This window comes from Macaca nemestrina, chromosome 20 (genome assembly GCF_043159975.1).
Source record: "Macaca nemestrina isolate mMacNem1 chromosome 20, mMacNem.hap1, whole genome shotgun sequence".
Lineage (NCBI taxonomy): Eukaryota > Metazoa > Chordata > Mammalia > Primates > Cercopithecidae > Macaca > Macaca nemestrina.
Genome location: NC_092144.1, coordinates 67632987 through 67762254, shown reverse-complemented (window position 1 = coordinate 67762254; position 129268 = coordinate 67632987). Strand labels below are relative to the sequence as shown.

The following is a 129268-nucleotide window of genomic DNA, read 5'->3' as shown; positions in this document are numbered from 1 at the left end:
ATGTTGTTCTTCATTCCTTCACAGAATTCTATATTTCCCTCTCACACTATTTCTTTCTGCCCAAAGACTTCCCTTTATTATTCTGTTAGAGTAGATTTGCTAGTTATAGATTTTTTTTTCTCTGAAGTATGTTTACCTATCATTCATTTTTGAAGAACATTTAAGGTGGACATAATATTCCAGGTTGAGAATGGTGTTCTTTCACAGCACATGAAAGTTATCCTGGCCAGGCGCGGTGGCTCAAGCCTGTAATCCCAGCACTTTGGGAGGCCGAGACGGGCGGATCACGAGGTCAGGAGATCGAGACCATCCTGGCTAACACGGTGAAACCCCGTCTCTACTAAAAAATACAAAAAAACTAGCCGGGCGAGGTGGCGGGCGCCTGTAGTCCCAGCTACTCGGGAGGCTGAGGCAGGAGAATGGCGTGAACCCAGGAGGCGGAGCTTGCAGTGAGCCGAGATCGGGCCACTGCACTCCAGTATGGGCAAGAGTGCCAGACTCCGCCTCAAAAAAAAAAAAAAAAAAAAAAAAAAGAAAGTTATCCTTCCATTGCCGTCTGGCTCCCATCATTTCTTTCGAGGAATAAGCTCAAAGTATTGCTCTTTTGAAAGCAGTGTGTTTATCCTCAGCCCTGGACAGCTTTAATATTTTGTCCTTGGCTTTGTTTCTTAGAAGTCTTGCTAACTAAAATACGTATGTATGTGGTTTTCTTCATATTTGTTATCTCTGAGATATGCAGAGTTATATACCTTTGACCAATTTTTGAAAATTTTCTGGGATTATCTAAACAGATATTGCTTCTGTCTCAGTTTTGCCTCTCTTTCCAGAACACACTTTTTGGTAGTATTCTGTTTTTTGTTTTTTTTTTCTGTTTCAGTTTGGATATTTTCACATCTTTGGGCCTTGTGGCCCCGCAGGACCTCCTGGCTGGGACAGCCAGGTTGGAAGCTGGTTGGGCCAGGAGCCCAGTGGTATGATGAGCAAAATACATGGGGTGGGTGAGGGAGACCTGCAGCCCTTGAAAATGGGGTCTGAGCTGTAAATATCTCCATCCCCCTCTCCTCATTGGTCCCCATTCCCAAAGGAATCTCCCCTCCCCTCATGAGTTGAGGGCAATCACAACCCTAACAGCTGCCAACCACCACAACAGTGGCTATGCATGAAGCCCTCTCTGACCCATGCTCTGTAAACCTCAGCTCTGTACATCATCTTCATGCCCCTGGATGGGTCCACTCATTATCTCCATCCTGCACAGGAGTAGAAAGCCCCCAAGAGTATGTCACTTCCTTATAAACCCATGGAGAGAAATAGGGAATCCTGGATTGAAACCCAGACTGCAGGACCTAGGGTCTTGGGGAATCAAGCTCCACTACCTTTCTATTCTGTCTGTGCTTGGTGCCAGACCCCATTTCCCTTTGACTCTTCTGAGAGCCCTTCTCAGGCTCCCCACGGCACTGTGCACACTTCCCTGGATGCTGACAATCAGGACTACTATTTTGTTTGTTTGTTTTTTTGAGACAGAGTCTCCCTCTGTCACCCAGGCTGGAGTGCAATGGTGCTATTTCGGCTCAATGCAACTTCTGCCTCCCGGGTTTAAGCGATTCTCCTGCCTCAGCCTCCTGAGTAGCTGAGATTACAGGTACGCGCCACCATACCCAGCTAATTTTTGTATTTTTAGTACAGATGGGGTTTCACCATGTTGGTCAGGCTGGTCTCGAACTCCTGACCTCGTGATCCACCCGCCTCAGACTCCCAAAGTGCTGGGATTACAGGCGTGAGCTACCACACCTGGCCAAGACTACTGTTTTCATGTGGAGCTAATATTGACCAGCTTCCTAAGGATTACCTCATTTACTTATTCCTCCTTCCACCCAAAAAGAGTAGAGAGGAATGATCATTCCTGTCTCTTAATGTATCTGCAGTTCAGAGAGGGCAAGCAACATCCATACACGACCACGGCTGCCAAGTGTGAGAAAATATTTTAAATAGCCCATTTTCAAGGCATGATAAATCTAAGGACTGACAGCCAGCCTGCAAATGTAACAAACCGCATGGCTCATGCGCCTAGAAGGTCACAATAGGTGCACAGAATGTAGAGGAGGGTTCAGGCCATAAAAGGGAAGAAAGTTTCATTATTGAAAATCAAAACTTAAGCAGGGAAGGGGACCAGGGTTTAACCTTATAAGGGGGATAATGAAACTTAGACGACATCTGGGAAGATTGTAACCCCATAGTACTTGACCAATGAGTAACTGGGAGGAGGGATTTGAAAGCAAGGAGATAAATTACCTGTTGTTACTACCCTAGATGTGCCTGCCTACACCAGACCCCCTGATCTTGCAAAACTGTTAATGAAACTCTCACTTTCGCTGTTCTTCATGCCTTTTAGTCCATTCTTTGGGTTTGGGGTGAGTGTTTCTCACACAAGCAGCTGAGGTCGACACTGAACTGGGTTGGCTTGCCTTGGTCCCTTTATTCCTCTGACTGGAAATGCAGGAGACTCTGGGCAGATTCCTCTCTGCCAAGTCTGTGCCAAGTCTGCTAAGCCCAGAACATGAGTAACCACACTGGGACACTGCCACTTGGGTCCTCAAGGCCTTCTCCGCAAACTTGCTTCCCATGGTCAGCATTGCCACTGCCTGAACACCTCCAACAGGGTCCCTGGTGTCACTCCAAACACATCGCTCTCTCACAACCACATGCAATGATTCATTCCTAGCGTCCTTTCGGTCTTCCATCTAAACACCGCCATAGGATGCTTCCTCCACACCATACTGAACTGTCACTCAGTTATCAGTCACTACTGCAGACACTGGGAGAGAGGATGAAGAATTGAGAATGTCCAGCATGACCATCGTGTATCTCTGGCTTTCGCTTCTCAATCCCTCTAGCAGGTGTCCTTAGTCCCAAATGCTCCTCCCCAGCCCTGTGTAAAATCAATGACTGACAATGAGTACTAATCCCCAAGAGCATTCCTTCTCCCACCTGTACTTGACAAACTACTTCTGAAACTGGCTGAATCTGGGCTGAACCCTCCTATAAAGCCCATAAACATCATATTCTCCTTCCTAGGTCAAATCTGCTCAGACATGTGCATTTCCAGGTTGTGCTGGGGTATGAACCAGTTCCCTCATCAGTACATCCTCTAGTACGCAGTGAGGGGTGTAGGGAGTAGTAGTATCACATCAGGTTGTGCCTGCCTCTTCACAATTGGCCCATAGAAATACTGCAATTGTGTTTGTGACCCACACATCAGATTTTTTTTTTTTTTTTTTTTTTTTTGAGACAGAGTCTTGCTCTGATGGAATGCAGTGGCGCGATCTCGGCTCACTGTAACCTCTGCCTCCCAGGTTCAAGCGAGTCCCCTGCCTCAGCCTCCTGAGTAGCTGGGATTACAGGTGCGCACCATCACACCCGGCTAATTTTGTATTTTTAGTAGAGATGGGATTGCACCACGTTGGCCAGGCTGATCTCGATCTCCTGACCTCGTGATCCGCCCGCCTCGGCCTCCCAAAGTGCTGGGATTACAGGCGTGAGCCCCGCGCCTGGCCCCACACATCAAATTTTTGGTTGTCCCTAGCACACGTCTCTCCCACAAGTCTCTGTGGAGACTGCTATGGTGTGTCAGTATCTCCATCCCGTCTCACAGGTCCCTTGCGTGTTGTGTACCTGCCTATGTTTCAGGTTTGTTATACATCTTTTCTGTTGTGGACGTGGCACACACATATGGCTCCAGGCTGTGCTGGGGGGGTGCCAGTTTCCTACATCTGTCAGTGTATGCCACAGATGTGTGTGTATGTTGCTAGGCTGTGCTGTCACCACTGCACACCTGTCTCACAACCAGCACACACGATACCTGTAATGTTTATTTCCAGGCTGCTCATGTTGTGGTAGCAAAGGACACATTGTTTCCAGGTTTGTCACCACCATAAACCTGTCCATTTGGAACAGATCTTAATCACTCATTTCACCAATATCTAGTATACAGGAAATACTGGGGAGCAGAGTGAGTGGTGAACACACTGAACAGAATCTGAGATTTAATAAGCCAAATCAACAATCTGGGAAGTTCTAATGTACAAGCAGTTTAGCAACGTTACATAAATATTAAAAAAGCAGTACATATAGGTTAACAAACTCAAAGACACACCTACTAAACATCAAATATATTTTGTATGCTGATAGCAATCTGTCTTAAATAAGCAGCAGTTGATACGACTCAGTACGTATATAAAACATTTATAATTTTGTACACATATACATTTTTATTTTGTATATTAATCTTGTAGTTAGGAAAGGGTCCTTAAATTTTAGAAATGCAATCTGAAGACTTTATGCCTTTAATGAAATATCTGTAATTATAAATCCACATAGGGACAGATGAAACAAGAACCACCATGAATTGCTTGATAGTTAATGGTGAAAAAGAAGAAAAAGGATGACCACAAAAGAATGACCACAAAATGATAAATCCACCACTGCACTCCAGCCTGGGTGACAGACCCTGTCTCAAAAAAAAAAAAAAAGAAGACTGGGAAAGGGTTCATCAGGTTTTATAATGTCTTCCATTTATAGACATATTTGAAAATAGCCCCTACAAAGGACAGAATATGTCTTTCTATCAGTAATTTATGTTGCAAAGGATAAATTGAATAGGGCTGGAAGAAACATTTGGTTTTGGGAATGTAAGATGTATAAAAACATCAAAATATATATTTTAAAAATACACAACTGAATCCCTTCTAAGGTGAAGGATAAAAACCCATACAATTTAAGTTCATTATATCTCAATAAAACTGTTTAAAAAACAAATATTTAAAACTTGCTACTTCCTGATTATTTTACTGTTTTATTGTCATCTTTACTCTTCTGGCTATCTGTGGATACTCTATCAGTATATCGGAAACAGAATACAAAGGTGTGTTACCAGAAAGTCTTCCCAACTCCAGGTTCAGTGACATCAATATGGCCGTTTGAAACTGACCACGGCAGCCGGGTGCAGTGGCTCATGCCTGTAATCCCAGCATTTTGGGAGGCCAAGGCGGGAGGATCACATGGTCAGGAGTTTGAGACTAGCCTGGCCAAGACGGTGAAACTCTGTCTCTACTAAAAACATAAAAATTAGCCAGGCGTGGTGGTGGGCACCTGTACTCCCAGCTACTCAGGAGGCTGAGGCAGGAGAATCGCTTGAACCAGGAAGGTAGAGGTTGCAGTGAGCCAACATCGCACCACTGCACTCCAGCCTGGGCGACAGAGTGAGACTACGTCTCCAAAAAAAAAAAAGGAAAAAGAAATTGACCACGGCTGGGGTTGGAAGAGTAGGGTAACCTTGGCCTTTTGGATCCATGGCCTGAGAGGGAGTAAGAGGGTTGGGGGTATGGTAGGGTCACAGAAAGGAGGAAGGAGTGACAGCTGGAAGCAACAGCGCGACTGTATGCTTAGCTGAGGAGTGCTATTGTTGAAAGAAGGCATGAACAAAACCTTTACCAAAGTGAGTTCTTGTTCACGCTGCCCACAGGTCACTCCAAAACTCCTGTTTTTCATACTTTGTACAGACAGGCCTTCCAGGACTGTAGGACACACTTGAACGCCAGTGTTGGGACTGGGATTCTTTACTTCCCTCCTTTATGGAGCTCGCATAAATGTTTCTTCAGGGCCTCTTACACTATGATCTTCCTAGGAACTGGGACCACAGTAGTGAATAGGAAAAAAGGTCTTGGCTTTCTCAAACCTTAGAATCTAGTAGTTCGGAAGATGGGAGATTTAATAAGTAGTTTTAATGAAATGCTTACACTAAGTAGGCACTCAGTGAATGTCTGCTTAATGAAACCAAAAGTATTGCTATATATATATCTATATGTATATAGTTCTAACCTTATAACCACGACCTATCTAAAATCACCAAATAAGGATAGACCAAAAATCAAAAAGAATATTGACTATAACACGAGCATTGACATCAAGGAAAGTGGCAAAGACTACAAACCTAGTTTTAATTTAATACATTAGGCCGGGCGCGGTGGCTCAAGCCTGTAATCCCAGCACTTTGGGAGGCCGAGATGGGCGGATCACAAGGTCAGGAGATCGAGACCATCCTGGCTAACATGGTGAAACCCCGTCTCTACTAAAAATACAAAAAACTAGCCGGGCGAGGTGGCGGGCGCCTGTAGTCCCAGCTACTTGGGAGGCTGAGGCAGGAGAATGGCGTAAACCCGGGAAACGGAGCTTGCAGTGAGCTGAGATCCAGCCACTGCACTCCAGCCTGGGTGACAGAGCTAGACTCCGTCTCAAAAAAAAAAAAAAAAAAAAAAAAAAAATTTAATACATTATTGAATGCTTAGACTTAAGAAAGTGACAGAGAACATGTTAATGCAGATTTAAAAATGTATGGGAAATACAGGCATTATATTGTGCACAAAAAATTGAGGAAAAGGCCAGGTGCAGTGGCTTATGCTCTGTAATCTCAGCACTTTGGGCGGCAGAGGTGGGAAAAATGCTTAAGGCCAGGAGTTAAAAGATTAGCCTGGGAGACCTTGTCTACACCCATTCACCCACCCACACACATACACACACACACACACACACACACACAAATTCTGGAACAGGTGGTGAGGAATTTTTAAGAGAAAATTAAAAATTAGGGCCAGGCACGGGTGGTTCACACCTGTAATCCCAGCACTTTGGGAGGCCGAGCTGTTTGCCCAGCCAAAGTGGAAAAACCCTGTCTGTAATAAAAATGCAAAAATGAGTTGTGTGTGGTGGTGCACAGGTAGTCCCAGCTACCTGGGAGCCTGAGGCATGAGAATTATTTGAACCTGGGAGGCAGAGGTTGCTGTGAGCCGAGATTGTGACACTGTACTCCAGCCTGGGCAACAGAGCAACACTCTCTCTCAAAATAAATTTAAAAAATCAATAAACAATAATTTTAAAAAATGGAGGGCCAGGCATGGTGACTCACATCTGTAGTCCCAGCACTTTAGGAGACCAATGCAGGAGAATCTCTTGAGTGCAGGAGTTCAACACCAGCCTGGGCAACATGGCAAAACTCCATCTCTACAAAAATAAAAAATCAGCCAGGCAGTTAGCCATGTGCCTGTAGTCCCAGCTACTTGAGAGGCTGAGGCAGCAGGATCCCTTGAGCCTGGGATGTCCAAGCTGCAGTGAGCCGTGATGGTACCACTGCACTCTGCCTGGGCGGCAGAGTGACACCCTGTCTCCAAAAAAAAAAAAAAAAAAGAAAGAAAGAAAAGAAAAGAAAAAAGAAAAAGAGAGAGAAAAAAAATCCTCCAATAGAAAAAGAATTGTTTAACAAAGAAACTATACCATAGAAGAATGAGTGAGGAAAATTCTAACACGTCTTTGTTACTAAAGACAGTTATTCTGCACTGTTTTTATTTTTTAAAAAAATATAAATAAACTGGGCTGGGCATGGTGGCTCACACCTGTAATCCCAGCACTTTGGGAGGTTGGTGCGAGTGGATCACGAGGTCAGAGTTCGAGACCAGCCTGAGCAAGACAGTGAAACCCCGTCTCTACTAAAAATACAGAAAATAGCTGGGCATGATGGCACGCGCCTGTAATCTTAGCTACTCAGGAGGCTGAGACAGGAGAATCGATTGAATCTGGAAGGCGGAAGTTGCAGTGAGCTGAGATCATGCCACTGTACTCCAGCCTGGGTGACACAGCACGACTCTGTCTCAAAATACATAAATAAATAAAAAATAAACGAACGAACAAACAAACTCATCTAGAAAAAGTAGGGAAAACATATGAACAGATATTTTACCAAAGAAGTTACACAGGTGGCAAATAAAAACATTAAAAAATGCTCAATATCATAAAGTTTTAGGGAAATGCAATGAAAACCACAGTGAGATACCACTATTCATATACTGAAAGAGCTAAAACAAAAAAGATTAGCCACATGAAGCACTGGCAGGGATGTAAAGGAACTGGGACTCTCATACACCCTTGGTGAGACTACAATAGGAAACATCCATTTAGATCAAATTTGGCATTTCTTAAAATGTTAAACATTCACCTACATTGTAACTAAGACATTACAATTTGAGTTATTAACACAAGGAAAATAAAACACATATCCATATAAAGAACTGAATTCAAGTATTTACAGCAGCTTTATTCGTAATATACAAAAATCTATAAATAATATAAATGCCCCTAAACACATGGATAAACAGTGACTTATCCACAGTACAGCATGATACTCAGCAATACAAAGATTCATCATTTTTGAATCTCAATTGTACAGCACGAAGAAAACCAGTAAGAAAAAAAGTGTTTATGGCCGGGCGTGGTGGCTCAAGCCTGTAATCCCAGCACTTTGGGAGGCCGAGACGGGCGGATCATGAGGTCAGGAGATCGAGACCATCCTCGCTAACATGGTGAAACCCCATCTCTACTAAAAAATACAAAAAACTAGCCGGGCGAGGTGGCGGGCGCCTGTAGTCCCAGCTACTCGGGAGGCTGAGGCAGGAGAATGGCGTGAACCCGGGAGGTGGAGCTTGCAGTGAGCTGAGGTCCGGCCACTGCACTCCAGCCTGGGTGACAGAGCGAGACTCCGCCTCAAAAAAAAAAAAAAAAGAAAAAGAAAAAAAGTGTATATATATATGTGTGTGTGTGTGTGTGTGTGTGTGTGTGTGTGTATCTGTGTATATATATCTCAGTAAAAAAATCCATAAAATGCAAAGTAATTTACTGTAAAGGAAATCAGTTGACTCTGAAGAGCTGGGGAAGGGAGAAAGATTATAAAAGGATACAAGGTAAATATACGGGTGATACATAAATTCATTTTTATGGTTATGATGATGGTTTCATGGCTTTACCAAACTGTACACTTTGGATATGTGTACCTTGTTGCATGTCAGTTGCACAAATTAGACCTTCATAAAGCTTTAAAAAGTGGCTCAAAATTAAGAGCCTAGATGTTCCATTTTTTTTTTTTTTTAAGATCAGGTTGGCAACCTGATAGGGACTTCACCATCTCTCTCTGTCTCCTCATGCCCTGAGAGAGGCAACCTTGCCTCAGGGGCAGCAAATTGGCAAGCAATGAAGACCGTTGCCACCTGAATGAATAGGAATGTTGGCTGAGTCACAAAAGCCACATCCCTGGACTACAGAATGATCCTCCTCTCTATTCTTGTTCTCCTACCTGCGTAACAATGGCCTTGAGGTGAACAGCCCAGAGAGAATACAAGGAGCCATGAAACCTGTATAGACTATTTTTTTTTTTTTTTTTTTGGAGACGGAGTCTCACTCTGTCGCCTGGGCTGGAGTGCAGTGGCGCAATCTCAGCTCACTGCAACTTCCGCCTTCTGGGTTCAAGCGATTCTCCTGCCTCAGTCTCCTGAGTGGCTGGGACTACAGGCGCATGCTGCCACGCCTGGCTAATTTTTTGTATTTTAGTAGAGATGGGGTTTCACCATGTTGCCCAGGATGGTCTCGAACTCCTGAGCTCAGGCAATCTGCCCACCTTGGCCTCCCAAAGTGTTAGGATTATAGGCGTGAGCCACTCTGCCTGGCCAGACTATTTTCTGATAATGATCTCAGTGACAGTAAACAGAAAATCCTGAGAATTTCTGTATGCACTGATCCCACACAACCATATTCACTGGAAAATTTGTAGATGGACTTTTAGAAGAGGCATTCCATCTAATTTACTGCAGTCTTCTCCACTCCCTATTTACCTGGAGTTTCTGTCCCAATTCCAGTTGCTCCTGTAATTTCACCTCTACGCCTATAGTCTGACAACAAATGGCACAAGTCTACACTGACTTATACGTCACTGCACATGGCTCCTTTGCAGGACCTGGGAAATAGATTCCCCTCAACAGTGCTAGGGAATTATGTGGATCTCTTGTGGACAATTGAACAAAATTCATGTTCACAGAAGCACTGGGGATTGTCACAACTGCCTCTTTTTCATGCTGACCTCTGACCTGACAAAAATGGCACCAGGCCACAATACAGGAACACAAAGCCTGGCAGTTTTTACTTTGAGGCCTTGGGCAGCAGGCCAATTAAACCAATACAGGACAAAGAGCTGTCTTCTGCCATCACACTGTCCCTTCTGAGCACACAAAAAGTTTGAGATCTCCACAAAATCTATTCACCCCTTCATGCTGACATCACTGTTCTGCTTACAAGTCATTCTATGCAATGAATAGAACCCCCAAGATTAAAGGCGCATAAATTTTTTTAAAGCCTTTACAAAAAGATTATAAATCGGAGCAATGTGCACCAGTTTCCAGGCTGGTGAATCAGAATCCGGAAAAATTCATTACAAGCATCATGTGAGACCAACGATGTTCCTAAAAAAGGTAATCCTTCTTAGAAAGCTTGACAGCACAATTCAGATTCTCTGGACCACAACTGGGTCAAGTCTATAAAGTCAGAGAAAAGACATAAGGACCCCTTACATGCTTGGGCTATTAATAATTTCCCCAAGCAAATAAGAGAGTACAGACGTTTGCTTCTTTGAGCACTGTGGGGAGGTGACTCACGTACATGGTGTGCACCTGCCAGGTGGTAGGGGTGAAACGGCTTCAGCCTCTGGAACTGGCAGTAACATAAATCAGGCTATAGGCCTGGGCAGATCAGAAATTACAATGAACCTCCTCAGAGCTTCCCACATACCTGAAACTTATGAAGAATACCCTACTGTGGATGCTCAAAGTTTAAATTTAGGAAGGTGGCTACCACAGTCTCCTCCAGTGCTGTTATACTGAATAAAGAAATAGCGCATTCCCTTCACATTTAAGGCCTTTCTTCAGTGTGAACTCTCCGATGTCGAATGAGGTTAGATTTGCGGCTAAAGGATTTCCCACATTCACTGCATTCATAAGGCCTTTCTCCAGTGTGAACTCTTTGGTGCTGAATAAGGTCAGATTTGTGGGTAAAGGGTTTCCCACATTCCCTGCACTCATAAGGTCTTTCTCCAGTGTGACCTCTCTGGTGTTGAATGAGGCTAGAGCTCTGGCTAAAGGATTTCCCACATTCACTACATTCATAAGGTCTTTCTCCAGTGTGAACTCTCTGGTGTTGAATGAGGCTAGCGCTTTGGCTAAAAGCCTTTCCACATTCACTACATTCATAAGGCCTTTCTCCAGTATGAAGTCTCCGGTGCTGAATAAGGCCAGAGCGCTGTCTAAAAGATTTGCCACATTCATTGCACTCATAAGGTCTTGTGCCAGTATGAATTCTCCGGTGTTGAATGAGGTCAGATTTGCGGGTAAAGGATTTTCCACATTCACTGCATTCATAAGGCCTTTCTCCAGTGTGAACTCTTTGGTGTTGAATCAGGATAAATTTGCGGCTAAAAGACTTCTCACATTCACTGCACTCATAAGGCCTATCACCAGTGTGAATGCTGCGGTGTCGAATCAGGTTAGAGAATTGTCTAAAGGATTTCCCACATTCACTGCATTCGTAAGGTCTTTCTCCACTGTGAATTCTCTGGTGTTGAATGAGTTCCGATTTGCAGCTGAAAGATTTCCCACAATCACTGCACTGATAAGGCATTTCTCCAGTGTGAACTCTTCTATGTCGAATGAGATTGAAGATTTGTCTAAAGGATTTCCCACATTCACAGCACTGATAAGGCCTTTCTCCAGAGTGAACTCTCTGGTGTCGAAAAAGGCTAGAGCTTTGTCTAAAGGATTTCCTGCACTCACCACATTCATAAGGCCTTTCTCCAGTGTGAACTCTCTGATGTTCAATGAGGTTAGATTTGTAGCTAAAGGTTTTCCTACATTCACCACACTCATAACGTACTCCTCCAGTGTGACGTCTCTGGTGGTGAATGAATTCAGATTTATGGATAAAGGCTTTCTCACGATCACTGCATTCGTAAGGCCTTTCTCCAGTGTGAATTATCTTGTGTAAGATTAGGTGGCACTTTTTGCTAAAGGATTCCTCACTTTCACTACACTCAAACGTCTTTTGTCCAGTGTGAATTTGCTGGTGCTGAACAAGTGTGTTCTTGCAGGTGAAGGCTTTCTCACATTTGCTACACTCATAAAGCCCTTCTTCAGAGCAGACACTCTGATGCTGAACAAGTGTGTGTTTGTGACTTGAGGCTTTTCTGTATTCGCCCCACTTGTAATAACTTTTTGCATTGAAAAATGCCTGTATGTGCTTGCTGCTGCTACTGTGTGGCTCCTCACCACTGGGAGTGGCTTGGTGTTGGAGTAGGTCCATGGAGGCTGGGAAGTCCTTCCCACAGGTGAAATAATTCAACACATGGAATCTGCAGCCTGTCACAAATGTAGCCTCATCCACATTCCCTTTCCAGGGCTCTTCTTCATTGTAATGCTTTTGATGCTGGTGAAGGTCAGCACTGAAGCGGAAGCCTCTCACGCTTGTGCCACCCAAGTACGACTTTTGCCCCGGGGATGTGGTTTGGTGCTCAGCCTCAGGCAAAATGTCTTTCAAGACTGGGACACACATCTTAATCTCACTGAGAGATTTCTGGGTGGGTGTATCGCCCTTAGAAGTCCTGACCTGTGTAGATACACTCTGCTCAGGAGCTATCACCTCATTCTCCGTTCCATGGCAATAACCTGAAAGCAGAGAAATGCTGATGAAATGCATGCTGACTTTCATGGAAGGTGAAAGATGTATCACAAAAATGTGTGAGACACAAGAACTGAGTGCATGGAACTGTTCTGGGAACAACGGAACTGGGGAGGAAAAGGCTGCTTTGAAGTACTGGGCTTTTGCAGATTATAGAGATGTCCTCTCATCACGCAAAGGACACAAGGATGAGGTACAGCACAGGAGGAGGAGGGTCTCCAACTCACTCTCTGCCAAAGTCCTCAGCAGGACTTTGTCTGCTAGTGATGTATGTGCTATGCAGAACACTGCTGTTGTCCAGTCCTAGGAAAATCCAATTGAAACTGGGTAGCTGGTGATCAAGGAGGACTATTTGAGGCTGTGTGCATACCTCACAACACAGTGAGTCAAGACTGAAGAACACTGAAAAGAAGTGAGCTGTGGAGAGGACAAGTGACACATTGAGACCAAGAGGGTGGAGGCAGCCAAACGCTGGAAGTGGCAGACGAAACGACAATTCGGCACAGTATTGTATAAGGAAGCAGAAGTAGAAACGAGGCATGGCCAGTGGCACTTGCACCAAAATGCTGCTGGACACAAAATGCTGCTGATATGATTCTAACACAACCATGATGTCATGCCCTTCCCCAGCTGCCACTCACTGGGGCCAGGCCTCCTCTGAGACCACCTTGCCTTCTTCACTCTGTGAAGCAACTAGGGTTCTCCCTGCAGCCCTCATTGTGCTACCACCTAACACATGAATGATATAAGTCTTAAGGAAAGAGAGGACAAGGGAGTGACCAGCACTCACAAAAAACACTCAAAGGAGAGTCTTGTAAAAAGAGCTCCACAGTTCATATAAGTGGTAATTATGACAATGCCTGCAATTTCTGATACAGGTGGGCATACAGACATGGCAGCTAGAGGAAAAGGGCAGAAACTGGGCCACAAGGTACCATGAATCTGTACACGGTCATCCTGACAGGGGGAAGACAAGAAAAATAAGATCCACTAGGCTGACAGTAAGACTCCTGAGACAGAGGTAACTCTCGGGGTCAAAAAGAAAAGCAGACACTGGGAGGGATGCTAGGACCTTACCCAGGGATGTTACATGTGCAAAGTTCTCCAGCATCACATCGCAGTACAGGAACCTCTGAGACTCATCAAGGAGCTCCCACTCTTCTTGGGAGAAATAAATGGCCACATCCTCAAAGGTCATACCCTGTCACAGCAGGAATAGTTCAATCCACGATCAGACCCAGAGTTCATTATCCTCTTGCCCCCAACATCCATCCCCGGGTTACCCTATTGCCCACCTCAGCAGAGATAACCAGCCACGGTGCCACCGATGCCTACTCTCTCCCCACAGTTTCACTGATACTGAGTCCTCGAATAGCAACAACAGGTGTGTGAACAGATAGATGCTATCTAAGCTCTGGGCTTGGCAGGTAGGCTACACCTCTCACAAACACCAGTTAGAGAGAGAATTGGCCATAGAGAGGGTGTGTGATCTGACGTTTGTCTTGCCAGGCAATACCCGTGAAGTCCCCAAGATTCATCTTCCAAGACACAATACGGGCTCACCCTTTACCCCTATGACTCCAGTTCATGGCCCTCAGTTTATTCTCTCTCTTCTCATGCACATCACTCTTTGAACCACACCTGTCTCACACAGCTGCATTCCCACATCCACAACCTCAAAGGTCACACAGCTTTTCCATGACTGGGACGGTTCATTCTATAATCAGTATCTCTCCTAGGAACCCAAATTCATCCCCGCTGTTCATCCTTCTCTCCATCTTCTCATTTGAAAGAATACAACAGGGCCCAGTGACACCGATGCCCCCTCTCTCCTCATGGTCCCATTGGTCATTGTGTTCTCCCACAGCAACAATAGGCTGGTGGGCAAATATCTAAGCTCTGAGCCTGCCATGCAAGGAACCACAATCTCTTGTCTTCCAGGATAGTTTCCTTATAAGAGAGGGGGCAAGAGAGGGGGTATCAGTGTCACTGGGCCCTGTTGTATTCTTTCAAATGAGAAGATGGAGAGAAGGATGTGGATCTCACCAAGGATCTCAGATAACCTGTGGATCTCAGATAACCAAGGCCTCTTCTGGGCTGTGACTGCTGTCCCCCAACCAGTCACAGCCTTCCTCTCTACAACTACCACTAATTCAAGGTCCAACCCCAGTAGCTCTCCACCCCCGGCCCAATGAGTCCCACAGATGGCCAATTATGCTCCTAAGATAATGTGACAGCCTGACTGAAACTTCCCAGATCCCACCAAGAGTTAATATAAAATCCTGGTGAGTCTGCAGAGAGGTGAATATGCACCCGTCCTAGCATCATCCTGTCTGTGTAACTCCTATGCCTCTACATCCGTCTCATGTCTACTCACCCCTGAGCAGCCTTGGCCACATGGTAGATCATAATATCTCTCCGACCCTCCCCATGAACACTTCTGTCCAACAGCTGTGTCACAACACCTCACACAATCAGGGGCTCAGGCAGGAGACCAGTCTTTGACCTTCCCCTCCCATTCCTGGGCAACTATTATTATCATTGTGAGCCGGCTTCCCCTCTACTAAATGTGATCCACAGCTCCACTCTGGTCCACAGATTGTCCACTACCTTTTGGAAAAGTCTCCATTCTGAATCTCTCCTCACTGTTCCCAACCTACGGTTCCAGCAGCCCATGAACCATTTCTCTGAAAACTCTCATAGTCTCAACAGGTCAAAAATAAAACTTCTGATATCTCAAATGAAAATTACTCCTACTATGGACTTCCCCATCTTTGCGGATGGAGCTTCCACCCTTCGAACTGCCAAAATAAAACCTTTAAGTCATCCCTGACTCCACTCATCCTCAAAATTAAAATTTCAGGCAGCCCTACTTATAAAATGAATCCAGAATCCAAGTGCTTCTTGCATCTTCACAGCCACCATATTGGCCCAGCTACTATCACATTCATCTGGACTATCCCAGTAGTCTCCTCCCAGGTCTTCCCCCTCATCTTTCAGTCGGCTTCCCATGCTGCAGCCACAGGGAGCCTAATAAGACCTGAGCCAGATCACCTCCCTCCTCCACTCCAAACCTCCCACTGTTACTATTAAGTAATGAACAGACAACTCATCTTCTCAGGGAACCCTTCCGAGTCTGACTTCTACCACACTGCTCCCTGTTCTCATGAGAAGAAAATAATTGTAGGTTCCTGAACCATCTTAGCCTCCTCTCCAAACCTTTGCATATACTGGTAACTATGCCTTGGACAACCTACACTTCGTTTCCCCCAGCTGCCAACAGCTTCATATAATCTAACCTGGACTTAGGACTCTGGGCTCTGTATTTGCTCAAAGTCCCAGGGCCCAAGGCTAGAGGAGAGGCGGGAGAGCAAACACCACTAGTTCAGAGACCATAATGGGTGCCCCAGGGCCCAAGGCTAGAGGAGAGGCGGGAGAGCAAACACCACTAGATCAGAGACCATAATGGGTGAAGTGAGGACCAGTCGGAACACACACACACACACACACACACACACACACGGCTCCATAAGCCATTCTACACTATAGAACTCTATAGAAACATAAAAGCCACGAGAGTCAGGCAACGACATACAGGTTCCACAGGCTCAGGTCGCCCAATGACCCTGGCCCACTTTTGGAGCCAGGTGGCCCGGGCTGGCGGCGCTATCTCCGCACCTCAGTCCTCAGTGCTGACTTTACCAGCTGCGCGAGCTTGGACAAGAACTCAGTCTTCCTACGCCTAACTACTATTACCTATCTTCAGCCTGTTCTTCCCCTGAGCAACTTTTGGATAGCTTTAGGAAATCCTAGCCCGGTGTCCCTATCTGTTCACAAATCTCGAAGGCTGCCAGTGTCCTCAGAACGGTCAAATTCCTCAGGTGCAACTCTGCCTCACTCTATGTTCCTGCAGACCCGAGATGTACCCCAGGCTACTGAATCCCCCCCCGGCTTAGTTGCAGCTCCAAGTTCTGCACGCGTCAGTACCCTGCCCGTCACACTGCCGTACACACTGGGTGTCAGAAACGGGACCCACCCACGAGCGCCTTGTCCAGGGCACTGGGGCCTGGGCTGTAGAGCTGTGAGCAGGCATCCCTCACTGGGCCTTAGGGCTTCTGCTGGGGGAGGGCAGGCGAGACCCGGAGGACGCAGCACTCACCTGAGCCGGGTCCCTCAGCGCGACTGCCGCCATTGAGCTCCGTCGACTAGGCGGTGAGCGCCGGCCGACCGGGGCGGGCATTCGAACACAGTGGTTCCTATCCCGAGCCTGGCACAGCTTACCGAGGTGGCGTCGCAGAACCTCAGGCCCACTTTCGCGCCTTCTCTGTCCCGTCCCTCAGCCGCGACCCAAATTGCAGACACTGGTGGGGCAAACAGACAGGAGAGACGCCAAAATGACCGCCACGAGGAGGACGCCGGAAGTTCCGGCCCGTCGTTCTGCGCATGCACGGAAGTGCCCCTATCCTGGGCTGTCATTGGCTCAACTCCACCGCCGTTTAGCGCTCTGCACTCTGGATAATGTAGTTGCCAAAACGCCACAGAGCTCTTCCGAGTGTGTCCACTGCTTTGACCTCTGCGAACGGGGATTCTGAGATGCTGTGCCCAGTGCAGGGAAATGGCGACTTCGGCCTCCAGTGGGGAGGGAGGTATTTACCCCTTCTTAATGGGGCTTTTCCCAGATTTCTGGAGAGTGTTTTCTGTAACTGATCACTTAAGTGTTTAGAGACATTATTTCAGACTCCACGAAGATCAGCATGCCCCTAGAGGCAAAAAATATTATTTCAGGGGGTTGGGCGCGGTGACTCACGCCTGTAATCCCAGCACTTTAGAAGGCCCAGGGGGGCGGATCACCTGAAGTCAGGAGTTCGAAACCAGGCTGGCCAACATAGCGAAACCCCGTCTCTACTAAAAATAAAAAAATTAGTCGGGCAGGCCGGGCGCGGTGGCTCACACCTGTAATCTCAGCACTTTGGGAGGCCGAGGTGGGCGGATCACGTGGTCAGGAGTTCGAGACCAGCCTGGCCAACATGGTGAAACCCCGCCTCTACTAAAAATACAAAAATTAGCAGGGTGTGGTGGCGAGCGCCTGTAATCCCAGCTACTTGGGAGGCTGAGGCAGGAGAATCGTTTGAACCTGGGAGGCAGTGGCACGATCTCAGCTCACTACAACCTCTGCCTCCCAGGTTCAAGTGATTCTCCTGCTTCAGCCTCCCAAGTAGCTGGGATTACAAGCATGCACCACCAGGCCCAGCTAATTTTTGTATTTTTTAATTAATCAAAGTTGCCAGCAAAAAAAAAAAAATAATTCCTCCCTTAGAAGTTACAACAAACATGTTTTTAAAAATTTTTTGAGCCTGTCACGAAGGCTGTAGTGCAGTGGTCTGATCTCAGCTCACTGCAACCTCTGCCTCCCGGGCTCAAGTGATCCTCTCATCTCAGCCTCCCAAGTAGCTGGGATTACAGGCACATGCTGGTCAGGCTGGTCTTGAACTCCCAACCTCAGAAGATCCACCCACCTCAACCTCCGAAAGTGCTGGGATTACAGACGTGAGCCACCGTGCCTGAGTTTTGTCACTCAGGCTGGAGTGCTATGGTGTGATCACCATGTTGGCCAGGATGGTCTCGATCTCTTGACCTTGTGATCCGCCCACCTCAGCCTCCCCAAGTGCTGGGATTACAGGCATGAGCCACTGCACCCAGCCTCTATTTTCTAATAATAAACAATCCTTGCATCCTGGGGATCAACTCAGGACGTACGACATCTTTATTCACTGTTAATTTTACTAGCAAATAGGATCGTTGCATCTATATTCGTGAGTGGGTTTGGTGATTAAATGTCATTTCTCAGGGTTTTTTATATTTAAGCTTTTACAATAAAGTTATACTAGGCTTATAGAGTAAATTGATATTTTCTATTATCTGCAAGATTTGGAATATATTTGATTATTTCATTGACTGTTTGACAGAACTCACCTCTTCCATATCTTGCAGGGTCTGGAATTTGATTTTGGAGATTATATTACGAAACAGGTGGTTACAATTTATGATAGTTTGCTCAGGGAGGTCTCTCTGAGAGAATAACTTTAGGGACATGAAAGAGACAAAATGCAGACTTTGTGGACATTTTGGATTACATCATTCCAGAGGGTGGAGAGTATCAATGCAGAGTCCCCAAAATAAGAGTATTTTTGGAGGCTCTGCAGTTACCGGGGACAATGCTCCAGGCAGAGGGAAGTCCAAGGGTAGAGAGTGGAAAATGGGAAAGAAGCTGACATTTTCAGAACAGCTTAACTGAAAGTAGTGAGTAAAGGAATAATGCAAGGAAGGTCACAGATGTGGTAAGTCAGGTCTGCTGGTGTAGGGCCATGTCTGACATGAGGTGATCAAATCTTTTGAGAATTCCTGGAGGCGGCCTAACAGGAACAAGAGCTCATATTTCAGCATTGGAGACAGAGCCATCAACAAGACAGACCTTGCTAAATGGGCAGGAGAATGTCAGATGACCCTAAAGGTTCTGATGACAGTAAAGTAGAATGAAATTATAGAGATGGGGTGACTCTATGAGATAGGAGAGTTCCCTTGACCCTTGATCCCTTTGCAGGATGTAACAGGGGTGTGGGTTGCTTACTCGGCACCCCAAGCTCAAACTGCTAGCCAGAGTGGGAGCATGCAGGTGAGTGGGTGCAGGAGCCTGGTGAGTGGTGCAGGAATGAACCCTGTACTGGCCTGGAGCAGCATCCAGGGGTTGCCCGCAACCTCTGGAGCCCCAGAGGGCCTGTGTTAAAAACAATGTTTTGTTGGGTTTTTTTTGAGACAGAGTCTCATGCTGTCACCCAGGCTGGAGTGCAATGGTGTGGTCTCAGCTTACTGCAACCTTCGCCACCCAGGTTCAAGTGATTCTCCTGCCTCGGCCTCTTGAGTAGCTGGGACTACAAGCACATGCCACCACACCTGACTAATTTTTGTATTTTTAGTAGAGACGGGCTTTCACTGTGTTGGCCAGGCTGGTCTCAAACTCCTGACCTCGTGATCCGCCTGCCACCGCCTCCCAAAGTGCTGGGATTACAGGCGTGAGCCACCACACCCGGCCAAAAACACAATATTCTTCTATCAGTTGCCTCCCATGGATGGCTAAGTGATAGCCAGCTCAATGGAGAGTCAGGGTGACAGCCTTTTACACCCTGCCCTCTTGGTACTTCGGTTCTTGCCTGGTGTCCAGAAAGGCCAACTTGAAGGATACTGAATGTGGAGATTTTATTAAGCGGTGGAAGTAGCTCTCAGCAGAAGGGGAGCGGGAAAGGGGATGCTGCGGGAAGAAGGTGATCGTTACCTCAAGCCAGGTCATCTCCACCAGACTCCTCTCCGAAGTCCTGCTGTCTGAAGTTAAGCCACACCCATCCCTAGTCTCCAGCTCAGTTGCTTCTTCTCTCGACTTCGGAAGGGCTGTCAGGACAGTGGAGGCGGCCTGGGATGAAGTGGATTACACGGATTACAAATGAATAAGAAAATCTTCGGCCGGGCGCGGTGGCTCACGCCTCTAATCCCAGCACTTTGGGAGGCCGAGGTGGGCAGATCATGAGGTCAGAAGGTCGAGACCAGTCTGGCTAACACGGTGAAATCCCGTCTCTACTAAAAATACAAAAAAAATTGGCTGGGCGTGGTGGCGGGTGCCTGTAGTCCCAGCTACTCGGGAGGCTGAGGCAGGAGAATGGCGTGAACCCGGAAGGCGGAGCTTGCAGTGAGCCGAGATCGCACCACTGCACTCCAGCCTGGGCGACAGAGCGAGGCTCCGTCTCAGAAAGAAAAAAGAAGAGAAAAGAAAAGAAATATAAATACAACTCCTAAGGAGAAACATGGACTCTCTACTGCAGAGGGTAAGCCACTTCCAGCTAGAATAAAGGATGGCAATTGTAATGAAAAGCCCAATGATATTTTTGCTTCCTCTGGTAGGGAAGCCCTGTCTTTCCCAGGGTAAGAGAGGAAATTCCAAATACACAAAACTCCGGGAATGAGTTCCAAAGCCCCAAGGCAGTTGAGCTCAAAGAAAGCTCCGCCAGGGAGTCCAGGAGCCTGCGCAGTGCTGGCGGACACTAGATCCCAGAAAGTAACGTGTGGCTGGATACCGACGACTACAACTCCCACAGGCCACTAGAACGCCTGGCTCCGGACGAACGTTTCAGGAGACCGCGGTCCTGGGTCACCGCGTTCCACTCGGACCTGTCGCCTCAGTTTCCAGCCCAGCTTTCCTCCTCTGCCCGTCGGGGGGGCACTCACATTCACCGCCTTCTGTCTCCACAATGCGGCTCATCAGGCGGTCCCATATGCCCCTGCGCAGAACTCACCACCTACTTCAGCTCCCAGAGAGCAATGCGCGCCGCGTAATGCATTTGTGCCGCCAACATGTCCCAGAAGCCTTTGTGCCAACATTTTCATCCGGGGACTTTAAGCCAAGAGTCAGCAGCGGGAGGCCTTGGGTATCAGTGAAAGCTGGCTGTAATCGCTGACAGGGTAGGGATATGATAACTGATGTGAGGCATTGGGTGGAGGCCAGGGGTTATTGTTTTATTTGTGATTGCAGGACCCGTAAAACACCCAGTAAAATCAGACTGGCAGCTGGTGTGTCAGAGAGAACCGTCATATACACATTAAGCCTGCAGAATACAAACATATTTTCTACACAGGGGGTGAGGAGGGAAAGAACTTTGTTTACCTCCCTTGTCCTATCGGCTGACTCCAATAAATTGTACTCAGGGTTTGGATATTAAAATCAAAGCATTCAATGGCTCACTCCTTTAGGCCCAGCTGCTCAGGAAGCCGAGGCTGGGAGGTTGGCGGGAGTATTGCTTGAGCCTAGGAGTTGGAGACCAGCCTGGGCAACATAGCAAAAGCCTCTCTCTACAAAAAATACAAAAATTAGTAGTGACTCACCTATAACTCCAGCTATTCGGGAAACTGAGATAGTAGGATCCCTTGAGGCCAGGAGGCCGGGGGTGCAGTGAGCTCTGATGGCACCACTGCACTCCAGCTTCGGCAACAGAGCCAGACCCCGTCTGAAAAGAAAACCAAAGCAGTAGCCATATCTAGTGGTGGAGAAGACATGGACATTAAGTTTTTACCTTGCTGATGGTGCTGTAATAGATTGAAAAACCACGTTGACAAAGTTTTCCCCTGCTTCATGCAGATCTTTGCAAACAAAACTTTTCCTTCCTGTGGACCAATAAGCAGGTTCAAGTATTTTGCTCACAATAGCAAAATACCCGGAGACGGTCCAGGAAAGAGGATGGATGCACAGGCTTCTCTGCACAGTGCAGCGTTATCCGCAGCAGCCCGACAGTTCTCCGTTCTTAAGGCGGTGGAATCAGAGAAGCATCATAATTTACGCTGCAGAATTCCCCCCTTCCATCCTTTAGGCCGTTTCTACAGGGCACCTTCTAGTTTGTCAGTTGGATTGAACCCCAGTTACCTAGTGGAAACCAACTCACACATGTATCCCCCAAAATCGACTAGCATATGCATTGCTATTTCAGCTTTGCCTGGAATTCTTTTTCTCCAAACTAACCTTTCAAACTGGTTCTAGAAATAAGCTTCCCTTCCTCACCTCTCCATCATCTTGGAAGAAATTAACGGGGAAGAAGGACTTTTCTGGTAACTATCTGCCAATAAAATAGCAATCTGCAACTTTCAATCACCAGTCATATTCAGGTCAAGTTTAGCTATTAATTTCTCATAAATTGTAAACATTATAATATCATTTACATATGCAAGTTTGCTTTCATAATCTAAGACCTGCTTCCAGATTTCCACCTCTGTTCCACCCATTTTGAGGTCCATGTGGCTGCACCAGCGGTAAAGGGTGTGGTGTAAGGACAGGAGAGAAGTCAGGAAAAGCCTCACTGGAGCATGGTGAGCTGGTGTTTGTGTCCTCAGTGTGGAACTCATTGCCTTTTCATGTGGGCACATTGCTGGATTTTAAAGAATAATGCCAGGCCCTGTGGCTCACACCTATAATCCCAGCACTTTAGGAGGCCATGGTGGGAGGATAGTTTGAGACCAGTCTGGGCAACATAGTGAGATCCTGTCTTTACAAAAAAAAAATTTTTTTTTTAAATTAGCCAGGTGTGGTGGTGTGCTCCTGTGGTCCCAGCTAATTGGGAGGCTGAGCAGGGAGGATCTTGTGAGCCTAGGAGTTTGCGGCCACAGTGACCTAAGATGGTGCCACTGCACTCTGGCCTAGGTGAAAGAACAAGACCTTGGCCAGACACAGTGGCCCACGCCTGTAATCCCAGCACTTTAGGAGGCTAAGGCAGGTGGATCACCTGAGGTCGGGAGTTCGAGACCAGCCTAACCAACATGGAGAAACCCTGTCTCTACCAAAAATACAAAATTAGCCATGTGTGGTGGCGCATGCCTGTAATCCCAGCTACTCGGGAGGCTGAGGCAGGAGAATTGCTAGAACCTGGGAGGCGGAGGTTGTGGTGAGCCAAGATCGTGCTATTGCACTCCAGCTTGGGCAACAAGAGTGAAACTCCGTCCAAAAAAGAAAAAAAAAAAAAAAAGAAAGAAAAGAAAGAGCAAGACCCCAACTCTTTATTTGTATTTTTATTTTTTGAGACTGAGTTTCGCTTTTCTCACTTAGGCTGGAGTGCAATGGTGCGATCTCAGCTCACTGCAACCTCCGTCTCCCAGGTTCAAACGATTCTCCTGCCTCAGCCTCCCAAGTAGTTGGGATTACAAGTGCCCCATGCACCATCACGCCCTGCTGATTTTTGTATTTTTAGTAGAGAAAGGGTTTCACCATGTTGGCCAGGCTGGTCTCGAACTCCTGACCTCAGGTGATCTGCTGGCCTTGGCCTCCCAAAGTGCTCGGATTACAGGCATGAGCCACCGTGGCTGGCCCCATCTCTTTTTTTAAAAAAAAGGATATCAACATTATGGATTAATTCATTTATTCAACAGAAATTTATTGGTTCTTAGAAACATTCCACTTTCCCAACTGCTTGGAATACTTTAGTGAACAAAACTAACAAATTCCATGCTCTCCTTAGCCTCACATTTTAATGAAGCAAAACAATAAATTGAAAGCATAATCAGGAAATTACATCCTAAGTAGATAAATACTATGAAAATATACATACTTGCATACATATTTATATACATTATCAGACCAGCAACTTAGGAAGCTTCTGGTGTGGAGGGAACAGTTGGCAGAGTAATTTTCTCATGAGTCCTCATATGGCGGTGGTATGTGGATGACTGGCGGTAGCTTCTCTTACAATAGGGACATGTATAAGGCTTTTCTCCTGTGTGGATTCTCTCATGAGACCGCAGGTTGGTTTTGTGGCTGAAGGACTTTTCACACATGCTGCATGTAAAAGGTTTCTCTCCTGTGTGAATTATCTGATGCACACGTAGGTCTGATATCTGGAAGAAGCCTTTTTGACACTCGGGACAAACAAATGGCCTCTCATTCCTGTGTCTTCTCTGGTGAGCTAGTAAGTGACAGAGATACTTAAAGACCTTGGGGCATTCTTCACATTTGTATGATTTTCGGACTCCATGGGATCCTTTCTGATGTACCTCACATGTGGAGTTCCCCTTATTGCTCTGGTGGGTAGGGGCAGACTCAGGGGATGACTGCTCTGGCTGAGAGATAAACCCTGCTCCCATCTCCATAGGGACACCTTGAAAAATAATTCCGTTCGTGGACCCTTCCTGGGATCTAGCAGTGTCTAGCTCTGTTCTTCTTGAATTGTATGGGTTGTCAGAAGAAACACCTCCCTCTTTAGGCCTAGGGCCATTCTCTTCCTGGATGATGATTAGAGAAACTATTGGATTGTCTTGATTAGTATTACTTTCATTTACTTGAGTAGTTTTCAAAGAACTGTTGCAGCCATCTTGTTCATCTTCATGTCCTGTGAAAATAGACACTCACTGAAGTTGTACTCAAGAAGGGGTCCACATAGAACACCCCTCAGCTGTGCAGATTCACCTGACTTACCTTGTCCTGTTTCTGAGGAAGTGTCTTGGGAAGTCTGGAAGGGTGTCCCCATGTTTGCTTCTCTTGGGGTTTTGGCAGACACTTGTTTTGTGAGATGAACAATGACATCTTTTAAGGGCATATTGTCAGAAAAGAGAGCTTCCTGTCCCTGCATGTGGACATGGACCTGTAAAGAAAGCCAGATCACTGTAGTATCTGAATCTGTTGTGTAGCAGAAGACTTTTTGGAAAAGTGGCCCTTGACAGGCTCTCACAAACTCCCTCAAGTATTGGCTACCACATGTTTTGTCCACCATCTCTGGTGGTGTTATTCTTGTTACTATAAGCTCTTATGTTTAATAAAGTCACATGGACATTGAATTTACAAGTACTGAATCATTTCCCCTAGGAAGAATTCAGGGTTAGTTCCTGTGAGCTTCTGGCCACATTATTTTTGTCAATTGATCAATACATGAGTTTGTTTTATGTGTGTATATGTTCAAAGACACCTCATTTAATATATTTATTGATTAAGTCTGAACTCAGAGCATCCAACACACATATTATCTCTGTAATACATAGCAACTTCCTTGCACTTAGGAAGACTAGACAGTGTTTCAGCATTTTACTTCAGTGTCACTTTAAACAACAAAGTTATCAATAAAAAGCATAAAAGTGTGAAAATGTGCCACTAAATAGACTGTGAAAAGGACACTTATTTACACCGTAGGAACCAAAATAGGAAGCAAGGTTGTGGCCTTGTTCAACCTCACCTGGAAACATGCACCTAAGGTGACTCAAATATTTTACCACTCTGCACATATCTGAAAATGATGGATAAGATGCCTCAGGTATTTATTTTAAGCTTACAAATAAATTTTAGCAATTTTGCAAATATGGGCTCTGAGAATAAGGATCTATTGTAATAGTTCTTTAGAATGTCTTTCTTGATTAGGGTTCCCTGACAGAAGAACCAGCTCTTGTCAAGACATTTCTTCCTCAACCTTGAGGTCTTCATTTAAATGTCAATTTCAGGCCGGTCTCACACCTGCAATCCTAGCACTTTGGGAGGCTGAGGCAGGCGGATCACTTGAGGCCAGGAGTTTGAGACCAGCCCAGCCAACATGGTGAAACCCTGTCTCTATAAAAAATACAAAAACTAGCCGGGCTTGGTGGAGCATGCCTGTAATCTCAGCTACTTTGGAAGCTGAGGCACAAGAATGACTTGTGCCTGGGAGGCATAGGTTGCAGTGAGCCGAGATCATGCCACTGCACTCCAGCCTGGGCAACAGAAAAAAAAAAAAAAAAAGTCAATTTCTCTGCCATTATACAGACTAAAATTAACTTAATCAAAAATCAATATGTTTGGCTCCTATATGTCCTACAGAATAAAAAGATATATACCTTTTTGCTTTTTTTCTTGAGAACTTAGGACATTGAAGATTATCCTTTGTGAGAATGGTGGGAGAGTGTGAGCTGACTAATAACTGGACCTCCAATAGCTTCTCTAACTTCCAGACAACTCTAACTGACCGTGATTTATTTCTTACTTTCCTTTGTCCCTCATCCCAGAAGTCAGAATGCTGTACTCACTAAGGCAGGTGGATTTATGATGTCATCAGTCAGGTCTTCCATGAATCTCTCCAGGTTTTTGCCACTTGATTTCCATTTCTCTTTCACAGTGGCTTTGTCATTGCAGTGGCCACCAATCATAAACTGCTCCAGGACTAATAGAGAAATAATTTCATCCTTGCTGTGCTTTTCTGGTTGCAGCCATGAGTGAAAGATCCTATAAAGTCTTTGCAATTCCTGCCTTGCATATGAATTATTGCTGTCTTGAAATGAATTGAGCATCATTCTTGAGAACTCAGAAATCCCTTCTTCTGTCTGAACAGCAGGTCCTTGACTTCGTCGAAACTCTGAATTTTCTGATCCAAGATTATTCTCGGATGGTTCATGCTGAAATATGGTTCTTAGATCTAAAGCCATTCTTAGCAATAAATCTCAGAGAGACTTAACTTTGATGATTCAGTCCCTTGAGTCTCTAGGGATTTCTTTCAACAGTTGGTAGATTCTTTAAAACTGCAAGCTAGAAATAGAAAAGAGATAAGTAATTAATTGCACCACTGGCATAATTAAAGACAAATCAACCAAAAAGTTAGGCCTAGATGGTTCTATGGATGAATTCAAAGAAATGATTATAACTTAACATAAACTCTCCCAGAGCATATAAGAGGAAGCACTACCCACTTTAGTTACTGAGGTCAGCACTTCCTGATATCAAAATTTTACAAATACATTAAAATAATCCAAAACAAAATGTTTGAAAATCAAATCTACTCACATATACATTGCAAGTGGTGTTCATTTCTAAAATGCAGTAAGTTTGGGTTAAAATTCAAAAATCAATGCAATTTACTTCGTTAACAGGATATGGCTACAAGAATGTAATAAAATCATCTCAATGAATGCATTTAAAATGTTTAAATGCCAGTGTTTATTACTGAAAAAGGCACTTAATAGACTAGAACTATTAGGAAATATCCTTGGCTGGGCACAGTGGCTCACTCCTGTAATCCCAGAACTGTGGGAGGCCGAGGAGGGTGGATCACTTGAGGTCAGCAGTTCGAGATTAGCCTGGCCAACATGGTGAGGCGCCATCTCTACTAAAAATACAAAACTTGCTGGGCATGGTGGCTCACGCCTGTAATCTCAACACTTTGGGAGGCTGAGGCAGGTGGATCACCTGAGGTCAGGATTTCTTTTTTTTTTTTTTTTTTTTTTTTTTTTTTTTTTTTTGAGACAGAGTCTCACTCTGTCGCCCAGGCTAGAGTGCAGTGGCTGGATCTCAGCTCACTGCAAGCTCCGCCACCCGGGTTCACGCCATTCTCCTGCCTCAGCCTCCCGAGTAGCTGGGACTACAGGCACCCGCCACCTCACCTGGCTAGTTTTTTTTTTTTTAATTTTTTAGTAGAGACAGAGTTTCACTGTATTAGCCAGGATGGTCTCGATCTCCTGACCTCGTGATCCGCCTGTCTCGGCCTCCCAAAGTGCTGGGATTACAGGCTTGAGCCACCGCACCCCGCCTCGAGGTCAGGATTTCAAGACCAGCCTGACCAATATGGTGAAACTCCATCTCTGCTAAAAATACAAAAATCAGCCAAGCATGGTGGTGTGTGCCTGTAGTCCCAGCTACTCAGGTGGCTGAGATGGGAGAGTTGCTGGAGCTGGGGAGGTGGAGACTGCAGTGAGCTAAGATCGTGCCACTGTACTCCAGCCTGGGCAACAGAGCAAGACTTCATCTAAAAAAACAACAACACACACACACTCACACACACACACAAAACTTAGCCGGGTGTGGTGGCACGTCCCTGTAGACCCAGATACTAGTTACTTCAGTGGCGGAGGCACGAGAATCGCTTGAACCTGGGAAGTGGAGGTGGCAATGAGCCAGGATCATGCCACTGAGTTCCTGCCTGGGTAACAGAGTGAGACTCTTTCTCAAAAAAAAAAAAAAAAAACAAAACAACAACAACAAAAAAAAACTTGATGTGAAAAATATTTTACAAAATAATTACAACAAAATTTATTGTTAAAAGTTTTCTGCTTCAGCTATCATCTCTATGAAACATTGGATTGCTCCCTAACCAGTGAAATAAGGAAAGAAAATATTTCAAACCTATTTATAGAGTCTTGATTTTGTTTACAAAACGTATTCAATAAATTTGGTGGGGATGTAAATCAGTTAACCTCTATGGAAAACAGATGGAGATTTCTCAGAGAACTAAAAATAGAACTATCATTTGATCCAGCTCGGTATCTACTCAAAAGAAAAGAAATGGTTATATAAAAAAGACACCTGCCCTAATATTTTGATTGCAGCACTAGTCACAAGAGCAAAGTCATGGAACCAACCTAAGAGTCTACCAGTGGTTGACTGGATAAAGAATATGTGAAATACATACCATGGAACATTATGCAGCCATAAAAAAGAATGAAATTAGTCCGTTGCAGCAACATAGATGGAGCTGGAGGCCATTATCCTAAGTGAACTAACTCAGAAACAGAAAACCAAATACCACATGTTCTCACTTATAAGTGGTAGCTAAACAGTGGGTACACATGGACATAAGGATGGAAATAGTAGATGCTGGGGACTCCACTGGGGGAGGTGGGAGGGAAATGGGTATTGAAAAATTACCCATTGAGTACAATGTTAACTATTTGAGTAATGGGTACACTAGAAGCCCGATTTCCACTAATATGCAGAATACCTTTGTAACAAACATGCGCATGTACTCCCTGAATCTAAAACAAAATAAAATATTCAACGTGAATTTAGTAAGATGTCTATTACAATGCCAATATACCAAAATGAACTGAATATTGTAATATTATGTTATCACAAACAGTTGAAATTAAAACCAAAAACCTCTTTTCACTGTGATGCCTGTAATCCCAACACTTTGGGTGGCTGAGGTGGGTGGATCACTTGAAACCAGGAGTTCAAGACCAGACTGGTCAACATGGTGAAACCCTGTCTCTACTAAAAATATAAAAATTAGCCGGACGTGGTGGTGCATGCCTGTAATTCCAGCTACTCGGGAGGCTGAGCCAGGAGAATGGCTTGCACTTGGAAGCAGACGTTGCAGTGAGTTGAGATCGGGCCACTGCACTTCAGCCTGGATAACACAGAGAAACTCCGTCTCAATAATAGAAATAGTAATCATCATCGTCATCACAATCATCATCATCAGAAAATAAAGTATTAGAAACTGAGAGTAGAAGGGTGGTTGCCGGGAGCGTGGTGGGGCATATGGGAAGATGTTGAGCAAATGGTGCAAACTTTATTTCTTTATTTTGAGACAGGGTCTCCCTCTGTCAGCCAGGCTAGAGTGCAGTGATGCCATCACAGCTTACTGCAGCCTCAACCTCCTGGGTTCAAGCAATCCTCCTGCCTTAGCTTCTTGAGTAGCTGGGACTACAGGCATGCACCACCACACTCAGCTAATTTAAAAAAAATTTTCTTTTCGAGACTTGGTCTCGCTGTTTTGTCCAGGCTGTCTTGAACTCCTGGACTCAAGTGACTGCTCCTCACTCTAGCCTTTCAAAGTACTGGGATTACAGGCATGAGCTACTATGCCTATGGCAAACTTTCTTTTATAAAATGAATATGTGGCTGGGCACGGTGACTCGCACCTGTAATCCCAGCACTTTGGGAGGCCGAGACAGGCAGATCACTTGAGATGAGACATGGTGAAACCCTGTCTCTACTAAAAATAAAAAATTAGCCAGGCATGGTGGTGCACACCTGTAATTCTAGCTACTCGGTAGGCTGAGGCAGGAGAATCGCTTGAACCCGGGAGATGGAGGTTGCAGCGAGCCAAGATCGTGCCACTGCATTCCAGCCTGGGCGACAGAGTGAAACTCCATCTCAAAGTAAATAAATAAATAAATAAATAAATAAATAAATAAATAAATAAATTAAATGTCACCATGTCATTCTCAGGCTAGGAAAAAAATGAATATTCTCTGCAGATCTGATGTACAGTATGGTGGCTATAGCTAATATATATTGTATGCTTGCAATTTGCTAGATTTTTAGTGTTCTCATGATGTAAATAAGATAATTGGCTCACGCCTGTAATCCCAGTGCTTTGGGAGGCTGAGATGGACATATCGCTTGAGGTCAGCAATTCAAGACCAGCCTGGTAACATGGTGGATCCCCACCTCTACTAAAAATGCAAAAATTAGTTGGGTGTGGTGTCATGCACCTGTAATCCCAGCTACTTGGGAGGCTGAGGCACAAGAATTGCTTGAACCCGAGAGGTGGGGGTTGTAGTGAGCCAAGATCACACCACTATACTCTAGCTTAAGTGACAGAGCAAGACTCTGTCTCAAAAAAAAAAAAAAAAAGAAAAGAAAAGAAAAGAAAAAAGATAACTATGTGAGGTGATGAATATGCTAACTAACTTGATTGTGGTAATCATTTTGCAATGTATACATATATACAGAGAGAGATGTCACATTGTATACTTAAATAGATAGAGTCTTTGTCAATTATACCTCAGTAAAGCTAGGGAAAACAAGAAAAAGAGAAAGAAGAGAATAAAATACAAAAGACAAGCCAGAATCCATACAAATGACACCTTTCTCTGGTTGAAAACTTATTAGGCACAGACATCTGCAAGGCCACTACCAGCTACACCCACTGTGTTGTAAAAGGATACATTCCTTAGAAAACATTCTTAGTACCTTTACTGTTTGAATTTTTTTCCCGTTAACAGTTACCATTTCTTAGAACTTCACTGCTTTAACCAAAGCTACAATTTTATGTTTATCTGTTTTTTTTTTTTTTTTTTTTTTTGAGACGGAGTCTCGCTCTGCCGCCCAGGCTGGAGTGCAGTGGCCGGATCTCAGCTCACTGCAAGCTCCGCCTCCCGGGTTCACGCCATTCTCCTGCCTCAGCCTCCCGAGTAGTTGGGACTCCAGGCGCCCGCCACCGCGCCCGGCTAGTTTTTTGTATTTTTTAGTAGAGACGGGGTTTCACCGTGTTAGCCAGGATGTTCTCGATCTCCTGACCTCGTGATCCGCCCGTCTCGGCCTCCCAAAGTGCTGGGATTACAGGCTTGAGCCACCGCGCCCGGCCTGTTTATCTGTTTTTACTCCCTGTCCTTTCCCACTGATGCTTAGGATTCAGAAGTAAAACTGAGTTTGCATTGCTTGAAATTGATTTATAATCCCAAATCAGATTACCTGCCTGTACAACTATAGACACACCCTTTGGAATCCTGAATGGATAAAGAATTTAATCCCTTTTCTGTTAATGTATCATAGCTATTTTTGTGGTTTTTTCCTCCAATTTTATATATGGTCAACATTTCAAAGATTTGTGCAATTTTGAAAAAAGCAAACTTCATGCCATAAAATCAGAAAATGGTGGGAGTAATACGTGGGCACACAAAAACCTAACTGATTTCTGTTAGTGAATGTTATTTCCTGCTTGTGTTAATCTCATCTGGTCTGATTAGACCAGATCTGCCACCCTGATGGCATCAGTTAATGAGGCAGAGGTGATCCTGGTAAAACCTCTTGGGAGAAAATGGAACACATTCTTGCCTTTCCCTAATCCATTTGTCATAATGCTTCCAGTCAACGTTTATAAATGCTAATTTGCTCACATCATACCCCACTCTACTCTCTGGATGGCTCCCCTTTGCCCTCAGGGAAAAGCACTGAGTCCTTGTCCTATGAGGCTTTCCTGGGCCAGCTCTACACTTCTCAAGCTCCATCTTAGGTGGTGTGGCTGGTTCTCTACATGTAGGGACATTGGTCTCTCTCCCTTTGTTTTTGTTTTTTGTTTTTTCCTGTGGAACCCATGGCTTCTCCTTCATTTCACTTCCCTCCAAATTCTCTTTTTGGATTACCCTCGCTTTCTCCCCTATGACACACAGACCACATGTTCACACTTGGAGACATGCACTCCATCCCACAGAGACAAGGCTGCAAAGTATTATGGTTTATTTCCCAGAACCTGGGAATTCAAAACAAGGCTACCGGAGTTCTAATCTGGAGTCTGGCATTTACAGACTGTGTGATGCAGGCATGCTTCCCATCAGGTCTGGGTCTGTGTCCTGGGGTTTATGATTTCTAGTGACCCTCAGCTAAATATCTCATATAATGCAATACAAAGGAATTACTAAGCTGGGCGCAGTGGCTCACGTCTGTAATCCCAGCACTTTTGGAGGCTGAAAGTGGGCAAATCACTGGAGGCCAGGAGCTTGAGACCACCCTGGGCAACATGGCAAAATCTTGTCTCCTCAAAAAATAGAAAAATTAGCCTGGTGTGGTGGTGTGCGCCTGTAGTCCCAGCTACGCAGGAAGCTAATGTGGAAGGATCACTGGAGGCTGGGGAGGCTGAGGCTGCAGTGAGCTGTGACTGGGGCTACTAAACTTTAGCCTGAGTGACAGAGACCTTGTCTCGGAAAAAAAAAAAATTACTAGAACATAAAGCGATACGATAGACTTTTCTAAGAGAAATCTTCAGTCACACCAGTCCTTTATACAAAGTACACGACATTAAGCCCTTCTGGGTCAGAGCTGTTTTAACAAAAGATCATTCCCTACACCTGGGAGACCGCCATATCTCTGTACTTAGGAATTTTCCTGAAATAGCTATGCCTACATACACATGCATACACACTCAGAGACACAAAACTGGGAATTTTCCTTCCATTATGGAAGCTTACCTCCTTCTTGGTTGGCTGGGTAATCCTGGGCTGAACACTGAACTGTTGTGTGACCGGCTTTCCACACTGGGTTTATCTGATGTGCCTCCTAAGGCTGCTCCCTTTTATAGGATCTAGAATCAGTGATTTAAAGACATGATTGGATAACACTTGTCTGTTGATTGAATTACTGATGGAATCTTCATCCAGCCACAGCTCCGTGTCTCTAATACAGTGTTAAATACCATCACTGGTCCTAGGTCAATAGGTCATAAACAAACACATTAGTATTTCTGCAGGCTAGGTGCAGCAGCTCACACCTGTAATCTCAGCATTTTGGGAGGCCGAGGCAGGCAGATCACCTGAGATCAGGAGTTCGAGACCAGCCTGGCCAACATGGTGAAACCCTTTCTCTACTAAAAATACAAAAATTAGCCGGGCATGGTGGTGGGCACCTGTAATCCCAGCTACTCGGCAGGCTGAGGCAGGAGAATCGCTTAAACCTGGGAGGTGGAGGTTACAGTGAGCCAAGATTGCACCACTGCATTCCAACCTGGGAGACACAGCAAGACTCTGAAGCCCTAGCCTGAGCAACAAAGCAAGACCCTGTCTCTACCAAAAATAATGTTAAAAATGTTAGCCAGGTATGGTGGCATGTCCCTATAGCTTGTTTGAGCCAAGGAGTTCGTGGCTACAGTGGATTATGACTGCCCCACTGAACTCTGGCCTGGGAAACAGAAGGAGACCCAGTCTCAAAAACAAACAAACAAAAAACACGCCTGTAATCCTAGCACTTTTGGAGGCCGAGGTGGGCGGATCACGAGGTCAGGAGTTCGAGGCCAGCCTGGCCAATGTGGTGAAACCCCATGTCTACTAAAAATACAAAAATTAGCCAGGCATAGTGGCACGTGCCTGTAGTCCCAGCTATTCAGGAGGCTGAGCAGAAGAATTGCTTGAACCTGGGAGGAGGTTGCAGTGAGCTGAGATTGTGCCACTGCACTGCAGCCTGGGCGACAGAGGGAGACTCTGTCTCAAAAACAAACAAAAACAAAAACACAAAATCTGCTGTTAAATGTGACAATGTCCACATTAAATGAAAATATAATAACAAACGTTATATATAACACGTTAGTCTCACAAATTCTGGTCAAGTTTTATTATAAATTACTCATACAAACATGACAAACTTTTGCTCAAACTTTTCAGTGTTCAGAGATTTATGAATTACAAGGGTGGCAGAGGGCAAGGCTAGTGCTCTGTCTCCTTCTGTGCCAGTTCCAGGCTGGTGGAACAGAGGGGGCCCAGGACCCCAGAGAAGGCATTCCTAATCCATCAAAAAGATGACAGGGGCTGAGACTAGGATTATATCAGTGGAAAGGGAGAAATTGGTACATATTTTATATTGAGAAAGCGTATGATGTTTGATAGACTCTAAGGAGTTTCATCCACATTTACTCCATATAGAAAAGTATCCCTGCTCCCATCAAGAGCCAACTTTCCACTGGTGGTTTAGGTCCTGTCACCAACTGTGTCATTAAACCAACTGTGACAGGACATAAAGCACCAGTGGAAAATTGACTCTTGATGGGAACAGGGATACTTCTCTGCTACAACAATGAGAAATGGGCCGGGCGTAGTGGCTCATGCCTGTAATCCCAGCACTTTGGGAGGCCGAGGTGGGTGGATCACCTGAGGTCAGGAGTTCGAGACCAGCCTGGCCAACATGGTGAAACCTCGTCTTTACTAAAAAAGTACAAAAATTAGCCAGGCCTGGTGGTGGGCGCCTGTAATCCCAGGTACTCGGGAGGCTGAGGCAGGAGAATTGCTTAAACCTGGGAGGCAGAGGTTGTAGTGAGCCAAGATCACACCACTGTTCTCCAGCCTGGGCAACAGAGTGAAACTCCGTCTCAAAACAAAACAAAACACAACAAAACAAAAACGAAAAATGTAGAGAATGTGAGTACCACTGGAGGTCAGTTGTTAATTGGTGGTGGGATGTGTACCGGACGCGGTGGCTCACGCCTGTAATCCCAGCAAGTTGGGAGGCCGAGGCGGGCGGATCACAGGTCAGGAGATCGAGACCATCCTGGTAACACGATGAAACCCCGTCTCTACTAAAAATACAAAAAATTAGGCAGAGCTTGCAGTGAGCCGAGATTGCGCCACTGCACTCCAGCCTGGGCAACAGAGCGAGACTCCATCTCAAAAAAAAAAAAAAAAAGATTGTGGTGGGATGTCTCCTTCTGCAGTCTCAGGGAGTTCCTTGAGTAAGGAGCTGTAAGGAAAAAGTTTTGGGAAAAGCTGGCAATTTCTGTTTGGAGGAGGTTGTTGGATTTTTGAGTTCAGATATACAGCCAGTTGTTGAACATGCTGGTGTGTAACTCTGGGAGCAGTTAGACCTGGGGCATGATGACATCAGTAAGAGTGGTAATAGCATCAGGGATCATAATAACTAACCTTTAAGCAGTCAGGGCATATTTGACTCTGTTCTCAGTGCTTTCTGTACATTAGCCCATTTCCATTACAACAGTCCTGTAATGTAGATCCTAAATAACTCCATTTTAACATCAAAGTAACAGAGGCACAGAGAAGTTCAGTACCTTGGCCAGTGCTACATAGCCTGTAAGTGGCTGGGCTAGGATTTGATACCTGGCTCCAGAGTGGGACTCTGAATGCTACATTAAGGAGGCAAAGGCACACAGCCACTGTGTAAAACCAGCAGCTTTCTAGGGAATGGGCCAATGGAGGAGTGAAGGGCATGAGCAGGAGGATTTATCCTTGGGGAACACAGGTGGTGGAGGAAATGACCTGGCGATACCCCAATTTAGGCATGGAATAAACAGGCACAAAAGAAAAATAAATGTGAAAGCCACATAGTAATTTAATCAAATAAGGATATTACAAAGACAGCTATCAGATGTTTTTCTGATCAATTGGGAAGGCAGTAGTGCTGCCTTTGGTAAAAATAGATGACCTGTTTACATCCAGCATCATCTCAGCTTGTGTCTGGTGAGTATCCCCGCTCCAGTGTGAGTGAGGAAAATAACCCTTGTTTCCAAGAAGACAAAGCCAATCTGCCTCAGTATGTAGGAAACAGTGATTTCAATTAGAATACAAAACAAAACAAAACAACAACAACAACAACAAAACCTGGTAGGAAAATAAACAAAACTGTTACTTTCTTTTTTTTCTAAGACAAGTCTTGCTCTGTCGCCCAGGCTGGAGTGCAGTGGTGCGATCTTCGCTCACCACAACCTCCACCTCCCGGGTTCAAGCAGTTCTCCTGCCTCAGCCTCCGGAGTAGCCGGGATTACTGGCGTGCGCCATCACGCCCAGCTTATTTTGTATTTTTAGTAGAGATGCGGTTTCTCCATTTTGATCAGGCTGGTCTGGAAATTCTGACCTCATGATCCACCCGCCTCAGCCTCCCAAAGTGCTAGGATTACAGACGTGAGCCACCGCGCCCGGCCTTGGATTAATTTTAGAAAAAGGGTGGCTTTAGGTTAAACACACATTTACAAAAGAGCAATGATTCACCCAGGAGCTGACAGGTGCAGACTGTCAGTGAACTTGTGTTGTATGAGCTTAAAAAGAAAAAAGTAGGCCAGGCGCGGTGGCTCAAGCCTGTAATCCCAGCACTTTGGGAGGCCGAGGCGGGTGGATCACGAGGTCAGGAGATAGAGACCATCCTGGCTAACACGGTGAAACCCCGTCTCTACTAAAAATACAAAAAATTAGCCGGGCGTGGTGGCGGGCGCCTGTAGTCCCAGCTACTTGGGAGGCTGAGGCGGGAGAATGGCGTGAACCCGGGAGGCGGAGCTTGCAGTGAGCCGAGATCGCGCCACTGCGCTCCAGCCTGGGAGACACAGCTAGACTCCGTCTCAAAAAAAAAAAAAAAAAAAAAGTATTAAAATGTAAAATACAAAAATTGACACCAAGTGTAAACATCTTTGTGACTACAGACACTGGAGATACCAGCTGCCTCCCTGTATTTAGCAGCCTACACAAATGGTAAGGGGTGTGCTGCGGGGTGTTAGCATGCTGGAGTGGCTGGGGTGGGAAGAACCGCTGGAAGCCAAGTAGATACACTCCAGGAAAAACATCAGAACTGAAGTTACAGAAAATGGAATCCCAGTAGCACAGTGGCAGCTAGATTCCTTTTGCTTTTGTCTGTAGCTTGCATTAGCAGAGTGCAATATCCAGTTACTATCCACTTTACTTTTCTAATCGTGCAGACACCCCAAAAGGTAAAAGACCCCTATGCTTCCAGCCAGCAGCGGCTTTGCAGGACTGCCAGGCTCTCAGACCCCACATCACTTGGCCTTCTTAGTGGGGTTAGCTCCCAGAATGCGGCTAAAAGCCAATTTTGCCCCTGGTCAGTCATGGAATAGCCCAGCTTAGCCTCACTGTTAATGAAGGACATCAATTCCACGCAGGTCTCCACGAGGAGGGGGCGCTCCACGACCGGCACGCGTGCGCTTGTCCTGGCAAAGGACTTTCCGTTTTGGCGTTTTTGACCTTGGATTTACAGAGCCTTGAAGCTTTCCATCTGGCACAGAGCTGCTGTGTTCTCATCCGCACCAGCCATCGCGTGTCGTACGAAACGGGCCCAGGGCACGTTTGTGGACCAGGGATTCCATCTGTTTACGAAGGAAAGGCGACTTCGCTTGTCCCACTGAATTCGAATCCCAAAACCTTCTCGCTTGTTGAGCGATTTAGGGGGAAACTGGAATTCCCGGCGGGAGACGGCGTGCCATCCGGGCCGCCTGCCAGCCCTGGATCGGATGAAGCCGTCTCCACCGCCGAGCGCGCCCTGCCGGTGACCGGCTCCAGCCGCCGCTTCTCACTGTCCCGGGCGCCCCTCGGCGGCAGCCGCAGCCCCGGGTCTCGCCGTCCTCCGCGGCCGCACGACTGAGCCGACTCCTCCCCCGCCGCTGGGTGCCGCGGGCGGCAACACCGAGGATTCCCTGACGGGTGCGGCGCTGGGCCCCAGAAGCCTGGAGCCGCAGCCCCGCGCCCAGCTCCTCGTCCGCCGCCAGCAGCGCCCTGGGGGTCCCGACCCCGATCCCTCACTTTCATCTATCCAAGAATTTATTTTCCTTCCTTTCCTCCCTCCCTCCCTCTCTTCCTCCCTCCCTCCCTCCCTTCCTTCCCTCCCTCCCTCTCTTCCTCCCTCCCTCCCTCCCTTCCTTCCCTCCCTCCCTCCCTTCCTTCCCTCCCTCCCTCCCTTCCTTCCCTCCCTCCCTCCCTTCCTTCCCTTCCTTCCTTCCTTCCTCTTTCTTTTCCTTTCTTCTCTTCTTTTCTTTTTTCTTTTCTTTTTCTTTTTTGACAGAGTCTCTGTCGCCCAGGCTGGAGAGCAATGGCACGATCTCGGCTCACTGCAACCTCCACCTCCCAGGTTCAAGCCATTGTCCTGCCTCAGCCTCCTGAGTAGCTGGGACTACAGGTGCCTTCACCACGCCCGGCTAATTGTTTTTTGGTATTTTTAGTAGAGACGGGGTTTCACCATGTTGGTCAGGCTGGTCTCGAACTCTTGATGTCAGGTGATCCGCCCGCCTCTGCCTCCCACACTGGTAGGATTAGAGGCGTGAGCCACAGTGCCTGGCCTTCTCTAGTAATTTCAAAATCGTTTTATTACAAGTCAATAAAATGTAAACAAATTAATAAAATTTAAAACATGCAATAAAGAGGATTTGTTCAATAAAGATAAATTCAACTACCAACAGCTGTTTTTTGTTGTTGTTGTTGTTGTTTTGAGACAGGTTCTCACTCTGTCACCCAGGCTGCAGTACAGTGGTGGGATCTGAGCTCACTGTAACCTTTGCCTCCTGGGCTCAAGAGATCCTCCCACCTCAGCCTCCTGAGTAGCTGGAAGTAGCTGGGATTACAGGCTCATGATACCACACCCAGCTAATTTTTTTTTTTTTTTAGAGACAGGGTTTCACCACGTTGTCCAGGCTGGCCTCGAACTCCTGGACTCAAGTGATCCTCCTGCCTCGGCCTCCCAAAGTAAGTGCGCCCGGCCTATAGCATTTTCTTGACATAAAGGTCTACCATTATCTTAATGGTATAGAAAAAAAGTGTGTGTGTATGTATACATAAATGTAAATATTGGGACCTATTACCTAGTAATAAAATAGAATTAGTTGAAGTATAGAAGTGAATTTTCTTTTGCCTCAGGCCTTAGCTTTAAATAACATGTGGGATTCAAAGTGAAGAATAACAATGCCCGGTGGCTCACGCCTGTAATCCCAGCAATTTGGGAGGCTGAGGCCGGCAGATCACTTGAGTTCTGGATTTGGAGACCAGCCTGGGAAACATGATGAAACCCAGTCTCTACAAAAAGTACAAAAATTAGCTGGGAGTGGTGGTACACCCGTAGTTCCAGCTATTGGGGGTGAGGGTGGAGAGCAGAAAAGGGGCTAAGGCAGGAGGATCTCTTGAACCCAGGAGGTTGAGGCTGCAGTGAGCTGAGATCATGCTACTGCACTCCAGCCTGGGTGACAAATGAGACCTTGTTAAAAACAACAACAACAACAACAACAACAAAGTAAAGAATAATCTTAGGCTGGGTGCAGCGGCTCACGCCTGTAATCTCAACACTTTGGGAGGCCAAGGTGGGTGGATCACTTGAGATCAGTAGTTCAAGACCTGCTTGGCCAACATGGTGAAACCCATCTCTACTAAAAACACAAAAATTAGCCAGGCATGGTGGCTCAAGCCTGTAGTCCCAGTTACACGAGAGGCTGAGGCAGAATCACTTGAACCAGGAGGAGGAGGCTGCAGTGAGCCGAGATCGTACCACTGCAGCCCGGGCAACAAGAGCAAAAATTCGGTCTCAAAAAAAAAAAAAAAAAAAAAAAAAAAGAGGCTTCATCCTCATTAGTATAGTGGTGAGTAAGTAACCTAACCCTCCTGAGTAGCTGGAATTACAGGCACCCACCACCACACCCAGCTACTGTTTGTATTTTTAGTAGAGAGGGGGTTTTACCATGTTGGTCAGGCTGATCTCGAACTACTGACCTCAGGTGATCCACCCACCTTGGCCTCCCAAAGTGCTGGGATTACAAGAGTGAACCACCACATCTGGCTGAAAATTACACATTCTGATGTGGAAATATACAGAACAGTGAACTATACACACTGTGGAAATATACAGAACAGTGAAAATTTTTAAGAATTTAGTTTGAAATACAGATATGCAGGACGTTGCAAATGTAAGAGTAGGGTCAGGAGCAAGAGCAAAGTTGGAGGTGCCACATACTTTCAAACAACCAGATCTCATGAGAACTCACTATCGTGAGGACAGCACCAAAAGGATGGTGCTAAACCATTCAGGGGAAACCACCCTCATGAGCCAATCACCTCCTGCCAGGCCCCACCTCCAACATTGGAGATTACATTTCAACATGAGGTTTGGGCAGGACAGATATCCACACCATATCAATAGTGCAGAATACCTTTCACCTACTTTCCCCAGTAGTAACATCTTATATAACCTTAGAACATCATCAAAACCAGGAATGCGACATTGGTTCAATCCTCAGACCTCTTTCAGACCTCACCATTTTATACACTCGTTGTGTGCGTGTAGTTCTATGTATTTTTTTTTTTTTTGAGACAAGAGTCTCTCTCTGTCACCCAGGCTGGAATACCATGGGGCGATCTCGGCTCACTGTAACCTGCACCTCCCGAGTTCAAGTGATTCTCCTGCCTCAGCCTCCTGTGTGGCTGGGACTACAAGTGCACGCCACCATGCCCAGGTTGGTTTTTTTTTTTTTTTTTTGAGACGGAGTCTCACTCTGTCAACCAGGCTGGAGTGCAGCGGCACAATCTCGGCTCACTGCAAGCTCTGTCTCCGAGGTTCACGCCATTCTCCTGCCTCAGCCTCCTGAGTAGCTGGGACTACAGGGGCCCACCACCACACCCAGCTAATTTTTTGTATGGGCAATAATTCAAATTCAGATTATGCCAAAACTGGAAAGACAGTTGTATTTTTCCATTATACTGTTGTCTCTGAGGCATACAAATAATATGACACCTCCCTCTCCCTCCAAAGGTGTTTACTCTGTAAAGCTGGCAGGGCCCAATTCTGTTTTTGAACCACCTTAAAGATTGAATCAAATGCCAAGATAAAGGTAGCTTAAATAATAATACCTTTATTATTGTAAAAAACAAAGCAATGTGAGGCAGGCAGTTCCAAAGTTGGTGACTTAGAGGCTGGAAAAAATCCATGGAGGTGTCACATGAAACCAACATGTCTTGAAAGAAGAGTCCTTCTTGGCAAGCTGCCAACAACACTCATACTGGGTTCTCTGGCACAAAGCTGGGTCAAGTCCATGCCCTAACTTGTCAGAGAGGAAGACTCAAGACTATTCATGATTTCTTCTAGCAAATAGGGAGAAACAGAGGTCTGCTTCCTTCAGCAGGTTCAGGAGGTAAATGATGCACATTATGTGGACCTCACAGGTGGTAGATGTGATACGGCTTCTGCCTCAGAAACTGTCAGTGACACAAATGGCAAGAGCCATATATGGCAGGTGAGAAAGTCTAACACTTTCTAAATGGCAGGTTAGAAAGTGTAACACATACCTGGAACTTAAGGGGAATCTGCCCACTGTATATATATCCTTAGATGTTGGGGCTTCCAGTTCAGGTACTTGTCTCTCTCACCGGTGTACTCCTTCAGTATAATTACACTAAAAGGAACTTGCATATTCTCAGTACAGTTAAGGCTTTTCTCCAATGTGAACTCTCTGGTGTTGAATGAGGACAGATTTGCAGCCAAAGGATTTCCCACATTCACTGCACTGATAAGGCCTTTTTCCAGTGTGAACTCTCCGGTGTTGAATGAGGCTAGAACTTTGGCTAAAGGATTTCCCACATTCACTGCACTCATAAGGCCTTTCTCCAGTGTGAACTCTCAGGTGTTTAATGAGGTTAGATTTACAGCTAAAGGATTTGCTACATTCACTGCACTCAACAGGCCTTTCTCCAGTGTGAACTCTCTGGTGGTTCTTAAGGTTGGAGCTATGGCTAAAGGATTTCCCACATTCCCCACACACATAAGGCCTTTCCCCTGTGTGGACTTTCCGATGTGAACTGAAGCTGGAGCTTTGCTTAAACGATTTCCCACATTTACTGCACTCATAGGGTCTTTCTCCAGTGTGAAGTCTCCGGTGGTGAATGAGGCTGGAGCTTCGGCTAAAGGATTTTCCACATTCATTGCATTCATGAGGTCTTTCTCCAGTGTGAACTCTCTGGTGGTAAATGAGGCTGAAGTTTTGGCTAAAAGATTTCCCACATTCACTGCATTCATAAGGTCTTTCTCCAGTGTGAACTCTGCGATGCTGCATGAGGTTGGACCTTTGGCTAAAAGATTTCCCACATTCGCTGCATTCATAAGGCCTTTCTCCAGTGTGAACTTTCCTATGGCTATTGAGGCTGTAGATCTGACTAAAGGATTTCCCACATTCAGGGCACACATAAGGCCTTTCTCCAGTATGAACTCTTTGATGTATAATGAAACTGGAGTAGTAGGTAAAGAATTTTCCACATTCGTTGCATTCATAAGGCCTTTCTTCACTGTGGACTTTCTGGTGCTGAATGAGGTTACATCTTCGCGTACATGCTTTCCCACATTTGCTGCACTCAAAAAGCCCTTCTCTAGTGAGGATTCTCTGGTCCTGAACAAGTGTGTCTGTGTGGCTAAAGGCTTTACTGTATTTTCCCCAGTTGCGATGACTTTTTCCACTGTAAAAGGCCACCACACACTTGTTACTGTTATTTGGCTTCTCCCCTGTTTGAGTGGCCTCTTGATGGAGAAACCTCATGTTGGCCAGGAAGTCTTTCCTGATCTCCCTACAGGTGAAGGGCTTCTCCGACACGTGGACTGTGCAGCTCTTTGTAAATGAGGTTGTGTCCACGTAACTTGTGAAAGGTGCCTCTTTAATGTGCTGCCTCTGGTGCTGTTGAAGATTTGCATTGATGTAGAATTGTTTTCCATATGTGTGTAGTTTCTGCCCACAGTTTGTTCCTTGGTGTTCAGCCAAGTGCAAAATATCTCTCAAGACCAGGCCACATATTTCACAGGAGTAGGCATTCTGGGAAGATGAACCTTCTTTGGAAGTCCTGAACTGTGGCACTCCTTCTACAGAAATTCTCTGTTCAGAAGGTGTTTCCTCATGCTCCACTCCATGCCAACAACCTAAAAGTAGAGAGGTCGTGGTGAAGTACATGTTACCTTTATTAGGAGGAGGCAATGCAATCGCAAATGCACATCAGTTATAGCAAAGAACCAGTATATGGGCCTGTCTTCAGGAAAAGTGAGTTGGAGGTCAGGTTCAGGAAGCACCTGTTGTGCATTACTGGTCCCTAAGGTTATGGAATAGGGAGGGTGGGCCCTCCCAGGTATAGTATACAAGGCTAAGGTATGGCCCAGGACTAAGAGGCATGTTCTACAATTAATTCCTCTGATAATAGCTTTTAGCGGGATCATATCTGCTGGTGACAAGTGATGCCGTGAAGTGTATGTCCAGGCCCAGGAAAACCTCACTGGAACAGTAACTGGCGTTCAGGGACTAGTAAGGGAGATATGCACACTTCAGGACAAAATAATATTACAGAATGCTACAGAGGGAACAGTGTAAAGAACAGATGGAATAAGGAGTCCGGAGAGGTGATGATTAGCATTAGCTAGAAGTCAAAATAAAAATGACAAGTAGGAGAAATAACAAGTTTGTAAACTGTTAAGAATGAAGAGGGGAAGGTCAAAGTGAAGTGTCTCGGGCAAAGGCATCAAGACAAGTCAAACAGGACAGGTTCCTGGTGCAATTTAAACACAGACCTGATGACATGCCTTTTCCCAAGTGCCATTCATGTAGGCCAGGCCCTCTCTGATCCCATCTTGCTGAGGCTGGAGTCATGAACATCCTGTGAAGAACAGAGGACACTTCCCCTAGTCCTAGTTGAGCAACTACATGAGACCAGGATGATGTAAGTCCTAAGGGAAAGACAGGACACGTGAGCAACTAACACTGGCCCAGAAGAACTGGGCACAAAAAAGAACAAGGAAAGTTAAAGAAGTTAAGTTTGTATAAATTCAAGTTAGTGTTGTAACTTTAGGATGCTAAATGTAATTCCCATGGTAACTATTTAAAAAAAAGAGCTACATAAAGTATACAAAGAACTGGGCATGGTGGCTCACGCCTATAATCCCAGCACTTTGGGAGGCTGAGGTTGCTGGATCAACTGAGGTCAGGAGTTTGGGACCAGCATGGCCCAACATGGTGAAACCCTGTCTCTACTAAAAACACAAAAATTAGCTGGGTGTGGTGGTGTGTGTTTGTAATCCCAGGAGGGATTACTCAGGAGGCTGAGGCAGGAGAATCGCTTGAACATGGGAGGCAGAGGTTGCAGTGAGCCAAGATCGCCCCACTGCACTCCAGCCTGGGCGACAGAGCGAGACGAGAGAGAGAGAGAGAGAGAGAGAGGAAAGAAAAGAAAGAAAAGAAAGAAAAGAAAGAAAAGAAAGAAAGAAAGAAAGAAAGAGTACACAAAGGAAATGACAAGGAATTAAAAAGTTTCAGTACAAAAAAAAAAAAAAAAAAGTGAGCCGAACACAAAAGAAGCAGTAATGTAGGCAATTAGGATCAAAAAAGCTATAAGGCTATAAGACATGGGGAAAACAAGGAGCAAAATGATAGAAGTCAACCCGTCCTTATCAGTGATTACCTTAAACATAAATGCCTTAAACTCTCCAAACTTTTAGCTTAAACTCTGCCAAAAGACAAAGATTGGCAGAATGGGTTAAAATGAAAACAACCCATGATCCAACTTTATGATGTCTACAAGAGATTCGCTTTAGATCCAAAGATATAAATAAGGTGGAAGTGACAGGCTACAAAAAGATATTCCATGCAAATAGCAAGCAAAAAAGAGTAAGAATGGCTACACTAATATCATACAATACAGACTTTAAATCAAAAAGGGTAACAAGAGATATAAAAGGATATTATATACTAATAAAAAAGGTCAATAGAGCAAGAGGACATAACATTTATAAACACTTATGCACCTAATAATAGACCACCAAAACACATGAGGCAAAAATGGACAGAACTGAAGGGAGAAATGGATGGTTCTACAATAACAGTTAAATACATCGATACCTGACTCTCAGCAGTGGACAGAAGAATCAGAGAGAAGTGAGAAAACAGAGGACCTAAACAACCAACTAGCTCTAACAAATATATCAAGAGTATTCTACCCAACAACAACAGAATACACATTCCCTTCATGTGTACCTAGAACATTCTCCAGGACAGACCATAAATTAAGCCTCATTTGATTTAGAAAGACACACATCATACAAAGTATCTTCTCCAACCACAGTGGGATGAGGTTGGGAACTCTTAATAGAAGGAAACTAAAAAATTTACAAATCTGTAGAAATTAATACAATACTGAACAACCAGTGGGGCCATGAAGAAATCAGAAGGGAAATAAATTGGAGATACAGTAAAAGCAGTACTAAAGGGGAAATTTATAGCTATAAACCTTAAAAAGATGAAAGATCTCAACTCAACAATCTATTTTTACAACTTAAGGGATTATAAAAAGAGGAACAAACTAAAACCAAAGCTGGCAGGAAAAAAATAATAAAGACTAAAGCCTAGATAAATAAAATACAGAAGAGAAAAACAATAGAAAAAAAAAATCAATAAAACCAAAAGGTGTTTCTTTGAAAAGGTTATCAAAATTGACAAACCTGGCCAGGTGCAGTGGCTCATGCCTGTAATTCCAGCACTTTGGGAGGCCGAGGCAGCGGGTGGATCACCTGAGGTCAGGAGTTCAAGACCAGCCTGGCCAACGTGGTAAAACCCTGTCTCTATTAAAAATACAAAAATTAGCCAGGTATGATGGCATGTTCCTGTAACCCCAGCTACTCGGGAGGTCAAGGCAGGAGAATTGCTTGAATCCAGGAAGTGGAGGTTGCAGTGAGCCAAGATCACACCACTGCACTCTAGCCTGGGTGTCAGAGCAAGACCCCATCTCAAAAAAAAAAAAAAAAAAAAAAGACAAACCTTAAAGAAAAGCCCTTGACTTGATGGCTTCACAGATGAATTCTACCAATCATTTAATTGGCCGGGCGCGGTGGCTCACGCCTGTAATCCCAGCTCTCAGGGAGGCAGAGGCGGGAGGATAGCTTGGGCCCAGGAGTTCGAGACCTGCCTGGGTAATATAGCGAGATCCCGTTCTCCACAAAAAGGAAAAAAAAAAAAAAGACAATAATTTAATGAAGAACTAATACTTATCATTTTCAAATTCTCTCAAAAAACTGTAGCGTACACACTTCTAAATTCATTCTACATGGCCAGCATTACCCTGATTCCAATCCAAATGACACAAAGATTGTGTAAGAAAACATAACTACAGACCAATATCCTTGATTATTAATGCAAAAACCATCAACCAAATATTAGCAAACTGAATTCAACAGCATATTAAAAGGATTATGCACTACCACCAGATAGAATTTATTCCTGGAATGCAAGGATGGTTCAACAAACAAAAACTGATCAAAGTGATGGCTTGCACCTGTAATCCCAGCTACTTGGGAGGCTGAGGCAGGAGGATCGCTTGAGGCCAGGAGCTTAAGACCAGCCTGTGTAACATAGCAAGACCCTATCTCTAAAAAAATTAAAACAATCATCTCAGCTGATGCACTAAAAGCATTAGACAATATGCAACACTTCTTCGTGAGGAAAACACTCAGTAAACCAGGAATAGGGGGAAATTAACTAAACATAATAAAATACATATGCAAAAAAAACAAAAACAAAAATAAAACCCACAGCTAAAATTATACTCGACAATGAAAGACTGAAAGATTTTCCTCTAAGATTAACAACAAGATAAGGATGCCTACTTTTAGCACTTCTGTTCAATGTAGCAATTAGGCAAGAAAAAGAAAGAAAAGGGACCAAAATGGGAAAAGAGGAGTAAAATTATCCCTACTCACAGATAATATACATGGAATACCATAAAGATTCCACGAAAAAACTGTTACAACTAATAAGCAAATTCAGCAAATAGAAGAATACAAATACAACATGCAAAAATCAGTTACGCTTCTATACACTAATGATGAACAATTTGAAAAGTAAACAATTCCACTTATATCAAAAAGAATAAAACATTAAAGATTAACTTAACCAAACAAGTAAAAGCCTTGTACACTAGAAACTACAAAATATTGCTAAAATGAATTAAATAAAACATTAATAAAAGAAAATATATCACATGCCTGTTCATGGACTAGAGGGCTCAATATTGTTAAGACGTCTATACTAGACAAAGTAATCTATAGAAAGTGCAATACCTATCGGCCGGGCGCGGTGGCTCAAGCCTATAATCCCAGCACTTTGGGAGGCCGAGACGGGCAGATCACGAGGTCAGGAGATCGAGACCATCCTGGCTAACACAGTGAAACCCCGTCTCTACTAACAATACAAAAAAAACCTAGCTGGGCGAGGTGGCGGGTGCCTGTAGTCCTAGCTACTAGGGAGGCTGAGGCAGGAGAATGGCATAAACCCGGGAGGCGGAGCTTGCAGTGAGCTGAGATCCGGCCACTGCACTCCAGCCTGGGCGACGGAGCAAGACTCTGTCTCAAAAAAAAAAAAAAAAAATGCAATACCTATCAAAATCCAAATGATGTTACTTTGCAGAAATAAAAAAATCCATCCTAAAATTCATTTGAAATATTAAGAGACACAGAATAGCTAAAACAATTTTGAAAAGGATGAAAGTTGGAAGACTCACAGTTTGTAATTTCAAAACTTACTGCAAGGCTAGAGAAATTAAAACTGTGGTACTCCCATAAAGAAAGACATATAGATCAATGGACTAGAAAAGACCCCAGAAATAAACCCTCAAATATCTGGCCAAATGATTTTTGACCAGGAGAAAAAAGACAAATTTTCAACACATGATGCTAGGAAAACTGGGTATCTACATGTGAAAGAACGAAGTTGGTCCCTTACCTGACACCACATATAAAAATTAATTCAAAACAGATCAAAGAGCTGAATGTAAGCACTAAAACTGTAAAACTCTTAAAACAAGGAAAAAGCTTCATGACACTGGACTTGTTAATGATTCCTTGGATATGATATAAAAAGCATAGACAATAAAAGTAAAACAGTAAAACGGAATTCATCAAAATGAGAAACTTGTACATCAAAGGATCCTATCAACACACTAAAAATGTAACCCACAAAATAAGAGAAAACATTTGCAAATCACGTATCTGATAAGGGAATATCTAGAACACAGATAACTCTTAAAGCTCAATAAAAAATTATATTTAACACTTCTAATTACAATTAATAAAACTCAATTTAAAAATAGGCAAAGGACTTGAATAAAAACATCATTTGAAGATATACAAATAGCCAATCAGCACATGAACAGACGCTCAATATCAGTAATCTGCAAATCACAACCACAATGAGATATCACCTCACACCAATTTGGATGACTTATCAAAAAAAATCAGAAAATAACAAGTGATGGTGAGGGTGTGAAGAAACTAGAACCTTTGTCTGCTGCTTGTGGGAATGTAAAACGGTGCAGCTGCTATGAAAAACAATTCTGGTGGTTCCTTAAAAATTAAAAATAATTACCTTATGATCCAGAAATTCTGCTTTTGGGCCAATACCCAAAAGAATTGAAAGCAAGAACACAAATATGTATCTGAACACCCATGTTCACAGTAATATTATTCACAACAGCCAGAAGGTGAAAACAACCTGTGTCCACTGATGAAGGAATGGATAAACTAATACATACAAAAGAATATTATTCAGCCTTAAAAAGAAGCAATTCTGATACACATTACAACATGGATGAACCTTGAAGATATTATGCTAAGTGAAGTAAGCCAGACAGAAAAGAACAAATATTGTGTGATCCCACTCATATGAGGTACTTACGGTAGACAAATTCATACAGACCAAAAGCAAAATGGTGGTTGCCAGGGGATGGGAAGAGTTATTGCTTAATGAGCACAAAGTTTCAGTTTTATAAGATGAAAAAGTAGTACAGAAGGATGGTGGCGATAGTTGTACAACAATGTGAATGTACTAAATGCTGCTGAACTATATACTTGAAAATGATTAAAATAAGCCGGGCGCAGTGGCTCACGCCTGTAATCCCAGCACTTTGGGAGGCTGAGGCGGGTGGATCGCCTGAGGTCGGGAGTTCGAGACCAGCCTGACCAACATGGAGAAACCCCGTCTCTACTAAAAATACAAAATTAGCTGGGCCTGGTGGCACAAGCCTATAATCCCAGCTACTAGGGAGGCTGAGGCAGGAGAATTGCTTGAACCTGGGAGGCAGAAGTTGCGGTGAGCCGAGATCGTGCCATTGCACTCCAGCCTGGGCAACAAGAGCGAAACTCCGCCTCAAAAAAAAAAAAAAAATGATTAAAATAGTAAAGTTTGTTATATATATTTTACAATTAAAAACAAACAAAGAAGAACACCTTGGAGGAGGTTTTTATAAGAACAGTCTGTGTAGTGTCTCTGTGGTACAATTCGTTAGAGTGTTCTGCTGTTAATGGAAAGGTTGGTGGTTCAAGAACAGTTTGTGTAAATAGTGACAATGTCAGTGACTGCATTTCATGTTACAGTCAATCACAAATAAATGTTGGGTACATGAAGGGAGGGGAAACTGGATGCCGTAGATCTAGAAAGTTACCAGACAGGGAGAAGGCAAGTCAGGTGGGATCTATTAGGCTTACTGTAAGATGTGGGTAAGGATTGATCCCAAATCCTTACCCAAGGTGCTTTTAGGCTGGGATGATAAGGGAAGTAGGCTTGCACTCAGTCCACAACATCTACCCAGGGAACTGGGGAAGGAGGCAGTGCCTATGGTCCAGATATGAGGACAGAGCTGCTCCTGAGGAAAAGGAGAAACACAGAGCCTGGTACAGGGCACAAGGGTGAGTATGAGGGCCTTACCCAGGGAGGACGTAAGTGCAAAGTTCTCCAGCATCACATCGAAGTACAGGTGTTTCTGAGCCTCATCAAGGAGATCCCATTCCTCCCAGGAGAAGTACACGGCCACATCTTCAAAAGTCACACTTCCCTAGCATAATAGGGATTGATGAAACCATGAACAGTCTCACTTTGGAAGACTCAAAATCCATGTCCTCATACATTCTCCTCCCAAGCTCCCTAAGTCAGAAGAGACACCAGACCTTGGTGTCATTGATCCCTGCTGTCTCTTCACATTCCCATTAGTCACTGTTTTCATTCTGTTTTCTACTCTGTATCCTGTCAACACTTGGGTTAGAGAAATCTCCCTCCTCTTATCCCAAACTCCAACTTCCTCACAATAGATGCCAAACTTCACAGAAATGAAGGAAACCTGCAGTTCCCTGAACCAGTTCAGTCTCACCTCCAAGGAGTTCCAAAAGCTGGTACTATCATAAACTTTCACCCCTTTACATTGGCTGCTCCAAATGGAAACATTGGCCTGGACTCAGCACCCTGAGCTCAGGGATTCTCTAGGGTTCCCAAACCAACAGCTGAGAGAATGGTAGGTGAGTCCCGTTACACCACAAATCTAAAGAAAATATCTGTGTGGGGAGGGAGGAGGGACATTCCAGACCAGTGAGGGGCTGAGATACCTCCACTTACCTGTGTAAGCTTGAAAAGTACCTCTGTAGCTATGGGAACCTGTGGAAAGACGCAGGCCTCAGAGGAATGTGATCATGGGAGTGCTCCATGGGCACAGACCTTCCCTGTACCCTTGCCTCGGCCGAGAGCCACGTAACTTTGGGTCGACTGTCTAACCTGTGCGCCTCAGTCCTTAGTGCTGCCTCTCACCAGTTGTGTGGCCTTGGAAAAATATTCAACCTCCCTCTGCCTCAACGTCCTCATCCATCTCTAAAGTCTTTTCTTCCACTGAACAGCCTGCAGAGGATTTTTCAAATCCTAACTCAGATGGTGTCTCTCGTTTAAGCTCTCTATGGCTCCCACGGCCCTAAGAATAAAGGTAGATCTCTCTCAAACTTTGTTCTCTGCAGTAACAATGTGGAGCCCAGGTTCCTGAATGCCTCCTTCTCGGTCGTCCATCCAAGCTCTGCAAGCGCCGGTCCTGTCCCTTGTCCCCCTGCCCACCACATCGGATGTCAGAAACAGGGGCCCCACCCACGAGCCTCAGTGTCCCCGACCCTGTGCTACAGAAACGCGAGCTGGTGCCCCTCACTTGGGACTTAAGAATCGCGGCCGGGGGAGGTCCGGAGATCGCAGTGCTCACCGGAGCCGGGTCCCTCAGTGCGGTCGCCATCCGAGTCTGTGGGCGGAGCTGGACCGGGAGCTGCGGGCTACCGGGGGGGAACACGAGCACCGCTATCCCCAGGCAGGCCTCGCAGGCGGCTCTGCCCCCGACACTCAGACCTGACTCTCGCGCCTTCACGGTCCGTCACTTCGATGCCGAAGAGGCACACCAAGGAGGCTGACGGATAGAACGGACCTGAGGGCAGCCAAAATGACCGCTGCGAACACGCCAGAAGTCCTGCCCCGAGGGGCACGCCCACACGGAAATGCCCCTGTCTTGGATTTTCATTGGATCAAAGTACTGCCGCTCGACGCAAAGCTTTCTGGGAAATGTAGTCTCCCCAAGGCTGCGGCAGACGGCGCCCTGTGTGCAGACTGCTGGGAGCGCTAGGAAACTGAGTCTGCTGCCCTCCAGGGCGACTGAGGGGCTTCGGTGTTTGAGGTCTTAAGTAGGCTGACACTTGAACAACACAGGTTTCAGCTGTGCGGGTCCATTTACACGTAGGCTTTTTTTTTTTTTTTCTCCCAATAAACGTTACTTCGAGTGTGCTCCTTTAGCTCCCCCACCTCTTGCCCCAGAGACAAGATCAGCCCCTCCTCATTCTCTTGCCTAGCGTGAAGAACACAAGGATGAAGACCTTTATGATGATACACTTCCACTTAATGATTAGTAAATGTATTTTCCGTTCCATATTCTTTTATTTTCCTTTTTTTATTGGGTGAAATGTCAACGAGCCTCTTATAATTTTCCTGATACCCTTTCTCTAGTCTGTTTTAGTATAAGTATAGTTCTTACACTAAAATATATATAATGCATATATCATACAAAATGTGTAATCATATATATATGTGTTATGCGTATATCATGCATATATCATACAAAATGTTAATCGATTGGGAGTTTATGTAATTCATAAGGCTTCTGGGCAACTTCATAAGGCTTCCGGGCAACAGTCGGCTATTAGTAGTTAAGGTCTAGGGGAGTCAAAAGTAATACGAGGATTTTCAATTCCGCGGGGGTCGGTGTCAGCTGTATATCAGTCTCTAGTGTAGAGGATCACTTCAGTATTTAGACATCATTTCAGATTCCATGCAGCCCACCCCAGCAGATGTCCACTGGTAGCTGGAAGTGAAAAAATGTTATCTTATTGCTCTTCAAATGCATGCAGCCTGAAGTGTTAAAGTCACTTTTTGTAGGTTTTGTCAGGGACAAAAGACGCCAGACAGGGCTATGACGGGAAGATAGTGGAGGGATAGTGGGCAGCCCTGAATCCAATGGACAAGGAAAGTTCCCTGCTTCTGGTGCCCCCAGAAAACGCTCTCCTGCCTGCAAAGTCAGTTTTGTTCATAAAACATGAAGCTTTAATACATGAATGTTCATTTTCCTTGTATAATCAAAATATTTAATTTTTTTTTTTTGAGACAGGGTCTCATTGTTGTCCAGGCTGGTGTACAGCGGAACAATCATAGCTCATTGCAGCCTCAACCTCCTGGGGTCAAGTGATCCTCCGGCCTCAGCCTCTTGAGTAGCTGGGACTACAAGCACACCACCACACCCGGCTAATTAAAAAAAATTATTGTAGGAATGGGGTCTCCCCATAGGGCCCAGGCTAGTCTCAAACTCCTAGGGCCATGCAATCTTCTTGCCTCAGCCTCCCAAACTGCTGAGATTACAAGCGTGAGTCACCTTGCCCAGCCAAAAGTTTTTAATGCATAAAATATCAAATTATGATCATTATTTTAAACAGGGCCTCACTCTGTCACCCAGAAAGTTTATATTATTTTAAGGTACATATATGCACATTGTTAAATGTACACATATACATTTTATATATACTAGGTCAAATTTTACATTTCACAATAAAAATGATCCTTTAGGACAAATTAATACCAATAAAATAAAATAAATTAAAATTAAAAATTGTGCCGGGCGCGGTGGCTCACGCCTGTAATCCCAGCACTTTGGGAGGCCGAGGCGGGCGGATCACAAGGTCAGGAGATCGAGACCACGGTGAAACCCCATCTCTACTAAAAATACAAAAAATTAGCCGGGCGCGGTTGTGGGCGCCTGTAGTCCCAGCTACTCGGGAGGCTGAGGCAGGAGAATGGCGTGAACCCGGGAGGCGGAGCTTGCAGTGAGCCGAGATCGCGCCACTGCACTCCAGCCTGGGCGACAGAGCGAGACTCCGTCTCAAAAAAAAAAAAAAAAAAAATTAAAAATTATAAAATGATTTTATCAAATATATAATGTATTTCTTTACACATTTACTACAAACATTTATAAGTGGAATGACTACTATTGTACATCTGGTTAGATCTCACAATGGGCTTGTCATCGTCTTTAGGAAAAAGGTTAGAGTTCTCGGCTGGGCCTATATTACACAACCAACCATTACATATTGCTTCACCTCCTACCATGTATCTCCTCTACATCCTACACATGCTGGATTTCTTCAGAACCCTGAAAGTTGTGTGTGCATTCACATGCAGGTAGGATCTTTTTTCCTACCTGAGACTGCTGAATCCTATTATGCTTTAAAAATTCATACTTTCAGGTAACCAACTGAAAAACTAGTGAAAAATGACACAACTCGTCAGCCACGGTGGCTCACGCTTGTAATCCCAGCACTTTGGGAGGCCAAGGTGGGCGAATCACCTGAGGTGAGGAGTTCAAGAACAGCCTGGCCAACGTGGTGAAACCCCGTCTCTACTAAAAATTCCAAAATTAGCCAGGGGTGGTGGCGGGCACCTGTAATCCCAGTTACTCGGGAAGCTGAGGCAGGAGAATCAGAATCACTTGAACTTGGGAAGTGAAGGTTGCAGTGAGTTGAGATCGCGCCACTGCATTCCAGCCTAGGTGACAGAGCGAGACTCTGTCTCCAACAACAAAAAAAAAGGACACAACTCTTTATGTCCAAATTCAATGTTTCCATCCATTGCACGTACTCAAAACTTCCCAGTACTCCTCATGAGGTAATGAAGCACAATTAGCTGAAGTAAGTTTTGTATAATCATATAAAATTTTCAGGGCTGGACTTGGTGGCTCATGCCTGTAATCCCAGCACTTTGGGAGGCTGAGGCGGGCGGATCACAAGGTCAAGAGATCAAGACTATCCTGGCCAACATGGTGAAACCCTGTCTCTACTAAAAAATACAAAAATTACCTGGGCATGGTGGCGCATGCCTGTAGTCCCAGCTACTCGGGAGGCTGAGGCAGAAGAATCGCTTGAACCCAGGAGGTGGAGGTTGCAGTGAGCCGAGATCATGCCACAGCACTCCAGCTAGTGACAGTGCAAGACTCCGTCTCAAAAGAAAAAAAAAAAAAGAAACATCTTGATTAAAAACCGAAATGGGCAAAGACTTTAGGTTTAGATACCTCACCAGAGAAGATACACAGATGACAAATAAGTGTATGAAAAGATAATCCCTGTCATATGTCATCAGGGAAGTGAAAATTAAAACAGCAGTGAGATACCACTACACATCCATTAGAATGAACCACCTCTGACAACTGCAAATGGTTGAGAAAATGTACAGCAACAGGAGCTCTCATTGCTGATGGAATGCAAAGTTGTACAGCCACTTTGAAATGGAGTTTGGTGGTTTCTTACAAAACTAAACACACTTTTACCATACAATGTGGTAACCATATTTTTCAGAATTTATCCATATGAATGGAAAATTTATGTCCACACAAAAACCTGTACATGTATGTTTATAGCAGTTTTATCCAAAATTGGCATACCTGGAAGCAACAAAAATGTCCTTGAGTAAGTGAATGGATTAGAAACTGTAGTATATCTAGACAATGGAACATTACTCAATGCTGAAGGTAAATGAATCATCAAGACATGAAAAAACATGGAGGTACCTTATATGCATACCACTAAATGAAAGAAGCCAATCTGAAAAGGCAATATGCTGTATGATTCCAATTAATGACATTTGAGAAAAGGTAAAAGTATGAAAGAGCAAAAAGATCAGTGGTTGCTGGGGGTTTAGAAGGGTAGGAGGGATGAATTTGTGGAGCACAGAGGATTAGCAGGGCGATGAAACAATTTTATATGACACTCTAATAGTGGACACGTGTCATTGTACCTTTGTCCAAACACAGAATGTACAACCCTAAGAGTGAACCCTAATGTAAAGTAGGGACTTTGGGTGATAATGATGTGTCAGTGTAGGTTTACAATTGTTACAAATGTGCCACTCCGGTTGGGGTTGGCGGGGGGAGGAGGGGACGGCTATGCATATGTAGGTGTGCAGGGAGTATATGGATATCTCTTTACCTTTCCCTTAATTTTACTGCAAACCTAAAAGTGCTCTTAAAAACTTAGTAATAGGCCGGGCGTGGTGGCTCAAGCCTGTAATCCCAGCACTTTGGGAGGCCGAGACGGGCGGATCACGAGGTCAGGAGATCGAGACCATCCTGGCTAACACGGTGAAATCCCGTCTCTACCAAAAAATACAAAAACTTAGCCGGGCGAGGTGGCGGGCGCCTGTAGCCCCAGCTACTAGGGAGGCTGAGGCAGGAGAATGGCGTAAACCCGGGAGGCGGAGCTTGCAGTGAGCTGAGATCCGGCCACTGCACTCCAGCCCGGGCGACAGAGCGAGACTCTGTCTCAAAAAAAAAACAAAAACAGGCCGGGCGCGGTGGCTCAAGCCTGTAATCCCAGCACTTTGGGAGGCCGAGACGGGCGGATCACGAGGTCAGGAGATCGAGACCATCCTGGCGAACACAGTGAAACCCCGTCTCTACTAAAAAATACAAAAAACTAGCCGGGCGAGGTGGCGGGCGCCTGTAGTCCCAGCTACTCGGGAGGCTGAGGCAGGAGAATGGCGTAAACCCCGGAGGCGGAGCTTGCAGTGAGCTGAGATCCGGCCACAGCACTCCAGCCCGGGCAACAGAGCGAGACTCCGTCTCAAAAAAAAAAAAAAAAAAACAAACAAACAAACAAACAAAAAAAAACAAAAAACAAACAAAAACTTAGTAATAAAAAAAGATTGTGTCAGCACCATAAGGCAGGGTGGGAAAAAAGATAAATTTCAAAAGAAAAAAAAAAATTGTGGCTGCCTCAGAGTCATATTCTGCGTCCTCTTGAAAGATAGTTGGGGATCAAAATTTTCCCTGCAGGTGAAGCCACAAGTGGCATACCTTGTAAACCCTTTTATGCGGAGGAATAAGTGTCCAAATAACAAGTATTTCACAGGATAGCAGTCAATAACCTGGCAGTGTAATCAACGGCAAGGAAGAATATGTTTGAGAAGATAGCTGACAAGGAGGTCTGAGATAATGACATGTGAATGGATATACGGGTAATTGTGCACACTGGGGAGATTTGTTATGGTATAAAAACCATCACCAGCCACTCTTGAATTGTGCTTTGACCACATGATTTGTTTCACTTCCAGGCAAGCTCCTGCTTTTTGGACACTGTACTGGCTATTTCTTTTCCATAGCACATTTTCCCTGTGTTTACAAATCACTCTCTCTCTCTGCTCTGCTTAAATACATGCTCAAATATTATCTCCACTATAAGGACAACCCTGACCTATTTCCTATAGAAATTCTACCTACTTCACTTTTGTTATTACTTGGTGCTGATATTCTAATATTTTCCATAGAATCTGTCTCTTAATAACTTAGTGTATGTTTTCCAATATTTTCTTTATTTCCAGACCACATCTCTCAATTTGAATAAAGACTACTTGAGAATACATTTCTTTGTAGGTTGTTCACTGCTGTAAATACAAATCTAGAAGAGCCTGTGAACCAGAGAAGATGTTGAGTAATGCTTTTCCTCAACTCTTCCACCTTTGTACTCTTACTCTCTTTTTACTCTTTCCTTACAAGTTTGTTATTTGTCACCATTCATATGAATGAAAAAATGTCACACTTTGTAGAAATAAGAATTTAGGCCGGGTGTGGTGGTTCACACCTGTAATCCCAGCACTTTGGGAGGCCGAGGCGGGTGGATCACCTGAGGTCAGGAGTTCAAAACCAGCCTGGCCAACATGGCGAAACTCGTCTCCACTAAAAATACAAAAATTAGCCGGGCATGGTGGTGGGCGCCTGTAATCCCAGCTACTCGGGGGGCTGAGGCAGGAGAATTGTTTGAACCTAGGAGGTGGAGGTTGCAGTGAGCCGAGATCGCGCCATTGCACTCCAGCCTGGGCGACAGAGCGAGACTTCGTCTCAAAAAAAAAAAAAAAAGAATTTCATGGGAGCCAAGATTCTAGCATAGCCAAGGGTTCAACTTACATGTTTCATGTCTTAGAACTGTTTCCTCTATCGACCTTTATTTTTTCTCATTTCACAGATAATTTTCTCTTTTAGGTATGGTATCATTCTAAATGGATAACTCCAGTAATTAATGTTAATAATTTTCTATAATTTTCTAACTTCAAAAAAATATTTTTTAGAGATTGTCTCCAATCCTCTTGGAGACACTATCACTGCAATTACAGGTGGAAGAATAAAATTACCATCATTTCCCAGCAAGGAGATGAGGTCATGGAATCCCAAACCTTATTCTCAGAGTTCAGATGCCCATGCCAAAAACTGATGCTACTTTCCTAGTAGCAAATACCATTTGGTAAGTAACCACTATTTCTACATAATGTCATATTCTTCAAAAAGTAGACTATATCTTGGAGAATCCAGTAAGAAATGTTATATAAAAAATTGTAATTTAGAGGTTTGGAATACAAATACTCAGAAGGAACATACTATGAGGTACCCAGAAGCATAGACTACCTCATGCATTTGCTTTAGTGCCCCTAGAATCTCTATTCCATGTTTTCTCTTATAACCTATGTTTTCTCCTATTAGCCTCCATTTCATCCCTGACCAAATACTCTGAACTTCACACAATCACTCAAAGAGTTTATTTGCCTGTGAAGTGAAGAGCAATAAGACAAATTGTTTTACTCACAACTACTGAGTGGACATTTGGCATCTCTGTAGCAATTAATTGGAAATAAACATTTTTGCTTTTTAAAAAATCATGATTTCAAAATAGAATCTGTAGGGGTATTTTACTAAAGATTCTCAGACACCTGCAAGACCAAACATTCTTTCTAGTTTAGTTTAAGAAAAATATTTGTAAAAAGTTGTAAGTTACAAATAGATAATCCTGAATATAAGGACTCAGGCTATAATTGTTAGGCAGATTTGAAAGCATGTTTTTTTTTTGTTTTGTTTTTGATTGAGTTTTGCTCGTCGCCCAGGCTGGAGTGTAATGGCACAATCTCTGCTCACTGCAACCTCTGCCTCCCAGATTCAAGCGATTCGCCTGCCTAATGTATTTTTAGTAGACACAGTGTTTCGCCATGTTGGCCAGGCTGGTCTGGAACTCCTGTCCTCAGATGATCCGCTTGCCTCCGCCTTCTGAAGGGCTGGGATTATAGGTGTGAGCCACTGCTGCTGGCTGAAAGTATCTTTTATAAGTATATAGCAATGTAATTATCAGTATTTTGCTATGTCCTATGTTGAAGTAGCTCAGGTAATTCTGAATCAGTTTAAGTATTTAGTATGTCATCTAGACATCATAAGATGGCTTATTCTGGCAAAATTTACTCTGGTCACATACACTCTCTGATAAATAGCTAGTTTCCTAAAGACTGTAATTTTCTTTTTCTTTTCTTTTTTTTTTTTTTTGAGACGGAGTCTTGCTCTGTCGCCCAGGCTGGAGTGCAGTGGCAGGATCTTGGCTCACTGCAAGCTCTGCCTCCCGGGTTCAAGCCATTGTCCTGCCTCAGCCTCCGAGTAGCTGGGACTACAGGCGCCGGCCACCATGCCCGGCTAATTTTTTGTGTTTTTAGTAGAGACGGGGTTTCACTGTGTTAATCAGGGTGGTCTCGATCTCCTGACCTCATGATCCACCCGCCTCAGACTCCCAAAGTGCTGAGATTACAGGCTAAAGCCACCACGCCTGGCCTAAATAATGTAATGTTCTTAAGTTAAATCTGAACTGTGCTCCCACAGTACCTCTGTACCAGAAAACCTTGAGCCTTTTTGAAAACTTGAAGTTTGTAAGAGGCTTAGTGTTAAGCGTAATCTTAGGATCTGCAGACTCCTAGTCTTTTTCTCCAATTAATACAATCTTTGTTAATCTCACAAGTTAATTTGGCATGCTTGTATATGGCTTAAATTTATTTTATACATTTTGATATTAATTTCATTTCTTTCCTTTTCATTAGTCTCTTATTGTGCTTCATCAACCTAATTGTTGTTCTAATACTATTTTTTTTTCAATTTTTACAGTGCTAATTTACTACTGTTTTAAACAAATCTATGCATATGTGGCATATTATCCTCTCTGAATCACTTACTCTATAATTTAGACTGAGATCACTATTGTTAATTTTCTCAGGAACAATTTTATTCATTTTCAAATATACTAGGAACTCCGTCGCTAATCTGTTTGTGGTAATTGCTCAATTGTCTTCCACAGCTCTTTAAACCAATCCCAAAAGGCCGGGCATGGTGGTTCACGCCTGTAATTCCAGCACTTGGGGAGGTCGAGGCAGCCAGATCACCTGAGGTCAGAAGTTCAAGACCAGCCTGACCAACATGGAGAAACCGTCTCTACTAAAAATACAAAATTAGCAGGGCGTGGTGGCGCATGTCTGTGGAATCCCAGCGACTCGGAAGGCTGAGACAGAATTGCTTGAACCCGGGAGGCGGAGGTTGCAGTGAGCTCAGATCATGCCATGGCACTCCAGCCTGGGCAACAAGAGTGAAACTCTGTCTCGAAAACCAAAAAAAATAAAACAAAACAAAACAAAATCCCATTTATGATTATGAAATTCAAAATGATCAAGGCTATTGATATGTTATCCCACATACCAGAACTGTTGTTTTCAGTTCACCAATAAGTATTTCCCCTCCAAAATTTGATGTCTTTTATTATTATTTTTTGAGACAGTCTCCCTCTATAGCCCAGCTAGAGTGCAGTAGTGCAATCTTGGCTCACTGCCACCTCTGCCTCCTGGGTTCAAGCGATTCTCCTGCCTTAGCTTCCTGAGTAACTGGGATTACAGGTGTGCGCCTCCACACTGAGCTAAAGTCTCCAATCTCATCTAAATTATCTAAGTCCGGTACGGATGGGGCTCTAGGTATAATCTCATCTTGGGGCACAATTCTTGTGTTGTTGGGGGGGCTCACTGGACATTGTTGGTGAGACCCCAGACCCAGCCAGCATCCAGGTTCTTAACACCATCGAAGAATTCAGTGACGAGTCACAATGAAGCAAAGGCAAGGAGCTTTTATTGTGAAGCAAAAGTATACACAAGAGAGAAGTGTGGGAGTGCTCCTGAGAGCAAGTCATGCAAAATGAAGTTTGGGTTTCTAATTGTATGGGTGTTCCTCTAATCGGGGTAATCATTAGGTATTCTGGGAAAGGAGGGAATTTCAGGGACCCCCGATTACCACCCCTCCTCCCTTATTTGCATTTGACTGGAAGAGTCATGGACATGTCACCCTGACTGGGGTTCTGGCAGTTTTCTCTTTCGTTTTGGGTTTTCTATTATCCCATGCTTTCTTTGCCTAGTTCCTGTTTTAGCTGTTGTTTGGGTTTTTTCTTTTTTTTCAGCCGCAACAAAACCAGGGTGTTGAGATTTTCCATCCTCCTGTGACCACCCAGTGCTATTCCTGTCTCGTCTGGATCCGTAAAACTAGAAAACTAGTTATCTGCTCCCAAACAAAAGGGTGGGAAAGACCTAGGGTAATAGTTATATGTATATGCATTGTTTCAAAAAGGGAGGAAATGGAAGGGGGGAAAACAAACAAATGGAACCACTAATCCCAAGAAAATTTGAAATCTACTTTGGCAAATGCCACTGGGAGTCAAGACATGGGAATATCACGTGGTTCAGGACTCTGCCCAATGGAGTCCCCTCTGCTCTGAGTCATCCTTCCTTTCTCATGAAAGGTAGAAAGGGCTTGCACCTGTTTCTGCAGCCAGTCCCATGTATAGAATATTACACCCTTTAACTTCACACTTTACATGTCTACACCCTTTAACTTCATACTTTCAAGGTTCCTTTAGACCCAAGGTGAGCATTTTCACTTGTATAAAATTTTCAAGAATTTTGTGAGTCTCCTGTATGTCACTGAAATTCACACCATTAGAAAAGAGGTTTATGCAGATTATTCCCCCTAGGGAATCCCCTATCTATATTTTTGGCTTTTGCTGAGATGACTGATAGTTTAAACTTCTTATAAATTGTTTGTATTGAGGGGATCTACAAGTCATGTTTAATCTCTTCAAAGAAATGAGTGTTCTAATGTATGTTTTGATCTCGGTAATAGCAAACATCCTTGCCTATCTCTCTAAAACATGCTTTCCTGACAATGAATCTCTTAATTTCAATTTTTTTTTTTTTCCAATTCAGATGAGCTGAGAATTTCCCAAATCATCAAATCTTGGGTCTTTTCTGTTTCGCAATTCTTCCCTGTATGTATCTCTTTTCCAATATATTTTACTATAATCAGTAAGAAACATGGCCACACCTTCAAAACCTCTGCTTAAAAATGTTCTCAGCTGGCCGGCACGGTGGCTCAAGCCTGTAATCCCAGCACTTTGGGAGGCCGAGACGGGAGGATCACAAGGTCAGAAGATCGAGACCATCCTGGCTAACACGATGAAACCCCGTCTCTACTAAAAAATACAAAAAAATAGCCGGGCGAGGTGGCAGGCACCTATAGTCCCAGCTACTCAGGAGGCTGAGGCAGGAGAATGGCGTAAACCCGGGAGGTGGAGCTTGCAGTGAGCTGAGATTCGGCCACTGCACTCTAGCCTGGGTGACAAAGCGAGACTCCGTCTCAAAAAAAAAAAAAAAAAAAAAAAAAAAAAAAAAGTTCTCAGCTAAGTGTCCATATAAAGACTCATGCATCAATATTTGCAGCAGCTTTTTAGTATTTAAAAATGGGGTGTGGAGTGTAGACACCAATCAAGATAAATGGATAAACTGTGGTATATCCATACAGAATATGACTCAGTAATTTTAAAATGGGCTATTCATACATACCATGGACAAATTTCAAATTCTGTTGCATGAAGACAACAAACAAAATTAACACTTTATAGACAGACTTACATAAAATTCTAGAAAAGACAAATTTACCTATAGTGAAAACTACTCAATGGTTGCCTAGGGATTTTGGGGGAAGGAGAGCACTGAGATAAAGGTTAAGGGCCTGAGGTTAACTTTGGGGTGACAGATCTGTCCGACACCACTGATAGGGTGATAGTTTCAAGTGTGTGTGTGTGTATCAAGACTTACTGGTACACTTTAAATATGTGCAATATATTGCATGTTGATTACACCTCAGTGAACCTATAAAAAGTTATCCCTTTAAAAAATCTGGGTGTCCCACTTCTATTGGAAATTGGACAACTGGACATCATTAAGAGTGACTCTACGTCACTACGGTGACTCTTATCACTCCAAATACCTTGGGAAGACAATCTCTTCCTCAGTAGTAAGAAAAACTGGCAAACAATGAGGACCATTGCCAACAGAATCACCAGAAACCCCAGCTGGTCACAAAAGCTACTTCTTTGGACCACCACACCTCTTTACTCCCAGGGTTACTGCCTGTGCAGCAAAGACATTAGGTAAAGAGCCCAGGGAGGCAGAGGAATCTAGGAAAACTACATTCGTTGCTGCACCAGTGGTCTTGACCTAACAGTAACACCGCCCTGGAGATCCTGAGATTTCTGGATACCTGATCCCATCCAGCCTCAGTGCCTGGACTGTCTGTGGATGTGTTTTTACAATGTGTACTTCCCCTCTAGTTCGCCACAATCTCCCCAATCCCAATTATCCACACCCAATATATATCAATTTTGTTTCCCTACTGGATGTTTTAGATCTTACCAACAGTGGCCTGTGTACCAGATTCAGGCCTTCAGGGAATATGGCCACTCGGCAGGTCCTGAGGAACAGCTTTCCCTCAACAGTGTTGGGGAACAAGGGACATATGCTGGAAACAAGACACTCAATCCATGCTGTTTCAAAACACTGCAGGCTGTCACAGCAGCGGCACCCTCCTCAAGGTGAAATATGGGCTCTCAAATAATCCAGACAAATCAGGTCTACACAAGATCTGAATTCTTACTTAACAAGCTTTGTCAGCTATGGAAGTTAACATCAAAACTGAACTAAGAACTGTTCTCCCTCAACCCACTGTCCCATTTGAGGCAAAGTTGGAGGTGCCCCACAAAGGCTGTCTTCAGTTTGGCAGAGTCTGTTTTCAATCCACTCCAGACAGTAAGAACCCCCAAGATTAAAAGTGGCTTAAACTGTAAAGCCTTTATTATCACAAACCAGAGCAACATGAGGCAAGTACTTTCCCAGGCCAGGTGACTTGGAGGCTGGAAAAACTCAATACAAGTATGTGAGACCAAGAATATCCATGAAGAAAGTAAACCTTCTGTATAAGCCACCAGCAGATACAGCTCAGACCCTCGTGGCTAAAGATGGATCATGTCCATACCTATACCTGTCATACAGAACGGAATGAGGACCCCCAATGAACTCAGGCATCTCATGATTTTCTCCAGGGACTGGAGAATACAAAACCCTGCGTTCCCCAATGCTGGGGTATCTAAGCTGGTAGTTAAGATGGTTTCGGCCACAGGCATTGACAGCGACAAAACTCTGGCAAAAAACCTGAGCAGGTCAGAAAGTGCAACATATCCCTCGAAGCTTCCTACATACCTGGCACCATAAGGAATCTCCTTTGTGTCAACGTTCAGATATATGAAATTCAACATCTGATTGATGAGTCCTGTTGTATTCAAAGCACTCCTAAAGCCTGCCTGCAGTGTGAACTTTCTGGTGCCGATTGAGGTGGGAGCTTAAGCTGTAGGCCTTCCCACATTCACTGCACTCATATGGCCTTTCTCCAGTGTGAACTCTTTGGTGTCGAACAAGGTGGGAGGTTCTGATAAAGTCTTTCCCACATTTACTGCACACAAAAGGCCTTTCACCAGTGTGAACCCTCTGGTGTGCAATAAAGTCAGAACTTCGACTAAAGAATTTCCCGCATTCAATGCACTCAAAAGGCTTTGACTCAGTGTGAATTCTCTGATGTTTAATGAGGGTGTATTTGTGGCCAAAGGATTTCCCACAATCACTGCAATCGTAAGGATTTTCTCCAGTGTGAATACTCTCATGCTGAACAAGTGTAGATTTGTGTCTGAATACTTTCCCACAATCACTGCACTTATAAGGCCTTGCTCCATTGTGAACTCTCTGGTGTACAATTAGATTGGAGTGATGGCTAAAATATTTCCCACATTCATTGCACTTATAAGGCATTTCTCCAGTGTGGATTCTCTTGTGCTGAGTAAGGTTGTCTTTTCGACTGAAGGTTTTTCCACATTCGCTGCATTCATAAGGCCTTTCTCCAGTATGAATTCTCTGATGCTGGACAAGTGTAGCTTTGCGGCTGAAGGCTTTCCCACATTCACTGCACTCGTAAGGCTTCTCTCCACTATGAATTCTCTGGTGCTGGACAAGTGTGTCTTTGCGGCTGAAAGCTTTCCCACATTCACTGCACTTGTAATGCATTTGTTCACCATGAAATGCATCCCCACTCTCAGTGCTCCTGTGTGTCTTCCTCTTACTGCGGATGGCCTTTTGTTGGCAGCCACCCAAAGTAGCCTGGAAGTTTTTCTGCTCCTCCTTACACGTAAAGGGTTTCTCTGATGGGTGAGGTTCTTTGCTAACTGTGCAGTTCTTCACAATTGAGGCCTCACCTTCATCCCTTCTTAAGGGTTTCTCTATACTGTAACACTTCTGGTGTTGATGAAGGTTTGCCCTGAACCAGAATTGTCTCCCACATGCCCCACATGTGTGAAGTTTCAGCCCATGGTGTGTACCCTGGTGTTCATCCAGGTGCAAAATATCTTTCAAGATGGGGCCACATATGTCACAAGGGTAAGCTGTCTGTGTGGGCAAACCTGCCTTGGAAGTATTAACATGTGACACTGCTATAGAAATGCTCTGTTCAGAAGATGACTCTTCATCCTTCACTCCATGCCAACAACCTGAAGGCAGAAAAATACTATTGATGTACATGCTGACTTTGGTGGGTGGGGCAACTCCATCACAAATGTGTGTCTGTTGTACCCAGGACTGAGTACCTAAGTTTCCTGGTGGAACAGAGCTAGGATCAGGTTGAAGAAAAGGCTGCTGTACAGTACTGGAATCTAAAAGTCACAGAATGGAGATGGCCTCACAAGAAACAAAGATACGAGGATGGGGTGTAGTACAAGGTCTCCAACTTCATCCTCTGCAATGACTTTTAGCAGGACCTTGGCTGACTGTGGGTGACAGGTGAGTGCTATGCCGAAATGTGTGTCCAGGCCCAGGAAAATGTGATTAAAAACAAGTAACGTGTTCAGGGACTATTTAAGGATATGCACACATCTTATGATACATCAGTGTAAGTGTAGTCCAATATTGGAAAGCACTGCAGAGAGAGAGTTATTGCTCTACTAAGAGCCCCTCTGGTAGAGAATGGGAGAAGACAGCCCTAGGTCAGAAGTCAGATTAGAAATGACAAGAGTGTACAGAATGGGGATAAAAAGGTAGAACTAAGTTAGGGCCTCTAGCCTTGACACTTGTAATGGGCACAACATAGGTTTCTGGAACTACAGGAACCCAGCCCTGAGGTTATGGCATCCCTCAGCTCCCACTCACCAGGGCCTGTCCAAGCCCCTCTTGTTGTGACTAGAGTCATGCCCTCTCAGGCACCCAGGGTTCTCTCTCGTTACAATTCAGCAACCACAAAGGATCTGGAAGATACAAAGCATAGGGGAAAGATGAAACAGACTGAGTGTGAAAGCACTAGCCCACAGCCCACCCATGCAAAACTGCAAGAAAACAAATACTACAAAATGAACCTCAGAAAATTGTCCTGCAGGAACAGTGCAATGGCTCCACAAGTGGTGACCATGATTTGACACAGGCAGACTCAAGGAAATTACAATTAGAGGAAGCGGGTAGAGCCCAGAGTCCAGAGGTGTCACGATCGTGGACAGTCACCTGGCCAGGGAGAGGACAAGCAGGATTCACTGGGTCGGTCACCTTAGGACTCCTGACCCCCAAACCCTTCCTGGCAAGGCTTCAGGGCAGCAGGAGTTAAGGAACACAGGGAAGAGAGGAGGCAATGCATCTAGCTGAGCCTTGGCACCCAGGGGACCTAGGTGAGGGAATCAGAAGACAGCAGTGCCCATGCTCTAGCTATGGAAAGGAAAGAGCAATCCCTAGGGGAAAAAGGAAGAGTAGGGCCCAGTCCAGAAAAATGGGATACTGGGGCCTCACCCAGGGAGACTATAAATGCAAAGCACAGAAGCCATTATTTCATAATAGAAGAGTCTCTGAGCCTCATCCAGCAGCTCCCATTCCTCCTAAGTACACAAATAAATCTTTGAAGGTCACACAGCCCTGTGTGAGATGGACAACTGAGCTTAAGAGCAGCCTCTCTCTCTGGGACTCCTTGTCACATCTAACTCAAATGAGATAACAGGCCTTGGTGTGACTGAGCTCAGCATTGTCTCAGAAACCCTCGGTACCAAAGCTCTGGGCTCATGAATTTACACTCCATCTCCATGTGCACATCACCCTTTTGGCCATACCTCCTTTACATCTATGACACCCACAACACAGGTACCTCCACGGCTTCCCTACATGCAAATCTGCACACAGCATCCAGAGAATGCTTGGATAAAGCATCCAGGATAACATCTGGTCCTGATCAATGGACACACTGCCATGGGTTGCCCTGAATCCAGTTATTAAATTCCCCCCCTCCTGGCTCTATTTCACGGGTCAATTAGCAATCCAGAACCATGTGCAGATCTCAGATAAACTCAGCCCTTTTCTGCTTTGCTGTTGTACTACTGAGGTCAGTCACAGGCTTCTTCTCAACACTTAACTCATTCAAAACCCACACTCACTGGGCACCTACCCCAAGCACACTGATTCTGCCTACTGTCCCAATCTGTCTCTGGGCTAATTGACTAGCTTGACTGAAACTCCACAGGTCCCATCAAAGTTCACCATGGAAGCCTGAGGAGCACATAAAGAGCTGAATAAGCACGGCTTTGGCCTCACTGTCACCTCCCTTCTATTACTACAGTGGTTCACCTCACACCCACTCTCTCTCTGGAACACTTTGCCACCTGGCCTGGGACCCTATTATTCTCCTTCCTCCCAAGGACATTTCCTTCCCTCTTCTATCCTCTAAGATGGCCCCTACCTCCACCCTGCTGTGCCTGTCCTTACAGTGTGCTGATGGCACTGTCACCATGACCTAAAGATTCTCTCTCTAAATTGGTAGCAAGCCTCAATCCTGATCCACGTGCTGGGCAGCCACCCTGTGGATAGCTCCAACCTGAATCCCTTCTCTGAACTTCAGATCTCTGTGTCCAGCTGTCTACTTGACACCTCCACGCAAGTGTCTTTGGAACACGGTAGATTCCACATAGCCAAACTGCACTACTGATATTACCTCTGAAAGGTACTCCTACCACCAACTTTGTCACCTCAGTTGATGGCATATTTATATCTTCTCAGACGAAAATATCCAGGGTCATCCTTCACCCCTCCCCTTTGCTTTCTCATCCTCCACATCAGAAAATCTGGTTGGTCCCACTTTAAGAAAAATGATTCCAAATCCATCCACATCTCCAACCTCTACAGCCACCACTGTGTTCCAATCTGAACTGTTGCATTAAGCTCCTCAGTGGTATTCCTTCCTTCATCCTCACTCCCACAGTCTTTTCTTCACTGTACAGTCAGAGAAAGTTGGTTAAGACCAAAGTCAGATCACTCCCTCCTAGCTCCAAACCTGCAGTGGCTCCCAATTCTCTCAGCAAAGAAACCCAGATCCTCAGGCTGCCATTTCTGGGCCGAACCCTGTCCCTGCTGTCTGATCCCACTAGACATAATGGAGACCTGAGGTTCCCCAAACACTTCTAGTTTAGCCTCAAGCGAAGTATATGCACATGCTGGTTCCTGTGCCTGAGATAATGTTCCACACTTCATCCCACTGCTTGCCAGAAATGGAAACTCCACATAACTCCAAAACAGAATTTACAACACAGAGCTTTGGGTGACTGCAGGACCTCCTCAAACAGTAGGCAGAAGGGACACTGAAGAGTCCCAGAACACTATCATTCTTCATACTGAGTTGCTGAGATAATGGGGGTGTGTCAGGCTAAGTGAGGGCATGAGACAATCTGCACTCATCTAGGTAGGAATCACAAGTTTCTGCCACCATGGCAACCTCACAAGAAGAGGGAAGCTGGGAGTGGCAGGTTCCCACAGTGGGATCTCATGGACTGAACTGTTTCCCTAAGCTCTGTCTACCCTGCCCTTTGGCAGGAATGATTTTGGGTCACCTCTCTAACTTCAGATACTCAGATCTCAGTGCTGGCTCCTACCAGCTGTGTGAATATAAACAAAGACCAGTGTCTGAGTGTCCTCACCTTAAAAGTGGGGATAAAAACGGCACCTACCTCATAGGGCTATTGTTTGTATCAGGATTGTCTGTACATCTCAAGTGCCTTTAAAACAGCTACTACTATCCATGCAAATGAACTGATGAGTTTTTAAAAAATTAGGTTGTTTTGCCTGCTTTAAAAGTTTTTAAGAAAATTTGGTAAGATTTTCCATTGTAATAACATACTTCAAGGCAAATTAATATTTTGACCAATCATTAAGTGCTAGTATAAATTTACCTTACTTTGTATATGCATTTTTTAGTTCCCTACTTCTGTGTACTTGCAAGGTGTACACTAGTCCTTGCACTAAACCAGCCTACCTGATACATATTCCTCTGAAGGGGAGCTGCAGTGCTCCTTCATTAGAGATGTTCATCAATTCTGCTTACCTGAGGGTTTGGGTAACTGAGGCACCAGTGCACTGGTTGGGGATGGAACTGCTCCACAGGCAGCGCCCATGAAGGCACGCTGAGCCTTCATGGCAAATCTACCGCATCCCTCACCTTGGTCTCCAGTGCAGGCCACGCTATGTATGCTCTACAGCCCTCTCCTCTTGCTGACACTGTAAGATATAATAAAATTGCTCTTCAAAGGTTTACCGTTAACTTTCTTGTTCTTTGTTCTCAAACCTAATTTTCTTGTTCTCCAACCTAATTTTCTTGTTCTCCATGCCTCCTTGCCCCTAGTTACTGTAAACAACCTTCCCGTCAGCACTAATCATTAATTCACATCGGTTCCTTTATTCACTTTGCACCCATTCCCCCCACCAAAACCACACATCCCACACAACCCACATGTCCCACCACTGTAACTCACCTTCCCCTTCCCTCTTCCTTATTTGGGAAAATATACCCAATTGGGTCAGCTTAGATTGTGCAGTTCGACCCCAGCCCAAGGGGGAGTGACACAGAGGAAGGTAGGGACTACAGGTTAGAGATAAAACCCCCTTCCCTCCTTTGTTCAGTGTGCTCTTGTGATCGTGATTAACGCAGGCAGCACACTTGCGCAGAAGTAAAATGCCTTGCTGAGAAAACTTTTGCCTGAGTGCTGGTTTCACTTTGCAGCACCGAGCATTTACTTCCAACACCACCATCTAGAATCTTTTCACATGCCAGGACCCCTCCTTTCTGGAAGGAATCTTAAGTGTCCACCCCTTCATCCCTGGCCTTCCACCCTAACCCTACTTCTCACTTCAGAGGCCACATAAGATAATATCTTTAATATTCCACCCTCTAAACCTGATCCACTACAGGCTTTACCCTTATGCCTCACGCATTGAAGGTCTCTAGCACAACTCCCTCTCCAGAACTCCAGACCTGCATGTTCAGCTACCCATGTGAACCTCCAACACAGAACACCTTAGATTTACCAAGTCCAAAACCCAATTCCTGATCCCCCTGAAAGGTGCTCCCTGCTGTGACTTACCAATTTCCATTCTTTCACATGTTCAGGAAGGAAAACAGACAAAAAAAACTCTGGATAGCCCTCACCTCCCTACATTCACTCATGACCACATCTGATGCAGCAGGAAACCCCGTTGGTTCCATCTTTAAAAATCTATCCAGAATCTCACGACTTCCTCACCCAAATCCCTCCTGCCACTGCTCTGGCCCAGCCACCACGGCAATACTTCTGGAGATTGCTGCAGGGGCCTCCTCAAAGGTCTCCCTGCTCTACCTCCATCTTCACCGTTTCTACCTCACTTTAGTCTGTTTCCTCCTCAGCAAACATTGGAATACTTTAAAAATCCTTTATCAAATCCCTTCCCTCCACCCTTCAAAACCCGCCATGGCTCCTATAGTCCTCGCAATGAAGATGCAACTTCTCCCCGCGACACTGCAGGTGTGACTACCGCTCACACACGCTCCCGACTGCTACGGGCTCAGTCCAGCTCCAAGCCTGTGCTCAGGCTGCCCCTCTGCCCGTCACACTCGCCCCCACCTTACATGCCAGATTTAGGAACGAGGTCCCACCCACCAGCGCCCCGCTGCCCTGGACACTGGGGCCTGCGCAGCAAGGACTCAGACAGGCGCTCCTCATTCGGAACTTCAGGATTCCGGGCGGGCGAAAGTCTCGGAAACGCAGCACCCACCTGCGCCGGACTCAACACCGCGGCCGCCGCCATCATAGTTCATAGACCTCACAGAGCCGCGAGGGGGGTCCCAGGTCGCGGGACCCTGGCACCGCGGTCCTTCGCCCCCGGGGGTGGAGGCGGGGTCTTCGCTGGCGATCCACTCTGCAGGACGAACAACGACTCCTCCCGCACCCTCCCACTTCCGTCACCTCGGAACTGCCCAGCAACCCCGAGCTTTTGCTCCGACGGTTCCACCTAAGAGCCGACAAGATGTCCGCCGCGGGGAAGATGCCGGAAGTCACGCCCAGAGAGCTTCCGTCCGCAGGGAAACGCCCCTGAGTGCCGCTGACGCGCGGCGCAGAGGTTTCTGGGCAATGTAGTTCTCATGTGCACGTGGCCGTGGCGACTCCCCTGCACGCTGGGCAAAGACCAAATGGTACTGCGAGGGGCGCTGAGAAATTATGCCTTGAGACTCGGAGGGCAGAGTGTGGCTTCGCTCCTCTTAAAGGACCCTCAACCAGGTCTTGTGTAATGAAGTCTTCAGGGATCCCCGAAATATTGGGATATAGTCTTACATATGTTCCCGAAAGTCACACCACCAAATGGACACACGACATCCAATGTCACTCTGAGTCCACTCAAATTTCCTTCATTTAAAAAAATATGTGTACTGTAGAGGGAAGCTTTGAGTCAGTTTTGTGAGCCTCGGTTGGGTCAGGGTTAACAGAGAATTGTCCCCAGGCAGGGCCATGGAGTGGAAGAATGGTCTCCAGACAGTGGCTATGGAGGGATGCTGGAGCTCCCCGAGGCAAGTGGACTAATATAGAGCTCTTCCTCTGGTTTCCTCAGAAAAGAAATACCTGAGAGAACCATGAGGAGGAAGACAGGCAAAAGAAGGTGGTCAAGGAAGACACATTTCCTGCCTGTATGGTCACTAATGTCCAACCAAGGGAGCAATACTCTTTTCTCCAAATGAGAGTTCCTAGCCCCAAAATTGAGATATATCTATTTCCTTTTGGGAATGTTTCTTATCTGAAAAGAAGAAGCATTATAAATGTTTTTATGTGCCAAGACAGGGGCTGCAAAGGTGTTGTCTGAAACCAGAAACAAAGATTTGGAAAATTGGGATCACATTTCTTGGCTGGGAGGTGATTCTCATTTCACCTGCAATTACGCGGACAGTGTCTGAATGGAGAATTACTTATGGTTTAAAAAAATGAAAGAAGGGGGAATGTATGGGGAAAGAAAGACAAAAACATTTGCGAATTGTTTATTCAAAGTTTTTTTGTTTTTTCTTTGAGACAGAGTCTCGCTGTGTCGCCCAGGATGGAGTGCAGGGCACGATCTCGGCTCACTGCAAGCTTCGCCTCCCAGGTTCACGCCATTCTCCTGCCTCAGCTTCCCGAGTAGCTGGGACTACAGGCGCCCGCCACCACGCCTGGCTTTTTTGTATTTTTAGTAAAGACGGGGGTTTCACCATGTTAGCCAGGATGGTCTCGATCTCCTGACCTCATGATCCACCCGCCTCGGCCTCCCAAAGTGCTGGGATTACAGGCATTAGCCACCGCACCTGGCCAAATTACTCAAAGTTAATAATTCTGTAGTTATTCACAGATACATGAAGAAATGGACCTGGAGACACATATCTGTCATAGGTGAAAACGGTTAAGATGACAGCAAAATTTGAGCAGGAGACATTGAATTCCGAGAAGTGAGCAAATGAAGCTGAGCACACAGCTGTGCTACAACTATGACCACAAGCAGGGTTTAGTCTCCAAAATGTAATATTTTTTATTTATTTAATTTTGGAGACAGGATCTCGCTGTGTTGCACAGGCTGGAGTGTAGTGGCATGATCATGGCTTGCTGCAGCCTCAAACTCTTAGGCTCAAGGGATCCTCCCACCTCAACCTCCCAAAAAGTTGGGATTACAGATGTGAGCCACCATGCCAGGCCTCTTTTCATTCTTGAAAACACTCAGTAATACCTGGAGGGAGAAGTAAAGAAAACATTTAGAAAGTGCTATCAGAATGTTAATGTGAACAGGGATGCTGTAGTATTATGCTTATTCATAGATCTAACAAATGTTCAAGGAACACCTACTGTATTTCAGACACTATCTTAACTGCATGGGACATTTACAAAACAAGAGACAGACCCCAGTAGCTTACACTATACTGAAGAAAGACAGAGGAGGAAATATGAAAAAAATGCTAAATTATATGGAGTGTTATAATGTGGCAGGCATAATGGAGAAAAGAGGTGAAAGCACTGAGAAGTGCTGGAATGATATGTAATATTACATAGCCAAGAGAGGCCAATTTGTGGATGGGTCTTTATTGGAAAAGGACATGGAGAGCTCAATGCCACTGAAATAAAAGTTTAATGTTACTCAGAATTCCCCTAGAAATGAGAAGTACAGTACGCCATGCAGGGCCACAGGAGGAACAGGTTTTAGTCTAAAGGAAGAAGCAAGAGCTAGGGGAGCACCTAGGCCAGATCCTTTATTGTGTTTTCCATGGGAAAGGGAAGGCAGATCAGAGCAAACAGCTAAGTACTGGCTAGTCTGAATAATTCTGGTTGGCTTACAGGGGTGGTCTCTATAGTGGCCTCATACCCTGACCCTGGTGTTAGAGTAGGTAGATATGAGTAGGGCAGGAGAGAGGGACCCCAGGAATTTCAGGCAATTTTGGCATTAAGGATGGGCAATCCATAAATCTTTTCCTCTGAGATAATAAACAGAACAAGAGAGGGACCCCTGAGATGTCCAGCTCTCATTGGGTGAAGGACAGGAGAGCATAAAACTATCCCTCTGAGATGGTAAGCGGCCATGATTGGTACCAGGAAGGAAAAGTTTTCCAACAGATAGAAGACACCCGGAGCCAGTGAACCGCAATCTCTGATAAGGTTTCAAGTATGCACAAAATGGGGCAAGATGGCAAAATTTGACTGGTATTTGACCTTCCTCTGGGGGTGCTTGACTCGTAAGGGAAAATCACCCCAAATGAGTATATGTATGACTTCAGTAAACAGTCATGTTTACTGCATGCGGCCCCTCCCAAGTGCTGGCAGACCACTGTGCATGCAGTAGTCAAGCAACAGCCTACCCAAGGGAGGAGAACAGGGAGCCTGGGAAATGAGCAAATGTATAAAGTCCCAAGCCAAGGATCAAGTGGGGCCCTTGACCTCTCAAGTAATCCACTTGGCCCTCTTTCAAGTGTACTTTGATTCCTTTCACTCCTACTCTAAAACATTTTAATAAATTCTCACTCCTGCTAAAAAAAACTTGCCTTGGTCTCTTCCTCTGCCTTAAACCAACCTCTGCCTCCTCAGTTGACTTTTCTTCTGAGAAGGCAAGGACCAAAATTGCTGCAGACTGCTGCAAACTCACTGGCAGTAATGCTGGGATGATTTAGTGCAGGGAAAGTATTGGTTTGGTGAGTAAGAGTTAGATAAAGAGGGTGGTTGGCTTGCCTTGCTCCCAAGATAGTTGTTTACTATTTTTAGAAATTAGCTACCTCTGGTAGGGTAAGTCTCTCTGTAACCAGCAAGAATTTTAAGATGTCAAGACATATAATACAAAAAACAAAAACCATGATTAATACATATGCCTCCTTAATGAGAGGGTGGTTGGAAAAAAAGGTTGAGGAATGAGGGCCCTGAACAGACCATTTCACAATTATAAAAATATTCACTTAATATGTATGTTCTTGGAAATTATAAGATGTGCACAATGAATTTGGCGGCTACTGATTCAGGCAAGGTTTTAAGCTCAGAATTTTGTCCAAAACAGTCACCGTGTTACTTTTCTGACATTCAGGGAATATGGCCACTCAGCAGGTGCTGAGGAACACCTGTTTCCTGAGGAATAGCTGTTCCTCCCTGTTTCCTGAGGAACAGTGTTAGGGAACATGGGACATATGCTGGAAACAAGACACCCAATCCACGCTGTTTCAAAACACTGCAGGCTGTCAAGTTGTCCAGTTTCCAACAGAAGTGGGAGGCCCAGATTTTTAAATGGAATAACTTTTTATAGGTTCATTGAGGTGTAATCAACATGCAATATACTACACATATTTAAAGTGTAACAGTAAGTCTTGAGATATACACACACACACACACACACACACACACACGTATATACCCTTTTGAAATCATCACCCTATCAATGGTGTTGGACATATCTGTCACCCCCAAAGTTAACCTCAGGCCCTTACCCAAGGAGAAGTTTTATAAATAAAACCACAAAAAAAAAAAAAAAAAAAAAAACACGCTTTATAATGTCTACAATAAAATTCCAGAAAATTCAAGTCAATCAATTGTAAAGGAATGTCAAAAGGTGCCTGCATATTCTGGAATGTATTATAAAAGAGCAAAAGTAAAATATGCAGATGAGATATGCTCATTCTCATGATTACAACAATGCTTCCATGAGTTTACACTTATGTCAGAACTTAAGTTGTACACTTTAAATATGTACAATTTATTCCACATCAGTTATAACTTGATAATTTTTTTTAATGGGTGCAATTAACAATCTCAGTCGTTGACACTTCAAAAAGTCTGGTTTTCTAGTCTCTATTGACTCTACCGTCTAGCTCCCAGGCCACATAGAGGCAGTGGCGGGAAATACAGGTGAGCAATGAAGGCCATTTCCACCAGCATTAAGAGTATTGCTACTGGATGACAAAAGCCGGACCAAGGACAACTGAATCTCTCTTGACTTCATCTTTTTTTATTGTCTATGTAGCAATGGCCTTGAAGTAAACAGGCCAGAGAGGCTACAGGAATCCGTAAAACCCGTGTTGTCTCTAATGACTTGAGCTACAAGACACACATTTCTAGAGATTTCTGCACACAGTGATCCTGCAGTCATAGTCACTGGAACATTTGTGGATAATTTTTTTTTTTTTTTTTGAGACGGAGTTTCGAAACGCTATTGTTGCCCAGGCTGAAGTGCAATGGCGTGATCTTGGCTCACTGCAACCTCCACCTCCCAGGTTCAAGAGATTCTCCTGCCTCAGTCTCCTGAGTAGCTGGGATTACTGGTGCCCACCACCACACCCAGCTAATTTTTTACTTTTAGTAGAGACAGGGTTTCGCCATGTTGACCAGGCTGGTCTCGAACTCCAGACCTCAGGTGATCCACCCGCCTCGGCCTCCTAAAGTGCTGGGATTACAGGTGTGAGCCATCGCGCCCGGTCTTTTTTTTTTTTTTTTTTTTTGAAACAGTCTCTCTCCATCACCCAGGCTGGAGTGCAGTGGCATGGTCTCAGCTCACTGCAACCTCCACCTCTGGGTTCAAGCTATTCGCGGTGTGTCAGCTTTCTGAGCAGCTGGGATTATAGACATGCACAACTGCACCTGGCTAATTTTTGTATTTTTAGTAGAGATGGGGTTTCACCATGTTGGCCAGTCTGGTCTCTGACTCCTGACCTCAAGTGATCTGCACGCCATGGCTTCCCAAAGTGTGGGGATTACAGGCATGAGCCACTGTGACTGGCCTGAATGGATCTTTTTTTTTTTTTTTTTGAGACAGAGTCTCGCTCTGTTGCCTAGGCTAGAGTGCAGTGGTGCGACCTCGGTTTACCGCAACCTCTGCCTCCCAAGTTCAAGCAATTATCTGCCTCAGCCTCCCGAGTAGCTGGGGTTACAGGCGCCCACCATCATGCCCAGCTAATTTTTGTATTTTTAGCAGAGATGGGGTTTCACCATCTTGGCCAGGCTGGTCTTGAACTCCTGACCTCGTGATCCACCCACCTCGGCCTCCCAAAGTGCTAGGATTAAAGGTGTGAACCACTGCACCCAGCCGGATGAAGCTTTATATGAGGAACAGTCCATGTAATTCGCTGCAGTCTCCTCCATTCCCTAGTATTCAACACAGCATTTCTTTACCAATTATGTTTCCCTCCAGCCCCATAGTTTTATACCTAGGGACACTAGCTCACTGAATTTTGTGTTTCAAGGGACACAGCTCCTTCACAGGACCTCATTAAGGGATTCTAAACATTGCAGGGCATTATGTGATATCCTCAATCAACAAGAAAAACTTTGTGTTGTCTCCAGAAACAATGGAAGTTGTCACAACTGCCCCCTCTGCAGAATGACCTCTGAGCCCACATGCAGGCAAAAATCAGAACCAGAAAGCCCTGCAGTGTCTCCTAGAAGGCCTCAATAGCAATGCAAAATAGGCCAAAAATGGAGCAAAAGCTATATTCTGTCAGCATACTGTCCCATCTGAGGCAAACAAAATTTGAATCCCCACAAATGTTATATACCCTTTTAAGCTGACAGAGTCCTATTATGTCTCCAAACTACTCCACAGTTAATACAACTTACAAGATTAAAGGTTCTTAAACAAAAGGCCTTTATCATTGCACAAGCCAGTTAACAGGCAGTTCCTGGTACGTGGTGGAAGCTAAAAAACGCTTCATCACAAGCATTGCCTGAGATCAACAATGTCCTCAAAAAACGCAGTCCTCTGGAAGCTGCCAGCAGAATTCAGGTCAGGTCCTGGGGCCAACAATGGGGTAGTTACATGCACTATGTAGCCAGAGGAGGAAATGAGAAATCCCCCTAAGAGCTTAGACTACTCATACTTTCCTCCAACTAATGGAAGAAGGCTGCCTCCCTGAGCATGCTAGGGTGGTGACTGATGCACACTCTGTGGGTCTCCCAGGGGGTAGAGATGAAAAGGCTTCAGCCACAGAAACTGGCAGTGATATGAATCTGGTAAGGTCCCTGGGCAGGTTTAGAGAGTACAACATAGCTACACATGCTTCCCACATACCTCAAATTTATGGGAATCCATAGATGTTTGGATACATGAGTCACATCAGGAGAAGGCTCTTCTCAAAGGCTAGCCTCCAGCGCCATCATACCAAATTAAAACAAAAAACAAACAAACAAAAAACACACAAATTCACAGCATATATAAGGCCTTTCTTCTTTGGGAAATCTTGTGTTAAATGTGACAACACAAGCTGGGCATGGTGGCTTACGCCTGTAATCCCAGCACTTTGGGAAGCCGAAGCATGTGGATCACCTGAGGTCAGGAGTTCAAGACCAGCCCGACCAACATGGTGAAACCTTGTTTCTACTAAAAATACAAAAATTAGCTGGGCATGGCGGCAGGCGCCTGTAATCTCAGGTACTCAGGAGGCTGTGGTAGGAGAATCACCTGATCCCAGGAGGCGGGGGTTGCAGTGAGCCCAGATTGCACCATTGTACTCCAGCCAGGGTGACAAGAGCGAAATTCCATCTCAAAAAAAAAAAAAAAAAAAAAAGTGACAAAATAATTTCCCACATTCACTGCACATGAACTCTTCTGTGTCTTAAGAGGCCAGAGCTTTGGCTAAAGGATTTCCCACATTCACTGCATTCATAAGGCCTTTCTCCAGTGTGAACTCTCTTGTGTTGAATGAGGTGATTTTTGCGGGTAAAAGATTTCCCACATTCGCTGCACTCATAAGGCCTTTCTCCAGTGTGAACTCTCCTATGCTGAAGGAGGGCAGAGCTTTGGCTATAGGATTTCCCACATTCATCGCACTCATAAGGCCTTTCATTAGTGTGAACGGTCTGGTGTCGAATGAGGTGGGTTTTTCGGATAAAAGATTTCCCACATACACTGCACTCATAAGGCCTTTCTCCAGTGTGAACTGTCTGGTGCCGAATAAGGTCAGTTTTGCAACTAAATGATTTTTCACATTCACTGCACTTATAAGGCTTTGTTTTAGTGTGAGCTCTTCTGTGTCGAAAGAGGCCAGAGCTTTGGCTAAAATCTTTCCCACATTCACTGCACTCATAAGGCCTTTCTCCAGTGTGAACTCTTTGGTGTTGAATGAGGACAGATTTCTGGCCAAATGATTTCCCACATTCACTGCACACATAAGGCCTTTCTCCAGTGTGAAATCTTTGGTGGTGAATGAGGTAGATATTGCAACTAAATGATTTCCCACATTCACTACACTCATAAGGCCTTGCTCCAGTGTGAACTCTCCAGTGTCGAAAGAGGTTAGTGCTATGGCTAAAGGATTTTCCACATTCACTGCACTCATAAGGCCTTGTGCTAGTGTGGGCACTCCTGTGACGATAGAGGTTAGTGCTGTGGCTAAAAGATTTCCCACACTCACTGCACTCATAAGGCCTTTCTCCAGTGTGAACTCGTTGATGTTGAATAAGGACAGATATCTGGCGAAAGGATTTGCCACATTCACTGCAGTCATAAGGCCTTTCTCCAGTGTGAACTCTTTGGTGTTGAGTTAGGTGACTTTTGCGACTAAATGACTTCCCACATTCACTACATTCATTAGTGCTTGTTCTATTGTGTGCTTTCCTGTGTCGAAGAAAGCCAGAACTTTGACTAAAGGATTTCCCACATTCACTGCACTCGTAAGGCCTTTCTCCAGAGTCAGCTCTTTGGTGTTGAATGAATACAGAGTTTTCTCTAAAAGATTTCCTGGATTCAGTGTACTTGAGAGGCTTTTGTCCAGTGGGAACTCTGAAGTGTCGAATCCTGCTGTGTGGTCTCTCACTGCTGGGAGTCATCTGAAGCTGGAGAAGTCCTGAGGTGGCTGAAAAGTCCCTCCCAACTTCCCCAAACATGAAGGGTTTTCCTGACAGATGGAACCTGTAGTTCATCATAAATGAGGCCTGGTCCCCATCCATTTCAAAGAGCTTCTCTCCATTATCAAGCTTCTGGAGCTGGTGAAGGTTTGAATTCATCCAGAAATCTGATGCCCCACCCAAGTACAATTTCTGTCCACAGGGTGAGGCTTTGAGCTCAATCATTTGTAAAATGTCTCTCAGGACTGGGGTACAAATCTCACAGGGGTGACTCTTATCAGTGGATGTATCTGCCTTTGGAGTCCTGCCCTGTGACAGTTCTGACACAGAAATGCTCTCTGCAGAAGGTGCCCCCTCATCTTCTGCTCCACACCAACAACCTGAAAGAAGAGAAATGCTGAGAAAATACAGGTTCACTATGGTGTGAGAAGTTACATCAAAAATGTGTGTCAGACAAAGAATGAGTCTAAGAAAATGTTCTTAGGATACGAGAGCTGGTGGCAATTTGGGGAAAAAGGGCTCTACAAGTCACAGAAAACAAGGGAGGCCTTATGAGATGAAAGACACAAAGTTGGGGCACAACTCAGAAGAGGTAGGGTCTCTGGCTCACTATTCTTCCAGAAGCTTTTATCAGGACCTCCTCCCCTGATGAGAAGAGAGGACTTCGGTATACTGCACAGATTATTGGTGTCCAGGCCCAGGAGAAACCCATGGGAACTGAATACTAGGTGTGGAAGGACTATTTAAAATCATGTGCACATCTGACAACATATTACATGTGGGTCAGTGTTAGAGAACACTCAGAAGTCGCACTGAGAAGGAACAGGTAACACATGGAGGCCAGAAATTGGGAGCAGCTAAGGGCTGGAAGTCATGGATGAAATAAAAATCAGAACATGTGTAGAAAAGAAAAAAAAAGGCCAGGCGCTGTGGCTCATGCCTGTAATCCCAGCAGTTTGGGAGGCTGAGGTGGGCGGACCACGAGGTCAGGAGATCTAGATCATCCTGGCTAACATGGTGAAAACCCAGCTAACATGGTGAAACCCTATCTTTACTGAAAATACAAAAAAATAGCCAGGCGTGGTGGTGGGTGCCTGTAGTCCCAGTTACTTGGGGGGCTGAGGCAGGAGAATGGCGTGAACTCGGGAGGCGGAGCTTGCAGTGAGCAGAGATAACACCACTGCACTCCACCCTGGGCAACAGAGTGAGACTCTTGTCTCAAAAAAAAAAAAAAGAAAAGGAAAAAAAGATAGAAATGATGTATGTCCTATGGAATTGGCACCCAATCACTGAGAACTCAGGACAGGTTTATGGCGTGATTAGAAACAGCCCTAGCGTCTTGCCCTCCCTTAGTTGTCACTCATCAGGGCCAGGACTCCTCTGAGAGTATCTTGCCATTTGCACCCCATAAAGCAACCAGAGCCATCCCCCAATCCCAGTTGTGCAACTATACTGGGCCTGTAAGATGCAAGCCCTAAAGGGTAGACCAGAGAGGTGCACAGCCAGCACTGGCACAGAGCAACTCAGCACATAACAAACTACAGCAGTGAAAAATAATGTTACAAGAAAATCTTTTAGGTGGATCTTTATGAAAAGCCTATGGACCAATCAGTAGTTACCATCATGATGCCTGCAATTATTGAAACAGGCAGCTTGAGATTTTAGTTAGAAGCAAAAGGCAGAACACGGAGCAAACAGCATCCTAGAAGTGGACAAAGCCATCCTGTCATGGAGAAGGCAAGGACAAATCCTTTAGGTTGAAAGAAAGATCCTGTCTCCCAGACCCTTCACAGCATGCCTAGAGGCAACAGATGTTAGGATAGTCTGGAGAGTGCCTTGCTTGGTGATGTCCCCCAGAATACATACGCCAAGAAAGTGGGAAGGTCTGTAGAGCTCAGGGTCTAACTGAAGAAAGGACAGAGCTGCCTCAGGGACAAGGGAAAAGGAGAGACCCACAAAAGACACGGGGAGGAATAGGAGGGCCTTACCTAGGGATGCCATAACTGCAAAGTTCTCCAGCATCACATCATGGTACAGGAGCCTCTGCGTCTCATCAAGGAGCTCCCACTCCTCCTGGGAGAAGTAAATGGCCACATCCTCAAAGGCTACAAAACCCTGCTATGATGGGGACAGTTCATTCCATGATCAGCATCTTTCCTAGGACCCCAAGTTGATTCCCCCACAGGTCCATCCCTGGCTCACCCTCCTCCCCATCTCCCCACCTCAGAGAATATGTCCATCCCCCACACGTTGATTCCCCCCACGTCCATCCCTGGCCCACCCTCCTCCCCATCTCCCCATCTCAGGAAATACAACAGGCCCTGATGCCACTGATGCCCACTCTCTCCTCATGGTCCCATTGGTCACTGTGTTCTCCCACAGCAACAACAGGCAGGTGGACAGATAGAAACCACATTCTCATGTCTATAAATTATCCTGGAATCCCTCAGACCATGGCTCCCAAACACAACTGAAGGTCTGGGTTCACATTTCGCTCTCATGTCCTCAATGTCCAGACTCATGAAACAAAAGCTCACACTCCCTCTTCATATGTGCATCACTCTTTCTACCACACCTCTCTCACCCAACTCACTCCCTCAGCCACCTCCACCCCGATCCCACAACACAGGCATCTCTCCTGCCTTCCTATATGTTACTCAGCACAAGACATCTAGAAAGAGCTTGCAAATTCAAACGAGTTCCAGGACTACCCAGACCTCTGATGGTCCCTACTGCCACAGGTAGCCCCATATCCTGCTCTGAAGCCCTCCCTACCTGAGTCTATTCCTTTCATCAACCTCAGCTACCCAGAACCACATACATATGTCAGATACACATGGCCCTTTCCAACTTGTATTGCACTAAACAGTAACTGCCTTCCTCTCTTGCTACCCTTCATTCCAGTGGCCCTCCACCCAAGGTTAAGTGATGCTCCCAGATGACTACTTCTGCCCCTAAACTTATCCACCAGCCTGCATGAAACTCCGTAGGCATAGGAGCAGTCATAAGATCCTGGTGAGGCCATAGAGCAGTAAAGCATGAGGTCTGGCTTCAGCCTCATCTTGTCTGAAATCCCACTAGGTCTCTAATATGGTTTGGCTGTGTCTCCACCCAAATCTCATCTTGAATTGTAACTCCCACAATTCCTATGTGTCATGGGAGGGATCCAGTAGGAGGTAACTGAATCATGGGGGTGGGTCTTTCTTGTGCTGTTCTCGCAATAGTGAATAAGTCTCACGAGAACTGATGGTTTTAAGGCCGGTCGCAGTGGCTCACGCCTCTAATCCCAGAACTTTGGGAGGCCAAGGCAGGCGGATCACTTGAGGTCAGGAGTTTGAGACCAGCCTGGCCAATGTGGCGAAACCCTGTCTCTACTAAAAATATGAAAATTAGCTAGGTGTGGTGGCGCACACCTGTAATCCCAGCTACTTGGGCGGCTGAGACAGGAGAATCCCTTGAGTCCAGGAGGTGGAGGCTGTAGGGAGCTGAGATCTCACCACTGTCCTCCAGCCTGGGAACAGAGCAAGACTTCATCTCAAAAAAAAAAAAAAAAAAAGAACTGATGGTTTTAAAAAGAGGAGTTCCCCTGCACAAACTCTCTTTTTGCCTGCTGCCATCCATGTAAGATGTGACTTGCTCCTCCTTGCTTTCCACCATAACTGTGAGGCCTCCCCAGCCATGTGGAACTGTAAGTCCATTAAACCTCTTTTTCTTCCCAGTATCAGGTATGTCTTTATCAGTAGCATGAAAACGGACTACTGCAGCCTCCACATCCATCTTATGTTCACTCATCCTTCATAAACCTGGCCACCTGCCTGGTATCCTCTCTCTATATTATTCCTAGGCCCACTTCCCTCTATAACCTGTGTTTGTGATTTCCACAACATCCATCCAGATACCCAAATATGGTACCCTCTTGTGGCTCCCACGCCTCCCTTTCCTGGGCCTGCTATTAATACTATCATCATGACCCGAAATCCCACTACTAAATGGGATCTATGATGTTACGGGCTCAAGTTTCTGCCCCATGCCCACCCACAAAATGCTTATGTTGAAGCACTAACACAATGAAGCGTAATATAGTGTGATAGTATTTGGAGATGGAATCTTTGGGTGGTAATTAGATTTAGATCAGGTCAAAAGAGCCCTCATGATGGAATTAATGCTTTTGTAAGAATAGAAAGAGATTCCTTGCTTTCTTCACATACTCCCTCCCAGGAAAGGCCATGTGAGGACAAACCAAGAAGGCAGCCACTGCAAGCCAAGAAGCAGCCCATCACAAATAAGTGAATCTATAGGCACCCTGATGTAGAATTTCCTAGCCTGAAGAACTGTGAGAAACACATTTTTGCTGTTTAAACCACCAATATAGGCTATTTCATTATCAACCCAAAGTAAGACACTGATATAGCCTGGATATTTGTCCCCTTCAAATCTCACCTGGAAATGTGATCCCCAATGTTGGAAGTGGGGCCTAGTGGGAGGTTATCTGGGTCATGGAGGTGGATCCCTCATGAATGGCATAGTATCCTCCCCACAGTAATAAGCTCACATGAGACCTGGTCACTAAAAAGAGACTGGTGCCTCCCTTCTGTCTTGCTGGCTCCCTTTTTGCCTTCTGCAACGAATGGAAGCTTCCTGAGGCTCTCACCAGAAGTGGACACTAGCACTAAGCTTCCTGTACAGCCTGCAGAACTATAAGCTGTAATAAACCTTGTTTCTTTATAAACTACCCAGCCTTAGGTATTTTTTTATAGTAATGCAAATGGCCTAACAGACATAGAGCTCCATCCTAGTTCAATACTATCCTCCACTCTTTGTAGAAGTTTCTATCCTGCACCCCTCCTCAGAGTCCAAGACCTGTGTGTCCACCTAGCCACTTGATACAGCTACTTACTTATTCTCTAAAACATTTCATATTTTTAACATGGACAAAACACAATCCTGATATCCTGAGTGAAAAATAATCCTACTATCTACTTGGCTCTCCCAGTAGATGGAGCTTCTATGCTTCCAGCTGCTAAACCCAAAAAGCCTTGAATCATCCCTTCTTATCTCTCAGTCCCAATACCAGAAAATCAGAGCCGACTTACAATCCAAAATTCAACCATTTCTACCACACTGTGGCCACTACTCTGGCCCACATCATCTACACTCGCCTGGACTATTGCATTAGTCTCCTCTTTCCTCTTTGGTATTGCTACCAACTCCCTTAAACCCACAGTCTGTTGTCTGTGCTCAGCCACAGGAGCCTCATGAGGCCTGGGGAAGATCACTTCCCTCTTCTGCTCCAAATCTTCGCTGCTGCCATCATCTCCAGAACAAAGACATCCGAGATAGTCATTTAATTTCTAGCTCCTGTACCTCTGCTCTCTGTTCCCATGAGAAGGAAATGAGACTTGAGGTTCTCTTAACCAGCTCAGCCTCACTCCAAGCAGCTCCAAACACCTGTACTTATCTCTGGGACGAACTTCCACATTCATTCTATTATTTGCCAGCAACAGGTACCACCTCATAGAACACCCACCCTGGGCATATTTTGTTCAGAGTCCCTAGGCTCAAAGCCTGGAAAAGCGGTAAGGAATCCCAGGTCACCACAGTCCCAGTCCCAGAGATCCCATTGCTGGAATCAGTGAGGTTCTGGATTTCCTCCACTCACCCTTGTAGTGTCTGTAAGTTCTTCTTACAGACCTGTAAGTATTAGTGGCAATCTGTGGGAAGAGACACGTTCTGAGAGGCAGGTGACCACATTGCGGCTCCATGGGCTTCTGGTTCCAATGTGTAACACCAGAGCCAGGTGTCCTGGGATGACTGCTTTATATCTGGGTGTCAGTCCTTGGTGCTGACTTTTATCAGCTTTGTGACCTCGTAAAGAGACTAGGTCCCTCCATGCCTGCTATCATCACTGCCCTTCCAGTGAGTTCCTCTGAACAGCTTTTGTGAAACTTTTAGAAGCGTGACTGGGTCCGTGCCCCTTTTGTCCTACGCGCTGTGGCCCTCAGTGTGCTGGCGAAACTCAGTGGGGCCAATGCAGCATGGCGCTGCCCCACCCTCTGCTCCCTGCCCGCGTGAGGCCGGCCTGGGTCTCCCCTGCCTCCTGGCTCAGGCGCAGCTCCAAGCCGTCGCTCTCCCGCTCCCTGCTACACTACCAGAAACGAGACCCAGCACCAGAGCCTCACTGTGCTGGACAATGCGGTCCGGCTGCAGAAAACCCTTCACGCGCCCCTCAGTTTCGGGTGGGGAGGGCGGAGGAGGCCGGGAGGACGCAGCGCTCACCAGGGTCGGGGCCCTCATTGCCGCCGCCATCGGACTCTGCGCACAGAGGGCCGGGAGCGGTGGACGATCCGGGCGGGGACACGAGCAAAGCAATCACCACCGCCGGCGACCGTCAGGCCCCGGCTGTGCAGCTGGGAAAACCACTCTCCTCGCCCCTTTTCGCTGTCAGCACCTGGGTCCAGATCCGGAACCCGCGGATGGAACTGACACAAGCCAAAGTGCCCGCCACTGGGAGGACGCCGGAAGTCCCGCCCAGACAAGTTGGGCAGAGCGGAAAAGTCCCTCACCTGGGCCTCATTGGCTCCACGCCAAGTGCCTGGCGCACGGGCCTCTGGGTAATGTAGTTCTCACCGCTTCCTGGGCTGGCAGAGCTTGCTCTTCTCCTGGACCTCAGGGAGGAATGGCCCCGTGCTGTGGAGGGGAAGCCTGAGAGGTGGTGTCTCCAGCCTCCTTGGACCAGGGAGGAGCTTCGCTGCTGTAAGGTACCATACAGAGATTTTTGGAGAGTATTGTGTACAACTAGTCACCTAGGTAGTCGGAGTCATTCAGATACAAAATGCCTCTATCCATGGTGAGAACCTAGTAAACATTACCTTCTTTCTCCACACATTTATGTAGAGTAGAACGTTAGAGTCAGCTTTGTGAATTTCATTATGCTCAGTAAGGAATGAGGGAAATAGAGTTTACACAGAGCCACGACAGGAATGATAAAACATCCGTTAGATCGCACCAAAGCAGGTGGACGAAAGTGGAATTCTGTCTCTGGTTCTCACAGAAAATGCCTCTCCTGCCTGTGTAATCAGTAAGTGTGTCTAATCCTGTAAGGAACAGTGTTTTATTCATATAATATTTCTTCCTGCATATTCTTAGATATGCTTCTTTTAGGATTGTAGCAACTTTCTAAACAAAAGAGCCACTTAGCATATGTCATTTTAAAGTAGAACAGTGTCTGTAGTGTTCACAGTCAGAGCACTTGTGCAAAGGGGACACCAGAATGCCAGAATAAAAGTTAGGGACACCTAGCTTTCATCTCTTTGATGGGAAATTTTGATCATTGATACTGTTACTGCAGGGACAGTGCCTGCGAGGGGAGTTGAGATTATCTCAGAAAAACAGTTGTGAAATGAAAATTGCTGAAAGCCATTGTGTTAGGATTCTGCAGAGAAACACAGAACCAATAGGGTACATAGATGTACAAGAGGGGATTTATTATGGGAATTGGCTCATCCAGTTATGGAGACTAAGAAGTCCCAGGATATGCTTTTTGCAACCTGGTAAATCACGAAGTTGGGTGGTATTCAGTCTGCATCTGAAGGCCTGAAAACCAAGGGAGCCTATGGTGAAATTCCCAGTTGGAGGCTGAAGGCCTGAGAACTGGGTGAGGGTCATTCTTGTATGTTCCAGAGTCCAAAGGCCCAAGATCCAAGAACTTTAATGTTGGAAAGCAGAAGATGGATGACCCAGGACAAGAAGAGAGTAACTTGCTCTTTCTCTGCCTTTTTGTTCTATTTTGGCTCTCAAAGCATTGGATGTTGCCCCCTAACACTGATGAGGCCAGATCTCCTTTACGTTGTCTACAGACTCAAATGCTAGTATCTTCCATAAACATTCTCACAGACACATCCTATATTAAGGTTTTCCCAACTATTTCGGTAGCCCTTAATGCAGGCAAGTTGGCACAAAACATTAAACATCACAACTATTAATAATCTTGTGGCTAGGCCGGGTGTGGTGGCTCATGCCTGTAATCCCAGCACTTTAGGAGGCCGAGGCAGGCTGATCATGAGGGCAAGAGATCAAGACCAGCCTGGCCAACATGGTGAAGCCCCATCTCCACTAAAAATACAAAAATTAGCTGGGTGTGGTGGCACACACCTGTAGTCCCAGCTACTTGGGAGACTGAGGCAGGAGAATCGCTTGAACCCAGGAGGTGGAGATTGCAGTGAGCCGAGATCACGCCACTGCACTCCAGCCTGGTGACAGAGCGAGTCTCCGTCTCAGGAAAAAAAAAAAAGAATATTGAACATAATTAATTGAACTGAACATAGACTTACTTTGCTTTTTTTAGTGCACTCATATATAAGTCTATGAGTACATTTGGCTTAACTCTGGAAAAGTTTACCCTGAAGACATGTAGAGCAGATAGCTTTTCAGTTGCTGAATTGAAGTCCTGTCTGAAAAGAAAGGGAGAAGGTCTGGCTCCAGCATGATTTCATATAGAAAGGTAGGTGGGGAGCTCTTCTGAGTGACTCCACAAAGGACTCATTTTGTCTGCATATTTGAGTGTCTAATGGTAATTTTTTTTTTTTTTTGAGGAAGAGTCTTGCTCTGTTGCCCAGGCTGGAGTGCAGTGGCAGGATCATATATTACTGCAGCCTCAAACTCTGGGGCTCCAGCGACATTTCTGTATCAGCTTCCTGAGTGTATGGGATTGCAGGCACTCACTACTGTGCCCAGCTAATTAAAAAAAAAGAAAAAAAATATATATATATATATCTACACAGACAGGGTTCTTGATATGTTGCCCAGGCTGGTTTAAAACTCCTGGTCTCAAGTGATCCTCCCGCCTCAGCCTCCCAAGTAGCTGGGGCTACAGGTACACACAGCTCTTATGGCAATTTCTTAGGCTAATAGTCAAAATAGGGAAATAGTAAGCTTGAAAAGTGCCAGAAAAATCTGTATATCTACTTGTTTTTGTTGTTTAAGTAGATAAATTAACTAGGCTGCTCATGGAAATAACTGGCTTACCAAATTCAATTTGTTAACATGAATCTCCCTTGGGTTATACAAATACATACACAGCACAAACATTGCTAAATAAATATTTTAAACTGATTTACAAATTAGTTAATTTTAATTTTTTTTTGAGACAGAGTCTCACTCTGTCATCCAGGCTGGAGTGCAGTGGCACAATCTGAGCTCACTGTAGCTTTGAATTCCTGGGTTCAAGCAATCCTCCCACGTCAGCCTCCAGAGTAGCTGGAAACACAGGTGTGCACCTGTACCACTATGCCCCGATAATTTTTTGATTTTTTGTAGGGACGGGGTCTCACCATGTTGCTCAGGCTGGTAAAGTTTTAATAGATTATTTTTTAGAGCAGTTTTGGTTCATAGGAAAATTGAGCAAAAAATTACAGAGCTTCCACATATCCCTTGCCCCTATGCATGTTACAGCCTCTCCACTATAAACATTCCCCACTAGAATAGTATATTTGTTACAATTTATGGTACATTGGCATATAGTTATCATCCCAAATCTATAGTTTACATTAGGATTTACTCTAGCTGGACGTTATATGGGTTTTAACAAGTGTATAGTGACTTGTACACACCATGGTAGTTTCACAGAGTAGTTTCACTGCCCTAAAAGTCTTCCATGCTCCACCTGTTCATCCCTTCCTCCCTTAGCCCAAGCCCCTGGCAACCACTCACTTTTTACTGTCTCCATAGTTTTGCTTTTTCTGGAATGTCATATAGTTCAAATCACAGTATGTAGTCCTTTTAGTTTGGATCCTTTAATAGTCCATTTTTGTGCTGCTGAAAAAGACATACCCAAGACTGGGCAATTCACAAAGGAAAGAGGTTTAATGGAGAACTCACAGTTCCACATGGCTGGGGAAGCCTCACAATTAATGAAGGCAAGGAGGAGCAAGTCATATCCTAGGTGGATGGCAGCAGGCAAAGAGAATAAGCTTGTGCAGGTAAACTCCTGTTTTTAAAGACATCAGATCTCGTGAGACTAATTTACTGTCATGAGAACAGCGGGGGGAAAACCCACCCCTATAATTCAATCACCTCCCACTGGGTTCCTCCCATGACATGTGGGAGTTACAATTCAAGATGAGATTTGAGTAGGGACACAGCCAAACCATATCAGATCCCTTCACTTAGAAATATGTATTTAAGGCCGGGCGCGGTGGCTCAAGCCTGTAATCCCAGCACTTTGGGAGGCCGAGATGGGCGGATCACGAGGTCAGGAGATCGAGAGACGATCCCGGCTAACACGGTGAAACCCCGTCTCTACTAAAAAATACAAAAAAATAGCCGGGCGAGGTGGCGGGCGCCTGTAGTCCCAGCTACTCGGGAGGCTGAGGCAGGAGAATGGCGTAAACCCGGGAGGCGGAGCTTGCAGTGAGCTGAGATCCGGCCACTGCACTCCAGCCTGGGTGACAGAGCAAGACTCCGTCTCAAAAAAAAAAAAAAAAAAGAAGTATGTATTTAAGATTCTTCCACATCTTTTATTATTTATTTTAATGTGGAAAAATATACCATTTTCTAGATGTACCACACTTATCTATTCACTTACTGAAGGACATTTTGGTTGCTACCAAATTTTGCCAATTATGAACAAAGGTGCTATAAATATTAATGTACAAGATTTTGTGTGGACATAAGTGTTTAACTCATTTGAGTAAAACCAAGAAGCACTATTACTGGATCTATGGTAATTGTTTTGGCATTGTTTCACATTTCAAATCAGTTGAGAAACTTTCTCACATGTCTTAGAGGAAGCAGAAACAAAGTGCTTCTTCCTTTTTTCCTTTTTCAATAATCTCTAAGCCTCCAGATGTCTGTGAATGTCACCCTGTGAATAGACACACATATACACACAACACAGTCACACACTGCGTAAGTGTGTTACTATTGCACACCTATCTGCAGGACCAGAGTTCAATTACCCATTTCCTTAATATCTAGTGCACAGGAATATGGAGAAAGGGTCAGCATATTAAATGACATCAGAGAGACACAAAACAAAACAAAAACACACACCATTCCAGAATGTGGCAAATTCTGGACAAATGTCTCATCAACTTCAAGAATAATAATAAAAAGTGGTAGCTATATATTATTATAGACTCACCAGATGAAACTATTAATAGCCATATAGATTCGTTTTGGATCTGATTGCAATGAATTTGTCTTAAAAATCAATTTTGGAGACAATTCGAGGCAACTGAGCACTGATGATATATTTTATGATGCCTTAAATAATGATTGATAAAGTTATAGGAATTATGAAAGAGCTCTTATGCTTGGAAATGCATTCTGAAGAGATGCAGCATTGAATGACAAGATGTGGGAATTGTAAGTAAAATAATTCTGTGTGAAAAGAGTTGAACCAAGAACAGCTACTAAATGATAAGTAATATGGACGATTTAGGAAGGTTTCATAGTGCTTCTGAACATAGTCTTTTCCATTTGTGTATATACTTGAAAATATCCATTAGAAGAGGAAAAATATGTTTTTGTACCCATTACTTGTTAAGAGGGATGGACTAAAAAGGGCAGGTGGAAACTTATAGTTTCAGGGGTTTAAGTACGTATTAACATAGGAATTGTGTACTTTAAATATGCAGAACTTAAGACAACTAGATTTCACTTAAGCCACTTGTAAAAACACAAGTAATAAATATTCAAAAGTTGTCACCTCCTGGCCGGGCGCGGTGGCTCAAGCCTGTAATCCCAGCACTTTGGGAGGCCGAGGCGGGCGGATCACAAGGTCAGGAGATCGAGACCACAGTGAAACCCCGTCTCTACTAAAAATACAAAAAAAATTAGCCGGGCGCGGTGGCGGGCGCCTGTAGTCCCAGCTACTCAGGAGGCTGAGGCAGGAGAATGGCGGGAACCCGGGAGGCGGAGCTTGCAGTGAGCCGAGATCGCGCCACTGCACTCCAGCCTGGGCAACAGCGTGAGACTCCGTCTCAAAAAAAAAAAAAAAAAAAAAAAAAAAAAAAAAAAAAAAAAAAAAGTTGTCACCTCCTAATCATTTTACTGTTTTACTCTTTTTTTTTTTTTTTTTTTGAGACTGAGTCTGGCTCTGTCGCCCAGGCTGGAGTGCTGTGGCCGGATCTCAGCTCACTGCAAGCTCCGCCTCCCGGGTTCCCGCCATTCTCCTGCCTCAGCCTCCCGAGTAGCTGGGACTACAGGCGCCCGCCACCTCGGCCGGCTAGTTTTTTGTATTTTTTAGTAGAGACGGGGTTTCACTGTGTTAGCCAGGATGGTCTCGATCTCCTGACCTCGTGATCCGCCCGTCTCGGCCTCCCAAAGTGCTGGGATTACAGGCTTGAGCCACCGCGCCCGGCCTGTTTTACTCTTATATATACATTGTTCTATAGTGAGCAGGCCTATTCCAAAGGCCAACGAAGGTGAAAGGCCAAAGAAGGAGAAAGAGGCTAAGAAATTGTTTTCAGCCGGGCGCGGTGGCTCAAGCCTGTAATCCCAGCACTTTGGGAGGCCGAGACGGGCGGATCACGAGGTCAGGAGATCGAGACCATCCTGGCTAACACGGTGAAACCCCGTCTCTACTAAAAAATACAAAAAAACTAGCCGGGCGAGGTGGCGGGCGCCTGTAGTCCCAGCTACTGGGGAGGCTGAGGCAGGAGAATGGCGTAAACCCGGGAGGCGGAGCTTGCAGTGAGCTGAGATCCGGCCACTGCACTCCAGCCTGGGGGACAGAGCGAGACTCCGTCTCAAAAAAAAAAAAAAAAAGAAATTGTTTTCAGAAACATTTCATAGGGAATCATGAACAGAAGTGATGTCTTGTGCAGCTGTGAGACAATGGATCCCTGTATCCGCCCTCCAGAAAGCAGTATCCTTTACATCCTTTTTAGGACTCTTTTTATAGTGGTCAACAAGGCTGGAGGTTTTTTTGTTTTGTTTTGTTTTGTTTTTGAGACGGAGTTTCACCTCTGTTGTCTGTTGCCAGGCTGGAGTGCAATAGCACGATCTTGGCTCACGGCAACCTCCACCTCCTGGGTTCAAGTGATTCTCCTGACTCAGCCTCCCGAGTAGCTGGGATCACAGGCACAGTAGCTGTGGGCCACCACAACTGGCTAATTTTTGTACTTTTAGTAGAGATGGGGTTTCACCATTTAGTAGAGATGGAGGCCAGGATGGTCTCCATCTCCTGATCTTGTGATCCACCCACCTTGGCCTCCCAAAGTGTTGGGATTACAGGCGTGAGCCAACATGCCCGGCCTGGAGTTTTTAGGGTAAAACGTGAAGCTGCTGACATCTTCAGACTTTCTTGCCAAGACTCATGACCACTGGGGGAAGAGAAGCATTTTGATGATACCTATGCTACTGCTTCAGAACATAGGTGACTATGACATCTTCACTTCAAGAGGGCATCAGTCTTGCCACACCACAGGCTGTATGTTCCTACATACATGTTCTTGGGGTTATCTGTGGCTACTGTATCGGCATGGTGAAAATAGAATACAATGGTGTGACACTACCCACTTCTTCTCAATTCATATTCAATGACATTATTTTGACAACTTATAATTGGCCATGGTGGGAGAATTTTACCAGGGAAATTGGCAAATATTAAAAGCCAGGGCTTATTTGTTTCATTGAATGGTTAGACCTAAGAAAGTGAAGGAGAATTTGTAAATGAAGGTAGTGTTTCAGGTATATAGTGTCTGAGGTTTTTTTTTGGTTTGTTTTTGTTTTTGTTTTTTGAGATGGAGTCTCGGTCTGTCACCCAGGCTGGAGTGCAATGGCACAATCTCAGCTCACTGCAACGTCCACCTCGCAGGTTCAAGTGATTCTCCTGCCTCAGCACCCTAGTAGCTGGGATTACAGGCATGCGCCACCACACCCGGCTAATTTTGTAATTTTAGTAGAGACGGGGTTTATCCATGTTGGTCAGGCTGGTCTCGAACTCCCAACCTCAGGTGATCCACCCGCCTCAGCCTCCCAAAGTGCTGGGATTACAGGCGTGAGCCACTGTGCCCAGCTGAGGTTGTTACACTGTGAATAGAATAGACCAAAAAATTGAGAAAGTATTTTCCCAGTATTTGAAAACAATTTTATCATTTAGCAAAGAAGTGCATCACATTACTGAAGAGTGAGTAAAGTTCCAACATGTCTTTGTTATACATGTCTATTTATTAATGAAAAAGAAAATATCACCAACATCCATTTAAAAATAAGCAAAAGACATTAATAAACATTCTTCCAAAGAGGATATACAGGTGGCAACTTGACACAGATGTTCAAGTGTTCAATACCATAAAATACCAGAAAAATGCAATAAAATCACAGAGAGATGCTATTATACAGCTTAAAACAACTAAAATTAAAAAGACTAACCATACCAAGCATGGCAAGAATGTAGAGAAATGGGAAGCTTCACATACTATTGATGGGAATGCAGATGGTAGAGTCAGGTTATAGTCTGGTCGTGTCTTTAAAAGTGAAGCATTCACATACACTGTACTGCTAACACAGGAGAAATAAAGCACTTCTGCATATTAAGAATTATATGCCTATGTTCAGAGTTGCAACATAGGCAACAGCCCAAAACTGGAAAGCATCCAACTGTTTATCGAAATTTTGACATAGCCACAGAATATTTCTCAGCAATACAAATGAACTATTCACATAAGCAATACTGGTAAATCTTAAAAATAATTGTGCATCGGCTGGCACAGTGGCTCATGCCTGTAATCCCAGCACTTTGGGAGGCCAAGGTTGGCGGATCACAAGGTCAAAAGATCGAGACCATCCTGGCCAACATGGTGAAACCACATTTCTACTAAAAATACAAAAATTAGTTGGGCATGGTGGCGCATGCCTGTAGTCCCAGCTTCTCAGGAGGCTGAGGCAGGAGAATCGCTGGAACCCAGGAGGCAGAGGTTGGAGACAGCCAAGATCGCGCCACTGCATTCCAGCCTAGTGACGGAGTGAGACTCCATCTCAAAAAAAAAAAAAAAAAAAAAAAAAAAAAAAAAAAAAATTGTGCATCATCAGGAAAAATGTAGTATTTTATGATTCAATTCACATAAAATCCTAGAAAACACAAACTGTTCTCCTGTAGGGAAAGTAAATGACGGGACTCCTGAAGGCCTGGAAAGTGCAGGCAGAGATTGTAAAACAACAAAAGGTGAATCATGAATATGTTCATGATCATGATTATGATGGTTTCACAGGCTTATATGACAAACTCTTCAAATTATACACCATAAATGGATGCAAACTATGGCACATCACTTATACATCAAGAAAGTTTGTAAAACATGTTTCAAAGTAAAGTATCTGATCTTCCACCTTTCAAAAACCAGAATGCCTTGCAATCTCATGTTGACCGCACTCTCTCTTCAGGCCTGGGGAAGGGCAACCATGCGTCCCTCCGTGCAGGAAATGTTGGCAAGCAATGAAGGCTGTGGCAATTTGAGACAACAGCAACACTGGTGGAAATCACAAGACCTATCAATATATCCCTGGCCTATAGGACTTCTATTATCTTTATCCTCCTTTTTCTACCTCTACAGCAATGAACTTGAGGTGAACAACCTAGAAAGTCAACAATTAAAAACAAAACAAACAAACAAACAAAAAAACCTTTATTTTTGCTGACAATAACCTAAGTTATTGGACATACAGAGATTTCTAGGTCCTATGACTGCTCAAAGCCACAGTCACGGAAAGATTTGTAAATGTACTTTTACAAGAGGCACATTCCAACTAGTTTGCTACAGTACACAGAGTACAGTATTTCTGTACCAATTACAGTTCATACGTGACTCCCGTTGTCTTCTGAGCGACATCAGCCTATGGAATGTTTGATATCAGGGCATGTCTCCTTATAGAACCCCATGAAAATCTCAACAGCGCTGGGCATCATATGACATCCTCTGGAAACAATGGAATAAAATTGTCCTATTCCCTGAAGCACAGGTGCTTGTCATAACAGCTGGCCTCTCCTCAGGATGACCTCTAGTCTCACAGAAAGAATAGGGATCCAGGCCACAACGAATAGCCAAAACCTTGCACTGTTTCCTAGATTTTAGGTAGCAAAGCAAGTAGGACCAAAACCAGAATGAGAATTACTCCGTCATCTTACTTCTCCTGCAGAGGCCCACAAAAGCTGTCCATTCCTTCATATAGAGTTGAAGTCTGTTTCCCAGCCACCCCACACAGTAAACAAAACCCCAAGACTACAAGTAGATTCAAATATAAGGCTTTTATTAGTGCAAAAACTGGAGCAATGTGAGGCAGCCATTCACCAGGTGGTGACTTGGAGGCTAGAAGAATGACCAGGTGTCATGTGAGACCAAGAATTTACATAAAGGGAATCCTTGCACATAAGCGTCCAGCAGAACCAAGGCTGGGCCCTCCTGACCAAAACTGGGTCACATGTATGCTGTGATCAGTCAGAAAAGAGAATGAATTTTCTCTAAAGGCTTAGATTGCTCAAGATTTCCTCCAAAGACTAAGAGAACACACAAATGTCTGCCTTGCCTTAGCACATCAGTGTGACCAATGCCCACTGTGCAAGGTGGCAGAGGGTAGATGGTTTCTACCAGACAAACAAGGAAGAATGAGTTTCAACTTTAGGCAGATGGCTCCCTCACAAAGGCCCTCTACTGCTACAGTACTACAGAGACAGCACATTCCCTGTAGGTCTAAGGCTCTACTTAAGTGTGGACTTTCAGGAGCTAAATGATGATAGATCTTGAGTTGAAGGCGCTTCCACATTTGCTGCATTCATGAGGCCTCTATGTGTTATGGCATTTTTGGTGATGTATGAGGCTGGAGCACTGGCTAAAGGAATTCCCACATTTGTCACACTCATAAGGCCTTTCTCCAGTGTGAACCACTTGGTGTTGAATGAGGCCTGACTTTTGGCTAAAGGACTTTCCACACTGGCCACACTCATAAGGCCTTGCTCCAGTATGAATTCTCCGGTGTTGAATAAGGATGGAGCTTTGACTAAAGGATTTCCCACATTCACTACACTTATAAGGCCTTTCTCCAGTGTGAACTCTCTGGTGTTTAATGAGGGTAGCTTTTTGACTAAAGGATTTCCCACACTGGCCACACTCATAAGGCTTTGCTCCAGTGTGAATTCTTCGGTGTTGATTAAGAATGGCACTTTGACTAAAGGAATTCCCACATTCACCACACTTATAAGGCCTTTCTCCAGTGTGAACTCTTTGGTGTTTAACAAGGGTGGCTTTTTGGCTAAAGGACTTCCCACACTGGCTGCACTCATAAGGCCTTGCTCCAGTGTGTATTTTCTGGTGGTCAACAAGGCTGGAGTTTTGTCTAAATAATTTTCCACATTCGCTGCACTCATAAGGCCTTTCTCCAGTGTGGATTCTCCGATGGTCATTCAGGTGGGAGGTTTGGCTAAAGAATTTTCCACATTCACTGCACTCCCAAGGCCTTTCTCCAGTATGGACTCTCTGGTGCTGAACAAGTGAGTACTTGCCCCGGAAGGCTTTCCCACATTTGCTACACTCATAAAGCTTTTTTCCAGTGTAGACTCTTGGATGATGAACAGGAGTGTGTTTGTGCCTGGAAGCCTTCCCACATTCACGTGACTTGTAATGACTTTTTTGACTGCAAACGTCCTCCCCACATTCAGTAATTGTGTTGGGTTTCTTGCCTCCAGGAAAGACCAGGGACCTCAGAAGCCCCAGCATGGCTGGGAGGTCCTTTCCAACCTCCCATTTGCGAAAGGGCTTCAACGACATACGGAATAGGCAGCGCTTCACATATGAGGCTCTGTCCATGTCCCTCTTCAAGGATTTCTTTGCACTGTGATGCTTCTGGTGCTGGTGATGATTTGTACATTCTCCAACCAAGTATGGTTTCTGCCCAGGGAGATCAGCCAAATGCAGAATATCTTTCAGGACTGGGACACACATCTCACAGGATTGAGTCTTCTGTGTGGATGAACCTGCCTTTGACTGTGATACTCTTACAGAAACATTCTGCTCAGAAGGTGTCTCTTCATCCTCTGTTCCATGGCCACAACCTGAAAGCAGAGAACTGCTGATGAAATATATATTGACTATGCTGAGAGCAGGAAGCCCCATTATACACATACCAAAGGAATGATTCACCAGGTTTGTTTTGAGGATAATGGAGCTGAGGGCAGGTTGAGGAAGGGGTTGCTTTGCAATACTGGATCTCTGAAGATCACAGAATGAGGGAGGCCTCACCAAATAAAGGACACAAGGATGGGATGGAGGACAGGGAATGGCATTGTCTTCAAACCATTCCTCTACCAACAGCCTCAAAAGTTATCCTTGAGTAGCCTTCCAATTCCTAAAACTCACCACATAGTGTTCAGGAGGACTTTGTCTGCTGGTGACACCTGCATGCTGTGCAGAAGGTTGACTGTGCCCAAGCCCAGGAAAATACAATTGAAACTGAGTAGCAAGTCATATGATCACATATCTTCATGTAATCATATATACATACTTCACGAGACATGATGTTTGTGTCAATGTTGGAAAACATTGCAGAGGGAGCAGTGCAGAGGAGCAGATGATGCATGAAGATCAGAAAGGTGGAGGTAGCCAGGTGCTAGAAGTCATAGATAAAAATAATAAGACAGAAAAGTGTCAAATACAGGGAAGAAAATATAGAAATAAGGTTTGGCCAGTGGCATGTGCACCCAAACAGTGGTGAAGACAGGACAGGCTCCTTATGTGACCTGAAAACAGCCTGGATATCATGCCCCCAACCAGCTGCCAGTCAACAAACCCAGGCCTTCTCTGAGACCATGTTCACCCTTTAAAGCAACCAGGTTTCTCCGCATACCCTCAGTTGTCTAGCTGTGTGGGACCTTCATGAAGCTAAGTCCTACCAGAAAGACAGAACATGTGAGTCATCAGCACTGATGCAGAACGACTCAGCACAAAACAGCCCATGGGAAAGAAAGTTATTATGATTAAACAAACTAGAAGGAGTGAGTAAGAAGAGCCCACTGTCCCCATAAGTATAGACCATGACAATGACTACAATCATGACACAGGTAGCCACAAGAAAATGTCAGCTAGCAGATGGGGGTGCAGGGAACTTGGGACACAAGGTGTCATGGATCTGAACACAGACACCCAGCCAAGAAGAAAGCAAGCAAGAGAGATCCATTCAGCTGACTGAAGAACACCCACTTCCCAGACCACTGGGCAGCAGGTGTTAGGGCTGCTCAGGCAGTGCACAGTGCTGGCTCCCATAGCACATATCCCAAGAGAATGGGGAAGTCAGCAAAAGAGCACAGACAGACCAAGACACTGGAGTTGGTGTTAGGGCCTTACCCAGTGAGGCTACAAGGGCAAAGTTCTCCAGCATCACTTCAAGGTACAGGCGTCTCTGAGCCTCATCAAGAAGTCCCCACTCTTCCTGTGAGAAGTAAATGGCGATGTCCTCAAAGGTCACACAGCCCTGTCATGATGGGGACAGGTCACTCCACAATCAACGCCTCCACATCAAGTTCATCCACCCACTCATTCATCCCCACCTTAAGAAAATACACACCCTGGTGACACAGATGCCCACTCTCTCTTCACGGTCCAGTGATCACTGTATCCTTCTACAGTACCAACCAGGAGGTGGGCAGGATGCACCACATCGAAACTTTGGGCCCAGTATGTAGGGGTGTATCCCTTCTTGTCAGGCAGTTCCCCAAGAATCTTTCAGATAGTGCCTCCTAGACACAATCAAATGTGGGTTCACCTTTCACCCTTAAGTCCTCAATGCCAGGGGCCTGGGTCCTTCAGTTCACACTCCCTCTCCATGTGCACATCATTCTTTGAACCATTCTCGCTCAGTCTCACTCCCATAGCCACCTCAACCCTTCTGCCCACCAAATTGAGACAGCATTCAGTGCTACACAGACCTCTGATGGTTCCTACTGTCATAGACAGCCCCCATCCTGCTCTGAAGGGCTATCTTCCTGACTCTGTTCCTTGCTTCAACCTCAGCCACCAAGAATCACTGATGTCAGACACTGATGACCGTCCTCCACTTGTGCTACACTTGATGTCCCCTCTTCAGTCAACAACCTTCCTCTCACCTCTTAACCTTCTTTCAAAATCAGTACCCTTGGTGGCACAGACTCTCAGTGGCTCTCTACCTCCAACCTAATGACTCATACAGATGAACACTTGTACTACTAAACTTATTCAACTGCTTGACTGACACCTTCCCCAGACACATCAAGGGTCACAACAAATTCCTGGTGAGGTTTTACCATGGTGAATAAGCACTAGTCCTAGTGTTTTCATCAGTTTGGGCTGCTAGCATAATACCACAAACTGGGTGGCTTATCAACAACAGAAATTTATTTCTCAGAGATCTGCAGGCGGGAAGCCTGAGATCAGAGTGCCAGCATGGTCAGGTTCTGGTGTGGGCTCTTTCCAGGTTGTAGACTGCTGACTTCGTATATCCTCACTTGGTGGAAAGAGCACTAGGTAGTAGCTCTCTGGCCTCTTTGTTTAAGAGCACTCACTAATCCCATTCATTAGGGCTTCACCCTCATGACCTAATTATCTCCCAAAGGCCCAACCTCCAAATACCATCACACTGGAATTAGCGTTTAAGCATATGAATTTTGCAGGGACACAGTCCACTGTACCTGGCTTCAGTATCATCTTCCACCAATTATTTCTTTGTCTCCATGTCTGTCTTATGTCCTCAATGCCTTGGAAGCCTTGACCACTTACCAGATGATATGATTTGGCTGTGTCCCCACCCAAATCTCATCTTGAATTGTAGCTCCCACAATTCCCACATCATGGGAGGGACCTGGTGGGAGGTAATCAAATCATGGGGGCAGGTCTTTCCCATACTGCTCTCATGATAGTAAATAAGTCTCACAAGATTTGATGGTTTTATAAGGGGGGAGTTCCCCTGAACAAATTCTCTCGTCTGCTGCCATGCAAGACGAGCCTTTCGCCCTCCACCATGATTGCGAGGCCTTCCCAGCCACGTGGAATCATGAGTCCATTAAACCTCTTTTTCCTTACAAATTACCTAGTCTCGAGCACATCTTTATCAGCAGCATGAAAATGGACTAATAGGCCGGGCGCGGTGGCTCAAGCCTGTAATCCCAGCACTTTGGGAGGCCGAGACGGGCGGATCACGAGGTCAGCAGATCGAGACCATCCTGGCTAACCCGGTGAAACCCCGTCTCTACTAAAAAATACAAAAAACTAGCCGGGCGAGGTGGCGGGCGCCTGTAGACCCAGCTACTCGGGAGGCTGAGGCAGGAGAATGGCGTAAACCCGGGAGGCGGAGCTTGCAGTGAGCTGAGATCCGGCCACTGCACTCCAGCCTGGGCGACAGAGCGAGACTCCGTCTCAAAAAAAAAAAAAAAAGAAAAAAGAAAATGGACTAATATAGTAAATCAGTATGAGCGAAGTGGGGCTCTGCTGTAAAGATAACTGAAAATGTGGAAGTGATTTTGGAACTGGGTAACAGGCAGAGGTTGGAACAGTTTGGAGGGCTGAGAAGAAGATAGGAAAATGTGGGAAAGTCTGGAACTTCCTAGAGACTTGTCTTTATCAGCAGCGTGAAAACAGACTAATATACCAGATTATCCACTTTCCTACAATCTTCCCATGACCACTTTTCTTCCACAACTGTTTGTGATGTTCACCACCTCTACCACGTGTCCAAGCACGAGACACAGTCATAGCCCTGACCTTTCCTTTTCTGTTTTTGTTTGTTTGTTTGTTTTTTGGTTTTTTTTTTTGAGATGGAGTCTCACTCTGTCACCCAGGCTGGAGTGCAGTGGTGTGATCTTGGCTCACTGCAACCTCCACCTCCCAGGCTCAAGCAATTCTGCCTCAGCCTCCGTAGTAGCTGGGATTACAGGTGCCCGCCACCATGCCTGGCAAATTTTTTTATTTTTAGTGGAGACAGAGTTTCACCATGTTGGCCAAGCTGGTCTGGAACTCCTGACCTCAAGTGATTTGCCTGCCTTGGCCTCCCAAAGTGCTGAAATTACAGGTGTGAGCCACCACGCCCAGCCCTTTCCTGGGTTATTAATAGCATTACCTTCATGACCAGGATTACCCACTCCTAATTGTGACCCACAGGTACTCTGGGCCAAACGCTGGCCACCACCTTTTGGATTTCTCTGTCTTAAACCGCTTCTAGAATTCCAGATGTACATGGACAGCTACTCACTTGATGTCTCCATATATCATTCTTTGGAACATCTCAGACTATGAGAATAGCTAAAGACAGAACTCCTGTTATCCTTAATGAAAATTAATTGGCTGGGCATGGTGGCTCACGCCTGTAATCCCAGCACTTTGGGAGGCCAAGACGAGTGGATCACCTGAGGTCAGGAGTTCGAGACCAGCCTGGTCAACATGGTGAAACCCTGTCTCTACTAAAAAAAAAAGAAAAAAAAGGTCATGGTACTATGTGTCTGTAGTCCCAACCACTCAGGAGGCTGAGGCAGGAGGATCGCTTGAACCTGGGAGGTGGAGGTTGCAATGAGCTGAGATCGAGCCACTGCTCAATCTGAGTGACAAAGTGAGACTCTGTCTAAAAAAAATAAATAAAAATAAAATCAGGCCGGGCGCGGTGGCTCAAGCCTGTAATCCCAGCACTTTGGGAGGCCGAGGCGGGTGGATCACGAGGTCAGGAGATCGAGACTATCCTGGCTAACATGGTGAAACCCCGTCTCTACTAAAAATACAAAAAACTAGCCGGGTGTGGTGGCGGGCGCCTGTAGTCTCAGCTACTTGGGAGGCTGAGGCGGGAGAATGGCGTGAACCCGGGAGGCGGAGCTTGCAGTGAGCCGAGATCACGCCACTGCACTCCAGCCTGGGAGACACAGCGAGACTCCGTCTCAAAAAAAAAAAAAATAAATAAATAAAGTAAAATAAAATAAAATAAAATAAAATCAATCCTATTACATGCTATTTGATGGAGCTTCCATCCTCCCAGATGCTAAACTCAAAACGCCTGGAGTAATGCTTGACTACTATCTCTTACCCTCAAAATCTGAAAATGCAAGCAGGCCTAATTAAAAATCCGACCCAGAATCCAGCCACTTCTTCTACCTTCACAGCCACCACATTGGTGAAGCCACTATCAAAACTCACCTTGGCCACTGCAGTAGCCTCCTCCCTGGTTGCCTCCATCACACCCACAGAGTATTCTCTATGCTGCATTAACAGTGAACCTGATGAGACCAGTGTCAGATAACCTCCCTCCTCTTCTCTAAACCTCCCATTGTTCCCATCACCTCCAGAAAAAAACACCCGATTTCTCAGAGCCATTCCAGACCTGAGTCCTGCCCTGCTGCTCTGAGTTCCCATGAGAAAGAAAGGAGAGTTGGGTTCCCCTGAACCAGCTCAGCTTCACTGCCAACTTTACATATTATTGTACCTAGGCAGGACAACCTTTCACACCTCATTCCATTGTCTGCCAGCAATAAGAACTTCTACAAATAACCACCAGTCTAGAATCAGGATGTCAAGCTTGGGGTTTGTGAAGAGTCCTTAGGTCAAAGAACTGGATGGTGGCAAAAAAGATACATGAAGAAACTCCAGGATGGGGCCAGGACCAGTGAGGGCCTGGGACACCCTCCACTCACCTTTGTGAGGTCCATATGTGTTTCTGGAGACACAGTCACCTGTGGAAAGCCAAAGATCATGAAAGGCAGGTGACCATACAGGGCTCTGCTGATTCAGGCTTCCCTGGATTCCTGACCAGGACAGAGCCAGATGGACTGATGATGTCTGCATTATTTCTGAGCCTCAGCTTTCCAGTCCTCAGTGCTACCTCTTAGCAACTGTGGGACCTTGCACAAGAACCCAATCTCCCTGTGATTCTGTGTTATTCCATTCTGTTCTAGTCTAACTCCATGAGGTTTTTGGAAAACTTAGAAAGACCTAACTCAGACCATACGCCGCTTCTGTACACAACCCTCCACAGCTCCTAGCATCCTAAGAATTGAGGGAAAACTCCTCACTTTGGCACTCCAGGTATGAACCTTCTTCACTCCATCTCCAAGAGTTTAGAAACGCCGGTCCCTTTGCCTGTCACCTTCTTCCATGCCTCATCACCCAAGTTCTGGAAATAGGGACTCCACCCACGAGCCCCCACTGTACTGGACATGAGGATCTCGACCCTAGCGACCCAAGAAGGCACCCCTTACTGGGCTTTAGAATTTGAGTGAGGATGAAGGAGGGTGAGGTCCAGTGGACGCAGCGCTCACCTGAGTCGGGGCCCTCAGCGCAGCCGCAGCCATCGGAGTTTGGGCAGAGCGGGGCCGGGACCTGACAGCGACGGGCGCAGGGACCTGGGCAAAGCCGTCAACCCCGCCGCCGCCGACCCTTAGACCCCCGACTGTTCAGCGGGAGGACCCCTCCCCTCGCGCCTTCCGACTCTCTCGCCAAACAAAGCACTCCCAAAGCTCTGACGGTCTGGATGCACCCAAGCGCTGCAAAAATGACCGCCACTGAAGTGATACAGGAAGTACCTCCCCGACCTATTGGTCCCAAAGCGGAAACGACCCTTTTCTCAGCGCGGATTGGCTCAGCATCTCTGCGGCTGGAGCCAAAACCTTCTGGGTAATGTAGTCCCGCCGGTACCCAGGGCGCAGGGAAGGATGCTGCGGCCCAGAGTCACCTCAAACAAAAGCCAAGCGGCCGCGCTGGGGGCGCAGGGAGATGGCGTCGCCACAGTCCAGGAGAGGGCTGGGCCTTGTCGCTCCTTAAACGGGCCGCTGGTCCATTTCTGTGGTCCCGTCGCGGCTGAGCGCCCACGTGGTTAGAGGCATTGATTCAGGCTCGGGAAGCTGAGGCCGGATCCACAGGTGTTTGACGCTCCTGCGGGAGCGAAGGAGCTTCGTCCCCCTCCCCTGCGGGGTCAAGGCGTTGGAGGCCGTGCCAGGGCCGAGGATGTTCTGTGAAAGACAGGAGCGATCTAGGTGTGGCACTGTGGGCAGGTGTTCCGGGAGGCCACGTGGGGGCCGCGCACGCGCTACTCCTGCTCTGAGCCCCTTGACTGTCCCTAGATGAGGGAGGCGGGGCTGAGACGTCCCATGGGAAGGGGTCCTGGGCAGCTCTCCCCCGGGGACTTCTTCTCTTGGGGAGGGCAAGCTGGGGAGGCCCCGGAGCGGCCGAGGAAAGTGCCTCTGCTTCCCTGAGTCCCCTCCAGGGTCTGGGAGCCGCTCCTGCGTTTTCTGACGCCCCCTTCACCACCCCTTGGCTGAGAACTGGGTCCAGATGAGCCTTGGACCCCACTGAAGACATCGTCTACCTCATCTCCCACACCTGCTAGGACCATCTCTGTCCGCCCGCAGGGCAGTAGGGAGGTAGACGGGTTCCCAGGGCACCCCACGCGGTGGCGTACAGTGGTAGGAACAAAGCCTCTGGAGCTCAAGAATGGGATTTAGTCCCCGGGGGGGAAATCCATGCTCTGCCTTACAGCAGCTGACTCGGCCTATAGGGATACTCTTAATGGCCTCCACGAAGGTGCAGGTATAACGGCTGGACCAGTCTCATCTGGCCATCCTCTGTTGGTAACAGAATGTCTAGTTATTTTGCAGGCACAGAGCTGAAGAGAGTTGCAAGTTACACAGCTAGAGAATGTGCAGAAAAGAAAAATGTCAGGCCCAGCGCGGTGTCTCATGCCTGTAATCCAAGCACACTGGGATGGTGAGGTGGAAGGATCACTTGGGCAACATAGCCAGACCCCGTCTCTACAAAAAATAAAAAATTACCCGGGTGTGGTGGTGCACCTGTAATCCTAGCTACTCAGAATGCTGAGGTGGGAGGATCGCTTGAGCCCGGGAGATCGTGGTTACAGTGAGTTATGATTATGCCACTGCAGTCCAGCCTGAGCAACGGAGCCAGACCCTGTCTCGATAAATAAATAAATAAATAAATAAATAAATAAATAAATAAATAAAATGAAAAGAAAAGAAAACAATTGACCCAACACCTGGAACTGAAGTCTCACCTACCAGACTCCACCCTGCCACCACCAGGAAACCAAAATCCCGGGCTATGGCCGGAACCCAAGTGTTGAAACACTTCTGAAAGCAAGGGGTCTGTTGTCTCCGAATCTTGGGTGATAACACCCCTGTCCCCGCCTTGCCATCAATAGATTTGTTTGAAGTCCTTCCAATCAAAATCCACCCTTCCAGTGCTTACCAACCTGTCCTTCCTAATCCTTAAAAGCTGCCCCAAACCCTATACTGGGGAGATGCATTTGACCTGGACTCCTGTCTTCTTGTTTGTGGATTTGCAATAAAGGTTTGCTTTTCTTTTTTTTTTTTTTTTTTTTTTTTTTTTTTTGAGACAGAGTCGCTCTGTCCCCCTGGCTAGAGTGCAGTGGGGCGATCTCGGCTCACTGCAAGCTCTGCCTCCCCGGTTCATGGGCCATTCTCTCCTGAGTAGCTGGGACTACAGGCGCCCGCCACCAAGCCTGGCTAATTTTTTGTATTTTTAGTAGAGACGGGGTTTCACTGTGTTAGCCAGGATGGTCTCGATCTCCTGACCTTGTGATCCGCCCGCCTTGGCCTCCCAAAGTGCTGAGATTACAGGCGTGAGCCACCGTGCCCAGCCAAAGGTTTGCTTTTCTCAAAAACCTGGTGCCATGGTACTGGCTTCTGTGTGCATCAGACAGCAACCCTTTTCCTTAGTAACACCGGCACTCTCTCAGTGCCACCGTTCTGCCCTTCACTACCCTCTGGTCCCAGAGGCCAGCAGCCCCCACAATGGCCACCTAACACATGCCCTCACCCTCACTGTCCTCTCAGAGTTGCCACATCAGATCAAACATGGCTCCTCAAACTTCAAGCATGTGTGTCCATCTAGTCATAGAACTAGAGGGATTGCTTGGATAACCTGGGGAAGAGGGATAGCCTAGCTAGGTTAACCTACTCTGTGTGGCATGTCCAGGGGACTAAACGACCCACCTGCTCCTGAGGCCCAGTCCTTCAGGGAGAAGCCCAGCCAGAGATGAGGGAGGCTGCCAGTGATCACAAAGCAGTAATAAACTCTATCTATAGCTAAACTTAGGTGAGACCAACAGTCAATAAGTATCTAAAGAGAAAGCTAAAAAACATTGAAGATAGAGTGCAAGAAAGTGTGAAGCCCTTAGGATGTGCATGGGTTGTTTTGTGTTTTCTTTCTGTGTGTGTCTCCTTGGCACAGCTATTCAAGTACAGCTTGGCAGTGTCATTCATAAAGTCTACTAACTTCTATTGCTGTTCACCCAGTTAATCCCAAGGGACTCCACAGGTACCAAATGGTATGGGGGAGTGTTAACCTCAAGGACCATGACATCTAGCAAGGGACTGAAGACAGCAGAGGCCAGCTCCACCTGCAGGTAGAACATACCAGAGGGTCCAGGTTTAGCTCCATCCTGTCTTTATTTTTTTTTATTTCTTATCTTTAGTCCTTAGGGGTACATAGTAGGTGTATATATTTATGAGTTACATGGCATAGTTTGATACAGGCATACAGTCTGTAATAATCACATTGGGATAAATGGTATCCATCACCTCAAGCATTTATCATTTTTTTGTGTTATAAGCATTCTAGTTATACTCTTAATTATGTTTAATTCTACAATAGATTATTGTTGACCGTAGTCACCCTGTTGTGCTATCAAATACTACATCTTATTCCTTCTATCTGACTATATTTTTTCATCCATTAACTATCCCCACTTTCCCTTCCATTTCTGCTACCCTTCCCAGCCTCCATGGCTGCAAATTTTCTAATTTTTCTAAGTACAGTCTCAGGTACTTCTTCATAGCAATGCAAGAATGGCTTAACATAGAAAATTGGTACAGAGGAGTGGGGCATTGCTATAAAGATACCTGAAAATGTGGAAGCAACTTTAGAACTGGGTAATGAGCAGAGGTTGAATGAGTTTGGAGGGTTCAAAAGAAGACAGGAAGTTGAGGGAAAGTTTGGAACTTTTTAGACACTGGTTAAATGGTTGTGACCAAAATTCTGATAGTGATGTGGACAGGGAAGTTCAGAACGATGATGTCTCAGATGGAAATGAGAAACGCATTGGGAACTGGGGCAAAGGTCAGATGTGTTATGGCTCAGCCAAGAACTTGGCTGCATTGTGCCTATGCCCTAAAGATCTATGGAAGTTTGGACTTTAGAGTAATGACCAAGGATAGCTGGTGGAAGAAATTTCTCAGCAGCAAAGCTTTCAAGATGTGGCCTGGCTACTCCTAAAAGCCTGTGCTAGATGCTAGAGCAAATAAATTACCAAAAGATATAATTTATATTTAACAGGGAAGCAGAGAAAAAAAATTAGAAAATTTGCAGCCATGGCCGGGCGCGGTGGCTCACGCCTGTAATCCCAGCACTTTGGAAGGCTGAGGTGGGCGGATCACAAGGTCAGGTGATCGAGACTATCCTGGCTAACACGGTGAAACCCTGTCTCTACTAAAAATACAAAAAATTAGCTGGGCATGGTGGCAGGCGCCTGTAGTCCCAGCTACTCGGGAGGCTGAGGCAGGAGAATGGCATGAACCTGGGAGGCGGAGCTTGCAGTGAGCCGAGATCCGGCCACTGCACTCCAGCCTGGGTGACAGAGCAAAACTCCATCTCAAAAAAAAAAAAAAAAGAAAAAGAAAATCTGCAGCCTTGATATGTGGCACAGAAAGAAAAAGCCTCTTTTTTTGGGAAAGGAAATCAAGCAGGCTGTGGAGCAGCCACTTGATAGAGATATTTTTATAACTAAAGGAGAGAACTTCTGCACCCATAAGCACACATATTTAAGGCCCACTTAAACTAGAAAAATACATGTTAGGTTTAGTCCTAGAGGTTATTGGGCATGGTATGACAATTTCTTTTTTTTTTTTTTCTTTTTTCAAAAAAGAGACAAGGTCTTGCCTTGTTACCCAGGCTGGAGTGCAGTGATGTGATCATAGCTCGTTGGCCTCAATGTCACTATGCCCAGCTATTTGTTTTTTTAGATATGGGGTCTTGCTATATTGCCCAAGCTGGTCTCGAATACCTGGTGTCAAGCAATCCTCCTGCCTCAGGCTTCCAACGTGCTAGGATTACAGGCATGAGCCATCATGCCTGGCCAACATATTTCTTTTTGCTTGTTGAACTCCTCATTGTTCTGGTACCAATTAAAATCAAGTCTTATAGATATTAACGTGATAGCTCCTGCCAATCTGCAAATGGGGCTTACCTTTCTCACTCAGATGAGAGTGGGAATCCTTGGAAACTCCTTCTTTGTCTTTGTAACTTCACCTTGCTTACTGGACACAAGATTAGACCTACGGATCTTATTCTCAACCAGCTGGCCTTTGCCAATTTGTTTGTGCTTTTCTCTAGAGGGATCCCTCATACAATAGCAGCTTTTGGATTGAACTATTTCCTGGATAAGGCTGGATGCAAACTTCTCTTCTATTTTCACAGAGTGGCCAGAGGGGTTTCTCTCAGCACCGCCTGTCTCCTCAGTGGCTTCCAGTCCATAAAACTTTGTCCCTGTTTCTCTAGGTGGTTGGAGCTCAGAATGGGATCCCCAAAGTTCACTGGCTTCTGTTGTTTTCTCTGCTAGATCCTGCAACTGTTGGTAAATATCTTTGTTTCTATGAATGTGACTAGTCAAATAAACAGCAAAAATGTAAGTGTGAAAATAAATTGTGTATACTGTTCTTTGCTCAAACCAGCTAGATGTATAAAGTTTCTAGTCGTATTCATATTCTCTGCAACTGACTTTATGAGTTTGGGCCTCATGATCTGGGTCAGTAGCTCCATGGTCCTTTTCCTGCACAGACACAAGCAGCAAGTCCAACACATTCACAGCAACAGAATCTCCTCAGAGCTTCTCAAGAGGCCAGAGCCACACGCACCATTTTGATCGTTGTGAGCACCTTTTTTTCCTTTTACTCACTCTCCTCTCTTTTGCACGTTTGGATGACTATTTGTTATTCCAGGTCAGTGGCTGGTGGACACCTCTATGATTTTGTCCTCATGTTTCCCAGCGTTCAGTCCCTTTGTGTGTTCATTCGTGGTGACACTCGATTCTCTGCGTTTCACGTGGCCTGCTAGTCAAGGAAACGCCCTTTTCCCAGCTCGCCCAGGGAGGGCCCCCCGGAGGAGGTGTGCCCTGCGTGAAGCTACCCAGGAACCCTGCCCCAGGAACTTCTCGGCCCAGCCTCCTGCACCTGGGGACCATCAAGGGGCTCAGGGTAGGAGCGGCCGGGGGCGTGGCCCCCAAGTGGTCTCCGGGGCCGGCGACCCTGAGCCTGACCCGTAGGTCCCTTCTGTCGCCTATGTAACCGCTGAGGTCCCCGAAACGGCCTCAAACGCCTCGGGCCCACACGTGAGGGGGATGAGGCAAAGACCCTCCCGCGCTGCGGCCGCGGTGTCTACGCGGCCCCGTGGAGTGACGCGTCCGTGTGGATCCGGAGCCTTTGCTTCCTGAACCTGAATCAACGTCTCTAGCCACGTGGGCACTTAGCTGGGTTTGGGACCGCGGAAATCGGCCAGCGGCCCCTTTAAGGAGCGGCAAGGCCCTGTCTCGCTCTTGGTGTCGCGCCTTTTCCTAGCGCCTTCCGCGCGGCCGGTTGGCCCTTGTTCCCGGTGAATCTCGGGGAGGGCACTGGCACCCTGGGCGACTGAGAACTACATTACCCATAATGCTGAGCGCCAAGCTGCAAAGACGCGGAGCCAATCAACGTTCAGGATCGGGCCTGTCTCCGTTTGTTGCAAACGGTAAGGCGGAACTTCCGGCAACGCTCCGAGATGGTCTTTTTGGGGGTTCTCTACCTCGGCCCACGCCGCCTGAGTTAGCAACGCTGCCCCCGGCACAGAGCGGGGGTCGCCCCGCTACGCTGCAGCCCGTGGGTCGTTGTCGCTGGTGGCAACTGTGCCTGGGTTCCCTGGCCCCGCTCCACTCACAATCCGATGGCGGCGGCCGTGCTGAGAGATTCGACTTCGGTGAGTGCTACGTCCCCCCGGCCTCACCTGCCCTCCCCGCCGGAAATCCAACACCCTGCGTGAGGGGCGCCTGCTTTCGTCCCTGCAGCCCGGCCCGAGTCCAGGACTGTGAGGCCCTCGCGGGTAGGGCTCCCGTTTACAAGCCTGGTGTCGTGGGCTGTGGAGGGTGTGGCAGGCGGAGGGGCCGGTTTCTGTGACTGTTGTTGGGGCGATTGAGCCAGGAGCGTTCACGCCGGAATGGCAAAGTGAGGCTCGCTCTTTTCAAGACGCTGAGAGCCATGGGTGGTTATGAACAGCTGCGGCACATGGTTTGAGTTAGACTTTTGAAAATTTTCCTAAAGTTAAGAGTTAGAACAGCCTGGAAGGGGGATAACACCGAGGCACGGGGAGGTTGAGTCCTTGTGCAAGGTCCCAGAGCAGGTAAGAGTCACACGGAACTGAGGCGCAATGATAATTTAGTCATCACCAAGTCACCTGTCTCCAGGGCTGCGCAGGGAAACAAGGAGGCATGAGCCCATGGACCTTCCACCGTAGTTACCTGCGTCTCACAGCCTTCCTCTTCCCGCAGGTTCCCGTGACTGCAGAAGCTAAAGTTACGGGCTTCACACAGGTGAGTGGAGAGTGTTTCGGGGCCTCACTGGTGCTGACCCCAGTGTTTGTCTCTGAGATTGTGTTCTGGGACTCTTCTCTTGGCACTCTTTGGGTCTTTGGTTCTAGGAACCCTGAACAAACATCAATCCCAGGGGTCATACATCCAGGCTGGAAGCTGGTATAGAACGGTTCCTATTGCTGGAAACCAGCAAAGTAAGGTATGGAACGTTGTCTCAGGCTTATGTACTAGATGAGCAAGTGCTTGAAAGTCAAGCTGAGCTGGTTTAGTGAACTACAACTTTTTTCTTTCTCATGGGAACTGAACGCTGGGATGCAGGAATCAGACAAAAAAATGGCTCTCAGTTGTTGGGTGTTTCTTCTGGAGTGTGTGACGAGCAATGACAGTTGGGGGCAGAGGAGGTATGTGACCTGATCCAGGTCTCATCAGGTTCTCTGTGTGGCCAAGCTGAGAGAACAGGCTGAGTGTGAGGTATGAGATAGGAAGATAGTGAAGAAGGCTGCTGTAGTAGTCCAGATGAGTGTTACTGGTGGCAGGACTTGTATGGTGGCTGTGGAGGTGGTAGTTGGATTCTGGAACCGTTTTTTAAGTAGGGAAGCCTGGATTTTGAGATGTTGAAGGCAAGAGATAGAAAAGTAGGATTCAGGAGTAAAAGCAAGTTGGGTTTAGCAGCTGGAAATATGGAAGCTCCACTAGCGAGGATTGTAAAATTGGTAGTAGAGTCAGTTATCTCTAGAGATAATCAGAAATTTTGATTTGGAACATCTTTATTTTTAAATTTTTTTTTTTTTTTTTTAATCATCATCTGAACATGGCCCAATGGGACATCTTTAGAGTCTGAGATGGTTCAAAGAACAGTTAGTTTAGACATCAAGTGGATAGTCTATCCAGAGGACTAGAACTGTGGGGAGGGATTCAGGATGGAGGCATTTAAAAGGTGGCCAGTACTTGCCTAGGGGTATAGCTTGGGACACAGTTAGGAGGTGGAATCCTGATCACTCTAGTAATGCTGTTACCAGCCCAGGGAAGGGAGGTTGGGGGTCACTACTGGGTCTTCTGCTGGGGGACATGGTTGATCATGGTGGGAATCACAAAGACAGGTATGAGAGAGAAGTGGCCATGGTAGGGTGTGAGAGCAAGGATGATCTGGCAAGTGGCCAAGGATCTAGGAGAAGAGTGGGCATGAGATCAATGCTTGGAAGTAATCCAGACAAGATGACACTGAGACCAAAACTAGTGCTTTTTCAGCACTCTGGATCTATCTACCAGGGTTTTGTGGTAACCGTTGAGGTGTCAGGAATTTTAGGGAGGTGGATAAGTTGAGAGTCACAGGTGGTCATCTGGGAGAGTTACTGGGCCTGAGGTGTGGGAGTCCTCTTGGGGCAGACTTTGAATGAAGGTTAACAGGAGAGAAAGACTGTGACTTAACAGAGGACATCAAGTGCAGCACTAGTGGAAGAGGGCCATGGGTGTCAGAACCCCAGGTATTTCTGGGTGACTGAGGATGTAGCAAGGGACAGAGTCAGGCAAGGAGGCCTTCAGAGCAGGATGGGGCTCTGAAGGGCTGCCTTTGGCAGTGGGGACATTCAGCCTCTGAGTAGCACCGGACCTCATTTCAGTTTGCCAAGCACTTTCTGGATGTTGCATTCCAAATATCGTGGGGATGCCAGAGAACTGCCTATGGTGTGGAGCAACAGGGTGGAAATCGCTGTGGAAGTGAGATTGTTTGAGGGTGTGTGCTTCAAAGAGTGATGTGCATATGGAGAGGAAGTGTGAACTGAACAACCCATGGCCATGGCATTGAGGATATAAGAATGATGGCTAACCCCATCATTGCTTGTATGTGAGAGGCATACTTTTGGAAACTCCAGGAGAATTATCTGACAAGACAAAATCCAACCCTATATGCTAGACCCAGAGTTTAAATGGCATTTCCTGGCCCACCTGCCTGTTGGTGCTGTGGGAAGACACAGTGATGATGGGACCATGAGGAGAGGGCAGGAATCAGTGCCACCAGGGCTTGGTATCTCCTCTGAGGTGGGGCTTAGGGTTGGGGGTAAGCAGGGGAAGGATGCGTGGGGGCATGAACTTGGGGTCCTAGGAGAGAATCTGATCATGGAAAGATCTGTCCCCATCATGGCAGGGCTCTGTGACCTTTGAGGACGTGGCCATTTACTTCTCCCAGGAAGAATGGGGGCTCCTTGATGAGGCTCAGAGGCTCCTGTACCGTGATGTGATGCTGGAGAACTTTGCACTTATAACTGCGCTGGGTAAGGCCCTCACAACCACTCTTGTCTCCTGGTCTTTGTCTATCCTTTTTCTCCCCAGAGGCAGCTCTGTCGGACCATGGGCTCTGCTGACTTCCCCACTGTCTTGGCATATGTGCTGTGGTGTAAGGAATGAAATCATTGCACTCCTTAATCAGCCCTGACATTTGCTGTTCCAAAACGCACTGGGATGGGTCTGGATGTTAGGTGTCTTGAGTCAGCCTAATGCATCTCAGTTTACTTCTTCACTTCCTCTTTGGGTGGCTGTGTTCATATTCATGGTACTTTGTGTCTCAGGTTCTGCTTCCTTGATGACATTTCCTTTGACTACCTGTGTTAGGAATTTGCAGAATTTTCCTCATCAGTATTTACATGGACCATGAGCTGTTGTTGCCAGAACCTCCTTCAGGATCTGTGTGATATTAATTTTCTTTCTTGCGTTCTCAAGGAAGCTGACTTGCTCTGGGCCACTGCAGGATACTCACCTGTCCCAGCTGTCCCTTAGGACTTGCTTCATTCAAGTCCCAAGTAGTGGCACATCTAGAGGTGCCAGGAAAGCCCTGGTTGTTGGAAAGGGTGAAGATGGGAATATGGCTTCAGAGGAAGCCTGGCCTCAGTCAGTGGCACCTGGGTGAGGACATGGCATCCAGCCTGTTTTCTAATCTTACCAGGAATTTGCCCTGTGTCATCCAGAGTTTGGTGCTAATGCTACTGGACACACCTCATTTCTACGTTTTTCTTCCTCTTCTTTGACACTTTGCTGGCTTATTGGTTCATCTGGGACATCTGGCCTCATGCTGCCCCATCTTTCTGCCCTCCATGTGTCACCAGTTTCTCTGCACTGCCTCCCAGCATGTTTTCCAACACTGACCCACTCCCAATATGTTGTGAGTTGTGCACATGCCATTAAATATTTCTTGAACACAAGATCGCAATTGGAATCTCTCACTCACTTCCAATTGCATTATCTTGGGCCTGAATAATGCCAACGTTCAGCACAGCATACACATGCCACCAGCTGACAAGATCTTGCCACAGGATTTGGCAAAGGAGTAGATTGGAGACCCTGTCTGTCCTTATGTGCTGCACCCCATCCTTGATATCCTGTGTTTGGTGAGGCCTCCCCATTTTGTGATCTTTAGAGGCCCCCTACTGCTAGGCAGCCCCTTTCTTATCCTGCTTTCAGCTCCTCAATGTTGCTTCAAAGCAATACTGTGAATTCATTCCTTGATGTCTATGTGAAGGTGCTTCCCTTTCCTGTTATGTACCCACAGGGTTTTAATGGAGGTGGTAGAGTGCCAATACAGAGAGGTTAATGTCAATGACATAGGAATTTATCACCTGCAATAGCAAGAGCATGTGAGCACTGTGCCATGCAGGGCCACAAGAGAGAAGGGAAAATATTAAGCCACAGCCTTTATTGGGGTTTCTGCAGATAACACAAGACATGATAAACAGGTTAGGATTGGGTAATTTGAGTGGTTTGCTTTGGGGCAAAGGGGCTCACTGGGCTTAGTTGTCTGCTGCCTGACCTTGGGATGATTAGAGCAGAGGAATATTAGCTCCTGAAACATCCAAGTCACATAGAAAATGTGATTGGGAGTATGGGGCTCTGAATTGATTTTGTATTTGTTATGCTCCTTGCTGAGCCCTTTGCTATCTCTTAAGAGTTGGCTCACTCTGGAAGCACCATTCTCTCCCCAGCCAGCAAAGTGTTTTATTTTGTTTTCTTTTGCGTTTGAGACAGTTTCACCTTGTCTCCCAGGCTGGAGTGCAGTGGTGCGATCTGGGCTCACTGCACACTCCGCCTCCCGGGTTCAAGCAATTCTTCTGCCTCATCCTCTTGAGTAGCACCCGCCACCACACCTGGCTAATTTTTTGTATTTTTAGTAGAGACAGGGTTTCGCCATATTGCCCAGGCTTGTCTCAAACTCCTGAGCTCAGGCCAGCAAAGTTTTTAAGATATCAGAACATTAATTATTCAGAAAATAGCTTTTTTTTAAATGGTTAATACACTGCCATCATAGTCAACGTGCATTTCATCAGTGTTTCTCTGCTTTCAGTTTGTTGCCATGGGATGGAGGATGAAGAGACACCTGAGCAAAGTGTTTCTGTAGAAAGAGTATCTCAGGTCAGGACTCCAGAGGCCAGTCCATCCACCCAGAAGACTCAATCCTGTGACATGTGTGTCCCGTTCCTGACCGACATTTTACACCTGACCGATTTGCCTGGGCAGAAACCATGCTTGACTGGGGCATGTGCAGTCTTTCACCAGGAACAGAAGCATCATAGTGCAGAGAAACCCTTGGAAAGTGACATGGACAAGGCCTCATTTGTGCAGTGCTGCCTATTCCCTGAGTCAGGAATGCCTTTCACCAGCATTGAGGTTAGGAAGGACTTCCTAGCCCCATTGGGTGTTCTTCGGCCTCAGGCTATTGCTATCTATGAACAACCCAACAAAATCAGCAAATGTGAGGAGGTCTTTCATGTTGGAATAAGTCATTACAAGTGGAGTGAATGCAGGAAAGAGTCCAGCCACAAACAAACTTTTTTTCACCCTAGAGTCTGCACTGGAAAAAGGTTTTATGAATCTAGCAAATGTGGGAAAGCCTGCCGCTGTGAGTACTCCCTTGTTCAGCTCCAAAGAGTCCACCCTGGAGAAAGGCCTTATGAGTGCAGTGAATGTGGGAAGACTTTTAGCCAAACCTCTCATCTGAATGATCATCGGAGAATCCACACAGGAGAAAGGCCTTATGTGTGTGATCAGTGTGGGAAATCATTTAGCCAAAGAGCCACCCTCATTAAACATCACAGAGTTCACACTGGAGAGAGGCCTTATGAGTGTGGGAAATGTGGGAAATCTTTCAGCCAAAGTTCCAACCTTATTGAACATTGCAGAATTCACACTGGAGAAAGGCCTTATGAGTGTGATGAATGTGGAAAAGCCTTTGGATCCAAATCCACTCTTGTTCGGCACCAGAGAACTCACACAGGAGAAAAGCCATATGAGTGTGGTGAATGTGGGAAATTATTCAGACAAAGCTTCAGCCTTGTTGTACACCAGAGAATTCACACTACAGCAAGGCCTTATGAGTGTGGCCAGTGTGGGAAATCATTTAGCCTAAAGTGTGGCCTCATTCAGCACCAGTTAATTCACAGTGGAGCTAGGCCCTTTGAGTGTGACGAGTGTGGAAAATCCTTTAGCCAAAGAACCACCCTCAATAAACACCACAAAGTTCACACTGCAGAAAGGCCTTATGTATGTGGGGAATGTGGGAAGGCTTTTATGTTCAAATCTAAACTTGTTCGGCACCAGAGAACTCACACTGGAGAAAGGCCTTTCGAGTGCAGTGAATGTGGGAAATTTTTTAGACAAAGCTATACCCTTGTTGAACACCAGAAAATTCACACTGGATTAAGGCCTTATGACTGTGGACAGTGCGGGAAATCCTTTATCCAAAAGTCTAGCCTCATTCAACACCAGGTGGTTCACACGGGAGAAAGGCCATATGAGTGTGGCAAATGTGGGAAGTCCTTTACACAACACTCTGGCCTCATTCTCCACCGGAAATCTCACACTGTGGAGAGGCCTCGTGACAGCAGCAAATGCGGAAAATCCTACAGCCCAAGAGCTAACATTGTTTAACTCCTAAAACTCCACACTGGAGAAAAGGCTTAGACCTGCAGGGAATGTGCCATCTCTTTCTTCAGTGTTACGGCTATAGAGAGTCTTTGTGAAGGAGCCATCTGCCTAAAGTTAAACCTCATACTGGTAGACCTCCAGATGGGTGAGACTCTCATGAGTTCCAGGCACATGTGTCTTGCAGGAGCTCCTTTGCACGTTCTAAACTGCTGGAGGCCTTTGCAGGAGTTAAATCATTAGTCACCCTTGCGTACTAAGGCAAGGGAGATACAACTGTGTGCTCCCATTCCTTGGAGGAAATTCCTTGAGCAGTCTGAGCCTTTAAGGGGAATTCCTTTCCTTTTCTGACTGATTACAGCATACATCTGACCAGTTTTGGCCAGAAGGACCCAGCCTGGGTTCTGCTGGAAGCTGATGTGGAAGGCTTCCCTTCATGGAAATTCTTGTTCTCACACGACACTTGGTAGTTTTTCCAGCCTCCAAGTCACCACCTCGTAACTGGCTGCCTCACATTGCTCTGGTTTGCGTGGTAATAAAGGCCTTATTTTTAAATCTGTGTAGTCTTAGGGTTTGGTTTACTGTGTAAAGTGGCTGGAAAACACACTTGGGCTCTTACATAAAGGAATGGACAGCTTTTGTGGGGCCCCAATGTCGTTGGCCTGTGAAGGAAAAATAAAACGACAGAGAGTAGTTCTCATTCTGGTTTTAGTCCAGTTTGCCTTGCTGCCCAAGGCCTCCTAGGGAAAAATGCAATAATTTTATTGTCCTAATTTCTGGCCTGTATCCCTACACTTTCTCTGGACTAGTCATTCTGAGGACAAGTCGGCTGTTATGACAGGCTCCTGTGCTTTGGAGAATAAGATGGATTTGTGGCATTGTTCCCACAGGCTGTAATGCCCAGCACTGTTGAGACAAAATTTTTTCCCAGGTTCTGCAAAGGAACCACGTGCCCTGATGACCACGATTCCATAGATGGCGGGACTCAAGCTGATGGGAGCTAAGCATTGGACATAATTGGTACAGAAATTTTGGGTATGATTAATAGGAAGTGGAGGAGCCCATAGCAAAAGACAAGTGTGCCTGTGGTAAAAGTGCATCTACACATCTAGTAACTGGCTGTGTCTTTATTTTCGCAACACAATCTTCTTGTACAAGGTGTGACAGTGTAGGCACAGCCTGGCTTAGAGGGAACAACTCCATTCTGCATGTGATTGTCAGAGCGTGGAGCCAGGCAAGCAACCTGGGGGCTTCCATGGGATGGTTCGATGTGAGTGCAGGAGGACACACAGGAGGTAGAGAATCAGAAGGAGCCTGGGTAGCAGAAACCTTAACTTGGAAATGACATCCCCCATCATAGGCTTTACCCTCTGCCACAGTTACCCCATTTTCAGAGGCAGAGTCCTTTGCCCTCGTGCCCTACTTGGAGCTCAACCCTCAGATGTCTTGGCTGTCTGCAACTTTCCTAGTGACCAAGCAATAGGTCCTAATATCCAACAGTCTGAGGTCAACTTTCTGTCTCTGACTTGCCAGGCATTGGTGCCTTTCAAGGTCATGGCTCTGACCTTCACCTGGTAGAAATGTGGATATTTGGGCCTGGCCCAGAGGATGTTGCACGAAGATAGGAGGCTGGAGAACTGTGGGCTCTTGGTCTTGCTGGGTAAAGCTTTATTTGTGTCCCATTTGGGTGACCCTAGTCCTCTGATTCCATCCTGTTGCACACCTGCCTGGTGAGAAAGGCATCTCAAGCTCTTCTGCCTCTACCCACAGGTCCTGCTGTATTCTCTGTTTTGGTCTCACATTCTTTTGCCTGGTCTCCCTGTGTCAGCACTGGGGATCACTGGGGTAGAAACGGCCCTTTAAACACAAATCCTCACCCTAGTACCCAGCACACTCTGCCCTTTGAGGTCCTTATTCCAGAATTCAGGCAAGAAAACTTTACTGATCCAGCCTGGTTGGGTCAGGTATCCCCAGAGATCAGTTAACAGGACTGTGAGGGTGGACTGTTCTCAAAGAAGGGGCTGAGTTAGGCAGACCGCCAAGGTAGCATGTCCATCATTATCCCCCAGATATCTTATTATATAATGCTGCCTTTTTTTTTTTTTTCTTTTTTTTTTTTTTTTGGAGTCTCACTCTGTCGCCCCAGGCTGGAGTGCAGTGGCATGATCTTGGCTTACCACAACCTCCACCTCCCAGGTTCAAACAATTCTCCTGCCTCAGTCTCCTGAGTAGCTGGGATTATAGGCGTGCACCACCACACCCAGTTAATTGTTGTATTTTTAGTAGATACGGGGTTTCGCCATGTTGACCAGGCTTGTCTTGAACTCCTGACCTCAGGTGATCCACCTGCCTCGGCCTCCCAAAGTGCTGGGATTACAGGTGTGAGCCACCACGCCCAGTTGCTTATTTTTTTAAAGCGCTCCTTGTGTCAGCATGAATTGTCCTCACTTCCTGAGGCCTGTTACACTCCTCCAGTGGTAAGGGAGATGGTTTTAGAGAGCACAGAGGTATGACATCAGGTGGCATTGTTGTAGGGCAGTTGAGCCGCCAAATTGGGGCTTAGTCCAAGAAGGTTCTTAGCTTCACTCAGGAAAGAATTCAAGAGCAAGCTAGTGGTAGATGAAAACAACTTTGTTGCGGCAGCAGGGTTACAGCTCTGTGGCTGCTCCTACAGAGCAGGGCAACCCCATAGGCATTGCATCCAGAGTATCAGCTCAGGGGGCAGCTCTGCAGTCATATTTACACCCACTTTTAACTACATGCAAAGTAAAGGGTGGGTTATTCAGAAATTTCAAGAAAAGGGATGGTAATTTCCAGGTGTTGTCAAGGTAATGGTAAACTGCCATGGCACTGGTGGGTGTGTATTATGTAGAGATGCTCTCAGTGCCTGTTCCTTGTTTCAGCCAGTCTTCAGTCTCGTATGGAGTCCTGCCTCCTATCTCACTCCCCCATCAGAGATTAGATACTCCTCTTTAATCTTAAGGGGGCTGAGGAAGGGCAGAGGTCCATCTTCTGTGACTGCTTGCTGCTGATTTTATGGGCATAGGCCCTGCCTAGCACTAAAGGAGTAAAGATCCCTGGATACCACATCTAAGGTGCCCAAAGGCAGAACACTTTCATTCTCTGGGACAGTAGATAAAGATGGGTTGGAAAACTTGTGCCAGCATTGTCTTCACCTGGAACTAGATACACCAACCCCTCTGCTGTGGATACTGGTCCATGGTCTGTTAGGAACTGGGCTGCACAGTAGGAGGTGAGTGGTCAGTGAGCGAGCATTACTGCCTGTGTTACCTCTTGTCAGATCAGTGGCAGCATTAGATTCTCATAGGGGTACTAACCCTAACATAAACTGTGCATGTGAGGGACTGGGGTTGCACACTCCTTATGAGAATATAGTGCCTGATGATCTGAGGTGGAAGAGTTTCATCCTGAGACCACTCCCCAGCCCCAGCCCCACATACCCCATCTGTGGAAAAATTGCCTTCCATGAAACTGGTCCCTGATGCCAAAAAGGTTAGAGACTGTTGATCCAGAAGACACAAACTTTACTGAGAGGTTAAACAAGCAAGTGTCAAAGAAAATATGTAACAGGGTCACTTGCTCATAGGTCTTTTGAATGTTAACCTATCCAGAGTTGCTAATATATGTGCAGCAGGTTTTATTAATAACTGCACAGACTTTACCTTGTTCTGCTAGTAGATAATACAATGCCAGTCTGTTATTGAGAACTGCATTTGCCAGAGTCTAGAGATTCTTGAATTTCTGGTAGTGCCTGACCTGTGTTGGTGGCTAAAGATTCTAGAGTTTGAGTCAAGTTCTTTTTTTTTTTTTTTTTTTTTTTTTTTGAGACAGAGTCTCGCTCTGCTGCCCAGGCTGGAGTGCAGTGGCGTGATCTTGGCTCACTGCAAGCTCCGCCTCCCGGGTTCACGCCATTCTCCTGCCTCAGCCTCCCGAGTAGCTGGGACTACAGGCACCCGCCACCTCGCCTGGCTAGTTTTTTGTATTTTTTAGTAGAGACGGGGTTTCACTGTGTCAGCCAGGATGGTCTCAATCTCCTGACCTCGTGATCCGCCCGTCTCGGCCTCCCAAAGTGCTGGGATTACAGGCTTGAGCCACCGCGCCCGGCCGAGTCAAGTTCTTTAGGGTTGATTTGTGGTAGGCAAAGCCACCCTAAGGTGCTGCTAGTCCTATGGCTGCCCTGATTCCCACCAGAACCAATCCTATTGCTTGTTAACTTCTGGTGTTCCTGGGTCTTATTGGGTTATAGACTGTGACCCTTGGAGGGGCAAGGGTGGCCAACATACATTTATCTTTGTTCCAAGTTTTAGATATATAAGGGAAAGCTACTCCTGAAAGAACAGATGGCTCCCTGGGGAGCCAGGAGTAGTTACAGCAGGTGACTTCTCATTCATGGCCACAAACAAAAATGAGTCCAGTTGGAGCATAAATAGAGGCCCTACAGGGTGTGATGTCTATCCTTTGCTGCCAAGTTTGGTCTATAGAGATATTCTTCCCCTGTTCCAATGGGGGTGGTCAAACAAACCTTGTTTTCCAGAAGCAAACCCTCCTAGATTAGGCAGTGGTTTTTTTCCCTGTATGTTCTAGTCTGAGAGAAGACACCATATATGGTCTCCTTGCCTACAAGCGGCATATATGGTCTCCTTGCCATTTACCTTGCTTTTGCCTTGGAAATTTGGTAACTATAGTTAGATCAGAGCATCACAAGGAAACGTCTGCTTTTGTGTCATTAACATAGTAGTGGGTGCAAAAGAATCGTTAATGCACTGGAGATATACTCAACTTTTCAAGTCCAGGTATAATGGAAAGTGTGGAAGGGGACGTTCAGGTGGAATCCATTAAGTGGAGGAGCGTTCCACTGAATAAGTAGGGGTTTAGGTACTTTGGGATTGCTATGGTTAGTTAGAAGTACTGGGTAGATGGCTGTGAGATCTTCCAGATAGGCCAGAAGATGGAACTCTAGATCCTGGGGATGTTGATGACAAGTCCAGCAACCATGAAGATGATTCCCTGACACTATGATTTTTGAAATGTTTACTATAGAGGTTTGATCTAATTAGAACAATTTGAGGATTTCTGTCTAAACTTTCACCTAGTGAGAGCTTTATGTCCCTAATGATAGATATTCATGGCACTGTATAGGGGGATATTTCACCCTGAGTGAATGCTCTTCTCCCTCTCCATTTGGGTTGTGTTTTTCCTCCATGTAAAAACTCAGGACTGCTCAATGAATCTAGACAGTTCCATTATGAGACAGGTTAATTTTCTTCTTCTGGAAGGCATACAATGGGGACAACCTATTAATCCCCAAACCTCTCTTTCTAACTTCTTCCTGGAAAGAATTTGGAGTCAGAGTTCTTATTTAACATTTCAGATCTTACAGCATCACCAAGTGAAATAGGATTTTTTCTCCATAAGGAGCCCTGTCTGCCCTCTGTGCAAAACCTTTAGTTCCCCGATTCCTCTCCCTCCTATGTGCCTCTGTTAGGGACTAAGCTCCATGTCCCATCTGTTAACAGCAAAGCTGTACTTTTAACAGTTGGGAGAACAGCCATTCAATCCTTATGTTCTTTTGAGTCACCTGTTTTGCATTGAACTACATTGGTATTTAAATAAAAAGGAGATTTCATATTTGGAAGTCAATCAGTCCCATTCTCTGGGATTTCAATGTTTTACTAGGGCTATAACAAGGAAAGCCAAAGATAGTATTAAAACACTCCCTCCATTAAAGGGTCTCACCCAAATACAGTATCTCCCAGATCGCTAGGGTACCCTGGGAGCCTTATGGGCCATGTGGGACTAGGAAACCAGCAGGGTGGAGAGGTAGGTTCTCATACAGGTAAGTGTGACTATTACACCCGATGAGCTCTTCCAGATCCACGGGTGAAGGTCATGCTTGCATCCATTGGTGGTGCCTATGATGGTGGCTAGGACCCAGAATATGGGAAGAAAGAGAAGTGGGATGCACTTTCGATCTTTCTCTCCAACCTGGGTCACTCCAAAAAGAGGAAAAAGACCAAGGGACACCTTTTCTCGTAATCTTTTTAAAACAGGTAACAAACCATCTTCAGTCTGCACTCCTCTTGAGTGCATTCTGAGACACCGAGACTCTTTTAACCCTGAGACTAAAGTAAAATGGCTTATATTCTTCTGTACAAGGACAGAGTCATCTTACCAGCTCCAGGATCGATAGGCCTGGACTGCTGAGGGAGGTGTTAATTTCAATAATATCCAACAACTAGATCTTTTCTGTACATGGGAGGGCAAAAACTCTGAGGTCCGCTATCTGCAAGCCTTCTTTGCCCTGTGAAACAGCCCACCTCTTTGTAAGCACTACAAAATTGACTCTGCCCTCTTAACAGTCATATCAGACAAGCCCACAGTGGACAACACCCCAAAGTCGGAAAACGCCCCTGGGGGAACCTTCAAATGCAACTTTTGGATGCTTTACCTCCCCAGCCTTATCTGGGGCCTCCAATAGCCAAGTCATCAGCTCCTCCAGCTGTGCCACACAAGAAACCCCAACTTCACTGTTGACTGTCATTGGGAAATGCCCAATGGATGTGGTGCTACTAGAATTCAATTTCCCATATCATTGCAGGACCTTAGACAAATAAAGGGGGTCTTAGGCAAGTTTTCTGATGACCCTGATAGATACATAGAGGCCTTCTAAAATCTAACCCAAATGTTTGATCTTGCATGGGGAGATGTTATGTTACTCCTAAGCCAAACTCTAACTGCTGCTGAGAAACAGGCAGCCCTAAGGCAGCAGAGAGATTCAGAGACAAACAGCATGTATCCTATAGCCAGTCAAAAAAGAAACCCAGTCAAAAAGGGAAAGAGGGTAAAAAAGAGACAGGATTCCCATTCCCAATAGGAAGAGAAGCAGTTCCCCTTGAAAACTCTAAGTGGAGACTAGATATCCCATAGATGAGTGGAAAACACTTTCTGATGTGCATTTTAAAAGGTTAGCAAAAAAACAAAACAAAACTTCTTAATTACTCTAAACAATCCATGCTAAATTAAAACCAGATGAAAATCCCTCAGCCATTATGGAAAGGCTGAGAGAGGCCTTCGGGAAACACAACTCCCTGTCTCCCAATTCAATAAAGAGCACATTTATTACTCAGGCACCCCCTGATATCAGAAGCAAGTTGCTGAAACAGGCCCTGTCCAAATGTTTTTCTAATTTTTCTTACCCTCACATTTAACCTTTGAAGCACGTAAATGACACCCTCCTCTGTGCTCCAACCAAGGAAGTAACGGGAAGGCACTGAGGCTCTCCTCAATTTCTTAGCAGAAATGGAATATAGGACCTCAAAATCTAAAGCTCAGCTCTGTCAGACTTCAGTAAAGTACCTAGGTCCAGTCTTATCGAAGGGACGAGAGCACCAGGTAAGGAAAGGATTAAGCCAATTTCCTTTAACAGTTAAGGGGATTCTTAGCCATTACTGAATTTTGCGGACTGTGGATACCTGGATGTGGTGAAATACCTCACTCTTTGTACCACCTCATAAAAGAAACTCAAGCAGCTAATACTCACTCCCTAACTTGGAAACTTAAAACTCAAAAGCCTTTAACCAGCTAAAACATGTTGGGAGCAAGCCCCCCAAAATCTGGCCATAAACTGGCTGCAAAACTGGCCATAAACAAAATCTCTGCAGCACTGTGACACATTCATAATGGCCCTAACACCCAAGCTTGAAGGTTGTGGGTTTACAGGAATGAGGGCAAGGAACACCTGGCCCACCCAGGGCAGAAAACTGCTTAAAGCCATTCTTAAGTCACAAACAATAGCATGAGCGATTTATGCCTTAACGGCATGTTCCTGCTGCAGTTAACTAGCCCAACCTATTCCTTTAATTCAGCCCATTCCTTCGTTTCCCATAAGGGATACTTTTAGTTAATTTAATATCTATAGAAACAATGCTAATGATTGGTTTGCTGTTAATAAATATGTGCGTAAATCTCTGTTCAGGGCTCTCAGCTCTGAAGGCTGTGAGATCCCTGATTTCCCACTTCACACCTCTATATTTATGTGTGTGTGTCTTTAATTCCTCTAGCGCCGCTGGGTTAGGGTCTCCCTGACTGAGCTGGTCTCAGCAAAAACTAGTATTACTTAAAACACCAGTCCTCAGTCTTCTCATAGGGAAGGCATTTAATCTTTATGTATCAGAAAAAAAGGAAACGGCCCAGGGAATTTTAACTAAGGCTCGACGTCCCGCTCAAAAGCCAGTGGGTTACCTAAGCAAGGAACTTGACTTGGTGGTTAAAGGATGGCCAGCCTGCCTCCAAGAAGTTGCAGTGGTGGCTCTGCTTGTGCCAGAGGCCACCAAGTTAATCATGGGAAATAACTGTTTTGTTTGTTTGTTTGTTTTTTTGAGATGGAGTCTTGCTCTGTCACCAGGCTGGAGTGCAGTGGCGTGATCTCGGCTCACTGCAACTTGTGCCTCCTGGATTCAAGTGATTCTTCTACCTCAGCCTCCTGAGTAGCTGGGACTACAAGCATACACCACCATGCCCAGCTAATTTTAGTATTTTTAGTAGAGATGGGGTTTCACCATGTTGGCCAGAATAGTCTTGATTTCTTGACCTTGTGATCCACCTGCCTCAGCCTCCCAAAGTGCTGGGATTACAGGTGTAAGCCACCAAGCCCAGCCAGAAAATAACTGTTTAGACCCCACATAATATAGCAGGACTGCTATCCTCTAAGGTAAGTCTCTGGCTAACAGACAATCGCCTCCTCAAATATCAGGCTTTGCTGTTAAAGGGATTTACAGTCCAGTAAAAACCTGTTGTTGCCTGAACCCAGCCACGTTCTCCAAAAGTAAACTGGAGAAGCTGAACATGATTGTCAACAGAGAGTGATGCACACCAGTAAAAAAAAAATGATAAGGATCACTGTTTATATTATCTGTAAAGTTTTAATTAATGAAGAAGAATTTTTTGAAAGAGCACTCAGCTTAATTAAAAGTGGATACCCAAGTTATAGATGTACTTGAAACACCTTTATGTTTTTCTCTTCTTAGATCTTGTTTTTTCTGGAAAAGTTTTGTATCTCAGTCAACTGAATTACTTTTCTCCACTCTGTCTTGTCAATCTTTATGCATGCATGAAAGGCTCAAGGATGACTTCTGGTGGCCTTGGACTACTTGAGAAAACAGACAAGGTGCCACAGATTCAGTTTGGGGGAAATCTCTGTTTTCCTCATGGAACCCCAATAATTAGAGATGGATAAATCCCTCTCAAAATCTGTTTTTGCCTTCAAGCTATGCCTGTTTATTAGGCCCCAGAAACTACATGCTTTCATAGCCTTATTCTTAAAGGGCTCCACCCTGAGCTTCTGGATCTTCTTCTGTCTGTCTGTGTAGTCATATATGTGTTGTGTGATGTCTATAAAAAAGAGCTCTAATTGATTGGTTTATAAGCACTTAGATAAATTTGTTGTTGTTGTTGAGACAGGGTCTTACTCTGTCACCAGGCTGGAGTCCAGTAGTGCAATCTTGGCTCACTGCAACCTCTGCCTCCCAGGTTTAAGTGATTGCCCTGCCTCAGCCTCCCAAGTAGCTGGGATTATAGGCACACACCATCATGCCTGGCTAATTTTTTGCATTTTAGTAGAGATGGGAGTTCACCATATTGGCCAAGATGGTCTCAATCTCCTGACCTCGTGATCCACCTGCCTCAGCCTCCCAAAGTGCTGGGATTACGGGTGTGAGCCACCGCACCTGGCCGATCAAATATTTTTTGAAAGAATAGTAAAAACTGTAACTCCTCTTAGTTCATGTGACTTTAATCTTTAAAACTAAAACAGTCTTAGGGATTATTGGTAAAACACAAATATATTTAGGATGTAAATATGTGGTCTAAATTATGCAGGTCAGATACTAGGTTTGCTAAATGTTTTAAGATTGTACTGCTCCTTTGGTCTTTAAGAACTGTTCAACTTGCCTGCTTCACAATGGGTAAAGTCTGGGGACATATGGAAGTAACCACGCACCTAACTTATTCTGGAAGGAGTTAAACTTTATCTGCACCTAGCACATAATTAAAACAACTTATCAGGTTTTACATTAAAGTTAAAAATTGCTAAGAGGTAGGGCCAGGTGTGGTGGCTCACACCTGTAATCCTAGCACTTTGGGAAGCTGAGGCAGATGGATCACGGGGTCAGGAGATTGAGACCATCCTGGCTAATGTGGTGAAACCCCATCTTTACTGAAAATACAAAAAATTAGCCTGGTGTGGTGGCACGTGCCTGTAGTCCCAGCTACTTGGGAGGCTGAGGCAGGATAATCGCTTGAATCTGGGAGGTGGAGGTTGCAGTGAACTGAGATTGTGCTACTGCACTCCAGCCTGGGTGACAGAGCAAGACTCTGTCTTAAAAAAAAAATTGCTAAGAGTTACCATTATGACCTGTAATTGAGACTACTGAAATAGATTTACATGCAAGGTGTGTAAAAACAGCAAAATGTGTTTTTTATAAAAAATTATAAGAAGGCATGGCAATGTACATTTTGCCTAGGGATAAAGAATTTCTTAGTAGATAAAATACAGCTGAAGGTTTAAGCAAATTGGGGCAAAATTGCAAGAATTAATCTTGCAAAGGAAACTCTGTGTGAACATATTGACAACATTCAAAAGGGTATTATATGATTTTCTGTAAATTGAGCATTGATATAAAAGCACAAGAAGTAATTCTTAATGCACGAATCTACTCTAGCAAAATTTGTAAAGGGTTATAAAAGGTTTGTGAAAATCTCACCTCATTGTCAAATTGGTTAAGATTGGATAGAACTGCCTATAAGGTTTCATTAAAAATTGTGGTTGACATTAATAGTACACCAATGTAAGGGTGAAATTTGGCTTTCTCTCTCTTGAACACAATTTTCATGTAATAGTAACAGCTAATGAAAGGTTTTTGCTTTTTCAAATTTTTGAGTCATCATTTTGGCAAAATAAATAACATAGTAATCTGGAATTCTGTTACATAACATCAAATATTTTAAGCCTGTTAACATATTTAACAGACTTCCACAAATCAATTGTCTTTCCTGACACCTAGCTTTTGGATGCTACAGAGGGCCCCCGGGGCATCTAGAAAAGAGGTAAGCAGGATTATTTGACATGTTTAGTTACATGGGATTGCCAAAATGATGTCTAATCTTCTTCAGGTTATATTTCAGCAAATACTGTTAATATGCGTTCCAAAATTGCACAGGATTTTGAAAATTCTAATGTCAAAGTATATGCTATCAACCACAATTAAGGTTGTTATGTTAAGTTATTGTAAACCACAGAGATAACCAAATTTTTTGGTCAATCATGTTTTTGACTAACCACTCTGGACATTTTGTAATTTACAGACAATTGTTATCTTGTTTTAATCCTCTTCAAAATATGATTCATAATCAGATGTAGGACTTTAACACGTATTCTTAAATGCAGGTTTCTGATAACTGAAAAACATACAGGACTCATGAAAAGCTAAAATGTTTATAAATATCAAGCAGAACAACAGTTAACAGAATAGGCTGAACTAATAGAAAAACTGAAATAATATTTTTGACTTTCTCTTGGAACATTGCTGATCCTTGTTTTGTTTTTCAGAGTCAAGGAAACCTCTTTTGAGCTAGCTACAGCCTTTAACAATAGAGTAAGGTTTACTTCTGTGAACAAAATTTGGAACATGTTTGTTTCTCTCTGCCTTATTTGTTCTTTAAGGACCACTGCAACATGGTCTTGGGAATTATACTTCAAGAAGCCTATAAGGTTAAAGGATGTTTATACTCACAGTGATATAGGAATAGCACTGGGTGGTTGCAGGATGATGGAAAAGTTCAAACAATAAATAAAAACAAGAACTAGGCAAATAAACCACAGGACAACAGAAAACCCAAAATAAGAGAGAGAATGGCCAAAATCCCAGTGGGGATGACACGTCCATGACTCTTCTGGGCAAAATCAAATAAGAGAGAAAGGGGGCAGTAACCAGGTGCATCCGTGAATTTCCCTCCTTTTCCAGAATACGTAATAATTATTCCACTCTCTAATTAAAGAAACACTCAAAAAATAGGAATGCTGTGTGGTCACAGGAGAAGGGGGAAAACATCACGCTATTAAAACTAGCTACCCAAACAAGGGGACTGGGCTGATGAGACCTTAACAAACTGGACGGGCGCTAGGCTGCCCCATGATGCTAGATTTGACCCATTTCCTACCCCAGACCTAATTATACACTTATCGTCGCATTAAATCACACATCCACCAGTGCCAGGCCAAGCCAAGCACGCCCACATTTAGTAAAAAGATGGTTGGAACCCCAATTCTAAGAAATTTCCATCTTTTCCTAGAAAAACCTCATGATTATTCCACCCCCTAATTAGAAGAGCCCATAAAATTAGAAACCCAAACTCCATTGTGCGTGACCCGCTCTCCCTCGTTCGTCC

General features: G+C 45.4%; 7 protein-coding genes across 24 annotated transcripts; 1 reads left to right on the top strand and 6 right to left on the bottom strand.

Annotated features, from left to right (window-relative positions):
* Positions 1 to 8119: 8119 nt before the first annotated feature.
* On the bottom strand, positions 8120 to 16884 carry LOC105488079 (zinc finger protein 551). Of its 2 annotated transcripts, XM_011751810.2 has the most exons (3): positions 16754 to 16884; positions 13672 to 13795; positions 8120 to 12581 (listed from the first exon to the last, which is right to left on the bottom strand). In XM_011751810.2, the coding sequence occupies exons 1-3, from the start codon at positions 16832 to 16834 to the stop codon at positions 10777 to 10779; spliced, it is 2010 nt and encodes a 669-aa protein (XP_011750112.2). In that variant the 5' UTR covers positions 16835 to 16884; the 3' UTR covers positions 8120 to 10776. The 2 variants fall into 2 exon arrangements, with proteins under 2 accessions (XP_011750112.2, XP_011750113.2); XM_011751811.2 differs by lacking the exon at positions 13672 to 13795 and having other exon boundaries at positions 16754 to 16882.
* A 6555-nt stretch (positions 16885 to 23439) lies between these two features.
* Positions 23440 to 27350, bottom strand: LOC105488080 (zinc finger and SCAN domain containing 4). Its single transcript, XM_011751812.3, has 3 exons — positions 26164 to 27350; positions 24593 to 24758; positions 23440 to 24506 (listed from the first exon to the last, which is right to left on the bottom strand). Exons 1-3 carry the CDS (start codon positions 26557 to 26559, stop codon positions 23767 to 23769), a joined length of 1302 nt encoding a protein of 433 aa, XP_011750114.2. The 5' UTR covers positions 26560 to 27350; the 3' UTR covers positions 23440 to 23766.
* Positions 27351 to 40938: 13588 nt separating this feature from the next.
* LOC105488081 (zinc finger protein 211) lies at positions 40939 to 53017 on the bottom strand. Of its 2 annotated transcripts, XM_011751813.2 has the most exons (5): positions 51127 to 53017; positions 50505 to 50543; positions 49824 to 49950; positions 43646 to 43801; positions 40939 to 43006 (listed from the first exon to the last, which is right to left on the bottom strand). In XM_011751813.2, exons 1-5 carry the CDS (start codon positions 51154 to 51156, stop codon positions 41529 to 41531), a joined length of 1830 nt encoding a protein of 609 aa, XP_011750115.1. In that variant the 5' UTR covers positions 51157 to 53017; the 3' UTR covers positions 40939 to 41528. The 2 variants fall into 2 exon arrangements, with proteins under 2 accessions (XP_011750115.1, XP_011750124.1); XM_011751822.3 differs by lacking the exons at positions 49824 to 49950; positions 50505 to 50543; positions 51127 to 53017 and adding an exon at positions 49641 to 49807 and having other exon boundaries at positions 43646 to 43731.
* A 7378-nt stretch (positions 53018 to 60395) lies between these two features.
* Positions 60396 to 70974, bottom strand: LOC105488083 (zinc finger protein 134). 3 transcript variants are annotated; one of them, XM_024794837.2, is made up of 4 exons: positions 70764 to 70974; positions 69061 to 69233; positions 65865 to 65959; positions 60396 to 65209 (listed from the first exon to the last, which is right to left on the bottom strand). In XM_024794837.2, exons 3-4 carry the CDS (start codon positions 65902 to 65904, stop codon positions 63966 to 63968), a joined length of 1284 nt encoding a protein of 427 aa, XP_024650605.1. In that variant the 5' UTR covers positions 65905 to 65959; positions 69061 to 69233; positions 70764 to 70974; the 3' UTR covers positions 60396 to 63965. The 3 variants fall into 3 exon arrangements, with proteins under 3 accessions (XP_024650605.1, XP_070944197.1, XP_011750128.1); XM_071088096.1 differs by lacking the exon at positions 69061 to 69233; XM_011751826.3 differs by lacking the exons at positions 69061 to 69233; positions 70764 to 70974 and adding an exon at positions 70649 to 70722.
* Positions 70975 to 70998: 24 nt separating this feature from the next.
* Positions 70999 to 85835, bottom strand: LOC105488085 (zinc finger protein 530). Of its 2 annotated transcripts, XR_011617996.1 has the most exons (4): positions 85586 to 85835; positions 81298 to 81427; positions 77535 to 79689; positions 70999 to 72731 (listed from the first exon to the last, which is right to left on the bottom strand). XR_011617996.1 is itself a non-coding variant. In XM_011751827.2 (3 exons), exons 1-3 carry the CDS (start codon positions 85613 to 85615, stop codon positions 78053 to 78055), a joined length of 1797 nt encoding a protein of 598 aa, XP_011750129.2. In that variant the 5' UTR covers positions 85616 to 85804; the 3' UTR covers positions 75671 to 78052. The 2 variants fall into 2 exon arrangements, 1 of the variants encoding a protein (XP_011750129.2); XM_011751827.2 differs by lacking the exon at positions 70999 to 72731 and having other exon boundaries at positions 75671 to 79689; positions 85586 to 85804.
* Positions 85836 to 93408: 7573 nt separating this feature from the next.
* On the bottom strand, positions 93409 to 109836 carry LOC105488089 (zinc finger protein interacting with K protein 1). 10 transcript variants are annotated; one of them, XM_011751835.2, is made up of 5 exons: positions 108530 to 109836; positions 103569 to 104258; positions 102945 to 102983; positions 98647 to 98773; positions 93409 to 97358 (listed from the first exon to the last, which is right to left on the bottom strand). In XM_011751835.2, exons 2-5 carry the CDS (start codon positions 103599 to 103601, stop codon positions 96094 to 96096), a joined length of 1464 nt encoding a protein of 487 aa, XP_011750137.1. In that variant the 5' UTR covers positions 103602 to 104258; positions 108530 to 109836; the 3' UTR covers positions 93409 to 96093. The 10 variants fall into 10 exon arrangements, with proteins under 10 accessions (XP_011750137.1, XP_070944193.1, XP_011750138.1 ...); XM_071088092.1 differs by having other exon boundaries at positions 98647 to 98731; XM_011751836.2 differs by lacking the exon at positions 102945 to 102983.
* Positions 109837 to 109935: 99 nt separating this feature from the next.
* Positions 109936 to 117362, top strand: LOC105488088 (zinc finger protein 416). 4 transcript variants are annotated; one of them, XM_024794823.2, is made up of 4 exons: positions 109936 to 110061; positions 110855 to 110896; positions 113040 to 113166; positions 115227 to 117362. In XM_024794823.2, the coding sequence occupies exons 3-4, from the start codon at positions 113133 to 113135 to the stop codon at positions 116807 to 116809; spliced, it is 1617 nt and encodes a 538-aa protein (XP_024650591.1). In that variant the 5' UTR covers positions 109936 to 110061; positions 110855 to 110896; positions 113040 to 113132; the 3' UTR covers positions 116810 to 117362. The 4 variants fall into 4 exon arrangements, with proteins under 4 accessions (XP_024650591.1, XP_024650593.1, XP_024650592.1 ...); XM_011751834.3 differs by lacking the exon at positions 109936 to 110061 and adding an exon at positions 110157 to 110286; XM_024794825.2 differs by lacking the exon at positions 113040 to 113166.
* The last annotated feature ends 11906 nt before the right edge of the window (positions 117363 to 129268 follow it).

What these genes read in the sequence shown, in the direction of transcription:
- LOC105488081 (XM_011751813.2), bottom strand. Translation starts at nt 51,156, where the DNA reads ATGGCGACCGCACTGAGGGACCCGGCTCCG. An exon ending in CACTGAGGGACCCGGCTCCG is followed by an intron (nt 50,544 to 51,126) that starts GTGAGCACTGCG and finishes GTCTTTCCACAG; the next exon opens with GTTCCCATAGCTACAGAGGT. An exon ending in TGCACTTACGTCCTCCCTGG is followed by an intron (nt 43,802 to 49,823) that starts GTAAGGCCCTCA and finishes TCTTTCCCTTAG; the next exon opens with GACTTACATCATCCTGGTCT.
- LOC105488085 (XM_011751827.2), bottom strand. Translation starts at nt 85,615, where the DNA reads ATGGCGGCGGCAATGAGGGCCCCGACCCTG. An exon ending in CAATGAGGGCCCCGACCCTG is followed by an intron (nt 81,428 to 85,585) that starts GTGAGCGCTGCG and finishes TCCCCATCATAG; the next exon opens with CAGGGTTTTGTAGCCTTTGA. An exon ending in TGCAGTTATGGCATCCCTAG is followed by an intron (nt 79,690 to 81,297) that starts GTAAGGCCCTCC and finishes CTCTTCTTTCAG; the next exon opens with GTTGTTGGTGTGGAGCAGAA.
- LOC105488089 (XM_011751835.2), bottom strand. Translation starts at nt 103,601, where the DNA reads ATGGCTGCGGCTGCGCTGAGGGCCCCGACTCAG. An exon ending in CACATATGGACCTCACAAAG is followed by an intron (nt 98,774 to 102,944) that starts GTGAGTGGAGGG and finishes CCATCATGACAG; the next exon opens with GGCTGTGTGACCTTTGAGGA. An exon ending in TGCCCTTGTAGCCTCACTGG is followed by an intron (nt 97,359 to 98,646) that starts GTAAGGCCCTAA and finishes CTCTGCTTTCAG; the next exon opens with GTTGTGGCCATGGAACAGAG.
- LOC105488079 (XM_011751810.2), bottom strand. Translation starts at nt 16,834, where the DNA reads ATGCCCGCCCCGGTCGGCCGGCGCTCACCGCCTAGTCGACGGAGCTCA. An exon ending in CGCTGAGGGACCCGGCTCAG is followed by an intron (nt 13,796 to 16,753) that starts GTGAGTGCTGCG and finishes CTGCTGTGACAG; the next exon opens with GGTATGACCTTTGAGGATGT. An exon ending in TGCACATGTAACATCCCTGG is followed by an intron (nt 12,582 to 13,671) that starts GTAAGGTCCTAG and finishes CTCTGCTTTCAG; the next exon opens with GTTATTGCCATGGAACGGAG.
- LOC105488083 (XM_024794837.2), bottom strand. Translation starts at nt 65,904, where the DNA reads ATGACTCTAGTCACAACAAGAGGGGCTTGGACAGGCCCTG. An exon ending in AGGGGCTTGGACAGGCCCTG is followed by an intron (nt 65,210 to 65,864) that starts GTGAGTGGGAGC and finishes TTCTGCCTTCAG; the next exon opens with GTTGTTGGCATGGAGTGAAG.
- LOC105488080 (XM_011751812.3), bottom strand. Translation starts at nt 26,559, where the DNA reads ATGGCTTTAGATCTAAGAACCATATTTCAGCATGAACCATCCGAGAAT. An exon ending in TCATAAATCCACCTGCCTTA is followed by an intron (nt 24,759 to 26,163) that starts GTGAGTACAGCA and finishes CTTTCTTTACAG; the next exon opens with GTCCATGTCCACATGCAGGG. An exon ending in TTCCTCAGAAACAGGACAAG is followed by an intron (nt 24,507 to 24,592) that starts GTAAGTCAGGTG and finishes CTATTTTCACAG; the next exon opens with GACATGAAGATGAACAAGAT.
- LOC105488088 (XM_011751834.3), top strand. Translation starts at nt 110,254, where the DNA reads ATGGCGGCGGCCGTGCTGAGAGATTCGACTTCG. An exon ending in AAGTTACGGGCTTCACACAG is followed by an intron (nt 110,897 to 113,039) that starts GTGAGTGGAGAG and finishes CCATCATGGCAG; the next exon opens with GGCTCTGTGACCTTTGAGGA. An exon ending in TGCACTTATAACTGCGCTGG is followed by an intron (nt 113,167 to 115,226) that starts GTAAGGCCCTCA and finishes CTCTGCTTTCAG; the next exon opens with TTTGTTGCCATGGGATGGAG.